The 108662-nt window shown below is 37.2% G+C and overlaps 1 protein-coding gene across 1 annotated transcript; it reads right to left on the bottom strand.

Annotated features, from left to right (window-relative positions):
- Positions 1–31211: 31211 nt before the first annotated feature.
- Positions 31212–103544, bottom strand: SPEF2 (sperm flagellar 2). Its single transcript, XM_076362575.1, has 33 exons — positions 103468–103544; positions 102570–102672; positions 94809–95061; positions 90662–90832; positions 88923–89063; positions 87800–87879; positions 86688–86904; positions 76836–77024; positions 75473–75660; positions 73615–73783; positions 69176–69395; positions 68580–68710; positions 68283–68361; positions 65211–65284; positions 64253–64356; positions 63136–63383; positions 61249–61357; positions 60274–60431; positions 58715–58854; positions 57085–57212; positions 56840–56978; positions 52673–52810; positions 50153–50313; positions 49126–49309; positions 48150–48315; positions 45649–45771; positions 42842–42980; positions 41295–41524; positions 32577–33769; positions 32257–32474; positions 31962–32170; positions 31751–31874; positions 31212–31646 (listed from the first exon to the last, which is right to left on the bottom strand). The coding sequence occupies exons 1-33, from the start codon at positions 103523–103525 to the stop codon at positions 31271–31273; spliced, it is 6360 nt and encodes a 2119-aa protein (XP_076218690.1). The 5' UTR covers positions 103526–103544; the 3' UTR covers positions 31212–31270.
- Positions 103545–108662: the final 5118 nt, after the last annotated feature.

Here is a 108662-nt window from a genome sequence, read left to right as displayed (position 1 = left end):
TCTTTTTTCTCTGTAAATGAAAGATTAAGAAAACATTTGGTCATTGTATCTAGCTTCCAAAAGAAAGCAAGCTTTTCAGCTTAGAACATAAAGCATAACAAAGTCCAGGCACTGGAGCATGAAGTTAGAACTCAATCTGAACAAGAGGTGCACATTTTTAAAAAGGACAGTAATTGTTAGAATAAATCGGTGTCTGATGTTCTGCACTCTCTTTCTCCTAATCTCTTGCAATCATAAATCGACAGTTTTCTAAAAACCATCAAGAAGAATTACTAGGCTTTTTGTTGGGAACTTTAGGATGAAGTTTCTTGCAATCAAAGTTAAAATCTCCAGATGAAAACTTGGTTTAGTTTGAAGTTAGTAACAAACAGTCCACTGATTTTAGTAGAGGCAAAAATTCACCCTATGAATACAAATGCTCCAAAACAAACTGATGGTAGGAAACAATCTTTGATTTTATCTGAGTACCAGCTCTTTTTTTCTTTTTTCTTTTTTTTTTTTTTTTTTGAGTTTGTCCTCATTTTGTTCCTTACCTTACCATTGTTTTTGTTGTTTGTATGTTCAGATGTGGGTAGTGGTAGACAAGAGGAAACCTGTTTCTTACTTCTAATTCATCTGTTTCTGAGAAGCCACCCTAGCCCTTCCTTTGCTCAGCTTTGGATCTTTTAAGGAGTCTTGCATTTTAACCATTTGAGCTTACAATCAAGCATGAGAAGAATGAAGTAACAGAGACATTTTTATCTATTTCCTTAGCACCAGATTGAAGAAAGATCAATTCAAACTAGGATAGTTTGCTTGGGGAAAAGATAAATCTGTGCTGATTATTGAGTAGTCTATGTAATTCAGATAATGAGAGGTGAAAATATGCCATGGGCTAAGCTTCAGAGGGCTCATTTAATTCAACAAATTTTAAAGGAAGTGGTGGGGGAGAAAAAAAGCCAAATAGGCTGAGGTACTGAAAACATATTTCTTTTAAAGTAAAAGCTAATTATTGCTAAAAGTGTTAAGCAGAAAACCTGAAGAGATGAATGTTCATCTCAAAAAATAAGGAAAAAAGGCTTCTATGGATTCTTTGAGATCCTGTTGACATGGAACGAAGCTGAAACCTTCTATTTCCTGCTCCCTTTGCCAAAGGAATAATAGAAAAGACAAGAGGCATTTTTCAGAAAACTGATTTTTGTCTCCTAAGGAGGTATGCATGCTGCAGAATGTAATGTGAAGTTCAAGTGCTCTAAATTTAGGCATGGCACTACAATTACCAGCCTCTGTTTGTTTTAGCAAGTCCAATGCTTGAACTAGCTAATCAACTTCCTTGCAGCCAGCTTCAACACCTCTATATTACATTTCACTTCACAAAGAGACATATCCTTACTGCAGAACCCTAACCACAAGACCATCCTTCTTCCCTTTTAGGCTTCCTCCCAGAAACAATGTGAATGACATGCCCAGTTTAAAAAAATACTGGTTTCATTGTGTCATTATTTATCGTTATGAGGCTAAAAAGGAAAACATGACGCTAAATCAATTGCAAAATGTACTATCTGAACGTCAGCTGTCATGGTACTGCAAAGTTTTGTTGTGTGTTTAATCTAGTCCTGGGTACACAGGACCTTGAATTCCAGGTGATTTCAGTTTTTAAAATACTGGCAACAATGATTTGATTTTTGTACGTACTGTTATTTCTATTTACAAATTAAAAATGCCCAATAAAAATCCTACACTGACATAATTAAATGTTATTTCTCTAGAAGTAGAAACATTTCCATAGGACCAACTATGATCAAGACCTGCTCCTAAACCTACCTTATGATAGCTATAATATACATGATGTTCTGCAGTGGACCAGATTATGAGTTCAACAGTTATAATGCTGTGAGTAAAAAAAAAATCAAATTGAGCACAGAATGTCATTTGCTGGAAAAGCAGCAATCCACGGTTAACCAGGATGTAATTAAACATCTTCAGGTGAAAATGTACTCCCATCTATAATTAGGCAAGAAAAGTTTTAGCTTTCTCAATGTATATATGTACATATATATGTGTACATATATACATATACATATAAATTTATACATATTGGAAACAAAGAAAAGATGAACCACTGTTATGAGAAAAAGAAGAGAGGAAAAACTAGGTCTTTGCCTAAGTTGAACTATGAAGTGGGCGTGGGCCTATTCTTTGTTACTGACAGGTACTGCTGCTACTTCTTAGTTAACAGGTATGATGTTCATAGTGCGAGATAAGTACAGGTTTTTCTCAAAGTACAGACAACCACTTGTGTTATGTTAATGTAGCAAGGCCATGAGCTAGAAGCTTGTCAAGCCTTGAGCTACTAAGTCAAAGCTCTGCCATTCTGAAGTGTAAGGATGTCTAAAGACGCTGCTACCGAAGCCATGACAGTGAGAAATCTTGAATGTAAAGTGACTACAGAAGACAAAGGAAATGAAATTCAAAACGTTTCAGAGAATCTTTAAATGAAGAATAGAATATTCAAAGGTCAGGAAATTCCCCCTACATTTACCTTTACAATATGAATGCTTCCAAACTAAATGAAGGTAGTGATGTTTTATTTCTATTTTCTTTGTTATAACTCTATTGAATCAATTTCTGTATATAAATTAATGATAAAGTGCATAATGCATATAAGGCAAAGCCAAGGGTGAAATCTACACCATATTTAAAAGTGATAGTGGAAGATGTAATTTCTGTTCAACAGCGGTGCTACCTGGATATAGCCAAAGTCATACCTTTTGATCTCAGTAATGAAAGGAAATGTAATGTAATGTAATGAAATGAAAGTTCACTTTTTCATTCCTCTCATCATGGTGCTCATAAGATAAGCAAAGACACTGGATAGTGTTCTCATCCATTTTTATCTTCAGGAGAACTAGTTATTAAAAGCCATTTAGTTATGCTTGTGTTACATCAATGAAGTCAACAATTTTGCGTGGTACAACTGAAAATAATAAATTTAAGATCATAGAATAATTCAGGAAGGAATCTCCAGAGGTTGTCTGTTTCAACCTCTTGCTCAAGCAGCATCAGCATGAGGTCAGAACAGTTTGCTCAGGGCTTTATGCAGTCAGGTCTTGAAAACCTCCAAGGGCACAGGCTGCACAGCCTCTCTGGGTAACCTGTTACACTGCTGGACTGTTCTCATGGGGAAAAAGGTTTCTTTTGCATCCGCTCAGAACCAGTTGTGTTTCAAATGGTGCCCATTGTCTCTTGTCCTCCTGCCATGCACCACAGTAAAGAATCTGACTCCATCTTCTTGATAACTGTGTCATAGGCATTCTAAAACTACTGTAAGATTCCCCCAAAGCCTGCTCTTCTCCAGGCTGAACAAGCCCAGTTCCTTCAGTGTCTCCTCTTCTGGCAAGTGCTCAAACCGCCAACACTCTTGGTGGCCCTCCACTGAACCCACTGCCATTTGTCGATGTCTTTCTGGTATTGGGAGGCCCAAAACTGGACACACATTCTAGACATAATGAGTGCTGATTGCTGGAGGATAATGACTTTTCTCAATCTACTAGCTATGTTCCTGTTAATACATGCCAAGATGCTGTTGGTCTTTGCTCCCAGGGCACACTGCTAGCTCATGTTCAGCTTGCTGTCCACCAAGATCCCTAAGTGCTTTTCAGCAGAGCTGCTCCCAGGCTGGAAATCCCCCAGCATTTATCATTGTGAGAGGTTACTCCTTCCAAACGGGCAGCCTTTTGCATCTGTCCTTCTTGACTTTGCAGGGATGTCCTATGATGAGATATCAAACTGCAGAATCTTCATTACACATAATACTTAAAAAAAAAAAATGTTTTATTTCCCACTGTCAAGGAAATTTTGTGAAATCAGGAATGAAATAAAATTGCTTTTCTACTTAGAAATGAGCATATTTGTTACAGAATGTGCTAGAGGTAACAAAAGCAATACCAAAGCAAGTAATTTGTACTGATGAAGTGAACAATATTACATGTTTTGAAATTTCCTGATTGCTGTTGTTTTAATTTCATAACTATAATATTGCAAATAAGTTTGTGCAGCACGCTTGATTTTCAGATTATATCTATCATTCTGTGCTTCTTTCAATGGTTTGGAGAACTTCTCTTTAGCAGTCTTCACGCATTAAGAAAATTCAGCATAGCTAAGAGGCTTTTCACAAAACAGCTTGCTTCACTTACGAAGAATACGAAAAGAAACCATGGCTGAACCTCACACTCAGTGGAAATTTTGAGGTACGGACCACAGAGCAGATTGAGGAACTTTTCCTGCTATTATGGCGACAATGTGACATCACATAGCCACATTTTAAAGCAAAAAAAAAATACTGTCTTTAAAAGTGTTCTCATTACTTGTAAATTTTTGAATCTTCCTGTACCAGACTCTGCTTCCTGAGGGATGTGCCTGGAGGGGTTCTACTTATGTAAAGGAATGGATCAGACCCCTGAAACAGACTAGTATGGAGCCTGAATTCTTTACAGAATGAAATGTTGAGCTTGATTTATGCAGAGAGATTTTATGCGAGTCAATAAAGTGTAGGAGACATCCTAATTCAGCAGTACTTTTTGGTTTGTTGGGTTTTTTTAAAGAACATTTTTGCAGGGATGGAATACAAGTAATTTTAATTATGATAAGAATATTGTTAATATAAACTACCTTGCACCTTTTCTAAGGCAAACTATCCAAGGCATTTTCTATGCAGCATACACAGGAATACCTGAAATAAGTGAAGTTAAGAGTAGAGGAAATGTAACAGTAAAAGATAACATGCTGTGGAAACAGGGTCAAACACGTTGCATACAATTAACTGAAAGCCAAACTAATTTTTCAGGTTTTGTTTTTAATTATGTATTTTAATATGAAAAGTGCAGTTATTTCTTGGTTCAGTTCTCATCACAAACTGGATTTAAAAGAATTATCTATCTTGATTTTACAACTCTGTGATGAGGAAATTGCTGCAACATTTAGCAAGTTGCTTCAACAGTTAATCTACTTCCCCGTTAAAAATCTGCATGTTACTTTTAAGCCTAAGGTTCCAGCCATTGAATCTTGTCTTTGTCTACCAGAATGAAGATGTCTTACATGGATTCTTGTAAACTGGTATATGAACTCCCATTAAGTTTTCCTTCAATGAAGTAAGAAGACCGAGTTCCTTTAATTTTCTGGTACAAGACATGATTTCCCATCATTCTTGTGGTTCTTCTCTGAACACTTTCCAGTTTTCAATATCCTGCTTAAAGTGTAGATATGAAAACGGAACATGATATGACTGTAACTCCACTGTCAAATCTGAATGCAAATCTACTCAGCATTCTCCCTTCATAAATAGAAGGACCTCTCTCATTTCTGGGCCCCAGCATTAGGCTGGGAACTCCAAGCCTACTGAATAACTACTGCAATACTCAATTATACTCAAGTAGTAACTGTTAATAAAAATAACTTGCTATTGTCAGGGCATACATTCTTTGCTTTTTAAATTATGCTTTTACTTTTACCATAGAGAAATATGTACTGTTTGACACTTCACCTTGCAATCCAGTTCACATTTTATTATTTGACATTGCTCCATAATTTGCACTTATTTTCAAACTATCAGTAATGATTTTATGTCCCATTCTAGGCCATAGGTAAAATATATAAACAGTGTATGACAAAGGAGTAACACTTGAAGAACCTTACCTAAATAGCAATTTATGATTTCCAGTAGCTGAATTTCCCTTTTACCTCATTCAGATTTACAGACTGTAGGCAAGCCTTTCTGAAAATAATACCTTTTTATTTTCACATGGAGAACTCCAGTATGCAAAGTCAGAATTTAACACTTAGTAATTAAAGCTGGCTTTTATTAAAGAAACTAAATATGGAACAAAAGCAAAAATTTAGATTCCGAAACATGTAAGAGGCAGAGAACTGCATTGTAGGTTCTTTCTATCCACATAATATTTTCACACGAGAAGAAAAAAGCCAAAGTCTTGTATGAATATATATATGTAATGTTTCAAGAATATTTGGGATGAAATTTTGACCAAGTTGTACGTGCTATGTGAAGAAATTATTCTGGTAACAAAGCAGATTAATTTGTATGCATCATAAAGTCTGTTGTCATAAGTAAAACAAGGATGTTGAGGTTTTGGCATGGTTTGCGGGGGCACAACAAAGTTACATCTGTTTCTAAGATAGTACTTAGCTACAATGTGCCGGTGTGGTTAGCACAAAATATGTAGAGTGAAGAGACACAACATTATTTGCCTGAAGTGATAAGCTTACTGCGTTCTATTCTGAGCTTTGTATATCACATATAGATGCTTTGATCTGCTACCGCTAGACTACCAACTTTCCTTTCAAAATCTGTCTTTAATCAACAAAGAAACAAACCTGCCGTTACTGAAATCAGCAATTCTAAAAATCTGACAAAATGTTTATTATTTTATCATGACAGAAAACAGAATGTATTTTACAGATAAGCCTGCTAGTCATTGTCTAACTATAACTATGCCAGTTTCTCTTTTTTGTATGCTGCTGTCGCTTTTTTGATACATAATTTTTTTATACCTCAAGCAGGCAATTTAGAAACCTCATTAGGAACATCAGCAAATGTTATGCAAGTACATACTATGTCACACATACTTGGCTAAAAAGTAATAAAGATACATTAAAAAAGTAAAAGTATTCTGTGCAGATAGCACTTCTCAACAAAGGGCAAAGGTTTGTGGTTCCCTATGAGTTAGCTGACTTCAGTGGGACTATTTGTATTCTTAGAGAGCATCATATGTTTGAGTACTTTGCTGAATCAAACCAGGGAAAGGAAGCTTTAAATGTTTTGTGTAATTGTTACCAGGGTACTGCCAAATGCAGAAAAAAATACCCCAGAATGACAGAGCAGTGTTCAGCTATGAGTAGGCATCTTGGAAGTATTTACTTATTAATTATGTTTCTAAACTAGTAAGACAATGTAGAATGCATAAGATTTGCTAACATCTTGGGCAGCTGACAGATTGCAAATTAGCAGGTATACTGAGTTCAGATAATCACAGTTACCTACTTGCTATGTTCAATCTTCAGAAAACTTGAAACTGTAGATAAGAAGAATGGGTACCACTGAAAACTGAGGATTTATTAGACATCTCAATGTTGAATTCCAGAGGAATTAATTACAAAGAGTATTCTAAAATTTATGTTAAAAATTTCATGAAATTTTCATGAAAAAACAGTTCCTATCTGTTAGCATCTTATAGTTAGCCATCACTAGCCACAAGAGAATGGAAAAGTTGAATAAAACTGCAAGGAAACACAAACATCCTATTAACAAGAAAATTTCTATGAAATCTATTCCAGAACAACTTCCAGGAAAGCCAGTAAGAGTCAGACTGGATATAGAAAAAGAAACAACCATTTCAGCAGTAAATAAGGAGAGTGTTTCACCAAGACTCTGCTTACAAAGCTGTGTGGTGTGGTTGACACGCTGGAGGGAAGGGATGCCATCTAGAGGGACTTGACAGGCTTGAGAGATGGGCCCGGGCAAACCTCATGAAGTTCAACAAGGCCAAGTGCAAGGTTCTGCACATTGATCGGCGCAATCCCAAGCAGAAATACAGGCTGGGCATAGAATGGATTGAGAGCAGCCCTGAGGAGAAGGACTTGGGGGTGTTGGTTGATGAGAAGCTCAACATGACTTGGCAATGTGCACTTGCAGCCCAGAAAGCCAAACGTATCCTGGGTTGCACCCAAAGAAGCGTGGCCAGCAGGTCAAGGGAGGTGATTCTGCCCCTCTACTCTGCTCTGGTGAGACCCCACCTGGAGTACTACATCCAGCTGGGGCCCCCAACATAAAAAGGACATGGACCTGTTGGAGCTGGTCCAGAGGAGGGCCACAAAGATGATGAGAGGGCTGGAACACCTCTCCTACGAAAACAGGCTGAGAGAGTTGGGGTTGTTCAGCCTGGAGAAGAGAAGGCTCTGAGGAGACCTTATAGCAGCCTTTCAGTACCTGAAGGGGGCCTACAAGAAAGCTGGAGAGGGACTTTTTATGAGGGCATGTAGTGATAGAACATGCATAACTGGAAGAGGATACATTTAGATTAGATATAAGGAAGAAATTCTTTACTGTGAGGGTGGTGAGGCACTGGAACAGGTTGCCCTATGAAGTTGTGGACACCCCTGGAGTGTTCAAGGCCAGGTTGGATGGGGCTTTGAGAAACCTGGTATAGTGGAAAGTGTCCCTGCCCATAGAAGGGGGTTTGGAACTAGATGATCTTTAAGGTCCCTTCCAACCCAAACCATTCTATGATTCTATGATTCTATGATTAATCTGCCACAGAAGGCAACATCTGCTAGGTGTCATCGTGTGCCATAGACATTTTTAGACAAACACTTGTCATGCGTGAAAATGTGCAACGTGTGTCTGGAGTATATGGTGCCCTTGAATACACTGTGCTGATTAAAAAATTACTTTTAGTCAATTACTGAAAACAGTTGTGTGGAACCCCACTGTAAATTCTACTGACTACCAATATTATGTGCAGAATTTGCAATGGGATCACAAACGGTGTAGCGCCTACCTTACTGCTTCATTTGGGGCCTGCTCAGTACAACACGATGGGAGGGGAGGTTACTGGGGAGCAGCACCCTGTGCCACCACACCCTTGAGCTGTGTGTGGTGCTGCACTGGGGAAAGAGCCTGCAGATTTTTAGTGGTAGCAGAGTTGAGCTGTAATGGAAGGTTCGAAATAGAAAGGTTGGATAACAAAGATTCATCATCTCTGCTGTCAACAAGCACTCCATTTTCATATACATGATGTCCTTTTGGTAGTTTATCCTGATCTTAGAGAAAACAGTGTTTTCATTTACTTATTTTATTAGCTATGATTGCAACATATTTTTAAAAATTGATTACAACATTTAATTCTTTAAAAATTAATGAATTAATAAACTATACACATAACAAAAGGTGACCAGATATCTTAGCTCACTTACAAGTGACATACTTTGTTCTTATACCAATTATTAATGAACACACTATCATCAGCTCTATTTAAGTTCAGAAACTGGTTTAATTTTATTTAGAAGTATCATCAGATTATTTAATATGAACTAACCATAACTTTCCCTGGGTTTGGTTTTTCTTTTTAATTTAAAGTAACAGAAAATATGTAATTGCAATGGGATTTTGCTCTCGCAACAATAAACAATCCATTCTTTCCCATGGAAGGGAGGACTGGAGATCTAAGACACATTTCTTACCAACTTAAAAAAAAAAAGATTCTTAATGTTCATGAGCAACAATTTTTCACACATTGATGTCTTTACATGTGGTGTTTTTTCCATCAGTTGATTGTGCTTGTTCAGATCTTTGGAGAAAGATTTTAATATCCTATGAAAAGGAAAATGAAATATTAAGAGGTCATTTCATGTCGCAGCCTGATCTACCTTAAAATTTGTAATAATAATGATTGTCTTTCCATGGGGTGAGCTTTCTAACTAGTGACTAGAAGATTATGATGAAAAACTAACTTCAGTGGAGATATATTACTACAAATTACATTTTCCCTAGGTTACATAAGATGTCTTCCAGAAGGGCACTAAAAACAATGCTGTCATTCAGCTTAAGCACTATGTATGTTCAGCACACTAATAAAAACATAAACATACAGTGACAATTGTGGAAAGAACATTCTTCATGGCAAATTCTAAAAGAGTTCCTGATGTATCACTAATATCACTGAGATGATGTTTTCATGTTATCCACACAAAATCATTGCCTGCAGCGGTTTTACAAAACTACAGTGTGTTAAAATGCAGTTCTTAAAGTAAGCAAAGGTCTTAAGCACCGGCTTAAACTTATCAGTAAACAGAGGTATTGAGACTGTTGTTTAAACCAGCAAATATTATTCAGAACATACAGAGACAAATTCTTCAATAAAGTTTCTTCTTTATATGTCATATTTCAGGCTGAACTTAAACAAACTTCAAGGAAATGGAAATAAAAGAAAATAAGTAACTAACATTTGGAAAAACACATACCTGCATTTAGTTAATTTTTTGCGCAGTTCTGCATTCTTTATAACACGTTTGATTTGTTAATTTTCAATAATTTTGTATTAGCATAATCTTCTCTATTTCCAATTTCAGCAATACTATCCATTATGTAAGTAGGATGAATAAGGCATTTTTTATTTAAAAAAATAATGTGCTGAATGTTTAATACAAAGAAAATTAGTAATTTAACTTTATAGCATTTTCTGGTATTGTCAGTTAACACATTTTTCCTTTAGGAGAATAATTAATGGTCAGGATTTTTATAAAATAAATTAGTTTAAATTCAAATACATACTCCAATATGTATTTTGTGCATATTTTGAAGATACAGCCTTTTTTCAAAAGCAGAAACTGCCTGTATGTAATGATGCCTCACATGCCTTGCAAAATATCAGGAGCACTTCAGTGAATACAGAAAAAACATGTTAAAAGATAATTTTACCAGTCCTTTGTTTTAGAAGGTAGTACTAACATTTATCTTTGACTCTAAGAAATACTTCAGTTTAAGGAGGCCTTTTTCAGCACATTGAGTCAGAAAAAGGAGTTTCAATTCCGGTTTGACAAAAGTAAATGTTAGCAAATGGAACTTTCAGCAAGTTCATTATCAGTACTTATCATTACCACACGAAGCAGATGAGGATCTCGGTAAACTGTAGTGCTTCTGGCATGATAGAATGTGCATTTTTTTTATGAGAGTTCTAAATATAAAGTACAAGTCTATGTTCCTGTAAAAAAGAAGTTTGAGAAAGCTACTGCTGATCATTGTGGAGCAAATGATATCTAGAGACATGTCTAATACTGTCATTGTGTTCATTTGTGTGGGAAGTGGAAATTTTATGCTCTAGCAATGTCACAGAAATGTATGTTAAATATCCGTCTAAAATTAAGAATGGTATGATTGAAAACTATAATCTGATGCAGAAAAGAGAGTGACAGAACAGCATTTAAGAACATGTTAAGAATGAAAAAAAGTGTCCTCTGGACAGATTTATGTAACTACCAGTTTTGCAGAGGAAACCAAAACTAAATAACCTCAAAACACTGGAGAAATAGTACTCCAACAGATTTTCTATGTTTGTGTTTAAAGAAGCTGTTACATGAATAGATACTTTTATCATTTTTTAATGTAAGAAACAATATTTTTCATGTATATTTGCATTTCCTGAGATTTTTTTTGATAGAATACATGATAAAGAGAAGCATAACATAGATCTCTTTTTTAAACTAGGTATTTAAACACTGAGTTAAATTTTCCTTCTCTTGCACACTGGGACATTTAAAACACCACATGAAAAAGGATTCTCAAGTTTCATAAGTATTACAACTACTGCCTATGAGTAGACAGTGATTCAGCAGTGTTTTTTTTCTGCCAAAGCATTGACTATGAACTATATGGTCCACCTCATAAGCCTTACTGAATATAATCTGTATGAACTCTCCCTAGACAGAAAGCATTTTTACTTTGTTAAATGATACCTGGCGTTCTGAATGTTTGTTGAGTTGTGTAATACTAAATGGCTGCTGTGAGTATAAACGGGTTTTGTAATAATTGTTCAACATACTAATAAATTTTTTTTTATAAAGACATGTTACTATAAATTATTAGAAATCCTATCTCAGTGGAAGTCCTATTTGAATGAATATCTGAGTAATGTTGCTGAAATGATTAACAAAACCAACAACAATAACAGCATTAATAATATGACAATTAATTTAGAAAGAACAAGCTTGATGCAAGGGCCTGTTAAATGATAATGTTAAATGTATTCAAAACACAGATGCATAGAAATACAACGTGATAAACCTATCTTCAAAACTAGAGTTTTTTAAAAAGGACTATTCAGGATTTGAAAGCAGGGTAAAAAATGTAACATAACATTATCAAATGCATAATAGTTTTGATATCAACAAACTGAATGCTAATTATCAAACTACCTTGTTATCCTCAATAATTATTAGAATGTAGTCCACTCAAAATAGCAGATTAATGCAAGCATTAAGAATTATAGAAGTAGAATATATCCCAAACTCTTTATTTAAATTTATCACAATCAAAATGCAGAGTTACTAAAATGTGTGGTTGTTTCTGTATTACTGTTTCTGTGACAGTCTCAGGACAGAAGGCAAAATTTGTAACAAGAAATAATACCAGGCCTGAAGAAGACCCCTGAATAGACAAACCTTAATAGACAAACCTATGCAGTGGAAAAAGCAGAATTGCTTGCTTCTTCCATCTGAATCAGTTGGTCTAATAAAAATATTCTCTCATTTATTATTAAATGTATTTAAAGACAATGTCATTCAGAATGTAACGAAGTACATTCATAAACACACACTCACATATAGGTGTGGTCTAACTATTCTAAAGGAATAAATTGCATCTGATAAGTGAAAAAAATGTGTTGATAATGGCAAACCACTTGAAAGTTCTAGTCAGGCCCAGAAAGACTTCTAATCAGACCAGAAAAGACCAAATGAAAAAGTAATAGAATTTCCAAGCTTATTCATTTGTTGGCATTTGTACTGAGGCTAACAGAAAGGTCACCATCATGTCAGACATTGCCAGCCCACTGGTATATGAACTGAGAAAACAAACTCCCTTCAAAAGGCAAGAACATATCTCACCTGGAGAAAATATGTTTATCAGAGATAGTATTGGTTAAAATTGAACAGGTCATCAAGAGGCTAAAGGAATCAGGTGCCCTAACTCAAATTTAAAAAATTGTAAGCTAGATATTCCATTTATAGTTTTCAGCAAAACATTTTATTTTCCACTGTTTATGACTGCAGTAGTAGAAACATTTTAACCTTAGAAACCACACCCTAACTTGCTATATTTATCTTGTAAAAGATCTCAAAATAACAGCACTGTGGTTGAATTTAATTTTTATAGAGATTTTTATGGTCTCGGGAGCACTTCTGAAAAAATAATTGATGCTAAAAATATTGTTTTCTTACTTTGGAAATGTTTTGGGAAGAAAAAAGTTCACCTGTTCACCAAATATAGTTCTCTGAAGAATTGTCAGAGGAAAACCGTTCCTGGAGTACATATGTTTTAGACCAGAATCCTAACCTACATAAAACAACGGCCACTGGGGCTCTATGCCTGCTTGCTAGTGAATATAATAATTTTCTGTAAAGTTGAGTAAGAACTTGTGGTCTTAGCTCTTCCCCAGTTAGTCAGAATTTGAAAGTAAGACTGTGAAGTGTTCATTTCATGCATAAAACAGCAGTCTGTATTTACCAGTACAGTCAAGGAATATAATCTTCTCTTTTTAAGTATAGAAACCATAGAGCACTACATTTGAGATACAGTCAGTATAAGCCCTTGCAAGAGGAAATTTTAAGTATTACAAATGAAAAGTGAAGCTCTGCATCATCTAACTGTCAAGTCAGGAAATACAGGCATCAAATGAATCTGCTAAATAAGTAGAAAAATGTATTATTTAAATGCAATGATACCAATATGTCTTTGGTAGACAAGCTGTTTGTCTTGAAAAAGCTGTTTTTCTTTGAAAAACAAAAGAAACTCCTTTGAGCTAGAGGATGTGCACTGAAACCCTCAGCTACTGCCAAGATTCATATATGATAGTTTCTCACCTACACCTTTTCTCATAGACTGACAATTTTTATAACTGTACTACCCTGAACATATCCTACCAGCCACAAATAACATAGGTGATTGATGGTAGCTAATAATTTTTAAACATATACTACAATCTACTCTTTAAGCTATATAACATAGTTCCTCCTGAAAGTGGTACTGGAAGATCAGAAATTTTGATAACGAATAGCTGCTGTGCTCTTGACATTCAGCTATCGGTTAGTGTGAAAATGTTTTAAAAAGAAGCCCCCCTCCCTGTAAATAGCAGAATACACGCATATGGCATTACTCAGTTTACACCCTAGTTAAGTGTTACTTTAGGTTCCATCACATTTGGTCTTCATGGGGAGCTTGCATTATGTTAAATGTTGCAAAGTCAGTGAGGTGTTTGTGTAAAGAACAGTTCTTGAGATGAATCATGTATAGAACAGAGAGCTAGTTTAAGAAATGCTTTGGTGTACAAGAAATTCAGTGAAGTTGGAAAAAATGTTCAAATTAGGAAATGCAGTAATTGATTAAATAAAAAGGGTCAGGAAGAAAGAATGGGGAAGGGAAGGGAAGGGAGGAATGACCTAACATTCCATGGTGTCTATCTTCCCAAATTGGCTGAGACATTAACATGGGCAGGATAGATACTCATTGATAGTTATAATCTTCAGTTGTGTCGTCTTTGTCTTACATTTTCCTTTTGTATCTCTTTCTACTGTAGCAAATAGATTTTTAACCTTTACTTTGACAGAGTAAATATTTTCTTTTATTCCTATATCATGCCTTCTACTAACAATGATTATGATTGATATAATAAATGCTGGGCATTTCACTTGTTACAAGTGATGAATATAATTAAGAAATAGTAAGTTACTCCTGGAGTATCATGTATCTTATTCAGATTTACAGTTTGTGGGACACTATGTGCCCCTGCTGGTGAACATTTCAAACTTGTAAAGACTGGTTATGTTTGATCTTTGGGCATGTGAATGCAAGCATCCTTTCATCTTGTCTCACACTATTTTCTTACATCCCGTGTATCGCATATTTTTGCCATAGTTTGACACATTTAATAGGCTGATACTCTGGCCCAAACTTGCCTTATGTGCAACTGTTTAATGCACATTTAAACATAAGTGCAGGTAACAGGGCAGCTCTAGAGTATGGCAGGGAAGAACACTTGAACCTGTACTATCTCTGCATACCCTCTTCTGCAGCCTGGTTGGCCTGGGATGGAATGTGTTCTATCACATATCCCATAGTGTCTTGCATTAAGATCCTGTTGGGAAGATAATTCAACCAGGCTCCTTCCTATGGTTGGGGGAAAGGCAATACCACATGTGACAAGGCAGTAGAAAACCTATAGGCAGCTATAGGCCAGCAAGACAGGTATAAAAAAATAGGTCAGAAAGCAGTGCAGTCTTTGATGGATGGAGTTTTCATGGAAAACAAAAAACCTGATCTAATCTACAACCTGCTGTGCTGTATATGTGGTCTACACTGCAAATTGGTAGTATCTAAATTAATCACATTTACATTTCTGGGATAATGCAAATTTCAGTATATGTACTCACAAAGTTCTTGGTCCCAGAAAGCAATACTTACAGGAAGCTTGTATTCTTGATACCTGTTGATCAAGTCTTGAATGAAAGGATGCTTCAAAAGGAGTGCAACTGGAATGGGTATCAGATCTTCAGTGCCTAATTCTTTGTATATTTTGATGAAATGCTTTAAGAAAAAATAATATGTGGTCAATTTATTAAGTGTTTAAAAAAATTTGGGGAAAAGCAAAGATTGCAGCAGGTATTTATTTAACATATAATGCAAGGTACAAAACCTTCTTTGAATCAACCAGCCTACCTTATCATAGCAGCCTTCCTTCTCCAGATTACTAAATCTATGATTATCTTCACCTTTACTTCCTTCAGTATGAAACACTTTGAGTAGAGTTGCCACTGAAATTATTCCTTCACCCTTGTAATCCAAGACTTCTTTTTCATCTTCTATTAAAGTGTTCTCATTTGGCACTATGATGGTATAAGGAAAAGCCTAAGAAAATACAGCATAGGTATAATACTTGGTGATAAATAGTCTGTCAGTAGGTCATCTGTTTCAGTTAGACATTCATTAAGGATCAGTGGATTATACTTCCAAACTTCAGTTCTTACAAAACAAAAATCATCAACTCACACAAAATTATCTACTGAATTATAGGATGAAGGAATACATCCTGAGAGTCCAGAAATATCCATAATATTGGTGTTAGTAGAAATTTAATAAACAACTTTTTCCAGGAACGTGGCCAACATTCCACTGAGAAATTAATATTCTTCAGAGCAACAAAACATAAAAATACTTAATAGTTACAAATTACAATACTCTACCAAGAACTTTGTGTTTGTATAAGGAGTAAACTTAGTAGTTTTCGATGTTCACATGAAAAAAGCAGCATGAATTTTCTAGTCCAAATCAAGGAGTCACTGCAAGAACTTTATTTTGGCTAACAACATCGGCTTACAGCTCTCCACAGAAAAAGATGAGAAAGGCTTTATGCAGAAAAATTAGAAGTTTACTCTAAACAAGCAATGAGGTATCTTTGTGGGGTTATTAGAGATGGCCAAAGAGAAAAAAAACCCCAACGCTGTAGAGATTTGCGAGCACAAAGATGAGAAAAGACCTCATACAGGTGAACAATGCTTTGACTAGATTAGGCCTGTGTGTAGACTAACCACTAACAACAACAGGATATTGCATTTAATTGAACATACCATTTCTTTCCTCATTAGGAGGGAGAGACTGCTGAGATTGTTACACCTGTGCTACATGTCTTAGGCCTTAATACATGCCTTTTTCAACACAGGAGGAGCAGAGTCATTGATACAGGCTTTTTAACACTCAACGGTGGAGATTACACAAATATCAGCACTTAGGTTTTCCTGTCTCCCACTGCACCATTTACATTTAGCTATAAAATCTACACAACCAATAATAAAATTATTAAGACTTAAAAGCTAAGCATTTTAAGTGAGAGGGTCTTTGCTATGAAGTTAGTAAAAGTAACAAAAGTCTCTAAAATATGTTTGTCTGATCTTCTGTTAACATCATTAAAGTTTCAGACGTACTTCTGTAGGCAGCTACCAATGAAAAATCATTACAATTATCGGCACAGAACAAGAAAAAGAGAAGAGACAATTGAAATTAGGTGCTGATGTGTAAGTGCCTACTCATAAGTGGGCTAGCTAAGGTGTATTACAAAACTTCTTTGAGATGAGCTGGATAGCTCTTTATATTCTGCTCACGAATATTCCACTGATATTTACTAGATTTCCAGTACCTGTAGTGAGAAATGGGATATTTAGATCACATGTAAAGAGGCACAGGTAGACAAAGGTTTAGGTTCTTAATTTGGTGCTGAAAACCACTTTGGATGTCTTCAGGGATCTATGTCTTTCTATCTGATGGATCTTGACTCACACATGACACAATACCAATTAATAATTTACTTTTTGCCCCCTTGTGGTTGTTGAATATCCTGCATGAAAAGCTGGCCCTACTGAAGCCAATGGTGAAAACTCATTCACTTCAGTGGAACAGGATTTTATTTGTTCTCTTTTTTCTGTATTCAACATTATTGTTAAAGTGTACACATACGGAACACAAGGCATAAGAAGAAAAAAAAAGATTAAAATTGTGTTCTATCAGCCCTGCAATTCTGAGCACCAACCTATAAAAGACGACTATAAAGTCAAAGAGCATCCACACATGCAAGATCTTAATTAGCATCTAATTCTTAGATATTTCTAGGTTTCTAAGGGACTCCCCAAGATGAATTAGGCACACAAAATACATTGTGAAACATACATCAGACATAGCACAGATTCACAGAGCCAATACATTGAGTGGGAAACTAAGCATGAGGAAATTCTCAGGTTGGATGGGGTATAACTCTTGCTCCTCAGAGATACATTGTTCATTCTAGATTGAAGGGAAATGTTTCCCTTCACCTGTGACTCACAGCCTTAAGAAGTCATTGACACATAGGTGATAATGCCAGTGCAGTTACTTACAATCTTACAGAAGTCCCAACCAAACAGATCAAACCAAGCAGAAAACAGTAAGGAGGAGAACAGGTTGTGTTGCTTTATATCCAATGATGTGAGAGTTAGAACTTTCCACTGAAATATGGGAAACTAAGTTCAGATCTATTGCATCTAATTGTGAGCATTCTGTGCTCTCCTTCTTTCTACAAAATGTGAAAAGGAAATGGTCTTAGTCTCTCCCATGGACAAAAACTCTGTTGTGCCAAATAAAAGCAGACACAGGGGAATACAATAATATATTTTGTCATTTGAAGTGCTAAAATGTAATTATGAATATGTATAGGATTACACTGCATGGTAAATAATGCCCTTTCTATACTGTTTCTGGAGAGCACAACTGTATTTTAAGTATCAGGCAAATGCTAGAGTCACTGTGGTTGTGACAGCATAGTGAAACAGTTTATTATCTAGAAGAGCGTGCTCTTTCCAAGGTGGGTACAGATGTATATTTTATGTCTCAAAAAATGACTTATACTTCAATAATAAGTAACTGATACATACAGTGCACTAATGGCAGGTTTGAGCCTTTAAAAATAACAGCATACTCCAGAAATACTAACAATGTTCAAAGCCCAGCTTCATTTGATGTGACAATATGTTAATCATGGCTCTAAAAATAATTTTAAAATTATTTTATATGAAACTAACTATTAATTATTAATCCTTCTGATTTACAGGTAAATCAAAACACTTGAAAAAGTATATACACAAAGGTGTATATACTTCTAAATACCCCAAAGAAACGTAGTGGAAAAGAAAGTAAGACCAGCAATAATATCAGGTTTTTATCTTTAGATAACAATACCATAAGTCACACTACAGTCTAATTCCTGGGGATTGATAGCTAGACTTAATTGTCTAAGATTAGGTCAAAGAATATCTTCTGTTCATCTGTACAAGGAGTAGTTACCAGTAAATATCTTAAACTTTCATTATTATTCGGCAAGCAAATTTTCAGACTTTTTGAAGAATACTTCTGAGTTTTATTACCAAAGTCAGTGGAACTATTTGCAGAGTTCCCATGAAGTCAGTGGGACTACTTCTAAGGACTGGAGCTACCCAGGATAAGAAGATGTGCAGAAACCTAGCTAATTTAGAATTTGCAAGCACTACTATTCTCTAATATTTTACTGTAATATTTTACCGCATATGGAAGAGAAGCCACTTCTTTTCTATGAATATATGTTCCAGTTGCAATGCTAAGTGCTCTGTAAACACCTTCAACTGGATCAGAGTGGGAGGCAAAATAAAGTAGCATGTCAGTATAGTTGAGCAGAGCAGGATCTTTTCTGGTATCAGCAAATAAACGGAAGAAAAACTATAAAAGGACAAAAATTTGTAAATTAATTTCTACAAGTGACTTTTAATCAAATACAAATCAAAGACTGTAGAGAAAAGGATGAAATAAAGTAATGACTGCTGATAAGTGATATTATCTTTAAAAATGTGTTGAGGCTGTGTAAATCAAGATAAATCAGAAGTGTGTCTGAGTCATTCAAGGAAACAGAAATTGTAGTATTTTCTTTTCTAGATTGAGGAATTTCACAGAACAAGGAGAAATTCATAAAACCTTGTATCATGACAAATAGGTCCAAAACATTTTCTTGTATTCAGATCACACTATAACCTCCCTCTTCCACGGACACTGCCATGAGCTTAGATGCAGGGATCATTTGCCTCCCATTCTTTATGAAGCTGGTTACTGTGTAGCAAAATTAATGCAGTTCAAAGGAGAACAGGAATAATTAAGTCTTTCTGAGTAGACTATGATTTAGAATACTGAAGGACAATTCCTAGATTCCTTTCTGCATTATTTCTAGCTTTGAGGTTTTTATACGTGGAAATCATATTCTAAAGCACCACCTGACCTCAAAAACCACTGAAACATTGCAGCAGTTATGGAAAAAAAAGAGACCCAAGAAACTTATTTGAATGAGACCTCTCAGGTTAGAATAGTGAGTCGTCTCTTCAAAATACCTGTTTTTAAAGTTACCTTTATGAGATGTCTTAGCCTATCTAAAGGCAAAGGTTCTGTGCAACTTTTTGTTATGCTTAGATCTTCAGTTCCTTTAAACCATAAGCCAACCTGATTAAAAAAAAAAAGTCATTTATTTTCACACATTAAAATAAAGTGGTCTTTATGCTATATAATTGTTCAACAGACAGATTACTAAGAGCTTAATTCCCAGACTTAATCAAGCTGAACTTGCTATTAATATACAATGACATCAGAATAATTAAGTAGCTGTTTGTACTTTGTAACAGATACTTTGGGAATTACTGAAAATGGAGTAGGATAGAAGTGACTCTATGCTCTTGAAAAAAGTGAAAATGAACTAGGTAGTTGTAGACCTACACTGCCAAAGAAGCAGAATATGATGCAGAGTTTCTATGTGTGTTCCATGTTTCTTCCTTTCAGGGTATCCTTTGCTACCCCATAGCTTTTGTCTTAACTGTACTTTTGGAAGAAACTATCCACACACTTCAGTATAATGGACAGAGGCATGGCTCTTCTAATGCTTGCCTGCTCCCAACAACAAGACTTAGTGTCCTGTAATGCCTACAGAGCTATACCTACAACTGTAAAATAACAGTGCCCAGAACCAATTTTCCAATACTAGACCCAACACATGGGAAATATCAGCTAGATCGTACCTTCTAAAACAGGATAGCCACGAACAGACTGCCTAGAGAAAAATTCACTTGCTTGGAAGTGGCCCATGTTAAACCATGGCAGGTTGTGCAAACAACGTCACTGTATGGACAATTGAGTACCATTACCTGGGGCTGTTCCCTAGCACTGTGTAGTTTACTAGTACAGGTGCAAATAGAGGGGCCAGCTGAGGCACCTCAGATTCCCAGTGGAAGGTTCTTCCTGTTATTCTCAATGAACGTTGCTTGTCATTGTTTCTTGTTAAGACAGTAAAACAAAATAAATAAAGTTTCACGACATTTTGGATGCATGTAAGTCTCAGTATTAAACAGAGAATAAAGTTTGTTTCCATTTTTATTGAAAGATTTTAACATTTGAAAAAATCTCACTATATTCCCTATTAGATTAATAGACTAATATGGAACATTTCAAATAGTTGAAAATCTTCATGAATCACAGATGTTAATAAGAGATGCAATAGCCTTTCAGTGTAGGCATTAAGTAAAAATATTGTAACAAAGTTATAAATTTCATTAGCAACATCCTTTTCCACATTTCAGGTGAATTACTACATTCTTGATTATAGAAAATACTGCATCATTATTATTATTATTATTATTATTATTATTATTATTATGTGTTTTCTTGACAAAGCAAGAAAATGAAATAGGACAAAACAGGAAGTTCCAAGAGATTTTCAGAAAGGAAAAGAAATTAGTAAAGATAGTTTACTGCTTTTTCCCCATGTGAGTTACCTGGGAAAACTGAGCAAATTAATAACAAGAAAATAGACTTCGTGTTGTCTTTGAGATCTTTACCAGAAATATATCAGATGTTTTGCCGTAGATGATATAATTATAATATCAATGATAACAAGTGATGAACAATTAATTTACTAACTCTCTGCTATTGCTCTTTCCTTGATTTTATGGACTGCACTGACTCATTAATTCTCTAGTGCACCATGCTCCACAGAACATGAATCATTATTTTTTCAAGAAGGAAATGAATAAGAAAGAAATGAAACAAGTATTGCCTCATAAAATTTGCCATGAATTGCTCCAAAAGGATACAACAAACACTGCAATAAAAACAATTCAGGTGTTCCTCATCAATTAATTTGAAATTAGAGGACTAAATTTTACTTAAGTCTGAAAAATTCTGTTCCTGTTCTTTTCATAACTTATATGCAAATATTCCAAACCACAGTACCATTGTTAACATGAACTGTAGGACCTCATATACAGAAGATATACAGGGTTTTCATGAGGTTTTTAAGTGAAGAAAGTTTTGGTCATATTTTCAAACATGAAATAGGGGTGACAGACATTACAACTTATATTTGCAATATGAATTGGTTGCAGAGCAAAATCTTCAGATCAGTGCAGGCTGTTGAACTGAGTTGCTTTGGACAGTCTCTGGAAGTTCCCATAATGTTCTCCTGAGCACCTAAGTTATGTGCTTACCTACACAGTTCTCTCCTGAAAAAGGAGCTTCAGCTGTGGAGTTACCTGTGCGTTTATGAACTTTTTAGTCCTTTTTAGTCTTTAAGTAACTGTATGAGACTGCAGGTTCAGATTCATCACTCTCATGGAAGTTCGGAAGAGCTAACAGGGGATAGGTCTATAAACAAATGGGTATACACCATTGCATATTTACTATCATTGACTGAATGTGAGCCAATTCCGATCCAGAAGTGAGTAAATGAATTGCTCAGTTAATATTATATTTGAACTAGGAACCTGTGTTAAAAATGTATATTCACAGTCTGCATGTCTTGTAACTGTCAGCTTATTTTTAAACTCTCACACTTCAGTAAAGATTACCACATCAATAGACAAATAGATGCAGGTAGACCTGCACATTTTGTGGGTTTTCTGGCTTTGCAGAATTTGCTTCTTTGCAAGTCTGGGCTGAGTAAGGGTTGGCAGGCACTCCTGGAAGTTTTAAATTAATCAAAGTGGTTCTGAAACCAACAGCCTTCTGGAATAACACAGCTTCTATTTAATTTCTGAAGAAAACTAATACTAGGTGATCGGAAAACAAACTGCAATAAAGGTTCTATGAAATTTATTTAAAACAGTTCGAGAATTCTTTTAGTATCACCAAACAAATACAAACTGACAGGATGTAGAACTTTTGTGTATACATGCACACACATAGATATCTACATATATATATGTGTATCTATACATATATATTATATATATGGCTAGTACGCATTAAAAGAGTGAACCAGCAGTTATCCTAAGTATAATCAAAAATCCAAAGTAAAAGTAAGTGAAAATTTAATGAGCTAAAAGAAAAATGTATTCTTAATACTCTTTCATGAAACTTGCTTCCTGAAAAACCTTACTGAACTATGCAATGGTTCAAATAGAAGTTGTCTTTAGAGAAAAGAACAGATCAAAGAATTTTATCATTTTCCATGTGTTCAAGGTCTGAAAAACAATCTTCACTCACAAAAATTCCTTATTGGAAAAATTCTCAAAATATTTAATTAAAGTAGAGCTGGTGAGCCCAAACTAAAACACTTATTTCTGTTTGGAACAAATTTTTGTCTTACAGATACGGTGTCAAACAAGTTAATAGTAGTCAAAGTGCTCACGGAATAGTTTCTTTAGAACAGGAGGGATTTTCACTTGAAATTAATTTACAGGGAAAGTAGGAAATGGAAGTAAAAAGTAAGCTTAATTAGGCTGATTTGTGGAACTATGGATAAGATAGATATTAGGCCTTCAATCTCCTGAAGATAATTTTCACTAGAAAGCACCCTCGAAAACCAAAACATTTAAAATTCAGACTGAATTTCTGAATGTGAATAAACCCAGCAATACATCATTCACTTCAGAGAGTTTAACAAAAGAATATTATTCAAAAGAGAAAAGAATTATAACCTGCATATAGTATTCCTGTGTAACAAAGCCTGATCCAGCTACATCAACAGACTTGAAGCTATGTAGCGTTTTGAGAAGTTGTGTCACAGATGGCACTGGCCAAGGCTGTGCTGCTGCTAGCAAGAATCTGCGCCAGTCAGTAAGTTCTGAGTTCACTGTGAATGCAGATGCCAGATTTTGTAACTATAAAAACAAAGTCATAAATATTGTCAAATACGCATGCATAAACATACACTTTCTATATACCATGTATCCTTAGGTCTTTTTCCTGGTTAGGATGGACAAGGTTCTGCAGTGAGATTTCAAAGATGTATAAAGGACATGTATCACTAAACAAAACAGGCCACAGACCACTGTCTGTCACTGAGGCCAATTGGCATCTGTAGTTGATACCCCTAGGTATCCCTACAAATAGGGATAACGGCCCTTAGTACATGCTAACCTCTGAACCATGCTCCATCTGGGAGAGCACTAAGAATTGAACTGACAATTTAGCAGCATGAGTACAAAATCTAGTCAATGCTTGGGCCTGTGCCTTGTCCCTATTTTGCTTACTCTTACAGGTGTCCACCATATGGCTTTTCTCTGCTCTGGCATAATTATCAGTTAGAAAAAAGTAGTAGTAGAAAAGCTGCTTTGCAGCTTGCTGCATGTGTCTTTTTACCACTGAAGACATTGTATGTGGATAGCAGAGCAGGGTACAGAACACAAATAGGAGAACACATGTAAGATCTCCTGACACTGCATTGCGAAGGCTGTATCTGATAGAGGGAGCAAAATTGGCACAGTTCATTTCTGCACTACTGGTGTGGTGAGACCCTGCTATGCACCTCTACACTATCTTCTGCCCCACACCCAGATTTCCTTGTCAAGGGAAGTGTCTGGTTTGGTCCAGACGGGAGTTCAAGAAGGAAGCAATGTGTTTACAGGAATAAGGGCCTGGGGCAACAGAGAGTGAGACAATTTGGTAATGTTGTGGATGTCATCTGCCCTAACACTTATTATAATTTGAAAACTTATTTGAAATTCTATTAAGTCACACAATGATGAAATGGCGAGTTCAGTTCAGAATAGCTTGTGCAGAATAAATGTATACATTAGATTATGCTTCATGCATTTCCTTTTGTATGTAAGTTCTTGCTTTCACTATAAATTTAAAAGTCTCGTTTTAAAACAGTGCTTTTAAGGAAAGGAAGTTCTGTTACTAAAATCAAAATAGTACTTATAAGCACTAAAAGCTCTTGAAGAATAAAGAACATGGGATACATGCACGTGATTGATTAATAAACAATGTTTGACTCATAAACTATAATTAATTATAACTATATTATAATTATATAACTATATATAACTATATATAGTTATATTTATTATATATAATTATAACTATAATTATATAATTATAACTATAAATGAACTCATAAATATAATTAATTTTCTGTGCTAAGATTAGATTTTTATATACTGATGATATAGTGCCTAGTTTTCACTAAACTCAGTGGAAATCCATCACTCAGAAACTTTAAAATGGTTTACTCATGCAGTTCATCTGTGTGAAGAATATTTGAATAAAGCTGTTTCCGTCATGTAAAATCCAATTAAAATCTTAATGTGAATCATGGCTTACTGTCAGAAATAATTATCAAAATATGCTAAAAAAAGTAAACCTTTTCATCCCATAGGTTTACCAGCAACATCTGAAAGTAAAATTAATCAGAGAATTCAGTGATGGAAGATCTGGAAAGACTAAATTATAATTTTTCATGTTCCTACATCTGAAAATTTTGGATAAATAAGTTTACGGTCATACAGCTCCAGATTTTATCCTTGTGTCTTGGAATGAAGAACATAAACAGTCTTATTTTAACTCCTGGAAATGAATTTTCAATGGTGTCTAAGGAACTGATATAATTTCAAAATCATAAATAAATATCATGCTGACAAAAGCATTTTATTTCTGGCACAGTGGCTTCCAGAATCTTTCTCTAGTGAAACAGAAGAATTTTAAGGAAAAGTCGATAATGCCCTATAATAGTTATACTCTTGACTTTATCATAGTAAGGACAATGCTGCATCTTCTACACAAACCAATACTTCAGTTAAAATGAAAATAGGGGTTAACTTACATCTGGAAGCATTAAGTTCATCCATGCATCAGGAAGGCAATTTGTTCCAAGATCCAAATTAATCAAGTCAATAAAAATGTCAATAAATACTTTCTTTTGTATAAAACCTAATAAAAGAAAGTCAATATAAAAAAAAATATATTTACCATTTTAAATAGACTTCTTCTTTTAAAGGAAATCTATGTTTTTATTTTAATGGCCATATGGGAAAATTATTTATTTTGCTATTATGTACTATTGATAGTGGTAATATCTTTCAAGCTAAACATAAAATTTTCTCATTTAAAATGAATCATGTGTGGCCTGTCTAATAGCAAAATGTCAAATATTCCAACACACTGCAATTCTTTTGATACTTGTCCTGATCTGCATTGTGATCACTAACCCGTCTTCACACAGTTTACACTGACAGATAATGAGCAATTTACAAATACCAATCACACACATATTCTGTGTATTGAATACCTACCAACCTTTTCTTTTGCTGTGCTCTATTTTAATCAATCATAAATCAATCTCAACTCTTGAAAGCAAGCATGTGTTTGAGAATAGGATGGAAAACACAGACCATTATCTGTTAAACTTTGAAACAAAATTGAATTGCTTAAAAAGCTTCTCAGAATTGGCTTGTGGGAGTTATAAATAGCTCTGTCAATTTTATTTTAAAGAAATCATAAGATAAACATAAGTAAATGCAACAAAACCTATTTGTTTGGCATGGATTTGCTTATAAGCAAATAGAAACTTCAAACTTAATGCACAGTATTAAAACACAAAATTATGTATACCAAAATTCAACAGACAGATATGAGTCTTTTCTTTCAGAAATGGACCTTGCTGGCTCAGTGAGGATTCACTGTGAAACTTCTGCAGTAATGACAAAAAATGTAAAATAAGCTTCAAATGATCTAAATTTTGAGAGGCAAAGCTGATTTGGTCAGGTTATGAACACTTCTGTAGCATCAAAACAGTAAGTTTTCAGATTACCTTTAAAAGCAAACACAAACAGTGAAATACCGGAAGGCCTGACAATTTTTTTCCTTCTTACAGCCAAACTTCTTGTCCTTTTGAAAAGGCATAGCTGTGCACATTCTATGGCTAACAAACTTTTTTCTTTGAAGTGGAACAGTGAAGTGAAATTTGTTAAGTTTATGAAGAAATATTTAAGTGGTAAGAATATTAAGAATGTGTTTGAATATTAATTTCATAATGTCAGTATTCAAAATCAAGTTGCCAATTTGAATTAATAGACTACAATCTCTGTAGACCTGTTTCCATGCTTCCAATCAGGAAAGCCAGGAGTAATGCCCTCAGCATGTCTTAATACAGCAGAGAAATCCTATACATATATAAGCTTGGAGAGAAGAGGAAAAAAATAGATTGGGGAAGATTAAAGTCTGTTGGGACAGGAAGAAAGAAGGGAGAAACGCCTGGACTTGAAGCCTTATGCCCTACCATAAATTTCAGCATGAAGGCAAAAGCTGGGGAAAAATACTGGCAGACTGATAACAGTGCTCTGATGTTACCTCTTGAAGGTTTTTGAGTACCTACTTTGAGAAAGAACATTTTTAAAAATCATGTGAGTTAGGCTGTTTACTGAAGCACCTTGGATTGCTGATTTAATAATTTTAAGGTAAACAGAAACTTGTATTTTGATAAGAACTTCAAGCCACAAGAATCAGATTATTTCCCTACAGCACAATAAAGCCTACATCACAGAAGTATCATTACTGGGAAACTTCATAGAAGATTCAATAAACCCGGTAACTTTCTAGTGGTTCATGGGGAGAATAGGTTATGGTCCACTAAGAAGCCAGTGAAAACTTTATATTAAAATAACAGGAAAAATTTTTACATCTTATTTGCAGTCTCAGATTGTCTAGTGCTTTACCATGAAAAGCCCAGCTATCATAATTTTTATTTCATGTTTTACTGAACATTTCCCTTTCCACATCTGATCCCTAGTACTCTGGCAATTTAACTTCTTTCTCTCACATTATCTTATGGTTTAAACTGTTAAATTCCTACTATGATTTCCCTATATGACAATAAAAAATGCTGTTCCTGTATTTCCTATGGGTTTCTGGCTTCCTAGAACAAAACTGAATTTTGTATTTTGGCGCAAAATTCTAAAAGGATACTAATAGCCTCATGTCACTTTTTGTAAGGCTACATGACTTCAGAAACATACCTAAAAAATATTTGAGAGGCAAGGAAATTAAAGCACTTGAATCAAGAGATAATGTATGAAATGGGATTAAAGGATTGGAGTTTAAAACATTAATCACAATTTATAGAACTTTGATTGGATTGTAGAACATGCTAGAACATAATTTTCAGGTAAATTTGACATCAGCTGATGTAAGCCTATGGCAAACATAAATTATTGTGAGATATTTAAGCACTGTCAGGTCTGCAGTGTCTACCCATTTTTCTTCGTCTGTGGTAAATATAAAGAAACAACCCTCTCTTTCATTCAGAGCTAAGCTACTTTCTATCTATTCATTATAGAATTGCCGATGTGCCGTAGGGTAATTTGTTTTACTTTACTATCTCCTCCTGAAACATCTGATGTGGGACAATTCCAAAGTGTCTTCAAAAAGTTATAATAGTTCAAAAACTTCAAATGGAATGTGACCTAATTCCTCCTCATGACATACCTAGGAGGAATGAGGAAGTTTCAGAGAGAGAGAGGAAATCCCTTATAAGCATATAAAAAAGGTATCAAATAACTTTCCTCAATGTATTTTTAGATATTTTGTCTATATTTAATGTATTTGTTTTTATATTACAGGGCATGGAACTGGTTTTGAGTATCTGATTATATTACAAGACAGAAGGTGATTCATCAATTTAATTCAGGGGTTGCCAATGCCTTATAATCATGGAGGGATGCTATGAGTGGGCAGCTACACAGATGGTGCTGAGAAAAGAACACTGATGTCTGCAAATGGTACAAGTGCAAGTGGTAAAAGGAAATAATGTCCTCTGGGAAAGAATGGGAAAACAACTCCCCGAATCGGCTTTGTCCACCTAGCAAGACTGGTTTCAAAACAGGTATGCTCATTACAAAATCTTTTTGTTAAGTCCAAAAAAAAAAGAAACCAAACTCAACAGGTTTTTGTTGAATGATATAGGAGACTGAATAGAAAATGAACTTATTAAATGTGTAGAAACACTTCTAATTAGAAGGGATAGCGAGTATTTTGGAAAAAGAATCAGAATTCAAAAAGGTTTTGAAAAACTGGAGAGATGGTCAAGACCAGTAAGTAAATTTCACTGGAAACAGATCAAAGTACTTTGAGGAAACAGATTGCACAAATTAATACACTACTACATTCCAGATAAAACCAATCAGGAAAAGACTTCAAGCACATTGGAGAACAGGATTAGAATTCAAAGTGAACTTTACAAATTGGATATATAATCTAGGATAAAAAGGACACTATCCAATAAGAATAAATGTCAAGTGCCACACTGGGTTGAAATAATGAACTGCATAAATGTCACAATGGGAATCTTACTGCCAAAGTAAAATTTCTGTAGAAAATGCTCTAGGGATTATGGCAGATTACAATATCGCCAGAAAGTACACGGGAAGACACTGGAAATAATCCTTGTATTCTTTTCAGCTGTTAAGGCTTCTGCTGGCATACAATTTTGGAATATGCAGATCTAGAAGGATGTATGGAAACGAAAGAGTGCCCAGAAGAAAGCAGCAAGAATCATCACAGGCTTAGAAAACATGTCCTGAGAGGCAAGGTTGAAGGAATTCTGCTAGTTTCATCTATGAAAGGAAAATTATGAGAAAACATAGTAGTAGTTTTCCAGTTAAAACCAAATATTACGAAGAGGATAGGGATAACCCCCTCTCCATAGCTGCCATTAGGAAGAATGATAGTAAATAACATTTATTTGCAGCAAAAATATTTCAGATAGTAGTACAAAACCATATAATCAAACCATATAATCAGAAGGACACCAAAGCACTAAGGAAAACAAACCACACATTCTACAGTGGACTATTTTAAAAGTTTATCAAAAAAGAATGAGGGGCAAATAGTGGATATAGATTGTCTGACTAAACTTGATCCCATTTTTAGACATGGATGGCTTCTTGATACCACTTTCCAACTACTTGCTATGATACTAAGATTTCACTAGTATTTTTCCAAGGACAATGTATCCATTGTCTTCAATCCAAATACTAAAAATGTGGTGCTGCTCCCATGCATCATGGACGTGACTTCAGTGTTATAGATTCTAAATATACTTTTGTTCGTTACTTTGGTTTTTGTCTTCTGCTGTTGGACATTCTGGGGACACATTTTCAAACTTTTTCTAATCTCATCATAGTTAAAATCTTCCCATTTGAAAACGTGGAGGGGAAAAACTTGGTATTATGTGACTTAAGAGAAAATCCTTAAAATTAGCAATGCCACATATCTAACAAGGTATTCTGTATAATATATAGCCTGTTGCTTATTAGGTAAAGTATAACTAAACATTTTTGTTATCTGAGAAATCACGAAGATATTTCAATGATCGATCTTTTATAATTAACCATATTATGCACAGTACTGATGTCTCTTTCTGATCCCTACAGATTAACTCTACCTGAGTGGACTAACATCCCTTAATGAGGCATGCATTCAAAACCTACTCTATTTCTGACATACTATTTAAACCTAGAAGTAGCATGAATATATATGCAAGACACACAAATAAAGACTATATGTGTGTTGTGTGTGTGTATATAGTCTATCTTCTGCAATTACTAGACATGTTTTATATTGAAAGTAGAGAGTTGATCTTGATTTAGAAAAGGGTTGATTTAAAGGTGAATGAACTCACAGTCATTTCTCCCAGATTATTTCTAGTTCATCTTCATCACTGTTAGAAGAACTAAGAAGGGTCATTAATGATGTCACTTTAGCTATCTTTTGATATAAATCATTGCTTTTTCCTTGATGGCAGAAATATATTCTGCTGGTATGCTTTAACTTGATTGGAAATTATCAAATAGAAAGTTGCATTCAGAACGTGTAGAATTATAAAATTATGAAATCAGATACTTCTCTGAACAATTCTCATTCTCAGCTCCTAGATTAAAAATCAAGATACAGCATTCTTATTGCAACCCTCACAAACATTTTTACAGGGAAAAAAAGTGGTTCAAGCTGCGAAGTACATTAGTCATATCCTGGCTGTAAGAGTATTTGCTATGGGAAGACTGATTTGTGCAATTAATAATTAGCAATGGAAAATGGATCTGTTCTGCCTCTGTAGGAAAGTCCTCTGAAGGATGAGTCTGACAAAAAAACTGTGAAAGCTCATGTTAAACCTTATTGACAAGAGAATAAAAAGTAGCAACACATACAGACATAGAGAGAAGGTATGACCCAAAATTTATAGGGTACAGAGGTCAAGCAAACATTTGACAGAAATAATGCACTGATTTTCCACACATTTCTCAAAAGAAAATTAGGGTTTTCAGAATCAATGAAGCCTCTTGAACTATTAAAGACTGATAGTAACATGGCAGTTAACTCCACTGGTTACAATGTATTGTGACTCAGCTAAATGCAATAAACAATCAGAAGTTATGAGACATCCCTCTGTCCACATGTCATCAAGGCAACAATGTACTCCATTATTTTTGTTCCTTGTCTTCAGATTTTTAAGTCAGTTATAGAAGGGCAAATGTAAACATCTACTGGTGATTCAGCAACATAAAGAAAAGCCATATTTTAACATTATAATACATTATGAAAAAAATACAATTTTTACACTCATTAACCCTGCAAGGTATTCTGTTAAAGTGTCCATGTACGTTATAAGAAGCTTGTGAAATAAAAACTAACAATATTCATCTAGTCACTTCCACAGAGACTCTCCAAATCAAACTCAGAGGAGTAATCCGGTCTTTCATTTGTCATCATATCATCTCCCTGTTGTCTTCTGTTTCTCTGCCAAGTAGCATTCCACAAATGAATAGCTTTCTGGGGGTCAAATTTTTTGATATCTGGAGAGTTCATCTGAATTATCATAAGATCTGTCACACTTTCAGATCTTAGTTTAGTGTGCAAATGCATCATGGTGAGTTTCATTTGACTGAAGCCTCGCTCTGTTTCAGCTGAGCTTGCTGGCAGAGTTAGGATCAAATCTATCAATGTCAGGATGTTGGGATACTTCTTTGAATAATCTGAGTTCACTGAATCCCACGTCAAGGTCTGGATGCTCTCAAATCTAAAAAGCATGGTAAGAAGTATAATTATAACTATCACTAAATGTATTTCCATAATCCTTTTGAGTAAATCAATAAACAGGCACAAATGCAGTTTTCTTATTACCTGTTATACAGCTCTAATTTCAACATGCTCCATTCAGTTTCTACTTCACCTATTTTCACACTAGCAGCTTCTAGTATGACTTCATAATGTTTAGTCAAGACAGACACTTCCTTTTCACCAAATTCTGTAACAGAGGCAAAACAAAAATATTTTTATGCTTTTAAAAAATTTAGAAGGTGCACTTCAAATAGCCACTATCACAGTTCTATACCTTGTTTCATTTTGTCAGGCCATAGTTTAAAACTTCCAATAGTAGTTGCTCTCAAAACATCGTGACTTGCATTGCAAAAACAATCACGTAGCCTCTTCACCAAATTACTTAGTACTTTGGTTCGTACTGCTGAAATATTTCCATTTCCAACAAGCTGGTAACCATGAAAGTGCTGAATGGTCTCCATCAGGCGTTCCTTTGGACCAGCTCTGAAAGATACAGAATACAAAACAATATATAATACTCTTTTATTATATTCTAAGTGATCATGGTTCAGTTGCTAGAAATGTCAGACCTTGTTTGATACATGTGGAGTGTTTCCAGCGTTGACTGCACAGTTGCAAATACGTCTGCAATGGAGGAGTTGTGATCCAGAGTAACACGTGACAGAATGTTGAGGACATTGATGACATCCAACAAGAAGTGAGAAAACTTGACTATCTCCATTCTCAGAAGGAGGTGTAAAAGGCCTTTGACTTTCTGCCGGTTTGAGGCTCTTGAATCTCTTTCAATCTGGAAATCAGTGTAGAAAAAGAAAGCATCAGGTATGTGGACAAAAATTAGCCATAGCAATTAATTTTTCCTGAAGTTACATCCAAATTTTAAACCATTTACCTTGCTTAGATGTAGAACAATTGCAGGATAACCTTTAAGAAGAATTTGTAGAGCTGTTTGTAGACGAGGAAGCCACTGGGAGCCTCCAACGCGAGAAGGAATAGCTGGGTGTAACTTAATGGCTTCATATGTGGCTTTGAGATTATTCTTATTTAGAGGTGAGTTATGATAAAAGTAATAAATATTTCTCAAGACATTGCTTAAGATGTTGTATAGCTGAATATTTTTCAGCGCTCCTTTGTAAGCCAGCTTTAGGCGGTGAGCAAAACAATGCACAGACTGTAGAGAAGGCTGAATTTCCCTCAGAAGTTTAGCTACCCCACTGTTTTTTCCTACCATGACATCTGTCCCATCGCTTCCAAACCCAACTAATTTTCTTGACCAGTCTTGGCTTGCCAGACTGAGCTGAAGATTAATTTGTAATGTTTCCTCAATTGCATTTTTTATAGTTGAAGCATCAGTTTTGTGAACATGTTGAACCCCAACAATCTGGCAATGGACTTTTCCTTCATTTGCAAAGCGTACGTAGACAACTGCAGCTGCTTTGAGTGTACTGTCTGTGACTCCATCACTAATAACAGAAAAGAATTTACATTTCTCCAGTTTCTCTTTCAAAGCTCTTCTTTCTACTTCAGCAATAAAATGTATAAACATTCTTGCTGACTTGTCATTTCTAAATACAGAACCAATATCCACTCCTTTCATATCATCTAGTTTGCACATCCAGTCAAGGTCTGTAAAGGGCCGACCAGATTTAGCAATAGCATGGCATGTTCTAAAAATATTTTCTACTCTGCCTAATGTTATGGAGTTCATGCTCTTCAACATCTGTTCAGCAGAAGCTGTATCTGGTGAAGCAGTACTGGCAGCTTCCATGCAGGTAGCCCAGGCATGAGCTTCACTACTCTGGTGTGTATTTATAAATTCGAGTTTGAAGTCATCGGTGCCAGAACAAAAATTATGAATGTTTTCCCCCAAATCCACATTATGCTTACGACACGGTGCACAAAACATTATTCCCCTTTCATCATCATATTTTAACCAGGAGTATTTTGTTAGCCAAATTTTTGGAAACTGGCGATTCCTCTTTGTTCTCTGATGTTCTGAATCTTTCTTCTCTTTCTCTCTGTCACCAACTTCTCTCTTGCTAGAAGAATTACTCTTGCTTTTAAATTGCTTCAGTGCTCTTATGGCTATAATTTAAAAAGAAACAACTAAATATAAAATAGTTTTTATTTCATAAATTATCAATTGTATTTTTTCTTTTTTCATCCACATTTATTTTGTTAATTTGGGACTAGACTGTGACTTGAAATAAGCAGCCATAAAAGAGAACAAGGAAAACTGAGATCTACTCTTAAATCACTTGGAGGCTACCCAGGACCCTTGTAAGAAATGGTCAGTTTTGACTCCAATTTCTTTTTGACTACCAGAAGTTTGTCAGAATATGCAACCAGTAAAGTGCAGCAGCATCAATATCACTTCTGAAACAGAGAAAAACAGAGTTAGGGAGTGGAATTCAGGATGATCTTTCAGGCAAAATTTCTCCAGAAGATACTACTGAAGTCACAAACCTATTATGATGCCCATTACACCTGACAGAAAAGTTAACTTGGAGCGAGTCCATAAAGACATAATCAAATACCTGTCATAGAATGTGTAAGATGTTCTATGGCATATGTAGCTGACCTGATCTTCTTAAAATATATTTATCCACAGAATGATTTTATTACTGCTTTGAGAAAGAGGAACTGTATGAGCTTCACATTTTGTTCTCAAAATGGAAACATACTTAAAGCATTGAGATTGTTCTCAATATTACTTTCCAAATTGTTCTCAAGGTGGTCATTCTTACATTTTGTAGGAGCAAATGCCATAAGCTGACATTTTTGAAAATTCTATCTCTAGAGCTCATGAATCTCCTACTTTTGGCAAGTAATTTAATGATTCTTTTAGTACACTGTTGCCATAAGGTCATGACTTTGAAGAGAAAGCAGTCAAATAATGAAGACAAATTCCGTGCAGAACTGAGGCAATAAAACTAGAAATCTATTCATTGGGAAATAGCAGAAGTAAAGCGCTGAGGAAATGACCTAAGAACAATCTGACTCCCCACCCTCCTTATTGTGATGTGTATGTCAAGAGGCAAAATTAATGACTACATTAAACTAATCACAGAAAGAAATGCTATTTCTGGTACTTTAGAAGGTCTTAAGAAAAAGAGCCCTTGTACCCCACTTTTTTCTATTTTACAAGAAAGGGCAAATTTTCATATATGCATTATACAATTTGTGAGAACTGTTTGTTCCCATTGTCATAAAAATGACAGTTTGTCTGCTCCATTCTATTCTAAGCATCCTGAAAGGCCATATTATAAAAAAATGTTAGGAACATGCAATTTAAATACATTTCCATTATGAGCGATTCTTTTAAAGAACTTTAAATCTGAGGTAGCAGCTGTGGTCACATGGACAGCAAAAACAACTAGACCACAGAAGCTTTTTCTGACATGTGCCCAAGGACCATACCCAGGACCAAAAAGAGAGGAGAAGCATTCTTAATATACAGTAAAGATTAAAAACCTTCCCTAACATTAGGCAGCTACAAAACCGCAAGAAAAGATGAAAAAGAGATGGGGGGCAGGATTAATGGATCTGCAACTGCAGAAGTCAGAGGGTGGAAGGGACAAAACGGTTGTAACACCTCTATAGTGCCTACTGCTTCTTGAGGTGTATGGGCACCTGTAGAAATTTGCTGTTGATTAGAAAAATGGGGATCAGAGTAGATTCTGTGAGCCACTGCCAGGGATAAGATTCCCTGTGAGATGGACCTTCAATGTTACCAACATTTTTCAAGTTTTGAATTTTTTTTATTTCAAAACACAAGGGTTTAAACTCTCAGAAAAATATGTTTGGGACATCATGTGTTTATAAGTGACCAGTTGTATGTGTCTTCAGAAAGACAGCATATCCTACAGTGTGTGAGAACAGTAAATATATACCTAAGAGGCATGAATCATCAGATCAGCTCTATAATCCATCTAAACTATCATTATACTCATTACAAATCTTCCCTCTAGTACATTCTTACCATGCTTACCTAAGGAAATAAAGGTTATGCAGTTCTGTTGCCCATGTATCTCTACATCAATTTGTCTGTCTGCCAGTTCTCCCTCACTGATAATTTTAGAATGGCCAGTATGAATCAGGTTTGTCAGTAGGTGGTTCCTGAAGTTATGAAGTTCTATAACTAAGGAGTTATGAAGGTTCTATAAATTTCTTTCAGATCTGTTCCGAGGTACAGGAGAAAGATCCTCATAACACTCCCACTGAGGAAAAAGCGGGGAGATGGCCATTATGTGGCCAAGAGGTGTAAGTCAGCCTAAACTCAGTTCCAGACCACACATAGCATCCATTTCATCCTGGCCATAGCTGTGCAAGCAAAACACGTAGGTAAGATGACATGAAAGAAAGACAACAGTTGGGCTTTTTTTTAAATGAGGCTAACAGACATGGAAAGGAACAGAAGTGGGAGGAAACTAGGAACATGGGAAAAGGTGGGATTTGTTGCAGTGGTACTATGGAAAGAACACAGGATACAAAAGGAAGCCAGCCTGTACTACTTAAGAAGCAACCTCTTTTTCACATAAAAGTTTGTCATCAATGAAATCAAAAGGAAAACTAATGTAGAAAAAGCTACACAAGGTAGAATTGTTTTTCATTCAAATCTTTTTAAAAGTGAGTATCATTCACTGATATACAAGGTGACATTGACAAGCATTTATATATGTTTCAATAAGCAGTGCAGAAACATGTAAACAAATGCAGAAAACTAATTAGTGAAGAAATTAAGATTATGACCACAAGTGAAACTGAAAACAGAAAAACAAACATTCAAAAAGGAGCATTAAGAATGACAGCAGCATAAGTGTACACTAGATGTGTACCCTGTGAACCAGGACTGTGACATTTTAAAGGGACGTAAGAAATAAAGGGCAATCACCATGCCTCAGTTATAAGGCACAGATATACAAAAGAGACTATTTCTTAATGATACACCAGTCAGAATATTTTCATACAGGCACTGTATGAAAATATTTCCCTAAACTGAGGAACTACAATAAAGATTCAGATTATAAATTTATACAGACAACAAAATATGAAGAGATTGTAAACCTATACTAGAGATGAGAATTGTGTTAACATTTTATTCCCTTTTCATAAAATTTTACCAAAACATTTAAAAAGATTCCTATTCCACTCCATTTTCACTGAGAAAAATGTTTCCATAGCAATTTCTGACTAGAAGTTTGGATGATGATCTATGCAAGTTATGCACCAGAGTCTGTAGCAATGCTATAAGAGATGAATGAGTGAAATAAACTCTGAGGCTGAATTATATTAATCTAACTTCAGTAGTCTAAAAGCTAATAATATGGGATACTTCTGTCCTTAGATGAAAAAGACAGGAGTCTCAAAAATATGATTCATTCCCTCCAAGAAACTGAGTACTCATCACCCCCTGCAGGTTATTTTCACTGTAAATATTTACTTCATTTATTCACTAATTATTACTGATTCTGCTGTGTTACATGCCCAATCTTCACTAATTAGCAAGAATTGGGATTTTAAATTTAGAATCACATGGAGTAAGGAATGCCTGTTGCTGCACAGATGCAATGAGGGGAAAGGAGAGTCCTCTGTCATGCATATTGAAATCTTAATACTTGGATATATATATTCAAATGCACAGAAACATATACAAACATGTTCAATATGTTTCATAAAATTAATTGGATACACATTTTTAATCACCATAGGCAAACAGTCACAGATTTCTGAAATAAAATAACATACATGACTTAGTAAGAGACATAACAGGAGGTGTGAGTGAAACTAAGGCAGTAGAATTACGAAATTTTCCATTATTTGGAGGGAGAGTTATTATATCTATTCTGGATCTCTGATTAAGGGCTGTATATCCCAAAAGTTTAGGCATTTTCTATCTATATCATTTGTCTAGTAAAAGATACTTCCTCTGTCTACAAACTTAACCTTTCTTATTTTCAAGTTTTGAAAAAAGCACATTGAAAAGAAATATAGTCTTAGAAAAGATAAGTTAGAGATGATGAACTTATTTCTGTGCTTACATATGGACTTCACTCTCTATTCACATCAAAGTCAGATCATGAGGATTACTATGGTAAGCTCTTGAATTGTTCCCACAAAAGTTCTTGGGAAGAGAAAGCATAATCTATAGACATTATTCAGGGTCAGCATATAATTCTGACTGTTCCACTCAACAAAATATTCTATTAAAAAGGTAAAATTTCAGCTGAACTAGATGCACACTTTAATATGCCTATCTGTTCCAAATCTAGCAACACAGTAAAACTCAACTGACAAGTCTACAATTTGAAAAGAAACAGCAATACAATTTGGTCATAGGCTGTCCTCTATGTTTTATTGGTTCACATCTTAGCAGACTATTTTATAGTTTTATAAATAAGCATTTTAAACATTTTCTGGATATTGGATATAGAAGTTTTTTAAACCTGAGTGAAGGTTATTCCTGATGAATAATCAGTTCTAGAATTCAAACTGGAATGGTTCATGAGGATCATGACTGTGAAAAAACAAATAAAATTTAAAATTCCCTTGTGTAATTCAGTCATAAAATGGAGAACAAAAGTCTGGGATAGAATCTATTTTGATCTGTTTGGTAATGCAAAACATTACCAACATTGCATCCTCTGAAGCACCTTTAGAAGAAAATTGAGACATTCCAGATGTGTGCTAATTGAATTGACAATAGATGTGGTCATAGGAAGAATATAGTGCTAAAGAGAATCAAAGGGGATGAGATCTAATAGATGGTTAGTTTAATTTTGTTGATAAGAACAGAACATATCCAGAGAGACTGTAGAAGAGGAAAGAAAAAAAAGTGAATGTTAGTAGCTCCATTTAAGACCTGCTACAGTTCTTCCTATAAAAGCGCAGCACATTCCTGAGGCAATATATTAAAGCACTGTTAACAAATTGATCAAAGGAGTTAGTGAAATTAACAAATACTGCAGAGCCACCTTGAGTTTGGGCAATGGCACTTGGAATAATAAAAAAATAATAATTTAAGTATTTCCTTATCAACTGAAAGACTGTGTCAGTAGGTAGGAAGGTCCAGCTTAGGCTGTATTTTTTGTCCATCGGTGCTTAGAATGGTGAGTAATGGGCTTCCATGGAGAACCAAGTGTGCAGGATAGAACAAAGTTGTCTGTGATGAATCGGCAGTTCTTTAATACTTTAAATTCCTAGGAAACACAAAACTATTTACAATTTTTATAAGATTTCTTTTGTAAATACCAAACAATTTTTAAGTATATTGGCACTCCCACTTTTTGCTTTCCTTCTGGCAATGTCAAACATATCTTGAAAAGACATCCTTTTGACATTTACCAAATATCCTGTGAGAAAACTGTTTACATGTTTATTTCTTCCAACATAATAATTTCTCCTTTGTTACTCCTTGTTTTGCTTGGATTTCTAGGTAAAATTCTTCTTCATGTAATCTCCATAATGCTATAGAAAATAAGTCTAATATTCCATTTTCATAACAACTTTAGGAATTTTAATATTTACATAGTACAGAAGATTGGTAGATCTATTTAACTTGCCCTATAGTCTACATCTCGTGTGCTTCTTTGTGTGGATTTCCATTATGAATGCTCAGAGGATTGCTCAGGTGAGCAAGGATTAGAAGACTAAGATGTTTGGCAGCAAATTGAGATCTGTTTAGACATTCTCCAAGACAGGGATTAGTTTGTTACTTTTTTGTATCTCCTTGAGAGCTGCTGTCCAACAGTTTCACTGCCAGTGTGCTGGGTGCTTTAGTGTTGTTCCCTCTTTTGTTCAGTAAGAGACTAAATACTAAGGAGGCATGTATTTTCTGTTGAGCATTCTATTAAACAAGGGGAGACAGAAGGATGTGAAAAATTTTCCTGGTGTTTTAGGCGAGGAAGGATTTAACTCTTCCTGTGGAGTCTCTATAATGACGGGCAGAGGTTGTCTTAGGAAATCTGGGATGTGATTTATGCGGTCTTAAAGTGTGTAAGAGAACGGGAGGAAGTATTTTAAAGATGACTTGCACAGCTTGTGTCCCCCATCCTAATTCAGCTATCCAAAAAGGTAAATATCTTGACTTAATAGTCACCAGACAGTAGACGAATGCTGTTCCATGTTCTTTGGGACCTTATTTTAAATAATAATTCCTTACCATTGTCCCAGAGAACATACAACAGCATTCTTTCACTGTCTGGTGACTATTAAGTCAAGGTATTTACCTTTTTGGATAGCTGTGCAAGTCGTCTGAGGTCATTTTAGTGAATATAATATTATCAAAAGGACAATATTGTAGAAAGATAAAGATTTCATTAGTCTTCTTGCTACTTATTACAAATGTACAAGGAAAATAGTCATTCTGTCTTAAACATGTCAAGAATATTAGAGTTTGTATTAGACAAAATTTTTTAGTTTTAAATATCTTAATGAATAAATGATTTAAAAACAAAAGAAAACTTTTTAAGTGGAATGACCAAACTGGTACCTGCGTTTCACCTATATGGCACTATCTAATGATTACAAATCTACAGATTTTTAGTTTCACATGGCATTATATATGCAATACTATCTGCTAAATTAATCTTTATAGAAGAGCTTGGAATGCTTACACACACACCCACGTTCCTACACTATAGATAAGATGATATGCATCTCTCTAAAGGAAAACTGTAAACATCTTTCTGCCTAAAACGCGTTTATGCTCAAAAGGCAATTGGAATTTCTCCATAAATATACATGAAAAGCATTTCTGAATAAAGATTTAAATTCAACTTCATTGTGCCTTTGTGGCCTTATTACATTGGAAGAGTTGGATCCAAAATTGTAAGTACATGTTTACACATTGTATTTCAGGATCTTAGTGGCAATCATTATAATTATAATATGGAACACTGGTAGTAATGAAACCTTCTGCAAAGGTTTATGTGTTTAACTACTTTCCAGCTCAGTTTAAAACTGCCTTACCTAAATTATTTTGTAACATTTATACAGCAGTAGGAAGTTTTGCAAGAACGTCTTTTCAAGCATCTTAAGCCTAAGATTCCCGTAATTAGAGGGTAGGCACATAATAAATGCATGTACAAAGGAAAAATAATACATATCTGAGTTAACATTTGCAAATCACCCAAAACAACTGGCACGCATTGACTTGAAGAATGGTTAATAGTTATAACAGACCCTATATAATAGTTTCATGAAAATACTGATTTCTTTAAAAATGTGTTTTAAAATAATATAGCTTCAGTGCTCACCGAGCTATGAATTTGTAAACAAGTTAAAGACTTGCATCTTTAAGCAAGGTAAGCATGATACGTACCACTCTTTAAAACATATTAGAGAGAGACCTGTTAGAGGAATATTAACTACATGGTCTTGAGGATATAAAGCCCATAGAAAAGACATTAAAAGCTTTCAAACTATCTGGTATTTCACATTTTCAATATTCTGCACTATGACTTTACTTTTATATGTAGCAGGATCTTTAATTCTAGTATGATCTTTAACAATATAGGTAACTAATGTTTAGTAGCTCCCAGCAGTTACTTTAAATTTTAAGTAGGTAACTAACAGTCCTTCAGGAGTGAAAAGGAAAAATTTTTCTTACCTTTAGGTGCCACCTGTAGAAACTGCTTATGAAGTGTAGTAAGTTGTGAAATAGTTAGAGTACCACTTCCAGAGGTCTCTATGTGTGGAACATGTGGTGAAGGAACAGGGTCAGGAATCACTTTTACATCACTGCTGATGAAGAAATCTGTTTCTTCTAAAGTAATTTCATATTGGATTTTGCTAGAACTTTCAATATGATGTCGTGCAACCTCTATCAGCTTTTCAACACTGTGAAAATGTAAATGCAGAAAACAATGAGTACTTTTAATACACAATGTTAATAACTTAGGTTCAAATTTTAATGTGTTTACACTTTGAGAGCTTTCCTGAAGTAAGAATTACAAATCATCTGTGTGAATTTTGTAGTCAGCAAAATCATTATGAAGTGTACTCCTCCTGTGGCAGCAAGAAATCTTCTGTCTGGGGTAAGAAATTTATGTAAAGGCAGATCTAAGCCACAGAAGGGACCTGATGGAAAAATATGAAAGGATGAGACTTTCTTTATTCCATAAATTTTATAGGGGTGGAGCATACATGTTGCATCTGTAATCATCCTTTATCCTATTTCAATGCCTTGTCTTCTGCTCTGCCCCTAAATCCTAGATGTACAAAGCATTGTGGAGGGGCATATGAACTCCTGTTTCAAGTGTAATGAGTACAATTTATACAAGGAAACGTCAGCTGTTTATAATGTTCAACTAGACAAGGTTTGGCCTGGGGTGTCAGGTCAAAGGGCATGATGTTCTGTAAATATCGTCTTTGGTAGTGCTTGTTGTTAGGAGAGCAAATAAACTGGCTGGAAGGCAGAGGCTCAGCCTCTTTGAGCCACTGCCTGTTAGAGCCTTCACAACCTACATTCATGTCTCTTGTCGTGGGCTTGCCCTGACATGGATCACCTCCTAGTTGATCCCAGGTATGCTTCAAAAGTTAGTACAGGCCAGAAACATTTTCCAAAAGGCTACGTGACCCCTTTCTTTTGGAGAGTAAAATCCTTTAATGATATGGACATAGGCTTCTATGCCAGATGGCCTAAGTGTCATAGAGTGGTCCCAAGCACATTTTATTTATTAGGACAGAAAAATTGCGAAGAAGAACTTTCTTTTTAATGGACCTTGAAATAATTTTGAGAAATGTTATACATGGTGGTAATAACAGTAGGTGGAATTTTCCAGCATGTGTTAAGCACAGCAAAGAAAATAACCCCACAATCCAAAGTGACAGAAGCCACTGAAATGACATAGAGGCTTCTACTAAATGGAATAACTGGTTGTCTGCTGAAGCTCGTAAATCTGCTAAATCTGTAGTCTAGAAAAACAGCAGAACTGATAATCACTTCTACTGCTGCCAGCAGAACCTTCTAATCATCCAAGAAATGAGTTATTACCATTCAAGTATTTAAGGTAAAATTAAATTCCAGTTCATTAAATGAAATTATTATTTTCTACATTTTTTTTCAAATTATTTGCTTCTATATAAACAACTATCTTTACTAGCATAGTCTGGTTTGAAAAAAAAGCTTCCTGTTTAAAATTGGATATACATTACCTGGACATTTCTGCCAAGAACCTGGATCCAAGCCACTTTTCCATATCTTTATAAGCCTCTTCCGCTTTTGTTGTTAGCTCTTCAACAAATGCTAAAGCTTTTTCTTTTATAAGTTCTAGTCGAGATTTTGTAGCTACCTCTGTTTAAACAGTAACGTCATAATAATTAGTATTTATAAAATTTGAGGAAAATTCTCAGTCTTAAGCACCTAAAGTTTAACAAGTTAACCTGGTTTTAGGCAGTAAAATGTTTATTTAATTTATCATATTCTTGAACAAATTGTTTTTCAGAATCACCCCTATTGCACCATGTATTTTACAAAATTGTGTCTTCCATAAGCATCAGAATTCACAAGGTAACAAATGTCTTAAAACTAATAGAGAGGTGCAGGAGATGTTTAAGTAGACAGTGACATTGAACTAAATTAACACTATACAGCAACAGACCTAGAAGCTTAATGATGCAAATGTGAATATCCTTTTACAGAAAAATTTTAAAGAAAACACATCTAAATCATTATGTATGTTAATCACAACAAAAGTTTGCTTTTCTGTTTCTAACGTCCAGCCCTTTAAAATGAACCTAACTGGTTTTGCTCTGAGCTTCCTACATATGACTATTTTATACCCTAAAACTCAGGTTGCATTAGAAAAGAGTTTAGTTAGTGACCACTAAGAAAATAATTCACCTCTACCAAAATTATGCATAGATTATTTACATGAAACTTTTAAAAACATTGAGAATTTCATGATTTTTAGTTTTCAGAATGGGAAGAACTGAGAAAAAAACAATCAACCTTTCACTGAGAGACTAATACTTAAAAAAAAGGAGCTAAAAAGATAAGAAATGGAAACAAGTCAGCAATTCAATCCTGAAGGCAAATTCAGTATTCAGCTTGATTTTTCTTCATATTTAACCCTCTGTACTGCAGAATCTTTTAAACAATTAATATTATATGGTAACTGGTACCGTGACTTCAAAGTTAAAGACTGTAAAATTATTTACATTATAATCCTTATTCTATACACTACTAAGTTTTCATGTAAATACTTAGGTTTGGGGCTGAAACATTTTTTAGGCAACCAATATAGAAAGATGGACCCTGGAAAATATAAGGCATGTCCTTTTAATGTTATTTCTCAGTCACAGTAGAATGCAAGTCTGCACACTTTCTGTATGGAGCAAGAAAGAGTTGATATTCAAAATTTTAAACGTAGAATGGATTTGGGTCTCACAGAGGGTTATTTTATTTGATGGCAAAGACATAAGAGTAAAGGTTCTAAGCAACTGAAAGTACCTTAGAGGATGCTTTGTGCCTCTCTAGTCACCTTTCTTTAATACAGTTTAAGGCTGCCTTATCTGTGACTTCTCTGCATTTTCTTTGAGTAGCTGTTATCAGTATGTTACAAAGATAAGTGTATGACAATTTTTGTCTCCCTGCATTTTCAGAAGCAGCTACTGCACAGTCCACTGAGAAAGCTGCTCTCTTAACAGTAGCAGAGTAAAAGGCAAGACATGTTTATGTAACAGAGAAACGGAATATGAAATCAACATTAAAAACGTAGCAACTGTCCACAACTAGTGACTTTGCTAGCCTCTATGTATCTGTATAACCAAAAGCACAAGCATCCAGTTACCACAGCTGCAAGTGAAACCATGATCCTCAAATATACCAGCTATGTGCCTGTACAATTATGAAATATAGCTCAACATGTTTAGTCTTCCTTAGATTCTTAACTTGGCTTTTTTGTTAAATATAAGATGAAAATGAAGCAATCTCAAGAAAACACATGTCAATGAATCACTAAAATTCATCTTCATACTATTAAGATCTTCAAAGTTACTACTATTCCTCTCCTCATTATCCCAAAATCTTAGAATATTTATTCCTAATCTGCTTTTGAATTAAACCATGTTGAAAGTGGTAGGTGTACAAGCATTTGGTCTGGTGTGGACGTAAAGAAGCTTTATGAATTTGTGTTTTGTTCATTAACTGCTGTTTGCCCTCTACTTTTCATAATAAATACTATGCAAAAGTTAGCCTGCCAAGGAGGTAACATACATGATGATGGGCTTGCCAACTGTTGCCAAACAGAATCTCTAACAGCTAAGTTCCATCTTCCCTTTAGTGAGAAAGAGGTCTTTTTCTTCTAGTCTAAACCCATGTTCAAAAAAAATTTCAACCCATTTTCACTTTGGGACTTCTGTTTTTCAGACATCTACTTTTGGCTGAAATCGACCAGTTGGCTTGGAAGTTATTGGGCAAGACAGACAAAGAGACAGAATGACTGAACAAAACGTGGATTTTGGAAGGGTCTCTCTGGAAAGGCGTTTGGAAGAATAAACAAAATCTGTGTCTTGCTGCTTGAATCCCATGTGGCTTGAGGAAGAGGGAATCAGAGAGAAGAGCATCAATGAAATATATAATTGCCAACAAATTCTTTCCCAGATCAAAACATTTCAAATACTGAATTCAATTCAATTGAATACTGAAGAGTGGCTAACCACCTCTGTGAAACTTATTCTCTCATGATGAATACTTGCTTAGTCATGGAAAAGGAAATTAAATGAAATTAAACAGAAGAGAACAAAAAGAAGAATGAAAAACACATTTCTATTTTAAATATATTTACCACAAAATCACTGATGACTACCACCCTAAAAAAATTCCTGATTTCTCCAGACACTCCTTTCTCTCCCCTCCTTTTTGTTACTCATCCATCCATTTTCCCTAGTTTTGACTATTACACAACGTAAATTAGGAATAACAATCACCCCCTAATATAAGTAACCAAATAGCAACATACCCTCATGTTTCAAGGCACTGAAATATTCTTGCTTTATTTTAAGTGTCAGTGCTCGTTTCTTTAATTCTTCTGGGGTTATAGGAACTGGACTAACTTCAACCACAGATGCAGTAGAAGGTGGTCCTGCAGGAAAATAGACCTCTCACAGTCTTTGGACTTTGCTGGTAAGTTTGTGTACCCATACACAGGCACTCACAAGACAGCACATTTTTTGAAATGAAATATGGCACTTTCCACCTTACTTGATGTCACATTTATGAGAATACAAAGGTGGTTACTCAAGTGTCTTATGTCAACATAACATATTTAGATTTCTTCAAATGTGATTTACATCTGCAAGACATGCTAAAATTAACACTGCATAAAATTACTCCAGCATATACAACTGTATTAAAATTGGTTAAATAACATCCTAAAATGTATTTCTGAATGGAAAATAATGACTGAGTAGGTGTGCCTCTGTTGTGATCCTAGATGGTCAAAATGTCCTCTTTGACCCTAAAATCTACCAATTTATCACAACCAGCACATAAATAAACCTCTTTTGAATGATAGCCGTTCCTTCTGGAGCAAATTCAAGTTTAGCAAACTGTAGTAAAAATGCTATATTAGTAAATATCATTGGTTACCATCAAAGCAGTGAAAAGAACAGTAAGGCTATTTTAAAAAAATCATAATACATCAGAAGAAAAAAAAGGTATGTTATTTCATGCCTTTCTAAACCATTCTGTTAGCTGCTTTTGCAGCTTGTTTTAACTTACATATCTATGAACAGATATTGTAAAGGCATTTTATCATGTTTTCAAAGATTGCATGAAATTCTGCAGTCACAACACTTTGATTATTACTCAAAAATATTAAAATATTTTCAACTGCTTTTTCCTAGAAGAAGAGCAGATGGAGCCATTACAGAAAAAAAAAAATGACATCTGCATGATACATAAGGTCAACATAAAGCAAATGGTCAAATCCAGAAGTGATAAAATTACATGTGATAAGTTGTATCACTCAGTTACTAGCCTACAGCTGTATCCTAGGGAATTCTTCCGTTACAGGAGCACTACAGTAACACTGTATTTGGCATGAAATCAAAGTTGATACCTCAGTTACAGATACATCAGTTGATACGTCATCTTCTACCATGAGGAAAGCACAGCTGAGTTCTAGTTGCAGTTCTGTCACTTTATAATTTTGTGATTTCAGGTAAGTCACCTAGTACCAGGTCTGAACAAAAATTTAGTTCCAAGAAGCAATCCACAAACCCCGACCTAGTCACTTAGCATACAATAGATGATAGCTGCTGATTTTTTATCACAAAGCTTTTCTGGAAATCTGAAAATCTGCTACTCTCTTGGCTGGACTGAGATGCTAAGCACATATCTAAGGCTCCCTGGGGGTCACAAATTAGGCATCCACGTGGCTAAGTATTTGCAGGGCTATACGTGTTCACTGTACTATGAGCAGAATCTACCAGAGAGAGAGCACTGAGTACAGTGCAAATAAAATGTCTGTCAAAGAAAATAAGTCAGCTGCTTTATGCCTAATAACTCTGTAGTTACAGCTGTGTCATCTGGAAATGGAGTTCCTGAATTTCAAGCTACCCTCGCACCTTCAGGGCTTGAGCCCCTCTCTTGCTATGTAGAATGTCTTTACAAAAGATATAAGGTTTAGGCCACTAGCCTTGCTTCCTGCTGGAGCTATGACATTTTGCCTCAAGAAGTGGAAGTTACTTAAACCACTACCTGCTCAAGGAAGTATTTATGAAAAAATGTATAAACAGCATTGCATGCCAGGATTCCTTCCAGCAGACTGTCTGAATTGCTAGGCTAAAGAGATAAGGTTTTTTAGGTCTGTTTCTCTTTTGCAAATAAATTTTGTATTCTCACCTGGTTGGACAGATTCTTGGCAGGCCTATGAGCAAGATCTACCTCAATGGGAGTCTGCTCTTTTTTAGGACTACATATGCCATTAGATTTTATGTTCTTTATTTACACCATGTTACAGTTATATATAAAAATGATGGACCTCGATAGATCCATGCCACTATATGGCTGATAAATTAATTCCAAAATATCTTGGGGTATTGGATAATTTATCCATTCTATTCCAGTACTTTTATTTTAATATTTGAAATATTTTGACTTATGGCTGGAAAGTAGGCAGAATTTAATGGAATTCTACTTAATTTGATAAACTAGTTCTAACTATTCAATTCCAAAAGAGCACATGGAGAAAAATTAATATTTACTTTCTATGTTCTATTTAGAATAGTTATTCCTACATAATAATAATGACAACACATATGATTAAATAAATGCAGTTGCCATTCAAAAGCCTCTGCACTCCTTTACCAGTTTTCACATTGATATGTCACATTTGACATTTCAAAAGAGGAATTAAATCCAAATTAAATGTCTTGGCTTACTCTTTTCTGTATAACCGACATATTTACATTTCAATAATTTCAAGCAGTGCTAAAACAAAGTCTGCATTTCAAATACCTTTCTTTTTAGTAGCTGATTTGGGAGAAAGCTTTTTGGCATCTTTGGCATCTTTCCCAGTAGCTTTGCCTGACAGTGTCTGTGAAGATTTCAGATCTTCTTTCAGTTCTAGCTGCTGACGTTCTTTTTCTTCCTCCATTTCTTTAGACTGTATTTCAGCTGCTACCTTGATATCATAGTCACACATAGTAAAATACCTAGTATCAACACTATGCAACTACTATTTTAAATAGCGTATACTTACTGAAAGTACTTGCTGAGACATACACACATAAATAAAACAAAGGAGCTATTTTAACTAATTAAACTGATTACATTTTGATTATTTATCAAAAATAAAATTCTACAGCAAAAATGCAAGACAGAGTGATAGTGGTTTTAATTCTTGTAACCCATTACCTGTACTCTAGGAAAAAGTGAGAAATGTAAGAATCAACAGTATGCAAAGCAAGACTACAGTTACACTGTAAGGGTGCAGAAATTAACATTTTAAAATGATCAAAGAGAAAAGAAAAAGTGAACCTAGAAACCAACCATTTGAAAAGCCCACCTAATTTACTTTTAGCTATATATAAAAAAGAATGTAACCATAGCTTCTGAAGTTGTGAAAGGTTTGAGCAAATATTGCATCACAGGATAAAACTTGTCCCTCTTCTTACACTTCTGTTGATGGATAAGGGGAGAGTTTATCATGGAAGAAGCAGATATATAGAGTCAACATTCAAAGTATTTCTCTCAGTAATGGAATGAAAGGGTCAGTTATAAATATAGAGGTGCTGATAATACACAGATTGCAACATTTTCCTCATAGAAATGCAAACATATTCAATGGAAATATCAGTGGTGGAGCAAGAGGCATGAAATTGAGATACACAGAGTGAAGGCTGTGTGTTTAGGCTGCCTAAACTGTGAGGCTAAACTGGGAGGCTTTGATTGTCCAATCCAGAAATGTTTAAGTAAATAAAACATTCCCTACCATATTTGATACTGCTATTACTGCTGTTTGCCATGTATCAGTAATAAGATTTTCATCTTTCCCAAAAGTGTCCACTCCATTTTCAGAATTCTCATCCTTAGCACTCTTCTGTAGAGTTCCCTTGCTTTTTGACTTTGTAGTATTTATTTCTGGTGAAGGCAGTTTCCAAGAAACTAGAGGAATCCTTAAAAATAAAATATAAGGCATAATTCACACCCCCCTTTATAAAATGTGTTAATTTATAACTACATTGGAGAATATGCTAAGAGAATGAGAACGTTATTTTCAAAATTTACCATAGCAACAGAAAAAGGATGAACTTTCCTTATGACCAAAAGTGGCGAAATGTGTGGATGACAAGAAAACTGTCTAGTTTAGACAGAAGCTAAGGAATAATAGTAGATGGATAAAACTTCATCAAATGACTGTGTGATCTGCTGATATATTCCACATGGGCTAGAAGCACAGCTCCATTACTCAGATAGTTTCTAAATGAACTGTAAGTATTTAAAAAAGCAGGTGTCACTACGGACAGCATTTTTGATATTGTGAAGTTATTTGATGGTATCCCTTACCTTTTAATATGGCATTCAGTTCTGTGCATCTTTGTAGGATGCTTTGATTTATATTTGTCATTACATAACCTATTTAATTATGTTTGTTGGTGCCAATTTTAAACCTGTTAATGTTCCATAATAATATTTAACTTAGTTATGTGAGGATTGTCAGCAAAACAGAGGGAAGTAGGAAACATTTCTACAGCAGATTTCTTTCTAAGACAGCTTTTAGAATGTTTTATAATTCAGAGATGCATTAGTGAAAATGATATAGGTAAATTAGTAAAAAATCAGAGGTAAATTAAACCTACAAGATGATTCAAGATTCATCATTTGATCGTAATCCCTAGTTAAAAATTCTTCTTTCCCCATCCTTTGAAAAATACACACATATATTTCCACATACACCCACAAAGCTATCAGTGCATTGTATTTGTTGATATTTGTATAATTTAATAAAACATTTCTACCTTCTTGATTTGTTTTGATCTTCTTTCTGCTTTACATCAATAATATCTAACAATGGGATTCTAGTAAAATCTTGACTGTCATCCATTGGGATTTTTCCTTCCATTGCCCTATAATAATCTTGAAGAAGTCTCTTTGTATCTTGGAAACGATCCACTTCAACCTCAAGAAGAAAGGACAGAAAGATTGCAATTCAAAACAGGACAGAACAAATTTCTGTTACATTTTTAAATACCTGATAGCAGAAGCAATTCTAAATCCTAAAGAGTTTGAGGGAGAGCAACAAACGTAACCATATTTGTTTGAAAATTTATAGTGTATTCAATGCGTACTCCTACTTGCATCTATAGTGTCTTCACAATGGTATTTCTAAGGATTAATAAAAATCTTAGTTCTTAGAATAGGAAAAATTATTTACAATAATGTTTGATGCATTAAATTTAACTACAATATATTTTGATGTATAGGTATTTCTATAGTAGCAAGCATACTAGTACCAACAAATTATAGGGATCTTTATGTTAGAAAAAATAAAATCCTTAAGAGCATAAAATAAAAAGGGTTAAGGGATGGAGAAAAGTTTAAAAGCCATACAGTTTTTCTGAACCAAAAAAATCAACAGACTTTACACACCTAAATGTCTTGAAGATCTTTTTCTGTGAATCATCTTGGAAGAAATCAAGTAAGATTCAAAAAACATTTAACACCTGTCATGTTTTGATTTATTGATACAGTATGGTGTTAGTTTCTAACTGACAAAACAGTACTAAATATTCATGGGAAAATGCACAAAACCACATTCACAAAACGAAGGATAAAACCTTTGTGGTGTAAACCAGCACTTATCCATAAATTAAGGAGAAACTATCTTCTAGCATAACAGTGTGTACACAGAAAGGTGGAAAGAAATCTGATAAACGGCATTTATACAAATCTATGTGTTTATACAGTAACAGAGCCACCTGGGGAATATATGTAACTTCCCACAGAAAAACCCACAGACAGAGAGCTCAAGACCAAAGAAGCCTATTTTTGGCTGCTTCTCAAACAAGCCATAACATAAAGATATGGTTATTATATTTTTAGTTCTGTAGTTTTAGCATTAATAATTCATTTATTTGGGGGAATATATGCTAAGTAAAGAAAGTAAAAATGGTTTCCTTTGCCTTTTCCTATAGGAAAATAAAAGCTTATATATGGTTAATACATGTATTCGTAATTTTAAATGGCTGTTCTGCATAGCCACACAAGACAGATCAAATCAGATTCATAGTGAATCTTCTCTGGACTGCATCATACATGTCCATGAAATTCTTCTAGAAGAGAATTAGGATTGCAAAGTTATACATGAATATAAAAGTCAGCAGTTATTTGATATTTCGACCTCTCTCTTTAGTCGGTGGCCTTAACTCTTTAATTAGGGCATTATTTAGACTCTTTGAAAACGAGTTAATAATTTCCTTACTATAGCTGACCTGACTACTTCACAGATTTAACTTAAATTACCACCACACATATGAGATAAAAGAGTGGTTCCCTTGTTTATTAAACATATAAAAATAACACAGAGAATTAAAGGGAGGAAGCCCACCCTAAGCTGCTTAGGCTTGATTTTTCAGCCAAATTAGTATCACATGGCACGTGTTTAAAGCATTGTTTTCATTGTCTTCTTTAAAGTTGCCAAAACTTTCACAGAATGGTCACTCAGTTTAAAGAAAAGCCTGTCTAGTCTAGTCTAGTCTGTTCCAGTCCAGTCCAGCCCTAAACGAAATTTATGCACCTAGAACAGCAGTCACAGGAAAATCTTGCTTTACTTCGGGAACTGAAGTAATTGATGGTCAGGCTGAATGAGAGGAAAGGCTTAATGTGGGGGAGGGGAGAGCCAACTAATTGAAGATGGTCTCTTGAAAACTTTAAAGTTAGATGTGTGAAAGCTGGGTCATATTTGAATGGATTTTCTTAAGAGCAACAAATGACCACATTCTCAAAAACATTCCTTGCAATTTTTTTTTCAGTCTGTAGATAAAATTTCAAGCCACATTGGTGAAGTTACAACTGAAATAATTTTGTGATATGGGAAATACAGGACAACCTTAACAGCAAGTGGGTCTACAACAGCAGTGAATTATATAATTTGCAAATTAAGAGCAGATGTCAATATGATCACAGAAGGATAAACAGCTCCAACATTTCTGTTACAAAACTCGGATGATTCACTGGACTGATAAACTTGCAAAAAATAGCACTATACACTACAGATGGAAAGTTTGGGAGGTTGGACAATAACAATGGTATTTTTCTTAAGTTTTTCTGCCTGCCAAAGAGTTAAATGTATGGAATATCATCTACTTTTTGTCTCTTAACTTTCTAGATAAATTCAGAAGAAGCATAAGCATTTGCTTATCTAATTCTCAATCTCTCACTTATTTGGAGCCAACCATATGAAATTCCTCTGAGCCTTACGGTCCTCCAAATCTAATTCATTGTCCCCTTTCATTGCAGACTCCATAGTAGATCCATACCTGCATAAGTGAAAAGAAATGGTTCATTGCAATCCCCCTATGATCTGGTAACCAGCCATCATTCATGATACCAGCACGTTCCTGCTCTGCTTCTTCCCTTCTGTTATCACAGATATCCCAGAGAAGATCTCTTAGGTCCTAAAACACAAAATCAAATATGAGAAATAACTGTGAAATAAAACTTAAATACCTTTTTTATATTTATTATTAAAACCTATATTTTTTTCTGTGCATAGGGCATCTTCCCATTTGGGGCTTTTTCTTATTGTTATAAATGTCAAAGCCTGGTCAATAAGTCATGTGCTTACAGAGAGCTGACAGAAAGTAGCTTTACAAATGTGCCAGAGAGAAGAATACAAAGGTATGAGATGAATGTGTAGGCTGCCTTGCTTTCCTCAGGCAGAGAAGACCTATCTAAGCTAGACAAAGACATGAGAATATGAATAGCTAAGCTCCCAACTGCACCAACAACTTTCCACTTGAATGATTTGCTAACTAATACACTCTAATGGGATGTGCAATATGAAAAATTATGAGAAAATTATGTCAGAGTTCAAGTATTATTCCAATTTGGATAGCTCCATGACATTTTTCTTTAACGTTCTTTATAACTAAGGGCTCTTCAACTACTGACTATATCTAACAGCAGCACTATATGGCTCAGTGACAGCACTGAAGACCTACTAAGCATACAACATGCATGCAAACCCTCTGTTCCCCATTGCCATCTTGGCATGGAAATAGTGTGACAGACCTCTATGTAATAAGAGGCGATGGGAATAGAAGAGTGCTCGTTAAATGCAGTGCTAAGGTACGCTAAGATGAGCTGTCTCTTGGGCTTCAAGCAGTTCTACCCCACCTGACCTGTTTTGGGATAAAAAGAAAAGGTGTTCCAGACTACTAGCCGTGCAATGAGGAGCTTAGGCTTCAGGTGATAAGTGATTCCATATTCACCAGGTCTTGGTCTCAGCCTGATATGTCAGACTGTTTCCTCCTGTTCAAACACTTCAGACAAATCCAGTTGTCCTCTGTTGGACAAAAGTCACAGGGAAGCTAACAAATGAGCAGTCCTTGGGCTACCTAACACATCAGTGATGGCATACATAGAAGGTAGCCAAGGTGTAAGGCTATCAGATATTCATGGTTGTCCACATTGTAGGATATACACGTAAGGATATGCTACTGAATAAAAAACATATAAGCATACAACCTATCTGTTTTGCAGTGGTGGGTTCACCCTGACTGGCTGCCAGGTGTCCACCAAGCTGCTCTATCACTCCCCCTCCTCACAGGACAGGGGAAGAAAATATGATGGAAAAGCTCGTGGGTCAAGATAATGATGGGGAGATCACTCACCCATTACCGTCACGTTCAAAACAGACTCAACTTGGGGAAATTGATTTAATTTATCGCCAATTAATAACAGAGCAGAATAGTGAGAAACAGAACAAAACTAAAAACACCTTTCCCCCACCCCTTATTCTTCCCAGGCACAACTTCAGTCCTGACTGTTCTACATCCTGCCCCCCAAGTGGAGCAGGGATGATGGGGAATGAGGGGTTGCAATGAGTTCATTATGCATCGTCTCTGCCACTCCTTCCTCCTCACGCTCTTCCCCTGCTCCAGAGTGGGGTACCTCTCATGGGATACAGTCCTTAATGAACTTCTCCAACGTGGGTCCTTCCCATGGGCTGCAGTTCTTCAAGAACTGCTCCTGCGTGGACTCCTCTCTATGGGCCACTGTTCCTGCCAGGAGCCTGCTCTGGTGTGGGCTCTCCACAGGCTGCCGCTCCCCTCAGGGCACGTCCACCTGCTCCAGTGTGGGGTCCTCCACGGGCTGCAGGGTGGATATCTGCTTCATTGTGGTCCTCCATGGGCTGCAGCGGAACAACCTGCATCACCATGGTCTTCATAGGCTGCAGGGGAATCTCTGCTCTGGTGCCTGGAACACCTCCTCCTCCTCCTCCTTCACTGACCTTGGTGACTGCATAGTTATTTCTCTCACATTTTCTCACTCCTCTCTCACAGCTGCCACACAGTTTTTTACCCTTTCTTAAATACGCTAGCACAGAGGCACCACCACCATTGCTGATTGGCTCAGCTTTGGCCAGCAGCAGGTCTGTCTTGGAGCCGGCTGACAGTGGTTCTTTTCGACATGGGGGCAGCCCCTGATGTCTTCTCACAGAAGCCACCTCTGCAGACCCTCTGCTACCAAAACCTTGCTACATAAACCCAATACTGTACAAACAAAACAAACTGATGTTTTGTACAAATGGATGTACAGCTCTTTCCAGTACCTTCCTGAGACACGTAAGGAGGAGCATTTTCTTCTTTGTCCTCATGTTATTCAAGTCAGAGTTTTGATTCACTGTAAGCAGCGGAGATAACTGGAGAGGGAGACAGTGAGGTATCTTCCTCTGGGAGAAGCTAAAAGCATGCTTTATGTCTCTTTCTCTCCCACCACTCTTCCTCTTTTCAAAGTGAAGCAGCTTCTCTCTCCTTCTTTCCTTGTACTCAGGTGGGTGAAAAAAGAAAAAATGGATGCATGTGCTAAGTCCTCTCCTATCTGGAACAAGAGAAGTAGTGGGACCAAGTGACTGACCATGTTTGATGATAGCAATGGAGTGAGAGCGAAGTTGGAGAAATTGCTGAAAGAGTGTAACAGAGATGGGCTGCTGAAGTGTATTTTATCCACAGTGATTCTGAGTTTGGACCTTTAGGATGCCAAAGCCTTGGTTGCCCCTTTGGGCTTTAGGCCTTTGAGGAATTTTTCACACATCACAAAATGGGGTGGATTTTTACATTTTCCAGTTGATATCAGACAAATTTGTTTTCAGGTTTCACAGCTGGCAGCTTCCAGTGTGGATAGTGTTTCAGAAAGGGTCCAGCTGAGATGACAGAGTTGAGCAGTCTGGGAAAGCTGAAAATGTTTGAGGTAAAACATTCCACAGATTATCACTCTTTTCATTTCCTCCCTCTCCTTTTCTAGCATCAGTGAAGGATGGATGATAGAATTCTCACATTCAGGGAGGTACAATAGGCAGAACTTAAAAGCATAGAGGAAGTATCATCTTCACATTCACCAGCAGATTTGGGATCCACAAGGACTAGGATGGGTCATTCAGAAACAGAAATTCTGGAAATCATGTATTTGCTCCAAACTTCCTTACTTACTGTGCTTAGCCTTATCACAGTACCTGAGTCTCACTGCATCATATGGGACTATCACCTCCTCTTAACCTAATTTGAAATAGACAATGTCAAACATGGATTTTTGTTATGAGTGAAAGGTCAAATATTTTAGATTTTAGCGTTCTAAAATACAGGACAGAGGGATTCCAGTCTTTTTATAATTCCATTTAGTAGAAATTAGGAATATGGATGATGATTTTTAAGTCCTCTACTTCATTTATTGAAATAATGCAATTTCAATAATTGAAATATTGAAAAGGAAGTCCAATGCTTTTTCCATCTTGGTGAATTCATCCATGATGCCACCAATGTTCCCTTCAACTAATAATATTGCCAGCATTTTTTTCCCCTTTTCTGGAAGCATTTCCTGATATGATTTCAACTAAAAACGATGTCTGTTCTGAAATGGGAATCTGATAAATTCAAAGACAGTTCTACTTCCTGCTTATGTTAAATCTGGCTCTGAACTTGTTAGGACCATTACCCTTATGGATTTTTGTGAAGAAGAACTCTCAGGACACGTATGACCTAGCAGAGATCTACCTGAGTCAAAACATTTCAAATAAATTCTCTGTACTTTGTATGATCAGTTTTAGAAAACATATATTGCCATATTTCATTTATGGAAAAACTAAATGACTGCCAAGATTTGTTAGAATGTGTTAGAAATGTCCGAACTTGTGAGTAAAATCTCTGAAAACCATAAAACATAAAGAAAAAGAAAGCAGAGAAATATATATTTTACAATATGCCAGAATACTACAGTATAACCTAAAAAAAGAAGCAAGACGTAAGATATGGCCAAAAACCAAAGAAATAATTGTGAAGAACACTTTATGTACAAGAGGAAGTGAAACAGTTTAAGAAGAGTGGTAAAAAGGAAAAAAAAGTAAGTAATATCATTCATGTTACATCAAGCTTGTATACAATGAAATAATACTTTAGGGTATATTACAACGTTTGCCATTTACTTACAGTAACTCTTTGGTGTAGTTCTGCTTTTGTTTCCTCATCTTCTCGTAGGTCATCAGCAATTGAATTAAAATCTGATTGCCACTGAGATACAAACTCCTGCTTGAGATCTGGACGCTTCAAATAATCTTGGAATTTTTTTCTGTAAATTTTGGTAAAAAGAATTTTGGTCTTAAAAGACATATAGAATGCCACAGGGAAAATACAAAATGCTAATATTAATGTAATAAGCTACTATTTATACTCACCTAACGTCTGCTAAGTAATAAATCACAGAGTGCTGTTCATCCCTCAGACATCTAAGTATAGTTTTGATGGTATTCATATATGCATTTTCTACCATTTCCCAGTAAGGTACTAAAAAGCCAGGTATCTCCTGTGAATTTTTTAAAAACATCAAAATTAATTGATGTATTTCTTGGTAACCCATCTAGCTGTAGCATTAGCAAATATAAGAAAGATTATTTCATGAAATAATATTACTGATTTTTTTCACCATGTATTTCTTATACATTTCTTGTACAACTATTTACAACTGATTATAGACACTGTACCAACATACAGTTTATCCTGTGCATTTCTTTGGAAAAAAAAGTGGCAGTATTCAAAATGAATGAGAAATTCCAGCAGAATACTCCAGTATCTGTGGGTTTGGATATACTCATAAACTAAGTGAAGATACCAAGTGAGTACTTAAGTATCAAAATTCGGTGGTACACAACTGTTCAAGCTGGTAAAAATCTAAGCTGACTGTCTAGTGTTGCAAAAATGACGTTTGACTGACTGACTGTCATGAAATGCAAAATAAAGCCCATGGCCAGCGGAAAGCCAGCATATGCGAGCTAATTGCAGCCATGAAGGCAAAACTGGTAAATATTAGGAAAGGAATTACAGAACAAAATACAAAGCATCATTATGCACCCTTTAAATCTACTTCTCAAATACTGCATCCAGTCGCAGCTCCCTATCTCAAAAAATTTATATTAGAACTAGAATAGACAGACAGAAGGGCAAGAATTATGACTGAACATATGAACAGCTCCACATGAGGCGTTAAAGAGATTATGACTGGATTGGATGAGCAAAGCAACACTGAGCAAAATGAAGATGTAATAGATGCCTGTCCCATCTTAAATACCTTCAGAGGGTGATTATAGAATTATTATTCATTGTATCTCACAATACAAGAACTAGGGTCATCAAATGACCCAAGCAAACAACAGGTTTAAAGCAAGGAGACAGAAATTTTTTTTTTTTAATTAGCATAATTATTCAGGCTATATCATGGAGGCCAAAAAGTAAATTGCTTCAAAAAAAAGCAACTAGACATAATCACGGAAGAAAAGTCTACTGAGAGCTACTAAACACAAAGATGCAGACATAAAGTCATCTCAGGAAACCCCTAAATTTCAGATCATTGGAAACTAGGAAGATGTCCACAGGGAAAACATGTTAGAAGAAAGTATCCTAGGAGAAAGATCAGTGTACGCTCTCCCCATTCTTACATTCTTCCTACGAGATCCACAACTGGCCCTTGTCAGAGACAGGAAACTGGCCTAGTAAGTCTATGCTAGTATTTCATAAAATTAAAAAGTATTATTATTTTGGCATCCATGTGCTATTCTTCATCATCATTGTGAAGAATTTAGAAAAAAACAATGATCAAAAATTTAAAGTGTTTCCTTATTTTATATATTTTAGTAGCAACTGTTACTTGCATTTTTAGATATTTATAATACAGTACTTGTGTATCTTTCATTGAAAAATATTGAAGAAAACAACATGCAATGAGACAAAAGGTTTAGGTAGAATATGCATAAAATCCTGAGAAAAAGATACATTTTGATATCTAAGACTTTTAATCCTGAACGAAGGTACCTTGGGAAGTGGTTCATCTACATAAATCCATTCCTCTGATCCTGGTTCAATTGGTGGTGGTGCCACAGGAATGGGAGGAAGCAAATCTTGACGTGTAACTGGTAAAAGCTTTTTATCTGGTGATATTTCTTGAGCAGACCCTGGTATATGAATGTACAATTAGTACCTTCAAATGTATTCTAAGTATCAATAAACAGAGTTAGACATTTATGCTACTCTGACAAGTTCAAAATAATGAACAGATTCAGTATTTCATTACTTAGGTGTTGTTCACCATAAAATACACCTATCAAATCAGTGATGCCATAGTTATAAAATCACTTCCCAGTTAAGCTTATATTTTGCAGGACTGACACTTTTCTAAAACCATCACTGTGAGAGAAACAGGAAGACAATGAATTAGTATGTATGCATATGAAACAAATTCTTTACCAGGTAGATCAAGGTCAGTGGTGTTGATACAATTCTGAGATTCATTATAACTATCATGATTTCAGGGACATAGTGAAGGATATTTCAAGATAATAGTGAAGGACAGCTTGGAATCTATCAACATAAATATGAAATTAGACATTATTAACTGACCACAGGGATTATTTCTCCACAGGGAGTAAATAGTCCTTACAGTACTTCTGCAAGATAGCTGGTTTCTAACCAGAAAACCTCAACTCCATTTGCATCAATAGGAATTTTGCCATTGACTCCATCAGGGCTATGAATTATATCAAGCACATAAAAAAAGCAATTCCAACCAGGTAGTTCTTTGAAAATGCTCCCTCCAGTTTTCTGTCAGATGTGATATTCCCAAGAATTTTTCATGAACTGGAAACCTTGTGCTGGAGTAGTGATCTAAACTTTTACTGTTAAGAGTGCTTTTCAAGCTAATACTTTTTTTTTTTTGGTGGTAGAAAACACATCAAGACTTTCTTATCATAATTATGAAGAAAAAAAATGGTTATTCAGAAGTCTACTAATCCTGGTTTACTTGATGCATCTTTTCCCCTGGATTCTTCATCTTTCTTCCTTTTTTATTTTTAAAGGATTCTTTCCTTTTGGGTGATTAAGAGAAAAAATGGAATAAAGATGCACCAAAACACATGTCAAAAACACTCCAAGTTATCCATGTTTTTAAGCTGCTGCTGATAAATGAATATAGGTTGATAATGGCAAGTTAGTCTTTCTTATACCATTATGCTATCCAATATGGTGAAGATGCTAGCTGTAATATTTAAACCAGGAAGAAAGGTCTGAATTTAGTAATCCTTTACTTCATGGAATTTAAATAAATCCAATTGACATTTTCTTTTAAATATTTTAAAACTTTTTCTCAAATGATCTTTACAATTATGTGAAATTGGCCCATACCCTCTGAAAAGGTAAAAACACAACAGAAAAGTTCAAAGTTCTGGTGCAGTTATCACTAACTCACATATCCCCAAAGTCTTGCAGGGCCAGTGAAAATGTATGTTTCCATACAGTTTTATATATTGATCATTAGTATTAATTATAAAGAACAAAGTCTTTTCTTACTGAATTGTAAAAAGAACAGGAAAACTTACTTCTATTCTGTTTTTTGGCAATTTCTTCCATTATAATTTCCTTCACTGTTTCACACAGGAGACTTTCTTCTGTCTCTGCATTGACTTTCACTAGAATATTTTGATGGACTGAAAACCATTTCTCTAATTTTGGCCATGTGTCTAGAAAACCTGAAATTCTATAAAAATCATATTAAAGTATAAAATTAAAATCTAACTAATGGAAAACAAAATATTTTCCCAAATTAATAAACAAAAGAAAAAGCAGACCATCTAATTTAATACTAAAACAAATCCAGGCAATATTTTTTGCAAAATAATACTCCATCCACATCAACCCCTTCATTTTCAACACAGGAGAATTTTCAAAATCCTACTGTTAACTAGTCTTCTATATTTCTTACTCATTCTTGTCACAAGCTAAACCTACTTTCTTATATCACAACTAAAAATAATAATCAATGATATAATAGTCTGAAACAGTTAATAGTATCAAATATTTAGAAACAAAACTTGTTCTTGATTTTGTTCTTTATGTAAAGTTAAACATCTAATGATTCAATAAAAAATGAAAAACTAGTTGTTTTTTATAAATATAAAAGTGGAAGATACCATTTTAGAAAATCTGTAACTCAAATGTAGTGCATTTCACTCAAGGGCAGTCACATGATGTATGACACACTTCAGATATATGTATGCATAGATACATATATATACATATATGTATACGTATGGTTCATGCAATACATATCTGAAAAAGAAATTCTCCTTGGAAGAATACCTTGGAAGAGCAAAACACATGAATTCTTATCTTCTAAAATTATTTATATTGTGCCAACAATGAAAGTACTCTTTAGGCTTCATGTTAGAGAAACTCTTAAGTAAATTCTTAACATTAGGCATGACAGTACTATCATGGATCACATATGAGGTTCAGATGAATTACATGCCTAAACATCTGGCTGAAGCAACTTTTTTGTACTTCATATAACATACCTATGTAGCACCTGATCCCTGGCTAAGCCAATCTTCTCTTCTAGGACTTCAGCATCTGAATCTTGATTGTTGTTCTCCTGTTCAGTTTGAGATGACTTTGATTTATCTGCTGTGTGGAAAACAGCATATATGAGCATATATCGAAAAAGGCAATTATGCAGGCAGTTATTCACCTGAAGAAAGATAACTATTAAAAGAAAAATCTCAGTGTTCCTTGATCTTTCATATCTTAATTTAAAAATTGGGTACCAAACTTTGTAAAAGAAAGGAAAAGTCAGAGAAAATCATAGGAATATAAAATTAAGCTGGAAAGGACATGAAGATAGTGTCTTGCCTCTCCCTCTGTTTAAATGAATAGCCAATTATAGCACTAACATTTCCTGATGGATGCTTTGCAGTCATAGAAATCTCCATTTGTAGAGAGGGAGCGTTCCTGTGAATGGACTATTTCAGGCTTATCTATTCAAACAGTTAGAAGGTATTTTCCCAGTGTAATCTGAATCTTCCTTGAAGTAACTACTCTTTTTCACAACAACGGGCAGATATTCCACTGCACTGGAAGACAAGGTATTGTCTCTCTCTGAGTCCTCTCTAAATCTAAAAAACCCTTTAAGTGATTAGAAATAAGCAATTTTTTATAGTTTTCTGATTTTTTTAATTGTTCTTCTGACTCTTTCTATGACCACATTACATTTTATGAAATAAATTTTGTTTGGATTTCTGAGATTATATGATGTATTATCACATTTTCAAAGTGTTTTGGCAATACAAGGTCTTTAACAAGAATTTCAAGTGTCTAATCATTTACCTTCACCTCATTGTTAGCAGAAGCTCTAATGATTTTGCCTCATCCTCACTCCTACCTATACATAAAAGCTAAAAGTAAACGGTGCTTTAATTCAAGCCATGCGCTATGTAAGTGCTGCAGTGAAAACAATGAAGAGGAATCTCCTTATAATATGGACAACATGGGATATATTCATGGAAAGAACTTCTGTTTCACCAAGGTGAGTAAGGGCAATTAAAAAATTGTGGTCTGGAAGTGAAACAGCCCTCAAAAAGCCTTTGATGCCTTTGCCTTTGTTGGCCAAAATTGACAATTTCTGATTGTTCACTGACTAACTGAAGACAACACAAAGGCAGTAATCAATAGGGAATGAATGTTGGCACTCCCAGGGAATGAATGTTGGCACATCCCTTTGTTTATCATTTCCTTCATCCCTTTCCAAAATGGATATTTTTCTCCTGGAGAAGAATACTATTTACACATACTCATTTGTAATGAGGCATATTTCTGCATCTGTTGTAACTTGCATTTTCTCTAGCTGCTGTTTTATGTGATATCTAACACCAGCCACTGTGCTATCGCAGCTCCAGTGAGAATTCAGTACAAATACAAGCAAGCATATACACACGCACTTGCACACTTCTGATCTGCCTTTGACTGAAACAAATAAAAGTATTCTAAATAATCTGGAAGCATTCAAGGTGATAATGCACAATTAATGAAAGTGATACTGTGAGATGTAGAAAAATTGTGCAGTAATGCTATTTTGCTGCAGTAAGTACAACTTACAGGTTTATCTGGTAAATAATGTTTGGGATTAATGTGTTACTTATACCTAGTCATGCACTTTTAGACAGCTAAAGTTAAAAGGGCCTTACAAATGGAGAAGAAAGTTGTCAAGAAATCTAAACAATTTCTAATTTCATAATTGTCATAGGAAATATAGATATTATATAATTTAGTATTTTTAATTAAAATATGCAACTTGCTATTATGTTGCAAAGTACATTAGTCATTTCAGTATTATAACTACCTTTACATTCCCCATACATCAGAATCTGCTTGTCATTTTACTTTGTCAAAAGTAGTTGGAAACTTACACTTGAAGTCAGCCACACGTTTCAGTACCACACTGTCTGAAATATCCAATAATACAGAAACATCAAATGCAGGTAAGGTAACAGGAGGCTTGTTAGGGGCTCTGGGATCTGTAACAAGTGAGAGCTTTCCAGAATTCGCATCTTTTGCTTCTGGATCAATCCCTGTATAGGCTTTTTCAAATAGCTTTGCCTGATTAATTGTCATTGGAAACCCATCCACAATCCACCCCTTCTCTGGTGGTGTTTGGCTGAAAGCAAATGAAGAACCAGAATTATACAGTGAATTGATAGCATAATCATAACTCCTAAAGAGCTTGCCCTAGCAGTCTTTCATTCTGAATTCAGTATATTAAATATCCTGATGAATACAGAATATGACAGACATAATTAAAACTTAAACTGTAAAGCAATAGATTTTTAATCAGAAAAATAACATCAAGCCTAACTAAAAGTGAAAAAAAGCAAAAACAAAACAATTTTTGCTGTCTTGATAAATAAAGTTTTCAAAACCGCTCTCTATACAGACTATGATCAGAGGTGTAATTTCACTGTTTTCTCTACTAACTTTTGCACTGAAGTAACAAATAGCAAAATCTGTTTCATAACTTTAAATATACTAATGGAAGTAATATAACTTAAATGATATTCATGTGGGAACTTAAGTGCTAATTGCATATCAGGGTAGTTGAGACAATTTTCTGTCAAACAAGAGTAGACAAAAATAAGTAACCTAACTGCTGAAGTATGAATGCTTGGATTATGCATTCCACAAAATCTAAAATAAAAAATACTAGCACGTGCTGAATAGCTTCCAACTAATAAACAAAATAGAGACATTAGTTATATTTAATGACTATCCAATAGTCATGTGTATATTTTTACTTACCTTCAGTAACGTACAATAATGTCTGCATAATTTGGGGCTAGGCTCTACTGCTAGCATTCTACTGCTAGCATAAAATGAGCATTAACTAACTAACTAATTAGCTCCACTTTCCAAGTAGAAGACTCCAGTGTTCAAAAAATACCTTAATAAAGAGAAATGGCTGAATCTGGACTACAAGCTGGATAATTACATTCTAAATAACTGAAGAAAAAAAGTTATACAATTTCATACTTAATGGCTTCCAATAGGATGTCAATTAGTAATTCATCGGGAATACTTTTTCCTTTCTTCAACAATTTCTGTGATGCGGCGCCAAGCTGGGCACGTACAGATAGCTGTGGAAGAGTGCAGCATAAGACTAATATGCTCAGAATGTTCACAATATTCACTGTTAAAAAGAGTATGATTCTACTTTGTATATTATATAATATTTATTTATTTATTTATTCAAAGTTAATGTTTATTGTGTTATTTATTTGTATTTAATATTTATTATTATCTATTAAGGAGAAATAGTTTCACCTGATGTAAAAAAGGCCTAATTTAATTGAAATCTCCAACTGGTTTCCATCATTACACCCGTGAAAATGCCAGACAGAAACGAGGTTGAGAAACAAAGCACATGAAGGCCAAGAAATAAAAAATTAAGTGTCCTGGTTCTAAGCTTATTCTGATTTTCAGTACCATAAATCCACTGATGGTTTCGTACAGCAGCATTTAACTTCGTTAATTCTACAGGGATTCTTTTATATCTTAGCTTTCAAAGTATTTTCCAGTGAGCAATAAAGTCAAAGAGATCATTGTAGAATTAAGTATTTTTGAACGTAAAGAAAAGAAACCTTGTCATGGGATGAATGATCTGCTTGGCAGCAGCAAGACCAAGAATACATTTTTGCTAATTCAGGGATGACATAGAAAGTACCATATCTTATGTAAATGTGAGATTTAACAAGAAGATATAGAATTTTAACAATACGTACGACTCTAACAAACATACACAGGAATAGATTTTCATAATAAACTCAGGAATAGATTTTCATAATAAACTCTTTTCATATTTCATACAGAAATGCTTGCAGTGAGGTCAATAAATTAATTCAGAATGATGAAAGAGTGTCACCATTTAAGTAATTTAACCATTTTAACTAATGCATCTTTATAAAGTAGAAGCTAAAATTGGATTACAAACCTTGGATAGGCCACCTTGACTGTTATCTGATTTAAATTCTTGCCCAGATGGATCCTTTTTGACAGGACAATTGCCTAAAATAGGTACATTATAAAGTTTGACAATTCTATAATATTTATTACTATAGAAAAATAATAAAAGTATATGCCTTATTATTGTTCTTTGAACAAATCAATACAGAAGGTATATACAATCATTAGAATCATAGGATCATTGATTAATTCATGTTGGAAGCAACTTCTGGAGGTCACCAAGTTCAAGTTCAAACTTCTGCTCAAAGTGGCATCAGTTAAAAGCTCAGACCAGGTTGCAAAGTTGTTTACCCAGTGTGATCCTGAAAACCTCCAAAGATGGAGACTACGCTACCTCTCCAGGCAATTTGTTTCAATGCTTGATGATTCTCATGGCGAAAAGGCCTTGTCTTATATCTAGTCAGAAGGGCAACAAGAAGGGCTTTTAGAGGTATCTCCACAGCAAAAGGAAAGCTAGGGAAAACGTGGGCCTGCTGAAAGACACGTGCAAAAGACTGAGCTATCCCAAGCCCCTGAGACTAGCAGGAAAGTCTGCAGCAAGAAAGATTTACCCTTGGTGGAGGAGGATCAGCTTAAGGAACATTTAAATGAACTGGAAATACACAAGTCCATGGGACATGATGGCATATACCCACCCGTGCTGAGGGAGCTGGCAGATGTCATTGCTAAGCCACTCTCAGTAATCTTTGAAAAGTCCTAGTGATTGGGGAAGATTCCTAGGACTAGAAGAATGCAACTGCCACTCCTCTCTTCAAGGAAAGCAAGAAGGGGGAATTGGGGATGTACAAGCCAGTCAGCCTCACCTCAGTCCCTAGGAACTGATGGAAGAAATAAGCATGGAAACCATTTCCAAGTATATGGTTTATATAAAACCTGCTCTGCTTTTAAGTTTTCTCCAGACTTAAAATACATATAGCAACAAAGGCTAGTAGTTTTTCAGCAGCTGCTGTTTTACTCATTTGATCAGTACAGATTGCAGACTGCATTGCAGTCTAGGTATCAACTTAGACTAATTTCCCCCCCCAGGAAACCTACTTATAATTGTGTTGAGCTTCGTGCCACAGTGGTTTGGTTCCTTCTGTTGCACGTCTCTCCATATATTTATGCTACACTCCAGCCTGCAATAACCATATGCTGAGTAATACGAAGAAGAAAAAACAAAGGGGAAAGAGTATCTAAGAGGAAGTCAGTATCGATGTAGTAGATTCCTTCCAAGGACAAGAAGATGACTGGGAGTTGTCAGCATGGATTTATGAAGGGGAAATCATGCCTGACTAACCTGACCACCTTCTACAATGCGGTGGCGGGCTCAGTGGTTGAGAGAAGATCAGCGTATGCTGTTTACATTGACTTTTGACACTGTCTTCCTTAGCATCCTCATAGACAAACTGATGAAGTATGGACTAGGTAAGTGGACAGTGGTGGACTGAAAACTGGCTGAACTGCCAGGCTCAAGGGGTTGTGATCAGCAGTGTGAAGTGCAGCTGACAGTCAGTCATTAGTGGTGTAGCCCAAGCGATGATTCTGAGACCAATACTGTTTAACATCTTCATTAACGACCTGCATGATTAAGACAGAGTGCACCCTCAGCAAGTTTGCAGACGATATAGAACTGGAAGGAGTGGTTGATACACCAGGAGGTTGTGCTGCCCTTCAGAGGGACCTTGATGGGCTGGAGAAAAGGGCTGACAGGAATCTCATGAAGTTCAGCAAAGGAAAATGCTTCTGGTGAGGAAAACCCCATGCCTTCAGTACCAGCTGGGGGCCGACTGTCTTGAAAGCAGCTTTGCAGAGAAGGGCCTGGAGGAGAACAAGTTGACCATGAGCCAGCAATGTGCCCTTGCAGCAAAGAAGGCCAACAGTATCCTGGACCACATTAAGAAGATGTGGCACTGGTGAGACCACATCTGGAGTGCTGTGTCCAGTTCAGGACTCCCCAGTGCAAGAAAGACACGGATATATCGGAGCAGGCCCAGAGAAAGACCCTGACGATTATTAAGGTCTGGGAGTACCTGATGTATGAGGAGAGGCTGAGAGCTGCGACTGTTCAGCCTGGAGAAGAGAAGGCCTGAGGGGAATCTTATCAATGTGTAGAAATATCTGAGGTGGGGAAGGGACTAAAGGAAACAGAGACAGATTCTTCCTAGTGGTGCCAAGTAAAATGACAAAAGGCAACAGACACAAACTGAAACACAGGAAATTCCATTTAAACATAAAAATATTAACTGTAAGGGTTACAGAATATTGGAACATGTTGCTCAGTGAGGTTGTGGAGTCTCCATCCTTGGAGAAGTTCAGCATCCAACTGAACATAGCCCTGAACAACCTGCAAACGACCTTGTTTTGAGGAGGAGGATTGGACTAGGTGATCTCCAGAGGTCCCCTCCACCCTCAATCATTCTGTGATTCCGAGTTTAGGTGGCCAAGCCCAGTGTCAGTTCCTTTGTTGATAAGATCTGTTGTAAAGAAAGATAAAGTGAGGGGAAGTGAGGGCTTGCCCTTCCTTCCTTTGGAAGCTGCTTTTAAGTTGAAGCTCTCATCCTGGACCCTGCCTGTGGTACACTATAGCTGTGTAGCAGCCATGTCTGCACCCCATATCCTGACTCCTTGATTCTGACCCTGATCCACACCTGCTGACTTGAGTTCCCGGCTTGACCTCAGACTTGCTTCATTGGCAGAATTTCTGGGTTACCACCAGACTGAGGTTCACGCTGATCAATGTCTCTGGACCCGATAGTGACCCTGACTTCCGTCAATATCCTCACTCTGTTGGTGAATGTTGGCACTTCCTGCTTTGCTATTGCCCTCGTCATCTAGATCGCCTTCCTTCATGGAGCAGCCTGCACTTGCTGCTCCAAGACACTAGGAATGTGTGGAAAAAGGAAATTCATAATGGAAACTACTGTGAAAACTCACGATGTCATGGATACTACCTCAAATGTACAAGAGAAAGGGGAATTGCCATTTAAATCTCATAAGATAATAATTAAAATTAAATTTTATAAATATATATACATATATAAATAAAATATATACATACCTTTGGTTCCATTGATAGGTGTTTCTGTTTGGAGTTTCTTTAGAACTTTCAGTGGTGATTTTGATAAGTTCTTCTGGACCTTGTATCAATTATGAAAGGAAATGGATCAGAAAGGAAACTACATATTACAGGAAAAACAAGCCTGTCAATTCAAGCTGACTCTTGAAGTCTTGTAAATCAAAACTTAGAATTGAGTTTGAAATTGAGTAAAAAATTGAAACAATATGCTTTCTTCCTTATATAGTTCATTCTCATCTCCCTGTGAGAGCCAAAACCAAAATTAACAAAAATGCTTACCTCATTTTGTTCCCCAGAACTCTCTGCTTCTTGTGGAATCACATTGTGTTCGCTTTTCATTTCATTTTTAAGAAAAGCTTGGATGGCCTCTTGAACCAGTGTATCAACAGATAGTACCTGAATATTGCAAACTAATACACAAAAAAATTAGATAACTTTACAGTTTGAGTTGAGCATACATACAGAGAGACTATTACTGGCAATTAAATTAATGACTTCGTTTGGGCTTTTGATGCAAGTTTTTTCCATGGTCTCTTCTCTGTAACCACTGCACAGTGCGTATATACAATCACATAGCTATCTTACTAGTCTCTTCTATAACAAACATCCCCAAAGAAGTTTGCCAAAAGCACTTTCAAATTCTCAATGCAGAAGTAATACTATATTAACACTATATTCAAGTTCAGGTGTTTTTAATGTTATTTTGGAAAATAATGAATGAATGACTTGCAACCAACCCCTGCAAAATACAGATGCATCTGAGGTTCAAGGATTAGTAATGCAAGGATTTGCACAAATTATTTTCATTGTAAGAGTGGGATTTTAATGCAAATAAACATTTTGAAGAATTTTAGACAAAAAAAAAAAATATCTACCTTTTTCAATAAACTTTACACAGGTAGTTTTTCCACTAAAAATTTTTCCCAAAATACATCCCTTGACAGGAAATGGAGGAAATACAGGTGGTGAAGATTTGGGTTTTGGAGGATAGAAAATCTCCATCAGTCTACGAAGCACATGACCCAATATGTTATTATTAAGAGGAGGTTTGTTTTTACTGTTCTCTTCAGTTGGGCACCATTCCCCTGTCATACTCTGTATAAATGACAAATTACCAAATAATTTGTGAATATGCCTTGTCTTTCATCTTTCTAGATATATGTATTTATATACAAACACAATACATACAATAACCAAATCTGAACATTACTAAATAATAAAATATTTTTTAGAATAGACCCTTGTTAAAAGCTATAATTATGCCACAATCATTAAGCATTTATTGATATTCACTAATACCTAGTTGAGAGAGACAAGTACTCCTACAACCATTTTCATAGATTCCTAGAATATTTTTTTTAATTCCATAAACATGAAAAATCATTTCACCAATACCACAGAATGAATCAGTAGCAGATTTTTGGAATAGAAGCTCAGTATCCTAATATTCAGCATTCTAAAAACTGGGCAACATTATTGCCCAGTATCACACATAAATCTTTGAGAATTTTTATGGACAAAAATTTCAAATATAATACACATTCAATAGAGAGAAAAAAAAAACAAAAACCAACAACCCAAAACAAACAAACCACCATATAATTCAAACAATTTTAATGGAATGAAATACTGAGTAGAAACTTCCAGTTCATCTACTCTGAGACCAATATAAATTTATCAGTGGTATGAGTTACCAGCATACAGCTTAATGAGGTTTTGCTAGTAAAGATACTCATACTGACAATCACATTGGAAGAAAGATGAGAATGGAAGGATATAGTCAAAAGAATTGAACACAGAATTGTGCTTTTGCCACTCTAATATATACTCTACCAGTATTGGATCTTACAACACTACGAAAGTCCTGATGTGCAGTTTATGCTATGAGAAGCTAAAAGAGAACATTTTAGTATGCAGGATAATACTAGTCCTGTATTAATTATTATTTGGCTGCAGGCTACTAAACAGCTGTTTGGAAGATATATGGACTAATAATATTTCCAATTAGATTCTAGCTTGTCACCTCATTTGGGGTGCACGATAAAGGGTTAAGAGGCACAGTCAAATGTTTCAGCAAGAGAAATTCCAACTAGGAAAAAAAATGAAGAAAAAAATGTTCGCAATGGGAGTGGTTAAGCACAGGAACAGGTTGTACAAAGAGTCTGTGGAATCTCTTTCCTTGGAAGTACTTGAAAGCTGACTAGACCAGGTGCTGAGCAAACTTATCTGACTCAAGAGCTGGCCCTGCTTTGACCAAAGAGGTTGAACTAAATGACCTCCACATCCCTTTCAACCTAAACAGTTGTATCATTCTATAAATTAAATATTTAATCACCATCAACAGAAGCAACCAGTTTCAAAGTTCTACTGAAAGATAATATTTTGAATTCATGTTCCAGGTAGAATATGCAACCTTTTCCCGAACTTACTATCATGAATGATATATTGCCACAGCATACATTCTACTAACAGAACGTGATCAATGTTGACTCTGAACATATGTGCATTAGATAGAATAACACAATGTAACTTGTTATCACTCTAAATGAAAATATCACCTATTTTTAATCAGTAAAAATGAACAAAAAAATCTTGAGTTGCACAATATCCCCCCTCCAATATATATCATAAGATGTACTTCTTAACAAGTAATTGAAAAGACATGCTTAAAAACAACAAATCCTTGTCTTATCTGAACCATTCTTCCTTAAACATATAAGTAGAGATGGATCAGTTGTTTTAAATTCTATCAGACCTGTAGGAAAAATTAATTCCAAATGGAATTGGCTCCCCGTTCGAAGTACTCGCCTTTCAGATTCCTTGCCCTTTTAACCAGAAGATTGCTAGACTGTACCTCTCTTGAGCTAAAGTAGCTTACCTGTCAGAAACAAGTTTTCAGGTATCCAGGTGAGAGTTATATAACTCCCGGTAAACACTCTTGATCGAAACTGGAAATTATTTGATATTTTGAGCAGTGCCTACTGTTATGCTTGTTTTGGGTGATTCCATTAATTTATTAAGTGATTAGCCACAGCTGATGATGTGATACTTTCCAAATATTTTCAAGCTCAATCTAATGTGGAATATGCAACGGACTGATAGCACTGTATTTTGTTCTTATATTTTATCAAATATATATGAAACTTTTAGTCAGTATTCCTAATGTAAACTTAGTATTCTTGAGAGATGCCAAATTGCCTGTGCTGGGCTTTTTTCTCAAGGGTTAAGAAAATCAGCATAAACTTTGCTAGAATGCCCTGCCAATACACTTTTATCTAGAAGCAATACTTTGAAGGTATTAGCTGTTCATTTAGGTTTTTAGAAGACATATGTATGAATTGGTGCCAACAATTTTACACATCATATGATACCAGCTTTTGATGAATGCTGATTCAGAAAGGCATAAGACTAACAACATCTGGAAAAACATTAATTATGTGAATGTGCATTTGAAACAGACTGGTAGCAAAAAAGAGGCTTTAAATGTATCATTAAATGTTTGCGACGTTCAGTGCCCTTACATCTAGAGAAGACTACAGAGACTTTGTAATATAGACAACAATATGGCTGAAAAACTTAATTTTTCATTAGTGCTCCCCACTAACTGTTTCCTGCCTGTATGTCCTCCCTGTTGGTCTTGTATATACGCCTTTTTTCACCTGAAGAAAGTGATCATGAAAATCACAAGGACCTTATAAATAGATCAGAAAAACATATGTTAAGATTGAAACCAAAGTAAATTGAGCTGTCAGGCATTCATCACAGAAACTCATAACAAATATTTATACTCATTGCAAAAGAAAATGTAACAATTAGAATCATAGAATCATAGAATCATTAAGGTTGGAAAAGACCTCCAAGATCATCGAGTCCAATCGTCAACCCAACACCACCATGCCCACTAAACCATATCCCTAAGCGCCTCACCTACACGTCTTTTAAATACTTCCAGGGATGGGGACTCAACCACTTCCCTGGGCAGCCTCTTCCAATGTTTAACCACTCTTTCAGTAAAGAAATTTTTCCTAATATCCAATCTAAACCTCCCCTGGCGCAACTTGAGGCCGTTTCCTCTCGTCCTATCGCTAGTTACTTGGGAGAAGAGACCGACACCCACCTCGCTACAACCTCCTTTCAGGGAGTTGTAGAGAGCGATGAGGTCTCCCCTCAGCCTCCTTTTCTCCAGGCTAAACAACCCCAGTTCCCTCAGCCGCTCCTCAGAAGACTTGTTCTCCAGACCCCTCACCAGCTTCGTTGCCCTTCTCTGGACACGCTCCAGCACCTTGACGTCCTTCTTGTAGTGAGGGGCCCAAAACCGAACACAGTATTCGAGGTGCAGCCTCACCAGTGCTGAGTTTAGGGACACGATCACTTCCCTGCTCCTGCTGGCCACACTATTTCTGATACAGGCCAGGATGTCATTGGCCTTCTTGGCTGCCTGGGCACACTGCCGGCTCATGTTCAGCCAGCTGTCTATCCATTAGTTCAGGATGTGGATAAAAGCACATATATATTGTAGTTATAATTTCCCAACAAGTCAAAGACAGGTTATTTGCCATGATTTTGCCATATTCTAGTTAAAAAGATTATTTGAAAAGACTAAATATGTAACAGGATTTTTTTTTTTCCCCAAAGAAAAGTATCATTAATATAATTAGGAAAAATTGTACAATACATTTCAACAGGGAAACATTAATCCTTCATCTTTCACTTGTGAAATTACATTAATATATTGTAAAGTTGAAGAAAAGTTTTAAGGCACCCTGAAAAATAGCTACTTGTATTCTAACAGAAGGTTAACAAAAAGATCAGCCATTTTTAATAATTTTCACAAACCATCTCAAAATAAATGGATCACTCAAAATCTTGTTAGAAACCTTTCACTCAAAATTGCTGAAATTAAGACTATCAGGTTTTGTAACAGATAGAGTATTTCATGCTTTTGCTGGCTACTCTCTGTTGCATTTTCAAACATGGTAGCATTAACCACACTTTCAGATAACAATTAGCTAAAAATTAATTGCATTGCAATTAACATGTTGGTCCTACGAACTCAAGAGAGAAATATAATCAATGTTATATACAAGAATGAAATTATAACAGTCTTTTAAAATTGCACGAGTTCTCCAGTGCTACTAACATAAAATATAGCCATATATTTCATATAGAACCTCAGGCAATGAAAAGAAAATGCATGTCAAAATTGATATCAGAAACTAGTAAAAGAACAAAATGAAACATCACAACAAAATGTTTATGATCATGAAAAATCAAGGTGTATTATCTTCCATTATGTCTTATCAGTTTGATGTACCTTGTATTCACCATAATCTTTTTCATCTAACAGATTCATTTTATTCAGCTCTACAAGTTGTTCTGGGCTTGGTTCATTTGGCAAAGGTTGAATTGAGGCTTGTTCATACATTGGTTTTCCATTAAAAAAAAATTCCTTCCAATCAAGCATCAGTTTTAATGGAATTCTGCTGCAGAAGAAAAAAAAAAAAGAATGAGTTCCAAAACAAAAATTAAAGGGATAAGATATTTGAGAATAGTGGACCCAAATTTACAAGAATCACAATCGTGAGACAAGCATATGCTAAACTAGATATAGTTTATAATGCTTTCTATAATTATTACAGCTTTTTGTAAGTGCTTGGTTACTTATATGACAGCTGTAGGCACTTGTAGGCTTCAGTATTTTCACAAATGTGTCATCACACAGCATTTGTCTGGTAGAGCTATGTAGTAACAGTTTTGCTATAGCTACTTTTCCCTGCTCCAAAATATTCTTCCCTTTAGTGGGGTAAAGCCTCCTCTTGCCAAAAATCTATAGAATTTTTTCCTGGAAGCTAAAATTAATTTAGAATTATATGAGTAATTAAACTCAATTTTTTTTTCTTTTAGAAAGGAAAAATATTTATATGAAATGACAAGATAAACTGCATATAGTAGCAAGCTAAATGCAAACAGGATGCTGACATATGTCACACTAGAATTCTATGGCTGCTAAATAAACAATATAGATAATAGCTTAAATTTAACAAATGGTCAAAATTAAAGTTTCTACTGTTTCTTAAGATTACATCAATTTGGACTTTCTTTTTTGTAGTAATGATTGTAGATAGTTGAGTGTTATAGCTTTAAACTCTGCTGTTCAAAAATAATTGAATACCTGTTGTATGCATCCTGCACAATACAGTGCATAGAAGGACAGACAAAGCATACCTATAGTGGCAGTAAATGCAGATACAACCTTGATATGCATACTTTGGAAAGATATTTCAAATATCTGTACATATTGTGCACCACTCAGTACAAGCAAATGTAACACTAGCTTACACTGGAACCATGACTGTGTCAGACAAGGAAATCATCAAATCATCGCTAAACTGTGTCTAGGCTGACTATTTTATCATGTACTTACTGGGCCTAAATTTACATAATTTCCATAAAATATAATCATATGTATTTCATATGGTTACAGCTTTATTATTTCAACATACAATTACACTAAAAGGCAATGAAGATTTTGGCATACTTTCGAATGCTGTAAGCCTTACTCCATAGTCTAATCACTGAATACTAACGAAAGAACAGCAGTAACAATGCCCCACTCTGTGGTTTTGGAAACAGTCCTACAGCACAGGCACTTGGAGGTTACTGCCTTGTTAGGACTTTCTCAGAAACCCTGATGTGCAATTAGGGCACATCAGAAGAGGGAATCCCAGCATGTAGGACTCAGAAGATTTTGGACTTAGGAAATTCATTCTATGTGTATTACGCTAAGGAAGTGTTTGGCTAGTGGAGCAATCTACAATGAGATGAGTACCACTCAGTTTTTAATTTTTAAACTAAGGAATTTGTCCATAAAAAAGGAAATCAGTAGTTCCACAAGCTGTAGAACTAGTGGATCTTGGTCTCCTAAGGATTCAAGTTAGTTGAGTTTTCAAGAAATTGTGCTAAGGCTTTAATATTAGTTCACCTTGTATTACACATCAGTGAATCCTCACATTAAAGTAATATCATCATTTTCCCACACAAACTAATTAGAGCTGTCCCGTAAGATATCTGAGAATCTACATAAAATGTTATGGTGCTTAAACCAGTCTGAATAATGAAGCCTAACAGCTACCTAACAGCTGTTATTTCTTCCTAACAGCTACCATACTCACTTGTTTGTCAGTAGACGATATTCTCCTACTTTTGTTGACAAATCAATGATTTGGTTGATCACTTCCCAACATATAAAATAATGCTTTTTATAACGTGCCTGAGCTCTTTCAATGGCAATTTTCTCATGACGTTCTCTTTCTTTGATAATCTGTTCTTCATAATCAATCTTTTCTTGTTTTGCAAGAGCCTAGAATTTTTTTTAAAGCGTAAATTTGATATTGCAAAGAAAATGGAAGTGCAGAAGTGCACAGTCCTGGAAACGAAAATGAACTTGCTCATTTAAGTCAAGAAATGAAAACAGCTAGATTCTCACCAGAGTTGAATAGCCAGCAAGCAGATTAACACATAGACAAATCTAAAAATTTTTATTCATTCTATAAATTCCAGTTTGTTTGCTTTCTAACTGCTAAAATATCATGAAATAAAGGGGAAATATATTAATTCTTTCATGACAAACAGATTAAGAACATATTCAGTGCTTAGGAGGCAGGGGAACATGAAATGATGTTGTCTACAACTATAGAACAACTATGCAGATGCATTGGTAAAGGCTTAGTTCCACAGAAACCCACAATGGAATACTCATTTAGAATATGTGACAAGTAATTTAACTTACAAGATTCTGATCTGCAAATAATTTGATATTATTGATGCTGTTCAATCTTTGAGAAAGATCTCTGGTCATGGTAGAACATTATCAGTAGTTCCTGTGATGATGTGTTCCTTTTGGCTGAAAGTGTACTTAAAGAGATGTTGTAATCAATAACTATAGCTGCTGATTACATAGGACTCTGGCTGTGTTGGAGGATTTGGAGCTGCTAATTGTTTTTGGTAGGAGCAAAATAAGATTTCTACCATCACATTATAGCCTACTATGAGTGCAGCTCTTGGCACTTTGCAACAGGATTATGAGTTCTTTTAATTTATTAATCAACTCCAAGCTCCAAGGTAGAAATTAGCACACAAGTGAAACTCCTCCAGCATTTGTCAAAAATGGATGTTAACAGATTACATCTAAAGGAAATGAAAAACTTATTTCTTGAAACAAGATCTTATGTCATTGCTTTTTGTCATTTTGCCTCTGCAAGACTGTGCCTTTTAAACTCAGCATACAGAGATGTTTTCCTACAAAGTTAAAATTAGTTTGGAAGAAAAGATCAAAATTGGACTTCAACTTGCTCAGCTTTATCCCTTATTAACTTAGCTATAACTTTGAACCTAGATAAAAGAATATATTCATCATTAAATTACCCTGTCCCTAGAAAAGTCCTAAATTCTAACAGTTGACAATACAAATTGATTTTATAACAGGACGGTACTGTAACAGTCCTGCAGCAATTCAGAGAGCAAATAATCTTTTACCGCTTCTCTATCAAGAGCTTCTTGGAACTCTTTCAGTCGTCTTTCTTCATATTGTTTTTCCCTGAAAATTCTGTTTTGCCTTAACACCTCTTTTTCATGTCGAACATGCATGAGTTGAACAGCAATCCTTCGCTCCTGCTGAGATTGTCTCATTAGTCTGTAAATAAGTTGCTCCTCCCGGTAAGCCTCCTAAAAGATAAAAAATAATAGTTTTAAGCACAGCTTATAAACTATTTCATAGACAACTCATCAGTGTCTCATAAGAGAAATATGAATGGAGTCATATAACAGCATTTACCTGCTCATTTGATACATAAATCTGTAACAACATACATACCTATATATGAGTACTATTTTTGTAAACTATATAAGAATTGTAGAACTATAGAAGTGAATTCTAAATATGTCTTAACTAAGATACTCAATAAAAATATATTTGTTCAGATTATCTCAATTTTAACTTGGATATTTCCTGTCTGCAAAGAAACTGCAGCATATTTCAAATAACTGCTTCTGTATGTAAAGATATACCCTTTTCTCAAATCATTAACTTAGCCCTGCTCTTCACCAGTCCCCGTTCTCAGCCATACTCTGCTGGATCCTTGATGACTCTATTCTTCTACACGTTTGAACTTTTTCCTTCTTTCTTGGGATTTGGGTAATTACCTCCTCCATTCTCCTCCATTATATGGGGAAGTATTCAGAACAGAGGAAAATACAAGACTTCTAGGTAACAGTTTCAGTGTTCTCACTGGGACATGAATAGAATCCCCTATTCAGTGCCACAAGAAAATAATTCTGAACCATTGCTTGAAGCATGGTCAGCGTGCAGACACTTTGAAGGCTGTGGACTGTTACTTTTCAAAGTACTTGTCAAAACATAATAGTATCTTCTCACTACTACACTTCTCTAGACTGTTCTTGGTATCTAAACTAATGCTTAACCTAACCTAAAGTTTTGCCTCACTACTTTCACAGTCCAGAACTACTTTTGAGTTCTAAGCAAAAGCATCAGCTTGCCTTTCAAACCCCATTGCCAAATATCACTCCTACAGCAGAATTTTAGAGGAAATTTCCGATTCCCTGGACGTTTGTTTCAGATGCAGCAAAACTGCTATGAAATGTACTCGAATTTAAGGACCTAAACTGGGAACTGATCTGAAGATTTCAAATTCATTTTCCTAAGAACAGAGGAACAGGTAAAGCCAGTTAGTAGTAGTACGAAAAACATTCAAAATAAAGTATCACTTCTATTTTCTTTTAATCTGGTTTATTTTCCACCAGCTGCCTGTGACAGAGAGGGCAGAACACATTACATAAATTCACCTATAAATTAAATATCAAACTTTATTACATAGTATAATACTATTTATGAAAGAACTTGACAGAGGTCCAGATCTGTGCTACACAATGCAACCAGGACATCTGTAATAGAGTTCTAACACAAAGCTGCAAAACATGGCTATTTTAATTGCAATAATAAGAACAACAACTTTCTAATTAATTTAGATCTTTAACATTGATGTTAGGGAGATGCCAATAGCTTTCAAACAAAATTCTTTCCATATTTTTAAGTTCCTTTCCCTTTACAGTTGCTGGGAGTAAAGTACATTCCAATTAAATACTGGTGACCTGAAAAGACTAAGCTGATATAAAAATCCCTCAACATCTTGCTTATTTTAGCCAAAATGTGAGCTTTGCACTCCCCTTTCCTAGCACTGACTCTCATGACACGGCATGATAGTTCTAATGGCAAAGATGCGGTCATTTCAGGCTTTAATCCCAGAGTGCTTCACCTGCACACAATATTGTCTCTCTACAAAGCTTATCACAAAATGAGGATCTAATTTTGAATGTGTTTTGGTTATACTCTATTTGTAGTGTACTGTTTGTATGCTATTTTTCTATGCACAGAATTATCATCATGCATGCAACTGAAATGGAAAACAATGCAATAGTAACAACTTGATATGCACTTCATATTTTCATATTCATGTTATATGTCATTTGATATAGTTCAGGTGATGAAATTTTCCAATAGCACGGCCTACTGAAGAGTTAATCTGTCCATTTATCTCTTACATTCATGAAGTCAAGGCAATAAAAGGAGACACGATGCCCGTTGCTGCCTCAGTTCTATCCACTGCTGCTTTGGACTTAGTATTTTATTAAGATTTCAAAGAGCAGAGGATGCACAGACTTTGCTTCCTATTACAAGTAAATATCCTTCATTGTTTTCTTTAGTTGCAACTGCTTATCCTCAACCATGGATTAGTACAGCAATAAGTACTCCACCAGAGGAAAATGGATCTTTAAATCCTAATTCACAGAAGATTGAAGGAGCCACCCCAACAGAGTGGTCATTTGTCATACTCAAACCATCAACAGTATGGTGCAAATAGTTGGCCCAGCAAGAAATCAAAGCACGTCATCTAGGTGAATGCGCTTTTTATAAAGGAAATGGGGAGATGCTCCTTTAGAACACTTCAGAGCAGCCAAAAGACACCTTTTCTTTGTTAACTAAAGGGTAGAGAACTTCAATATTCTAAGTGATCATATATTTTGACATGCTGAGTAGGCCTAAAAAGAGCCAGCAGGAAATTTCTGAGGAACAAGAATATATGAAAAGGCAATTAACTTAGAGCTACACAATGGATAAATTAGGATTCAGAACACCAAACTCATAATTTCAAAAAGGGTGCTTATTGGATAGGGGAGTGAAGCATTGGTAGCTATCTTTCACACAAGCAGGAATGGACAAAGTACTAAAACCTAAGGTTGAAAAGTTTTGAAACTTGGGCATACTAGAAGACAAAATAAAAATGGTAGTACAATTTTTTGACCTAACATTTTATATTAACTTCTTCACAGAGGACTGTGAAATCATTAATATCATAAATGGCACATCTTAGTTCTGATTTGAAAAATTACTACTGAGAAAGCATAATACACACTTTTTTTCAGTTTACCTACTTGAGACAACAGTGGCATCCAGTGGCCAAACATTAATGTGTTTATGTTTCATGTTGTTCATACATAATTACTATATCACGTTTTTCTATTTTTCTATTTCCTTGTTTAATTTACATACAAATGAAACAATTCTGTCCTGTTGTGTAATCATATAATTTATGACCAAAACTTATAGCTTAGCATACAAAAATCTATTTAATTGACAAGCAATAATCTAGTAACAGTTCATTTCCCCTCACATCTTCATCTTCTCAATTTATTCCTGATGGTAACTTCTTCCTGATAACTTTTTAAATTCAGAGAGATAAAATCTGAAAAGAGATTCAAAAATAATGAGTACTTAGATCAAATACTTTGTTGAAATGGTGGAGATCAAAGATTCAATTGGGATGAAGCCATGTTACTGTCAAACACTTCCAACTCCTGCCTATGAAAATCTGACTGGCATCACCTTGTGCTCCGCATAGAGGAGTGTCATGTAATTGTAAAGTATTTTTTCTCCCAGGCTCCAACTTGTAGTGCGCCAAAACTCAAAAATTTGAACAAGATTCTTTTAGTAGAGGTTTATACGTATGGACATGAAACACACGAAAACACTCTGAAGGGATGAAATTTGTTTGACTCTAAAGGATCCCATGCCCTGTGTTCAAGTTTTATGCAGTATAGGTAAAAATCTGACCCTAATGACTATTAGAAAGCTACAATTTCAGTCTGCAAATCCTTTCTGGTTCGATGTCTAAAGGAGGGAGAAAGTAATTTTCAACTACTTTGTATATTTATTTAATTTTTAAAGAAAATATCCCAGTTTGGGTCACACTTCTCTTAAGTCCAGCAACATCTAATTTCTGAAATCTCACAGAGTTCCAACCAGACACCTCTTCCTCTGCTAATTTAGAATGAAATTACCACTAAATAGATTCTCTGATCTGGTCAGACTACTGTTTCAACTGCTCACTTCTCTTTCCTTCTAATTCCTGCAGTCTGTGGCTTCTATTGTTCCTGTATCAACACTAATTTTTCTTTCTGGGAAGTTAGGAACACTATTGTTACTTTTGCCTTGCTTTGGCACCTCACTGGAGCCAGTCTGATTGGCAGCACATTGCAACAATTCCTCCATCTCAAGCTGACAAGGCTTGTACAACAACTGCAAGGTGGACCAGCTGTCTGACCTCCTCGACAGCCCTGGCTGGCTTTGCTGGCTTAGAGCTGCACTACAGGGACTTTATCCTCTTCTACAGTATGTAAGAGTTTTAATTCGGCAGGGCCAGCTCGATTGGCAGATCCCCTAGTGTTGACTAACCAGGTGGCTTTTGCTAAACGTGTATCCCAATGTTTGAACGTCCCAGCACCCATTGCTCTCAGTGTAGTCTTTAACAGTCTGTTGTATTGTTCAATTTTCCCGGAGGCTGGTGCATGATAGGGGATGTGATACACCCACTCAATGCCGTGCTCTTTGGCCCAGGTGTCTATGAGGTTGTTTCAGAAATGAGTCCCATTGTCTGACTCAATTCTTTCTGGGGTGCCGTGTCGCCACAGGACTTGTTTTTCAAGGCCCAGGATAGTGTTCTGGGCGGTGGCATGGGGCATGGTGTATGTTTCCAGCCATCCAGTGGTTGTTTCCGCCATTGTAAGCACATGGTGCTTGCCTTGGCGGGTTTGTGGAAGTGTAATATAATCAATCTGCCAGGCCTCCCCATGTTTATATTTCAGCCATCATTCTCCATACCAGAGAGGCTTTAACTGCTTGGCTTGCTTGATTGCAGCACATGTTTCACAGTCACGGATAACCTGTGCAATAGTGCCCACAGTCAAGTGGACCTTATGTCAGTAGACATTAGGGTCAGATTTTCACCTATACTGCATAAAACTTGAACACCCCTCAATCACGAGCCCATCTATATGTTGCATCTCTTCCTTGATGGCCTGAGGTGTCATGGGCCCACTGAGCTAGAAATAATTCACCCTTATGTTGCCAGTCCAGATCCACCTGAGCCACTTCAATCTTAGCAGCCTGATCCACCTGCTGGTTGTTTTGATGTTCTTCAGTGGCCCGACTCTTGGGTACGTGAGCATCTACGTGACATACTCTTACAACCAGGTTTACTACCTGGGCAGCAATATCTTGCCACAAAGCGGCAACCCAGATGGGTTTGCCTCTGCGCTGCCAGTTGCTCTGCTTCCATCGCTGCAACCACCCCCACAGGGCATTTGCCACCATCCATGAGTCAGTATAGAGATAGAGCACTGGCCGCTTTCTCGATCAGCAGTATCTAAAGCCAGCTGGATGGCCTTTACTTCTGCAAATTGGCTCAATTCACCTTCTCCTTCAGAATTTTCTGCAACTTGTCATGTAGGACTCCACACAGCAGCCCTCCACCTCCGATGCTTTCCTACAAGATGACAGGACCCATCCATGAACAGAGCATATTGCTTCTCATTTTCTGGTACTTTATTATACAGCGGAGCCTCTTCAGCACGCATCACCTCCTCCTCTGGCAATATTCCAAAATCTTTGCCTTCTGGCCAGTCCACGATCACTTCCAAGATTCCTGGAATCCTATTCAAGCCCATTGTGTGATCAGTGCGACCCACTTACTCCACTCAGCATCAGTTGCATGATGTGTACAGGGGATCCTCCCTTTGAACATCCAGCCCAGCACCGGCAGTCAGGGTGCCAGGAGTAGTTGTGCTTCAGTACCAACCACTTCCGAAGCAGCTCGAACCCCTTCATATGCTGCCAATACCTCTTTTTCTGTTGGAGTATAGCAGGCCTCGGATGCTCTGTATCCCCGACTCCAAAACTCTAAGGGTCGACCTCAAGTCTCCAGGTAGGGCCATTCTCCCTGGCTGCGGTGTAGAGCACATTTTTTACATCTTGTCCTCCCCAGACTGGCCCAAGGGCTACTGCATGAACTATCTCCTGTTTAATTTGTTCAAAGGCTTGTTGCTGTTCAGGGCCCCATTTGAAATCATTCTTCTTCCAAGTCACTTGATAGAGAGGGCTTAAGATCAGACTGCAATTTGGAATATGCATTCTCCAAAAACCCACAGCACCTAAGAAAGCTTGTGTTTCCTTTTTACTAGTTGGTGGAGACATGGCTGTTATTTTGTTCATCACATCCATTGGGATCTGATGACTTTTATTATTATTTTATCTTGCCATTTTATTCCTAAAAACTGGATCTCCTGTGCAGGTCTCTTGACCTTACTTTGTTTTATAGCAAAACCAGCCTTCAGAAGGATTTGGACTATTTTCCTCCCTTTCTCAAAAACTTCTTCTGCTGTGTTGCCCCATACGACGATGTCATCAATGGTGATCTGGAGCTTCACCCTGTTCCAGTGCAGTCTGGATCAGTCCATGGCAAATGGTGGGGCTGTGTTTCCACCCTGGGGCAGTCGGTTCCAGGTGTACTGGACACCCCTCCAAGTGAAAGCAAACTGTGGCCTGCACTCTGCTGCCAAAGGGATTGAGAAAAACGTATTAGCGATATCAACTGTGGCATACCACTTGGCTGCCTTTGACTCCAGTTCGTATTGAAGTTCTAGCACGTCTGGCACAGCAGCACTCAGCGGTGGCGTGACTTTGTTCAGGCCATGATAGTCTACTGTTAGTCTCCACTTTCACACTGGCCATGTGGGACTGTTAAAGGGTGAGCGAGTCTTGCTGATCAGTCCTTGGCTCTCCAGTCGACGAGTCAGCTTATGGATGGGAATCAGGGAGTCTCAGTTGGTGCGATATTGCCGCCGGTGCACCATTGTGATGGTGATTGGCACCTGTTGTTCTTCAACCTTCAGCAACCCCACAACAGAAGGGTCCTTCGAGAGACCGGGCAAGGTAGACAGCTGCTTAGTTTCCTCTGTCTCCAAGACAGCTATACCAAAAGCCCACCAGTACCCTTTTGGGTCCTTGAAATACCCTCTCCTGAGGTAGTCTATGCCAAGGATGCACGGAGCCTCTGGGCCAGTCACAATGGGGTGCTTTTGCCACTCATTCCCAGTTAGGCTCACTTCAGCTTCCAATAGAGTTAGCTGTTGGGATCCCCCCCGTCACTCCAGAAATACAGATGGGTTCTGCCCCTTTATAGCTTCATGGTATTAGGGTACACTGTGCACTGGTGTCCACTAGAGCCTTATACTCCTGTGGGTCTGATGTGCCAGGCCATCGAATCCACACAGTCCAGTAAACCCAGTTGTCCCCTTCGTCTGCCTGGCCGGAGGCAGGGCCCCTCTAGTCCTGGTCATAGTATTCGTTACTCACTTCTTGTAAATACAAATCAAAAGTCCCTTTATTAAGATCGGAAGTAAAATCAGCCCTTCTACTTTGTCTGGGGAACTGCTCACTGGAACCTGGAGCAGCAATTTTCCTGGAAGAACCCCCTTGCGTGATTGTTTTTCCTTGCAACTTATGTACCTGTGCCTCTCGGACTGAGGTAGATTTTCCATCCCACTTCCTCATGTCCTCTCTGTGGTCACATAGGTAAAACCACAGGGTGGCTCGTGGTGTGTATCCACTATATCCTCTCTCATGAGCAGAGGGACGCTTACTCCTAAAGGCTGAGATACTGGTCCATACAGGTGGGAAGTAGGATCTATCCTCTTTGAGTTGCTGGACCTCCCAGGACATTTTCTCCACAGCTGAGATGCAGGCCTTTAGGGAGGAAGAGAGACTTTCTTCATATTCCAGGAGTTGGCCAGCCAATTCATCCACCGTTTGTCCCTCTCTGTCTTTCCAGGTCATTACTGCCAATGAGTTGGCATATGACGATGGTGCGCTCTGTATAAACTTCTGCAACATGGGTCATGTGCACTTGACTTCGTCTGGATCTCTGGATAACTGCTTATTGTTCAAGTCATCATGAATCACCTCCAGCATGGCTAATTCCCTCAGGTACTGGATACCTCTCTCCATGGTGGTCCACTTGCCTGGGTGACTCAACCCTTCGTGCCCCATGTTGGGTGCCAAAAGGACCGTTGTGGTTTAACCCGGCAAGCAGCTAAACACCACACAGCCATTCGCTCACTCCCCCCCTGCCCCCAAGTGGGATGGGGGAGAGAATCAGGAAAAAAAAAAAAAAGGAAAATTCATGGGTTGAGACAAAGACAGTTTAATAGGACAGAAAAGGAAGGGAAAATAATAATAATAATGATAAAAGAATATACAAAATAAGTGATGCACAATGCAGTTGCTCACCACCCACTGACCGATGCCCAGCCAGTTCCCGAGCAGTGGTCACCACCCCACAGCTAATTCCCCCCAGTTTATATACTGAGCATGATGTAATATGGTATGGCATATCCCTTTGGCCAGTTTGGGTCAGCTGTCCTGGCTGTGTCCCCACCAGCTTCTCTCTGGCAGGGCATGAGAAGCTGAAAAGTCCTTGACCGGTGTAAGGACTACTTAGCAACAACTAAAACATCAGTGTGTTATCAACATTATTCTCATACTAAATCCAAAACACAGCACTGTACCAGCTACTAAGACGAAAATTAACTCTATCCCAGCCGAAACCAGGACACATATCCACCAAATGCCCCAGTGATTGCTGCTGGCCACATGGCCATCAGCTGATAGCCATGGCTATCAGAACCACTAATCCAGGCTGTTGAGGTTGTGCTGGGGCTGCAACAGCTGATAGCAGGTTGTCCTGGACACAGGTAAAGAGCAAGTTTCGGGACTACAGTGATTTCAGACAACTGGGTTGCAAAACTTCTGCATGGCCTATGCATATCAACAAGAACATGACACAGAATCTCTTTGAATGAGAGCTCAGAGACAGGATACATGGATAGACGGACTCTTGGTCTAAGCCACTACAGGTGTTTTTCATAGAATATAGGTCTGGGATAGATATTGAGAAGTCATCTAATTTCTAGATGCCTACCCCAACAAATTTAACTTTTTCTTAACAACTCCAAAAACATCTCCAGACATTACATGCCAATGCTTAAATATATATATATATATATATAATTTCATACTTTTCCTTTTCAGAGATGCCACACATCTGAAGCGCTATTACTATGCAACACCAGTGGAGACAAGCTCAACTATACTGGGTTCAACAGATATGATCTAAGCTAAGGACTCACAGTGCAATACTAAGATAAAAGGTAACTAGAAATCACAGAAACCCAGTAAGTTACAAGGTTCTGTTTTGATACAATCATTATGAAAGAGAAGATCTGTGAAGTCAGTAATCTAAGAGCTGCTTTTTGAATGAGGAATGTCTGATGAGGAATCTGGAAAGCCTTGTGCTTTTATGGGACAGGATTCAAATGGAATAACCTGCAACATCCATTTTTAGACACAACACAGACATCCTCCAGAGACACATCTTCTATTCCATAACACATCAAAAATCAAAACTCTGACCTGCAAAATAAGTGTTTTGCTTCTTCATATCACCCAGCACAACCATTTCAGAATTCATCTAGTCCAGATCAAAAACTTTACATGACACATTAGTAAATACAGGTTTTCAACCAAGGAATGCCATGCTTGTTGTTTTTAAGTATCTTCTTCAGAACCAGTATACGTTTTGATAATTTAACGTTCAACTTGGGAGGGAGGGAATAGAAGGCAGGTCTTCAACTGATTTTTAATAATCTTAGCTCTGATGCCTTCATTTAATCCTTTATGATTTATAAGGATGAAGTATAACATAAAGGTGATGAGAAAGAATGGACAACCTTCCATATTTTTCAAGGAAAGACAATGGTTGGCATAAAAGTTATTTTCAGAAATAAGTGTATATACCTCCCTTTATCCCCTCCAAATTTTATTCAACCCTCAAAAAATACTGTTCTTTTATATTTGTAAGCAAATTTTTAGATTACTAATTGTACATTGGTTATGTACTTCAGCATACATTTTCTCACCTCTTCAGCTTCATGTGCTATTAATTGTTCCATTAGCATTTTTCGTCGTCTCTTTTCTCGTTGTTGTCTAGCCAATGTATCTTCTTCTAAACGTTTTTGAATTTTCCTTATATATTCATCATCTGAATAAATATTTAACAGCTCAGTTGCTGTCTGTGCTGTAGTTTCTAGAGTTGTTTCTTGCAACTTCTGTGTTTGCAATGATTCTTGTATATCGCTGATTGAAAAGATTAAAAAGAAAAAGATCGCAGACTTTATAGGAATTATGGTTTTTAGAGATGTTTTCATACAGATCCCTATATAGTTATGTGAAAGTCTGACAAATGCATAACAGCACTCTTTGTGGGCACTGTGGCTACTTCTTGATGCTCTTGTGCCCCACAGTGACCACTAAGTCCAGAGGAGGGCTCCAGCACTGACTTGAGCCAACTGTCAATTAGTTCATTTGCTAATATGAAGCCAAATTCTGCAGAAACAGGAAATGAGGATGGCTCACAGAATATCAAAGAAAGATGGGTTACTCTTCAATATATCCATACACTCTGAGTGCAGTTTTGCAGAGTTATTAATCACAGGTTGCTTACACACAGAAGGATCCACAGCAGTATGCGCAAGTGCCACCTCTTCTGAGTATGGTATATATATCACTGAAGTTGACAGAATGACTATTACTTAAAATTATTCACAAATAAATCAACATACAGTTAAGTCTAAGGAGAAAGGTTACTTCTTTCTATTTTCTTTGAAATGTGTTATCATGTACGTACATCCACAACCATTCTCATCTCTCTGCAAGTCTAACTGACCTTACAGACTCAATGACTGAAATGAACAGAGAAGAGATGCACTTTGTGTCCTTTGTTGCTGCCTATATGGCAAAAAGGAGAGAAGGAAGCTTGAGCCATCCCTGCTACAACTAAAGGTAAGGTAAAAACACTGTAACGGTGCTGGAGCTGGAATGTTTGCATTGCTAGTGGGACAATCACTCAAAGGACAATCACAGTTTAAACTAAACAAGCCATTACATTTTCCTCAAGTAGCTGTCTACATAGATAGTAGGCACCTGAGGTAGGGTCCTATCTAATCTTAACAATCTAATATCCAAATATTACCTGTCAGCGACTTGCCTATGTACTGCAGAGGCATTTCCTGTCATAGACTTCTCAAACTTTTTAATCTCCTTGTATGTGTCCTGAAGAAATAACACAAAATTTAATGTTTCTTTTCTCTTCACAAAGCATTATAAGGAAGGTTCAACAGACTAAGTATTAGGGAATTATTTTTATGTCATGTTGGTACAACAGAAATGTTTACACTGAAAATATTTTAAGCATCAGCTAGATCAAGAAAAAAGGCAAGACTATTTCCTTCTACCTTTTATTTCCTTTCCCCCTCCCCTTTTCCTAGCTATACATATGTCCACCAGCCAGAAAATCCTAAGATTTTGCAGCTGTTCATTCTGCAGGATAATTTTGATTTTACATAGGATTCTAGCAGTTTATATAATTCCCACCATTCAGGGATCTGAAACAAGATATTCTGGGCTATGATCTGCTTTAGATTTAGTAGCTTGAATTTATCCCTGATAGTTACTCAAGCAACCATGTTCCTACACTCTACATTTAAATGCATCTGTTGCGGTTGCGCAGTTGTAAAAACCGGTAAAATTTGCACTCCTAATGACAGTACAACCCATGAACTGTAAGATTACAATCCAAGTACACTTCAGCACTAGACAATACAGATTTTTTTTTTTATTGCTGCATTGCCATCATCTCTTGATTTGATCTAAGACTATTGTCAATTTCAGCTGTTATTAACATTTTTGATAGAGCAGTTCTATAGTGTTTTACAGAATAGTTCATACATTACGGTGCAAAACTTCATCATGCACAAATGAGAAGGCAACATTAATGCTTTTATTTCACATATTCTACTCAGTAGACTAGAAGCTAAAATACTGTCAGCAATTAAATTAGTACCTACCTATGGTATTTATTCAATAAGAACTTTCTCTTACATCAAAACAAATTTTTACCAAGTAACAAATGCAGAATCATAATCATATTAATATTTAGCCCAATTTTCACTGGTTAAGTCTACTATATAATTTTAACAGTTATATCAGCAGCTTTTGGATGGTGCAAGTACAGTATTTGTAAGTGTAAATGCTCCCAGAAATCATGTTTTGCAAGTTCATATAATTAACATGAAAAGAACATAGATGATAGTTACCTCTGCTTCTCTTTTCTTCTTCAAGAATTTTTTTGCTTCAATAGCTTTTATGGTGTGGCTTGGTGGTGGCTTTGGAATCTGTATAATGGCTGCTTGAATCCTGGCCATTATTTCATTTTGTCTCCTTCTTCCTATGCGATGCTGAATATTCAACATCTTATGTTCAGATACTTGACTTGAAACAAAATACACCATATGGCCCTAATACACCACCTATATATCTATGAAGTAAATGTAATTAAGCCATAAGGAAAAAAATCTTCCAGGAAGAAAGTAGAAGAGCTTATCAGGCTCCAGGCTTGAGCAACTGACTTTTCTTTCTTTCCTTTGTTTTTATTTTTTTTTAAAGTGGATCACTACAATGCCATGAAAGCAAAAAATTCTTTATCTTTTGTCCACAGTTAAACCTTGTTTTAAGAATATTCTCAGCCACTGTACTCATAAATCACCATTTTAAAATCGAGGTAGATGTTGTAAAATGCATTTGAAATTAAAGTATCATTCTACATTCTGAATAATCTGACAGTTTAGCAATATGCTAGTATATATTCTCAATATTTGAGGATTAAGATACATTTTTTAAGTACCATTATCAGAAAATGGTACATTTATATATGCTCTGTCTGCATTAACAAATAGTGCGGCGCAATAGAAGCACATCTGTAAAGAAAAACAGTTTGTGCTCAGTGCCTAATAGGTATTTAAGGGCTTGTATTAAATTCTAGCTCTAGTATGGTACCTGTTTCAGGTCAGAATTCAGCACAGAAACTGAGAATACCAGTTTCCTGGTACAGAAACTGAGAATACCATTAGGTAATATTACTGCTGAACAATGAGTCTCAGATGATCAAGAAGTAACAAACATTTAAATTACACTAGTTAAAAGTGCACTACAGATACATGCAGTTAAAGGTGGAATTGAGTGGAAAAAAGTTTTTTTACAAAGAGTCAAAGATAGTTAACAAATAAATATATAATACATCAAATAAGATATTAATAAATTTTATTTTAAAATTTTATTTTGACTAATTTGGATATTGCTTGTATTTTCTTTTTCATTGTTGTTCATGCAGTGGCAATAGAACACCTAAATAACCACAGCAAGACTCTCTCCCTTTAATTAGCCATATAAAATCCATCTCAAATTAGTCAACCCCATTTTCATTGTGGTTCAACACCCCTTGGATAGCTGGCCAGTTCCTCTATATAAACTACAGACTGTACTTCGGGTGAGTGTTCCCATATCTTAAGAAATTAGTTCCTCTTTTTCACTTTATCAGAACAGCTACACAGAGCTACAAGATGTTCTGAGGCCATACACCCTATTGGTCCCCTTCTCTGTGTCTTTTTCCTGCTTTTAAACAATGTTTCACCTTTTCTTCACAAATGAAGACTGTCACAAACCTCCTCTACAAGGACACCTTAAAGACACACAGTTGTGAAATTCACACTTTGTCTTCAAATCGATAAATATTTTCCATGCATGACGATATACAAATACTCTCAATTTAACATTAAGTTATTTTTAAATATTAATGTTTTTAAGGGTCTTATAGCAGTATATTGGCTTTATATCTACATATTAATGATTGCCATGCGTACTCCTTTTCTTTGTTTTTGTATAAACATGACTGTGTAGCACAGAATTAACAAGCATTCACACTGGCTTTAACTAACTCATTATGTACATGACCTTAAGAAAATACTTCTTCAGAAGTCTATAAAGAGTAAGTAGTCACCTTTTCAATGTCTTGGGCTCTTTGTTCCTCTTGGATCTTCTGAACTTTCTGTTGTTCTGCAATGTGTATATGAGCTATTTTATCTTCTATCGCCTTAGATTTTATTTCAAAATGCTCTGAAACCTGCTGTAGTTGCAAATCAGCCTGACGTGGCGTTAAAATTTTCAAACGCTAAAATTAAACATCAAGCAATGAAGAGTCAGCAACAGAAGAAACATATTTAAATATGATAATTTTGCAGTAGTAATTTCAAACTGTGTTTTCCTGTGTTAATGTACACAGAACAACATCTAAACATGGTGGAATACTTTTCAGAAAAACAGGACTAGCTCCGTTGAAAAGAACATGCAGATTTTAACTTGAACAGTGCCAAACTTTGTTTAGTTTGGAGAACAGGAGGCTGAGGGGTGACCTCATTGCTCTCTACAGCTTCCTGAGGAGGAGAAGTGGAGAAGGAGGTGCTGAGCTCTTCTCCCTGGTATCCAGTGACAGGATGCATGGGAATGGCTCAAAGCTGTGCCAGGGGAGGTTTAGACTGGACATTCGGAAGCATTTCTTTACCGAGAGGGTGGTCAAACACTGGAATGGGCTTCCTAGAGAGGTGGTCGATGCCCCAAGCCTGTCAGTGCTTAAGAGGTATCTGGACAATGCCCTTAATAACATGCTTTAACTTTTGGTCAGCCCTGGAGTGGTCAGGCACTTGGACTAGATGGTTGTTGTTGTAGGTCCCTTCCAACTGGAACTATTCTATTCTATTCATAGAATCATTAAGGTTGGAAAAGACCTCTAAGATCATCGAGTCCAACCGTCGACCCAACACCACCATGCCCACTAAGCCATGTCCCTAAGTGCCTCATCTACACGTCTTTTAAATACTTCCAGGGATGGGGACTCAACCACTTCCCTGGGCAGCCTCTTCCAATGTTTAACCACTCTTTCAGTAAAGACATTTTTCCTCACGTCCAATCTAAACCTCCCCTTGTTGGGGGGGGCAACTTGAGGCCATTTCCTCTCGTCCTATCGCTAGTTACTTGGGAGAAGAGACCGACACCCACCTCGCTACAACCTCCTTTCAGGGAGTTGTAGAGAGCGATGAGGTCTCCCCTCAGCCTCCTTTTCTCCAGGCTAAACAACCCCAGTTCCCTCAGCTGCTCCTCATAAGACTTGTTCTCCAGACCCCTCACCAGCCTCGTTGCCCTTCTCTGGACACGCTCCAGCACCTCAACGTCCTTCTTCTAGTGAGGGGCCCAAAACTGAACACAGTAGTCGAGGTGCGGCCTCACCAGTGCCGAGTACAGGGGCACGATCGCTTCCCTACTCCTGCTGGCCACACTATTTCTGATACAGGCCAGGATGCCATTGGCCTTCTTGGCCACCTGGGCACACTGCTGGCTCATGTTCAGCTGGCTGTCAACACCCCCAGGTCCTTTTCCGACAGGCAGCTTTCCAGCCACTCTTCCCCAAGCCTGTAGCGCTGCATGGGGTTGTTGTGGCCCAAGTGCAGGACCCGGCACTTGGCCTTGTTGAACCTCATACAGTTGGCCTGGGCCCATCGGTCCAGCCTGTCCAGGTCCCTCTGCAGAGCCTTCCTACCCTCGAGCAGATCAACACTCCCGCCCAACTTGGTGTCGTCTGCAAACTTACTGAGGGTGCACTCAATCCCCTCATCCAGATCATCGATAAAGATATTGAACAAGACCAGCCCCAAAACTCAGCCCTGGGGAACACCGCTTGTGACTGGCCGCCAGCTGGATTTAACTCCATTCACCACAACTCTCTGGGCCCGGACGTCCAGCCAGTTTTTGACCCAGCGCAGAGTACACCTGTCTAAGCCGTGAGCCGCCAGCTTCTTGAGGAGAATGCTGTGGGAGACGGTGTCAAAGGCCTTACTGAAGTCCAGGTAGACCACATCCACAGCTTTTCCCTCATCCTCTAGGGGGGTCACCTGGTCATAGAAGGAGATCAGGTCGGTCAAGCAGGACCTGCCTCTCATGAACCTGTGCTGGCTGGGCCTGATCCCCTGGTTGTCCCGCTCATGCCTTGTGAGCGCCCTCAAGATGAACCACTCCATAATCTTCCCCGGCACCGAGGTCAGGCTGACAGGCCTGTAGTTCCCTGGATCCTCCTTCTGGCCCTTCTTGTAGATGGACGTCACATTGGCAAGCCTCCAGTCGTCCGGGACCTCCCCCGTTAACCAGGACTGCTGATAAATGATGGAGAGTGGCTTGGCGTGCTCCTCCGCCAGCTCCCTCAGCACTCTCGGGTGGATCCCATCCAGCCCCATAGACTTGTGAGCATCCAGGTGGCGCAGCAGGTCGTCGACTGCTTCCTCTTGGATTACGGGGGGTTCATCCTGCTCACCGTCCCTGTCTTCCAGCTCAGAGGGCTGAGTACCCTGAGGATAACTGGTCTGCCTGTTAAAGACTGAGGCAAAGAAGGCATTGAGTACCTCAGCCTTTTCCTCATCCTTGGTGACAATGTTCCCTCCCACATCCAATAAAGGATGAAGATTCTCCTTGGCTCTCTTCTTGTCATTAATATATTTGTAAAAACTTTTTTTGTTGTCTTTAACGACAGCGGCCAGATTGCGTTCTAGCTGGGCTTTTGCCTTTCTCATTTCCTCTCTGCATGACCTAACGAGATCCCTGTACTCTTCTTGAGTCGCCTGCCCCTTCTTCCACAAGTGGTAAACTCTCCTTTTTTCCCTGAGTCCCAGCAAGAGCTCCCTGTTCAGCCAGGCCGGTCGTCTTCCCCGCCCGTTCTTCTTATGGCATATGGGGACAGCCTGCTCCTGCACCTTTAAGACTTCCTTCTTGAAGAACGTCCAGCCTTCCTGGACCCCTTTGCCCTTCAGGACTGTCTCCCAAGGGACTCTCTCAACCAGCGTCCTGAACAGGCCAAAGTCCGCCCTCCGGAAGTCCATGGTTGCGGTTTTGCTGGCCCCCTTCCTTACTTCACCAAGAATCAAGAATTCTATCATTTCATGGTCACTAAGCCCAAGACGGCCTCCGACCACCACATCTCCCACCATATTCAAACTGAAATACAGAAAATTCAACTCAAACATAAGAAAAAAAATTACTGAAACTGTGATAAACAATTTTCCCAGACAGGCTGTGAAGTCTCCATCTTTGGAGATATTCAAAACCCAACAGAACAAGGTCCTGAGCCACCTGCTCTAGTTGACTTTGCTTAACGCAGGGAGGGTAGATTAAGTGACCTCCAGACACCTCTTCCTACCTCAACTATTCTACAAATCAAATGCCATTCTGAACCTATCTATTGACATGAGGTACTCTCAGTTGCTTTATCTTCTTTAAGCTATCCCTCTATAGGTGAAGGGATGTTTTGACTGTTTGGTATTATTCTTGCACTTGTTGGTAAACTTTCTGCTTGTAGACTATTTTTCAGGAAGTGTGCCAGAAAAAAATTTGAAATTTCACCCAGCTGAATTTGATTCACGATATATAGCTTCTTAAAGATTGCTCATCCTGATAACAAATTATGGTCTGCACATGCTAAGCATTACTGATGAAGACAAGAAGAACATCCTTAACAGAATCTACTACATCGATACTGACTTCCTCTTAGATACTCTTTCCCCTTTGTTTTTTCTTCTTCGTATTACTCAGCATATGGTTATTGCAGGCTGGAGTGTAGCATAAATATATGGAGAGACATGCAACAGAAGGAACCAAACCACTGTGGCACGAAGCTCAACACAATTATAAATAGGTTTCCTGGGGGGGAAATTAGTCTAAGTTGATACCTAGACTGCAATGCAGTCTGCAATCTGTACTGATCAAATGAGTAAAACAGCAGCTGCTGAAAAACTACTAGCCTTTGTTGCTATATGTATTTTAAGTCTGGAGAAAACTTAAAAGCAGAGCACGTAACACAGAATGAGCCAAAACAAAGGAACACAAAACACAGATGATCAATATCCTCATGAGTCACAGATAAACTGTGTAATCCCACTGTCTATGTATAAGACAACAAAGGACTGCTTCTTTTCCATATAAGTATTGGGTTTTGAATAGGAGATTTAAAAAGTGGCAAGGGGAAGCATGCAACATGCTTGAAAGGTACATGTACATATGCTATCTTTTTTCCTATATATTTATACAAACTAGGCATAGTTAGTTACCTCTCGATACAAAACACTTTCAATAGACTTAAGCTTTGCAGTTGCTGCAGGTCTCATTGCTTCCATGGCTACTCCAGTGAGCTTTGCCTTTCTCTTTTTTTCTAAAGCAATATACAATTCATATAAAAGCTTTGCTGCAGCCCCATGCTGTCCTGTCATGATGTCTTGGGCCACATTCTCATTGAACTGTACACCAAGGAGGTGAAGCGTGGGCTCCAGGCGAGAAAAATTGTTAAGTTTTGCGTTTGCAACCCTATATGATTAAAAACAACAACAAAAAAAATCAGAACATAAACATATTTTCAATTCCAACTTGCTGCAATAAGCATTGTCATGACATTTATCTCATTGCAAGATAGGAGGGGAAAAGAACACAGGGGACTTCCTTAAAGTAAAGTGATACACACTTTGGCTTAGGTTTTATGGTGCAGTACATGTAACTGCATTGGTCTACTAGGCATAACTTTTGGAAAAAATAGAAAACATATTGGGTTATATAAATCTTGATACATGCACACACAAAGTGCATCTGACAGCAAAAGCTTACCCCCAATTACAGCTAATTGTATACCATCCACAAAAAGTACAAAGGATTAGAATGAAGTTTCTATATTAACTGTATCAATCCACTTGAGCTCTAACCAGCCAAAATATAGGAAATTATAAAAAAAGTCTATATAATCTATTAATCCTCTGAACACTTTGTCATATTTCTTCTCCAATAAAAAGAAATGGACACACGGGTTGGAGTAGTGTTGAAAATAAAGACTCAATGAGCAATTTACATTCAAAACTGAAATAGTGGATTGCAGATTAATGTTTCTCTTGATATGTAGATTCTTCTGTGGAAGCACTCAAGATCAATAGATATACATGCCAAAACCCTGTAACAATAAAGCATCACTGTATCACAATTAACACATCAAATTTCATCCAACAAATCCATAACTTCAACCTGAGTCAGAACATCATGCTTTCTATACTGCTTTATCACCTGAGTTCACAATAGTTCCTTCACATGAACCAACAAGCTTTTGAGGTCAGCCGAGCTGTAGCATAATTCTACAAATATGTCCAATTTTAACTTAAGATCTTCTGGTAACACAGTATTCACCTTATTCCTAGATGAAACAGTCCAGGAGCTCATTATTTTCACTATAATAGTCCATGCCTTATTTCTTACTCAATTATATATAACTGCAGCTTACAACTATTGAACGTTTTTCTGCCACTGAGTCAAGGTTAAGGTGAGCCCTACTGTCAGAAATCACCTCACATGCATTGAGAAGCTCTGGTGATATTACCTCTTAACTTTTTGTTCTGTAATCAGATCAGATGGAATTTCTTAACCTTGCCTCATAATACAAAAATGTTTTAAATCATATTTCAAGATCATTGTAAGAGTTCAGGGAAAACTACAATATTTTATTTTTCAAATATGGACAGCCAAACTGGAAAAAGTTTTCCAGTAGTATTCCTTTCAAAATACTATCACTTTCTCAATTATTATTCCCATGCTTATATGTCCAAGAACTGTGCAACATAAGCAGCTAATATAGTTAAGTAGGCCTTGACTAGTTAGTCGCAACAACCCCACATTCTTTTCTGTTAGCGCCTTCTAGATTACAGTTGCCTATCCTAAAAAAGGAATCTACATTTCTCTCACCACCACCCCAACAGGTATGATCTTGCCTTGGGCTGTGCTAAAACATATTAAAGTGATGCCAGCTTACCAAATGATACATGAATAATATGCTTTACCTTAATAGCACACTCCAAGTTATAAAAGTATAACTTTATAGATATTAAGTAAGATTAGGCAGGTAAAGGTTCTTGCAGGATTCCAGGACCATACAATGACTATTACACAGTAATAATTGATTTATTGTGCAGAAAAAATATCTTGGAATTGAGAAGACATTGCCTCAATTCTCAACAGTTGTCAAAAGTTCAGTATCAGTAATTATTAGCAGAGAAAATAATGAAGAAAGGTGAAAACATCAAATTATCTTTACAAAGTTGTAGAGTACTGTGGTAAAGAACACCACATACAGTCCTCCTCCCTCTCACATGCCAGATACTCCCAGACCTTAGTAATCGTCAGGGTCTTTCTCTGGGCCTGCTCCAATATATCCGTGTCTTTCTTGCACTGGGGAGTCCTGAACTGGACACAGCACTCCAGATGTGGTCTCACCAGTGCCACATCTTCTTAATGTGGTCCAGGATACTGTTGGCCTTCTTTGCTGCAAGGGCACATTGCTGGCTCATGGTCAACTTGTTCTCCTCCAGGCCCTTCTCTGCAAAGCTGCTTTCAAGACAGTCGGCCCCCAGCTGGTACTGAAGGCATGGGGTTTTCCTCACCAGAAGCATTTTCCTTTGCTGAACTTCATGAGATTCCTGTCAGCCCTTTTCTCCAGCCCATCAAGGTCCCTCTGAAGGGCAGCACAACCTCCTGGTGTATCAACCACTCCTTCCAGTTCTATATCGTCTGCAAACTTGCTGAGGGTGCACTCTGTCTTAATCATGCAGGTCGTTAATGAAGATGTTAAACAGTATTGGTCTCAGAATCATCGCTTGGGCTACACCACTAATGACTGACTGTCAGCTGCACTTCACACTGCTGATCACAACCCCTTGAGCCTGGCAGTTCAGCCAGTTTTCAGTCCACCACTGTCCACTTACCTAGTCCATACTTCATCAGTTTGTCTATGAGGATGCTAAGGAAGACAGTGTCAAAAGTCAATGTAAACAGCATACGCTGATCTTCTCTCAACCACTGAGCCCGCCACCGCATTGTAGAAGGTGGTCAGGTTAGTCAGGCATGATTTCCCCTTCATAAATCCATGCTGACAACTCCCAGTCATCTTCTTGTCCTTGGAAGGAATCTACTACATCGATACTGACTTCCTCTTAGATACTCTTTCCCCTTTGTTTTTTCTTCTTCGTATTACTCAGCATATGGTTATTGCAGGCTGGAGTGTAGCATAAATATATGGAGAGACGTGCAACAGAAGGAACCAAACCACTGTGGCACGAAGCTCAACACAATTATAAGTAGGTTTCCTGGGGGGGGAAATTAGTCTAAGTTGATACCTAGACTGCAATGCAGTCTGCAATCTGTACTGATCAAATGAGTAAAACAGCAGCTGCTGAAAAACTACTAGCCTTTGTTGCTATATGTATTTTAAGTCTGGAGAAAACTTAAAAGCAGAGCAGGTTTTATATAAACCATATACTTGGAAATGGTTTCCATGCTTATTTCTTCCATCAGTTCCTAGGGACTGAGGTGAGGCTGACTGGCTTGTACATCCCCAATTCCCCCTTCTTGCTTTCCTTGAAGAGAGGAGTGGCAGTTGCATTCTTCTAGTCCTAGGAATCTTCCCCAATCACTAGGACTTTTCAAAGATTACTGAGAGTGGCTTAGCAATGACATCTGCCAGCTCCCTCAGCACGGGTGGGTATATGCCATCATGTCCCATGGACTTGTGTATTTCCAGTTCATTTAAATGTTCCTTAAGCTGATCCTCCTCCACCAAGGGTAAATCTTTCTTGCTGCAGACTTTCCTGCTAGTCTCAGGGGCTTGGAATTTCTGAGTGTGAGTTTTACTAGTAGAGTAGACCAACACAGAGAAGGCATTAAGTACCTCAGCCTTTTGCATGGCAGAATTCGAGAGTCTGAGAGGGAGACTGATCAATTGAGCCATATTCTGCCATCTATGATGCATGGGAGCCAACTCAGCATGGCCACTATGGAGGCAGGTCCTGGATCTGCTTTCTGCCAGGAGGAAGGCAGTGTCACAAGGGATAAGGAGGGGTGGAAGAAGATTACAGCATGGAGTGGTAAGAGAAACCCCTCCCTACCCTCTAAGATACCCTTACAGAATAGGTACAAGGCCCTGGGTATGGTGGGTGAAGCACATAATGAGATAGAGGAGGAACCTGCACAAGCAGTCTTGCCAAGGTCAGAGAGACCAACCCCTCACAACAAAACCTGCCTTAAGACCAGCGCTGAGAAGAAACAGTGGTCGTTGGTGATTCCCTCCTGTGCGGAACAGAAGCATCCGTTTGCAGACCAGACCCTCTTTTCAGGAAAGTTTGCTGCCTCCCTGGGGCCCGAATTAGGGACATGACCACAAGACTGAAGAGCCTAATACAACCTTCAGACTACTACCCATTCCTGCTCTTTCACATGGGTACAAACGATGTCACAACAAAAAGTCTGAGGTCAAACAAAAGAAATTTCAAAGCCCTGGGAAGAATGCTAAAAAATTCAGGAGCACAAGTAGTGTTTTCTTCAATGTAAGCACTGACCTTTTTTTTTCACTGGGTCCTGTACCCCAGTCAGCAGTAGGCTCATGTTTTCTCTAGTCTTCCTTTTGCTGTGGACATACCTGTAAAAGCCCTTCTGGTTGCCCTCCATGTCCCTCACCAGTTTTGACTCCTAATGGGCATTGGCTTTCCTAAAGCCATCCCTGCATACTCAGTGTCTCTGTGCTCCTCCTGGGTCGCCTGACCCTGCTTCCACATCTTGTATTCTTCCTTTTTATGTTTGAGTTTTGTCAGTAGCACCTTACTCTTCCATTCATGCCTCCTGCTGCCTTTGTTTAGTTTTATTCACATTGAGATGGATTATTCTTGGAGGGGATGATCCTTGGAAGAAAATAAATAAATAAATAATCAATCAGCTGTCTTGGACCCCTCTTCTCTCCAGGACCATTTTACATAGGATTCTTCCAAGCAGACCCCTGAACAAGCCAAAGTCTGCTCTCCTGAAGTCTAGGGTTGTGATGCTGCTATTCAGCTTGTTCACTCCTCTCAAGATCATGAACTCCACCATCTCATGGTCACTGCAGTCAATGCTACATCTGACCTCCCTTGTTTGTACGTACTAGGTTTAGTAGAACACCTCCCCTCTTCAGCTCCTCAATCACATTTCTCAGGAAGTTATCATCAATGCACTCCAGTAACCTCCTGGATTGCTTGTGCCTGGTGGTGTTTCTCTTCCAGCGGATACCAACTTGGTTAAAGTTTCCTATTCAGACCAAGGTCTGTGAAAATGAGAATTCTTCCAGTTGTCTCAAGAAAACCTTACGTACTTCTTCCTGTTCAAGTGATCTGTGGCAAACAGTCACCACAGCATCACCCAGTTTGGTCTTTCCTCTAATCTGAACCCATAAGACCATAACTGGTCATCATCCATCCCAAGGCAGAGCTCCGTGCATTTTCTCTGCTCTCTCACATAAAGGGCAACTCCTCCTCCTCACCTTCCCAGCCTGTCCATCCAGCCATCGCAGCACTCCAGTTGTGTGAGCTATCCCACCACCTTTCTGTGATTCCAATGATACCATAGTCCTGCAACTGCACACAGGCCTCTAATTCCTCCTGTTTGTTCCCCACGCTGCATGCATTAGTAGTATACAGGCACTTCAGAGAGGCAGGCAGTTGTGTTGATTTACCAGAAAAAGTGTGAATGCTTCTCCCATAATGCTGTCTTCTCAACAATTCCTTAACTGTGTACATATATTTGGGGTGGACAGCCTTCTGCACTGTTTTGCCCCTCTTACTCACATCACCCTCCTCCTCTTGCTTGACAGTCTAGGCCATCACTTCCTCACTTGTTTAAGAGTAATCATCTTCTTCCCCCCTCATTCCTAGTTTAAAGCTATCCTCACCAGGTTTGCCAGCCTGTTAGCAAAGATGCTTTTGCCCAACTTGGATCCCATCTCTTCCTAGCAGTCCTCCATCTTCAAAGAGGATCCCACGACTGTGAAAAACAAATCCCTGCTGTTGACAGCAGCTGCATAGCCACTTGTTGACTTGTAAAATCTATCCACTCCACATCAAGCCCTTCCACCTTACCAGCAGAATTGAGGAAAAAAACACCTGGGCCCCCAGGCCTTTGACTTTTGCCTCCAGAGCCATTCTTGATATGCTCCAGGTCTCTCTGGTAGTACCCTTGGTGTCCACATAGAAGAGCAGCCGTGCAAGGGCTGGATGAGCCTCTGCAGGGCTGGACCCGAACCCCAGCAAGCAGCAAACCTCCCTGGCTAGCACGTGAGTTCAGCCAATGGGCACCTCCATCTCCTGCAGGAGAAAGTCTCCCACTGCTATCACTCACCTTTTCTTGCTGGTGCTCCTGTGTGGTTCAGACTTCACCAGCTCAGATGCTTTGTTGCACAGAGCCACCACCCTCTCATCTACCACCAAGGCAATGAACCTGTTCTGCAGCTGCAGATCAGCAGGTGGAGCAGGAATGTTCCTCCTGTTGCCAGAAGTCACAAGCTGCCAGTCATCTCCTCTTCCAACCCAACAAGCACAGATTCTGCCTGCCTCTCCCTCAGCACAGCTGGGGGTTCAGGTTCCCGTATCTGCAGTGTTTCAGAGAAGATCCAATCTATCTCCTTTTCATCATCTGTGATGATGAACAGTCTACTCACCTCCTTCTGCAGCAGCTTGACTTGGTGACACAGATCCTCCATGTGCACACACACCTCTGCAGGCAAAGCCACCACCTCCCCCTGCCCAAGGCTAAGTAAAGACTCTGGGCATTCCCTACAGCCTGAGACATGGAGAATTGCCTCCTTCCTCTGGAGAGCAATCTGAGTTGAGGCCTCTGACATTCTGAGTAGTTGCTCCAGTGGGTACTGGGGATCATGGACTGTCATGCATCACCACCTTTGCTGAGCATGCATACACTGTCTCAGCAGAGTTTCTAACCTCTTCTCACACCTGCTGAAGTGCATCTTCACTAATTGTGCCTCCCTAAGAAGTCAGCTGGAGACAAGAGCTCAAAGCACCCTTTTATCAGGAAGAGTTGAACAAACTTGTTAGAAGCTGCTAGAGCTTGCTAGAAGTAAAAGCCTCCTGAAGCTATCCTTTCCCAGCAGCAGCAGGCACTCTAAAGTTCCTCGAAGAGTTACCAGCGGTTCTCCAATGATCCCAGAAATTCCTGAGAGATCTAGAAGTCCTAGAAGCAGAGCCCAAAAACTGCTGTGCAAAACTGCTGTGTTTGTTGGCTGCCTTCATTAGCTGTGCTCAAGCTGCTCTCCTACAAGTTGGTGGGACTTGGGTAGGAAAGGGTATAAATAAGAAGGGCAACGAACATAAAAAAGAGGTTCAGAAGAAACAGGAATAGGATGTACAGCCTGGCACACTTGATATACATGTACACCAAGGTCTGCCAAAATGGAGCATAAGCCAAGTAACCCCATGAACTGCATCATCAACATACCAAGGCTCACAGATCTGCACAAGATTTTTCAACTTCCTGTTTTTCTGTTGTTCTTCATTGTGAATATTACACCAGTTTACTTGTAAACTTATAAATGCTCATACAACCTCCTGCCAGGGCTTCACTCAGAGCCTCACAATGCATCTCCACCATTTTCATTTTAGTGAAGATGTAATGGTCACCACCACACCACTCCTCTGGATTTCTGAATCTACACAGCTCATGCGGACAGTGTCAATATCTCCAATCTTAGAGACATCCTTGAAGGTCTTGTTGAACTTTTGGTCTAACCTGCTCCTATCGTATTTACAATCAAAATGCATAATTTTCTTCAAGTAGTATGATCAATCTCTCTGGAAATACGAAGCTAATCCGTGCGCGTCAATTACAAGTATCTTTCGACTTACTGATAAATGTATCAAATCTTGGTAAGTTCTAGCTATCTTTCCCACTCTGCATTAGCAAATCCTAACTGAAAAATAAATACTTTGTCTAATTTCTGTAAGAGATGTTAATCCATATGTACTAACCTGCTCTGTGAAAATTGATTAAAGTCATCCTGAAGACCGTATTTGTGTAGAAGTTCTCCTAGGAGGTAGCCAGTAGAAAATTCTTCTGAAAATGATCCTGGAACTAAGTTCATTTTTTTGTTGTTTGTTTTAAAAAAAAAATTAAGATAATTAAAAGAATTCATACATTAATCTTAATACAACTCATTATTATTTTTATAACAAAATTAAGTCCAAACTTTATTAAATAATTCAGAGGAATTTTAGGAGGTTGATCTAGTAGTAACTAGTTTTCAAGTCACAAAGAAATCTGCTTTCAGTGTAGTTATTTTGCAACATAAGCTTTAGCTAGTCATTTCATTCTCATTTTCAGTGCTAAAAAGTAAACATTGTCACAATTGTCATTAAGATTGTGGCAATATCTATAAATGATAATTACTAAATTTTCTGTAAAAAATGCAAATGAAAACAAAGCTAGATCTAATGCGCTTCTCATCCATAGAAAGTTGCTCCCTCCTTGCAGAACAATGCTTCTCCAAAGCCAGCACAACACCCGCCATTCAAAACAAAGCACTGCTTTGCAAACGTATTAAAATATATTTATCCTCTGGAGTCCTTATTAGCAGTTGAAGCTTGAGCTCCTCATATCTCCTGAGAGCGCTTGCGCCTTGAGGAAAATTAACTTTACCTCGAAAATCACCGTCTCGCGCACGAAGATTAAAAATGTACCTGAGGAGGTATCTGGACGCGAGGAAGCGGGAGGGTTCATCGGTCGGTCAGCGGGAGCTGGCCCCAGGGAAGCCCCTAAATCCCTCGGCGGGACAAAGGCCTGACCCTGCGGCAGCCCCCTGCGCTGGCAGGCAAGCCAGCTGCCCCCCGACCCTCCGCCCCCTCCCGACGCAGCGGGGCCCCCACTCACCCACGCTCCGGGAGAGCTTCACCTCCTCGTTCAGCCACTCGCACAAAATCTCCGACATGACCGGCGGCGGCGGCCCTCACGACCGCCTGGCACCGCGTCCCGTCGCCACGACGACCGGGCCCGGCGCATGCGCGGTGGAGGGGGGGAAGGCGGCCCCGCCCGCCGCAGCGGCCAACCCCCGCGAGCGCGCGCGGCTCCGGGGAGGCTACGCATGCACGCATGCGCTGCAGGTGGGGCGGGGTCGCGGGTGTGGCCGGGGCGGGGAGACGTGGAGGAAGGTGAGCGCGCCGTGAGGAGGAGCGCGTGCCCGCCTCCGCGGCCGCCGCCGGGGTGGCGCGCGCCGGGCCGTTGTCCGGCCCAACCGCCTCTCCGGCAGGGCCGTTAGGTGTTGAGCGGGCGGGGCCGGCGTCCCATCGCCGAGGGCGGGGCTGCCCGTGGGCTGAGGAGAGGGCGGCTGAGCACAAGGGAGCTCGTGGCTGGGGGGCAGGATCCTTCTGGTCACAGGTGGTCGGTAACCCCTGTCATTCAGCGTCCTGTTGGATGATCCCCTGCCATTTTCTGTGAGGTCTGTCAGCGTCGGCTGGCGGTGCAGCAGCTGCCTTCTCGGCCGTTCTCTTTCCCTGCCAGCCCCGGCCGCCTCCTCCTGGCTGCGTGGCCGCGTGTCTAGCTGCTTTCTAATACGTGTTTAAATCACTACTTCCCCATTCCACCCCAACCTTAGGCTGCTCATGGCTGAATTTGCTCTTGTGCTAGCGCAGATGGTGTAGAGCAGGGGACTCTTAGGCTGAAAAACAATCTGGCAGGAAAAAGAAAAATTGAAGCTGAGATAATTTTCTCAAATCGGTTCACATAACGGCACAAATTACTATGTTGGCACCATAGAGAAGGAAAGCAAAAACTGCTGAAAAAAGGTCTGCCAGTTTAAATGTGTGCTACACACTTACAAGGATGTTTTTCAAAAGTAGTGTTTGTGTAAGATGTCTCGGAAGCATTTGTGTGCCAATACGGCTGCCCATGTGGCTCTGCCGTAAGCCAGTTACAGGGTCCGAGCTTGGTTTGAAATAAGCCTCATTCATACTGGTTTTTTGCTCTGCTTTTGTTTGTATTAGGTCATCTTTGTTTCAGAATCACACTGAAATATCATGCATAGTTTCGGTGCCCCCATTTTGAAGGGTGTGTTACAAAAATGTAGACCATAGAGAAGAGAACTACATCTGGAAAATACAGTGTACACCATGGGAATTTAAATTGGCCGGTTTCTTTCTCTGGAAAAGATCTGTAGTTGATTTAATTAAGTTTTCAAGTACTTTTTCGTGCTTGAATCCTGAAGGATTATGTAATCTAGAAAAGACAGGAACAAGAGGATCTAGTTAATGACAGGCAGACAACAAACTAAACACAATTTTCAAAAGTGCCTGGTTAACAGTTGACATAAACAACTTGGAATATTACAGATTCTGATCCTCTAAAAGTCTTCGGATTAAATCTCTGTGCTTTTATGGAGGGTGTGCTTTAAATCAAAATAAATTGCTGAGTTTTGTAAGAGTAAATGTATAACTGGCCAGTCATTTGTATCTTGAGAAGGTCATTGTAAAATTCATGGCACATGAATGAATTAAGTAACAGGAAACTTCAAGAGAGGGGAAGTACTTTCAGGGCAGATGTTTAAATTAATATTTATATCCTGCTAAAGATTTAAAGTTTTGTGTATATCTTAAGTTATAAAAATACCCACACTTTAGGGGAAGAAAAAAAATTTTATTATTATTTTTTTTTAACGATAACGTTTGCAGTGGGAGTACCTACTATCAGAGTGTGTTTCTGATATGTCGGAGTGCAAACAACAAATCTGTTCCAGCTTCATCATGGAATTTTTTGCTCAGCTCCAGAAATCAATGTGTATGAATTTTTAGATAGTAAAATGTTGCTGTCAGTAGTCATTAACAGAAGTTTATGTTGATCTTAAAAATGCAAACCAGAACTGATATATATTAAGTTTAGAACTTCTTTCCATATCGCCTCTGACTTTGAAAAACTGGTACTTCCTGTATCTTTCAGAATTTTTTATGGAATATATTCCTTCAAGTTCATTATCATATGCAATGGATATCTAAACAGCTAATTTTGTTTAAAAATAACATTGGTTGTTCTGTCTGCTGAGAAGGACATAATAAAATCTTAGTCAAATAAGCTAGAATTGTGAGAAAGATGTGGAATTTCTCTCCTACTTAAATTCAGTAGTGCTTTGCTGTTTCATCTAAGGCTGTCTTAGCTCTTGAGAAATTAACGTAGCTTTCTTACAGAATTCTGAGTAGTGATGGAATAATGTAGTAATCAATTTTTACTTCATTCTTTCCCTGAATTTAAGAACTTGGAAAGATGTCTTTGTTCTGCACTGTGAAAGCTGAGTCCAGAGAGTGTTTAAAGGAAAATACTTGCAGACAACAAGTAAGGTAACTGTTTCCCTAATTCTACCCTTGCTAAAAACGCATACTATTTTTAAATAACTTGGTTATTTATTCTGTGTTCTGTTAATTTCTTACTTCTCTGCTAGGAATGCCAGTGGGACTGTCCTGGAAATTCAAAACTGATTTTCCACAGGACGCTGTACTTTGGATAATATAGCTTTTAGACACTTATACTGGACTATGGAACGCATCTGAATTTTTCACCTAAAACTGTGTATTTTAAACTTCATGCATCTTCCTGTGGACTTGCCTTGAAAGGGGAGAGAATTGTCTGTAGGTTGTATTTTTAATGGTCAGAGGAATAGAAGACATCAAACAGCAATCTGTTGAGCACAGAAATTGAAGTGCCAGGGATTATCTGTTGCATTTCATTCCTTTTGCCCTCCTGAAAGAAGCTGCATGTATGAAGAACAAAAAAAGAGCTTACAATATAATCAAGCCTATAGTTTTTGTGGATATTAGTTTTGAATCACCTGGATGTAATAGTGGTATGCATGAAGAATAAAAGGGCAAAAATTCAGTTTTTAAAGTTATTATCGATAAACTTAAACTTTTATCACAAAAGGACAATCAAAATACTTTTAAAGGTTCGAGATTCTAAACCGAATGGGGAGTTGATTAGGAGGAATGATTTCATCTTAATACAACCAGGATTAAGAGAAGTCAAATGGAGAAGTGCCTGAATTCTTAAGTTAAATTGCACTTACATTGAAGCTGTGCAGACAGTAGTAGCACTAAACTGATACAGAGTAATTAAAGAATGTGTGGGTTCAGGAGTTTCCTTTTTTGCACCAGAATTTGTTGCTGCATCACTAAGATTGTTTATAAACATACTTAAGTCTAATTTTTTGTAATTTTATGTTCTCTATTATTTGCTTGCCTTGTCTTTTTCTTGGGAAGTTACAAAGAGGCTAAATAGCCTCCAGTTCTGATAGGGTTTTTTCCCCACTTTTCCCTCTCTAGTTTGATTATTCATTGTACTTAACGTTATTTATTCCCTCTGGCATGATCAAATGATCACGTCCTCTTTGAAATTTAGTTTCAACTTTACTCATCTTGTACAGATACTCTCCTCCTGTCACCTCTGGGTCCTTGTAAGTGTCCGTACTGAGGACAGAAGAGGATGAAGCCCTAAACAAAAAACCATGGTCTTGAGGTTTGTGCTCACCGCACGTTTCCACAGCTGTTTGCTAGCTACATCTCTCTCTTCCATTGCCCATACTGGCATTTAGAACACGACGACTCTGGAACCCTGTCCTGACTCCTGCCTTGGTTTTCTTTGTTGCCACAAGACAACGGCTATGTTCATTCACACCAGATATTTGTCTAGTTCAGTCTCCTGTCTCTGACAACGATCAGTAACAAATTCTGGGGAAGAAATTAGGGGAAGCATGTACTAAGACCTGTTAGCATATACTAAGGTGCCCTACAGAACATTCTCCCAGCCAACATTGATTGTAGTGAAGGACTTTCTGCATCCACATAAGCTAGTACAATTAATTTTTCCTTCCATGAACACATGCAGACAGTTTTGAATCTGTAAATGTTTAACATTGACAGTGGTCTGTGGTAAGCAGTTCCATAGCTTAACCAGGCTTTATATGAACAAATTATATTAACTTTCATTATGTGAAGAAGTACATTGTTTTGTGTATTTTGAAGCTGTGTTCTCTGTTCATTGCGTTCAGCGTTGTAGTAGTTCTGTTAGTTTTAAACAAGAACATTAGGCATCTAACTTGCAGGTTGAACTGATGTTTCAAGTGCTATCTTGCTTACAATAGCTGTACAATAGATGTATTTTAGATGTATATTTACTGTCCATCTTTATTCTCTCTCCTTCCCTGTTTTGGGCTTGAGGGGGTTTGTCTCTGGAGAGGAACTGTGGTTCCTATGGTATATTCTGCTCTTTTTATTATCTGCATGAAGAATGCTAAAGTGTGAGTGTGCTGTACAAATACTGTAAAAAACAGTCCCCTGATTTAAGTAGTTGTAAAACAAACACTTGGCAGTGCTAATGTGGCTACATACAATATGTATCCAAGAACTGCAGTTACTGCTTAAGTAGCTTCTTCATATTTTAAACAAGTGTGTCACCTGTGTTCATATACTGATGAGAATGTATGATGCAGTCTGAAAAATTCCAGGTACTCTGTGTGCAAGAAAATAGTGTAACTGGGTGCATTGTTTTCTGTACTGCAAAGTGGATTATTAGTAGGTAGGTTCAACTTGAATAAATCTCAGTAAATTACTGGGCAAGATTAAGGCAAGACAACTGCAGAGAAGTTCTGACACTATGAAGAAGAAACAGGGCGAAATGGTTCCAGTATGATGAACAACTGTAGTGTTATGTCTGACTGATGTTTTGTTTATTTTCCATACTGGTAACCAAGTAAGGAAGAAGATAATGTGACCTATTGTACAGAACTGTTAACTCGCTTGTTGTACTAAGACAGTATGGTTCTGTTTAGTTCAGTTATAGCACTTCCACATTTAAGCCGAGGTCTGAAGAATTTTTCAGCTTCAAATGAGAATTCAGTTTCTCCAGTGTGATGTGTTTGTCAGGAATCACCATCAGTGGATAGTGGCATATAATACTGAATAAAGTTTGGAATATTGATGCTGTTTAGTTTCATTTGTAAGACTACTTAGAGACTTACTAAAGCAGCTTCTTTTTATTATTTTTTTAAAGTGTATAGAATTACTGCCTTTCATTGAAAGTTCTTGAAG

This window comes from Aptenodytes patagonicus, chromosome Z (assembly GCF_965638725.1).
Source record: "Aptenodytes patagonicus chromosome Z, bAptPat1.pri.cur, whole genome shotgun sequence".
Taxonomy (NCBI): Eukaryota; Metazoa; Chordata; class Aves; order Sphenisciformes; family Spheniscidae; genus Aptenodytes; species Aptenodytes patagonicus.
This window is presented reverse-complemented; position numbering and strand designations above follow the sequence as displayed.

What these genes read in the sequence shown, in the direction of transcription:
- SPEF2 (XM_076362575.1), bottom strand. Translation starts at nt 103,525, where the DNA reads ATGTCGGAGATTTTGTGCGAGTGGCTGAACGAGGAGGTGAAGCTCTCC. An exon ending in AAGCTCTTGATAGAGAAGCG is followed by an intron (nt 75,661 to 76,835) that starts GTAAAAGATTAT and finishes AAAAAATTCTAG; the next exon opens with GCTCTTGCAAAACAAGAAAA. An exon ending in GTCAAGGTGGCCTATCCAAG is followed by an intron (nt 64,357 to 65,210) that starts GTTTGTAATCCA and finishes ACTCTTCCACAG; the next exon opens with CTATCTGTACGTGCCCAGCT.